The 144179-nt window shown below is 37.8% G+C and overlaps 1 protein-coding gene across 1 annotated transcript; it reads right to left on the reverse strand.

Annotated features, from left to right (window-relative positions):
* Positions 1 to 25364: 25364 nt before the first annotated feature.
* Positions 25365 to 91606, reverse strand: LOC122801288 (vomeronasal type-2 receptor 26-like). Its single transcript, XM_044070836.1, has 5 exons — positions 91529 to 91606; positions 78920 to 79252; positions 77016 to 77246; positions 32634 to 32757; positions 25365 to 26281 (listed from the first exon to the last, which is right to left on the reverse strand). Exons 1-5 carry the CDS (start codon positions 91604 to 91606, stop codon positions 25365 to 25367), a joined length of 1683 nt encoding a protein of 560 aa, XP_043926771.1.
* Positions 91607 to 144179: the final 52573 nt, after the last annotated feature.

The following is a 144179-nucleotide window of genomic DNA, read 5'->3' on the forward strand; positions in this document are numbered from 1 at the left end:
GTGTTGGTTATGGGCTTTAGGACATGTTAGTGTGTGTTTTGGCTGTGATGTGTGTGTGCAAGGGGCTGTGAAATGTGTGGGTGTGAGTTACCTTTGTGTGTGTGATTGTGCAATCTCAGGGTTTGTATATATAAGTGGGGGGGGTGCAGGAGGGCTTGCCCCCCCACTTGTTTGTAGTGTAGGATTGTATGTTTGATAGTGGAGGGACATTGTGTGGATGTGTATGTGTGTGGTGTATTGATAGTGTAGGTTCGCGATTTTAAATTTCACGGTTATGGGGTTTCGGGATTTAAAGCTTTCGGGCATAGAATTTCGAAATACTGAAATTTGGGATTTCAGTATTTCACGATTCTATAGTAAATCCACATTTTATTCATATATATATATATATATATATATATATATATATATATATATATATATATATGCTTACTATCAAAATGTAGAATGTTGGTAAACATGGGAATGTCGAACAGCAGATGGATGATTCCTGTGTAGCTGATCATTACTTAGCTAGGGTTTATATCATACCTACTTTATATGCAGGAATTCAACGTTGACTTTCAATATTAAATACTTTTTTTGGGGTTTCTTTTTTTTTTGTCATCATCAACATTTTGATAGTAAACCTATACATATATACACACACACACACACACACACACACATATATATATATATATATATATATGTGTGTGTATATATATATATATATATATATATATATATATATATATATATATATATATATATGTATATATGGGTTCACTATAGAATCCCGAAATACTGAAATCTCGAATTTCAGTATTTCGAAATTCTAGAGCCGAAAGCTTTAAATCGCTAAATGCAAGAAGCATGAAATTCAAAATCCCGAAGTTCAGAGCAGCTTCTGGTGTTGCGGTGTGTGAATGGATAGGTGTAAGATCAGGTAAGTATGTATGAGTGTGTTGGTTATGTGCTTTAGTACATGTTAGTGTGTGTTTTGGCTGTGATGTGTGTGTACAAGGGGCTGTGAAATGTGTGGGTGTGAGTTACCTTTGTGTGTGTGATTGTGCAATCTCAGGGTTTGTATATATAAGTGGGGGGTGAGGGGTGCAGGAGGGCTTGCCCCCCTGCTTGTCTGTAGTGTAGGATTGTATGTTTGATAGTGGGGGGACATTGTGTGGATGTGCATGTGTGTGGTGTATTTATAGTGTAGGTTCGCGATTTTAAATTTCGCGGTTATGGGGTTTCGGGATTTAAAGCTTTCAGGCATAGAATTTCGAAATACTGAAATTCGGGATTTCAGTATTTCGAGATTCTATAGTGAATCCACATTTTATATATATATATATATATATATATATATATATATATATATAGATAGATATAGATATATGCTTACTATCAAAATGTAGAAGGTTGGCAAACATGGGAATGTCAAACAGCAGTTGGACGATTCCTGTGTAGCTGATCATTACTTAGCTAGGGTTTATATCATACCTACTTTATATGGAGGAATTCGACATTGACTTTCAATATTAAATATGTTTTTTGGGGGGAGGGGTTTGTCATCATCAATATTTTGATAGTCAGCCTATATATATATATATATATATATATATATATATATATATATATATATATAGTTAAGGCAGCAGGTGGGTCATAAATATAAAAAAGAAAAAGGAAGAAGTATAACAAATAAAAGAATTTACAGGCCAAGAAGAGGCTAACAATTCATAAGAGACAGGGAATATATAGACAGTTGGCAATTAATCTGAGGCATTTTTTCTACAGATTTAGGCCCCTTGCATACTTGAGCCAACAAGGAGGTTAAAACTATTCTCGTCATGTATTGCTAGCTCTTAGCCTCAATACAGGGGATGCTGCTATGGCAAGAGAATCTTATGTTGACCCCCATCCCAGTGATGGGGAGTTGAATCTTGCTGCTCCTTCACCAGACTCTTTAATCAGAACTGCCGGCCACATAAAACAACTGGCTCAGAATAGTAAATGGATGTTAGGATGAGTATTATAAGAAAACTCTAGTGGGTAATACATACTTTAACCCTATTCTGCCTATAACATCTGAAAAGAGGCAGACCATGGTCATATGCCCCTCTTCTAGATGGCACAAATTCTGATTAGCTGATCTGTCTGTATCCTTGTCAGTAAACACTTCATTAATGTAACAACCGATGGATGTATAATAACTGTGTTATAAAGCATTGATTTATCACTTTATAGTTATCTACATCATCCTCAGTGCACTGGACATACACTTCATCTCAGAATACAATCTCAGAATACAAGTTTAATGTGAAGCACATCTATTTTTTTAATATAGCATTTTTACTTTACATTACTATGAAGCAAATGTGTAGATATACATTATGTATCATACCTGTGGATATGTATGCAGTCCCAGTACTCTAGCCATTGGAAGGGCTATATTTGACTGGAAGTCTCCAATAATGCCAGATAGTGGTAGATGGGACTGATATATGTAATTTGGAATTACTTTTCCTATTCCAGATGTTACTCCAAACATTGCATTGAGCGCCCCAGCTTCGGAAACACAAGAATCCAGAACCATATATCCAAGTGTTATATTAGGTAATATGTGAGGATTTTGATTTCTCTCTCCAATGGCAAAAATCATTGAAAGGGGGTATTGGCTAAATTCTAACACGATTCTAAAATATTAAGCATTCATTACTATTGAGACACTACAGCTTTTGAAAGTAAAATGGTTATTTTATAAATGTTTAGAAATAAGATTATTCACATATGCATTATGGTACAATCTGAAATAATCCTGCCTTGCACTAAAATGACAGAGACTGAACTCAGATTAAATAAACATACATGGGTGTAAACCATGAAGAAGGCAACAAGCATTCAGTATCCCCATAGTCAACTTAAGGCCTGGTTGTACCTGTATCCCACAACTGTCTCATCTGCACCTGTACCATAAACAATCACAAGATGAAACGATTTCAAATAAATGGCAGATCCTACATAGCTGCATTACTTCAATTCAGTGAGTATATAAATGATTTATCAAAACAAATAAACCAACCCACAAAAATACATATAATTATAAAGAGGTGAGGAAGATTATTTTTTTTCTCTAGTTAAATGGGTACATGAAGTAGTCATCAAGGATCCTATTCAGCCACAACTATAAAACAAGGACAGGGGTGAACAGAATATCTATTGGCATTTTAGGGTATTGAGTCAACCATCATGTTTTTAGGGAATAAACTACAATACCCAGTGAAAACTCATGCAGATATGGACATACATTTCAAACTGCAGCAGTGAAAATCTGCAAAGGCTTTTGAAACATAAACACATACAACAAATAAGATGTGGACAGCTAATTAGTATAACAGTTGAATACCAAATGCCATCATAACTGTTACTTCCATTAGTATTAGGTGATACCTTACCACTCAGAAACACAAGTTAAAAAACTACAGAGTGAAAAATTATTTTAGTCATCATACCAGTTGAATGCTCCAGTACCAACACCCAAATTAAAATAATCTCAGCTGCAGTGCAAATCTCTTCTTTCTTTAAAGAAAAAACAGGGAAAAAGAATGTCTTCAGCAGCACACATCAAATTATATAAAGAGAAAGTTTGGTAAAAGTGTCAGTCACCTTATTAATTCAGTCAGAAAACATTTACTGCATACTTTTGCATTCTTCCCCATCAAAAAAAATAAACAAATTTCTAAATTCCAAGAGGTCATTGGGAAAAATATTATCTGCTTTAAGCACTTGCAGTCAAGACATGCTGTTGTGCATCTCTCTACACCCACACTGGTTTAAATAATAACAAACATAAATCACAGTAGTGGCTACTGATACAACAAACTTGTATTTTATAATTCCATACAACAAAGTTAAAACAAGTTATCAACAAAATGCAAAATGGCATTCTTTAAATTTTGAGGTAGATCTCCTCTTCTCCACTTCACACAAAGTCATCTATCTATTTTTTCAGTATAAAGTAATCCAGATCACAGTAAGCATCTAATAATTAATAACCACATCAGTATTCACAGGCCAACTCTGTAACAGTTATTATCCAGGGTAGTAATGTCATCCAGAAGGACAAATTTCAGCCACACACATTTATAACAAAAACTTCATAATTTTATACACTTAGTATACTAATGCATATATTGTTGTACACATTTAGTAAAAAAAAACATAAACTATCCACATGAACAAGAGCTTTGCAGTTGTTTACATATAGAATGTTAAGTATTCAAATATTAATAGATTTAAGTAATGCCAGAATATAAGTAGAATAAAAATGACCACTAAGGTGTTAAAACCTGCTTGAGGTTAAATGGCAGCCTAAGTGAAAAGCACCATGCTGCCCCCTCCAGCACTTAAGTGCACACATCACCCAAGGCCTCTATCCTGACCTACTCACACCATCTAGATGACTTTTTTCTTCCATTTTCTCAGTTTATCTTACTCTTCAGTTTCTACTGCACCTATTCATTCACTCAATTTAGTGTATGTAGGCAAGACTCCCTCTTATAACTGTGTAGTAAACTTTTATTAAGCTGTGGTATGCAAAGCTCCCGGAAGGCATGGGGGTTTCTACATGATTTTTCTGAGGTGCATTTTACTTAACATCCAATGTTGACCTGAACTAAAATCACGATTAAAGGGAGACATTCAGACTTGTTGTTAAACCTTGGTTTTCCATGAATCATTTCAATGCACTCTAGCTGGCCAAGACTACACTGCAAGAACCAGGCTAGAAATTACTATATTAAGCCATGGATTTGGGGACAAAAAGCTACTGGGATCAATGAGGATTCTAGATGCTCTGAGGTATATTTTCCATTTTTAATAACTTTTTCGTCCAGTAATGGCCTCAACAAAAATTATAATTAACAGAAAACATTCAATCCTGCTCTTCAACTTTGGTTTTCCCTGAATCCTTTTAACAAACTCTAACTGACCAAGACTACACAGTAATAACTAAATTAAGCTGGGGGTTTTATGGGGCTGCTAGCCACCAGAAGGTATGGGGTTATAAATGCTCTTGGGTGAATTTTAGAACTTTTTTTTTCAGCCTTTTATTTTAATGCTAGCCTGAAAAAAAGCATACATAAGGAATTAAATTAAATTGTACTTTTCATTTCAAGGAAGGAAAAGTTCTTTCCAAGGGTTAATGCTCAAAGTTGAGCAAATAGCGGTGCACAATAAACATAGATAATCAGATGCTTGTGATTACACATTTATCATATCTGTAAACAGTACCCGTCACTTACACCACCTTAAAAAGGTTGTCACTTTTTGTGTGCTCCTGTCTGGTGTTAAATTGAGATGAAAGTTAAGGAACAAATAAATGCCCACAATCATAAATCATAAGTCACTGCTGTCTTATTTATATGCAGTGTGCTTTTTCACCCCTAGTCACAAAAGACAGCCACTTTCTTTGTAACTGATATCACACTTGGGACAAAACTGAAAAAAAATAAATAAATTGAATGTAATTGCTGTCATACATACATAAACAAATGCTTAAAGATAGTCAGCTCTATATGCTCCACATATTTGATTTTGCGGAAAAAAATAATAATTATAGTAATTAAACTGATCCAAGCCTTCTAGCTTAGTAGAGAGACATTGGAGTGATATCAGTTTTCTATACTTTCTTGCTGTACTTAACTGTTTTCCACCTAAACGCAGATTTTCCAGATTTTATTGTGATTTAAAAGCTTGTTGACTGCCTGCACTTTTAAAACGTTTTTTGTTTAAATAATTTGTTTAACTGTTGTAGGCTACACACTAAAGTGCGATAGCCTTTTCTGATCGTTTGTAGTTGTTTAAAGCTGTTTTAAGTATATTTTTTACTGTTTTTGCCTTATCTTTTCAAAAAAAACAAAAAAAAAATCCTTGTTTCCCACCTTTCTAAGCTAATACAGTCCAGTTTTAAAGCTAGTGCTGAATTTAGGTCTGTGATACTAGTTTCTGAGTTGCCCATACATTACTTGGATAGAAGGAAGTTTCTCTGTTCATCTGTGAGAGAGGAGAGCTTTGAGCAACCTATCTTTCCCTGGGGGAGTGGTTTCAGCCCAGAAGTTAGTAGTTTATTGGCCATTTTGGGCTAATTTCTATCTCTTTTATTTCCCTAATATAAAAAACGCATTTGCATGGTTTTGCGGACTGAGCAGTGCCGGTTAGCTATGGTTAAATTATTTCCAACTCCACTAAGTCACCTCTTCAGTTTTTCCCTTGAAACTAGTCTAACTCTCAGCCTAAGCACTCAAAAAGCATCTTACAGCCCACCACTTGCTCAGACCTAATAGCAAGCACTAATATACCCTGACACTGATTGCCCAGCAGGTCAAGGCTCTTTATTCACCCCTCACCAACCAAGTGACTAAGCATCATCCTACTATTCAGGCATGACCAAAGGGCAACTTCATGTGCACTCTCCAGTCCAGCTGGTGAATCTGGGTATCCTGAGGCAATGTTACAACTGCCTTGTACACAGACAACCCTCTCCTCCTACCACAAAACACTGACATATGCGAGAGATGCAATTATACAGCCAAACTGGAAGGTAAGCTGTCTTCACCTAAGACTGGAACAGACAGTCAAGAGGAGAAGGTTAACACTTGCACCACACCTTCAGCTGCACACAGACCTACTAAAACAGCACTGGCAAAAAATGCACATAAATACACAAAATCATACTCAGAGGCTCTAAATAAAAACCTGCAAAAGCATCAGAGACCTCCAAAACAGGCACCCAAAAAACCTGCACCTCTCGTCACAAACCAGACAACACATAAAACACAAAATCAGTGTGCCGCACAATCACAGCCCTTAAGGCGAAATGACATACCTAACACACTAGTAATAGGTGACTCTATAGTCAGGTACACTGACGTCCCACTCACTAGGCTGGACAAGCAGAAGGTTACTGTTAGCTGCCTGTTGGGAGCCAGAATCCGCCACATAACACAAGCACTCAGGTCACTCCAGAACAAGTACAAATGTGACTCTGCCATTGCTCATGTTGGTGTGAATGACCTGAGATGTACCTCCCTGGACTACATGAAAAGAGACATAGAAGAGTTCTCTGATCATGTAGCCCAGGCTGGTATTACCCTGACCCTGAGTAGCATCCTGCCCTCACCAAGAATGATACCTCAGTATAAAGAAAAAAATGATCAATTTCAACAATTGACTAAGCTTCTGGGTCATTCAAAGGGGTCCAGTGTCTGTCAGCCTGGGACATCATGCTCAACAAGCTGCATTGCTTCGCAAGAAATGGCTTTCACCTGTCACCCCTAGGCTTTTGAAAACTGTCCAAGGCTCTTGCTGCCCCCATAGTGCCTTTTTTAGGCAAGGCTCAAAAGTCAAACCCACCTCCATAAACAGCACAATTAACAAAAAACTGAGGGTTATGCTACTCAACACCAGGAGTTTAAATCTCAAAGTGCACGTGCTCGAAGCACTCCTCAGTATGGAGAACATCGACATCTGTGCAGTAACTGAAACCTGGTTCAAGCCACCAGAGAGCACCCCAGCACTACCGGGCTACAACTCATACCACACGTTCCGGCCACAGAACACGGACCAAAACACAAAAGGAGGTGGTGTATCCATATTCATCAAAGATACCTACACCTCCAGCTTATTGGCGCAGCATGATACCTCTGAGATCATCCATGTGCAACTAACATCGGGCAAATCTGCAATACAAACTGTGGCCTGCTACAGATCACCCTCCATGACCCAGGACCACCACTCCACCTTTCTGGAGACACTGGAAAACATGAAGGTCCTACCGAACACCCTGATATTGGGCTATTTCAGTTACCCTACCATTCACTGGGAAAACTGCTTGAGTCCAAACTCCCAGGCCCAGCACTTCCTGGAATTCATCAACTCAAACACCCTGGATCAGCTAGTAAACTCCCCTACCACAGGTGAAAACATATTGGACCTGGTCATCACCAACATGGGCGACAGGTGTTCCACACCGGAGGTCAACCCGTCATTGGTTAGATCAGACCATAAACTAATCACTCTGGATGTCCACACCCCATCACCACCCCCAACTAAGGAAATCACAGTAAAAAACATTTCTAAAGTAAACTTCACTTACTTAAGACAGAGGTGGTAAGTTTCACAGCCCCTACACTAAAGGATAATGCTGCCCAAGATGCATAAATCTTTACAAATGCACTCTATGAGCACCTACAAGGATGCATGGATTGTGCCATCCCTAGAAAAACCAAGACTCACTCCTCTAAGAGAAGGAAACCAGTTTGGTGGACCCCTGCAATAAAAAGGCTATACAATAGAAGGAGGAAATTAGTTCAGATAAAAAGCAAATCCCAAGAAGGAAAGACATCCCTGATCGGTATCAGTAAGAAACTGAGGTCCATCATGAAATCATGCAAGGCTAACTTCTAAAGAAAAATACCCAAGGATTCAAAAGATCACCACAAAGCCTTCTTTAGCTATGTTAAGAATCTAATTGGCAAATCGCAGATATGCACTGAACTAGTGCAAAATAGCACAAAATATACTGAACCTACTGATATTGCCACCATCCTGGCAGATAGATTCAGTGCAAACTTCACCCCCTCTCACCTACAAAAGGGCCCACAACAATACCGGAAAAGTGTAGTGTCCCAAAAATCACAGATGCACAGGTGAAAACAGCCCTTTCAAAAGCCAAATACACAGCATCAATGGGACCAGACCGTGTCCCAGGCTGTGTCTTGCACGGACTACAGAATGAACTAACCCCAAACCTAAACACGCTGTTCAACCTCAGCCTCTTCACAAGCTATGTGCACATAGAATGGCACACAGCAATGGCTATTCCTCTCCACAAAGAAGGGGCTACAACTGACCCTGGTAACTATCGCCCCATAAGTCTGACTAGCCTGGTCTGCAAGGCTATGGAGCGCATCATCGTGGAACTCATTAACAAAGACATTGGGAACCTCCAAACGCTTGACCCGACCCAGTTTGGCTTTGTTAAGGGCAGATCATGCCTACTAAACCTGGTTGACTTTTTCGAGACAGTCACCAAGGCCATAGATGAGGGAAAGGTGGTTCACACAGCCTAGCTTGACATCGCCAAAGCTTTTGACACCATTCCCCACTTGGGTATTACAGAAAAACTCACCAGCCTGAACATAAACCCCTACGTCATGAGATGGGTTGCCAACTGGCTTACAGACAGACCTCACACGGTAAGATTAGCGGGCTCCAGGTCTGACTCTAAACCAGTCACAAGTGGTGTCCCGCAAGGCTCGGTTCTGGGACCCCTACTGTTCGGCATATACTTCTCAGAAGTACAGGCAAACACAGGACTATGGCTAACCAAGTTCACCAATGACTGCAAACTGGGAGCCATAATTGACTCTCCAGCTGACACGGATATCCTCCAAAAGGGCCTTACTGAGATGGGCACCTGGTGTCAAAGTCATGGGCTCAAGCTAAATGCCAAAAAATGCATAGTCATCCCATTTGGGAAAAACAAGACACCCACAAATTACTAGATAGGTGGCAGCCCCCTTAAGACAGAAGAGGTAATAAGAGATCTGGGGACCCAGGTAGACAGCAATTTCTACTTTGACAATTATATTGCCAAAGTAGTTAGGAAATCCTCCTATGTGGCCCATCTAATTACTAAAGGGTTCGCACCTAGAAATAAAGAGGTTATAGTGCCCCTCTACTCATCACTCATTAGACCCATCATAGAGTACAATGCCCCATTTGGGATGTACCTCACAAGACACTTCCAACAGCTGAAAAGACCATAACAGTACCTCACCAAGAGGATTACTGGCCACAAACATATGTCCTATGCAGCCCGACTGAAAAAACTCCAGCTGTACTCAGTGGCATATCGCTTACTCAGAGGTGATCTCTGCCTGACTTACATACACAACCATCTATGCACTAACCTTAACCCAAACCCTAACCCTAAAGTCCGTCACTATTGCACACTTACCTTACCTGCACCTTAACCCTAAAGTCCATCCCTATCGCACATTTACCTTACCCATGCCCTAACCCTAAAGTCCGCCACTTATTGAACACTTACCTAACCCGTGCCTTAACCCTAAAGTCCATCACTATCGCACACTTGCCTTATCTGCACCCAAACCCTTAAGTCCGTCACTATCACACACTTACCTTACCTGTGGCCTAACCCTAAAGTCCGTCACTGTCGAACACTTATCTTACCCTCACCCTAACCCCAACATCTGTCACACTTGCATGCTAACCCTAACCCAATCCATAACTTTCCCACAACAGTAGAGAAAATATCGAAGCTGCAGAAACAGCCAAACTAATTATTTCCCTAGGAAAGAATTCGTATTTCCGCGGCTTCGACATTTTCAATTTTCGAACTTCCCAGTTTGAACTTCTTGTATTCACATATATGAATGCTCAGTTAAGTGACATAGACCCTCATCTGTTTTATGGCAAGTGCCGCCCTCTGCACTTAATTATCACGTTTTTTTTTCCCTTTGGGGGTTTTAGCATCTGACATTGCATGTCCTCCCAGTGTCTTTGCCTCATTTCATCTATGTATAAGTTTGCTGTCCCAGTCCATGCCTTGTAGGAGATTCATATGTTTGCTGCCTGTTGTTTAGCAGTTTGTGATGCCTTTTATTTAAACTTTTGAACAACCTCTATATTGCATAGCACAGAGCATCCCCTTCATGCTGTACTTCTAGAATTGCCAGTTATTTCAGCCACACACCTGCTGCATTAATTCTTAGTTCATTTAATATCTCCAGCATAGCTTTACTTCTCTTGCAGTGTTTCCAAGTAATCCTTGACCAGCTTTATGACCATCCCTGCAAGTCTTTTTGCTTGCAGTATTATTTAGTTGTTTTTTTTTTTTTAACAATCTGATTGTGCTTTCTACTGCTGTATGCTACTGCCCTATTATACTCCAGGTTTCTCAAGTGAACATTTTTTTATCAAATAAGCTTCTGTGAATGGATCTCCTGATCTGCATCTGCAAACTATTATCACTGAGCAAAATATCCCTTGAATAAGTCCTCAAGGCAATACTCAAGGCCAAGAAAATGGTTTCTATGGTGATGGACAACATACCAGGTTTCTTACTGTCAAAACTCCTACATCTACTATTTTGTGTCAACCTCCAAACAGTTTTTGTGCTGAATGAATTGAAGATAGAAACTACCATCACCTTGCACAAGGATGAGGCATCAACAGACCTGGGAAATTATAGACCCAGTAGTCTAGCCAGCCTCATCTGTAAAGCTGTAGAAAGGGTTATCATGGAATTAATAAATAAGGGCATAAGTAACCTACAGTCTTAGCCCAAGCCAGATTGAATTTGCCAATGGCAGATTCTGACTTCTTAACCTGGTTGACTTCTCTGTCAAGGATACTGAAGTAATGGATGATGGCAGTTGGTACATACTGCATATCTAGACCTCACAGATACATTTGACACCATCCCACACTCAGGTATCACTGATAAACTATCGAATCTAAATGATAATAGCCATGTAACTCAGTTTATAGCAAACTGGCTATCACAAATAACAAATAGAACTCAAGAAATTATTGTGATCTTCTCTACCTTCTCCAAAAAAAATAACTTGTCACTAGTAGTGTACCCTAAGGTTTAGTCTTTGGGCCACCCTTCTTTGGCATTTACCTCTTAGAGGACAAAGCTGCAATTAAGGTTTATGACTACCCAAATTAGCAAATCGCTGTAAACTTGGTGCCAACATGCACTCCCTAATGGACACCAAGATCCTTCAAGAGGGCCTTTCCTAAAGCAACAGCTGGTGCAACTAAATGCCAAGAAATTCATAACAGTATCCTTCAGCAAGCAAGAAGTTGTTTGTGACTATCAGACTGACAACACATCCTGAAAACTGATACACTAGTTAGGGTCCTAGGAATCTATGCAGACAATGAGCTGTTCTTTGATCACCATTTATCCTCTATTGTAGGAAAGTCCCTTTTCATTGCACAGCATTTCACTAAAGGTATATGGTCTAGGTCCAAGGATGTGATTGTTCCACTGTATTCTGCACTCATCAGGTTGATCGTTGAGCATAATGCCCTGTTTGGTATCTACCTGTCCAAATATGTGACACATTAAATGTACACAATACTGTTTTATAAGAAAATCAAAGGCCTAAATCACAAAACTACGAGGACTATCTCAAAGCCTTGTTATTTTTCTCAGTGTCATACATTGTTACCAAGGGACAATCTCTGCCTCACATACAGAGCCTCAACACACACTATCTTCTCAGATGTACTACACATTTGCAAGTCCACTGGGGTCATCAGCACTCCCGCAAGAAACTTCAATCACTTTTGCAACATATACAGAACACGTTGAAGGGATAGAAGTGGATCACAGATAACGCCACTTCTTTGGAATCATTTTCTTCTCCACATAAAGGAAAATCTTTATCTTAAACTATTTAGTTGTAAGCTGTAAGAGTGGCTGAGTAACAGCAAGTTCTCCCCTGGTTTTGCACGTTTGTGTTTTATGGATAAGGGCAAAATATAAATAATAAATATTCTGCTCATCTGTGGGTTATTTTTATTTATATTAAAAGGGCTATAAACTTCATCTAAAGATCTTCACAGATCAATAGCTCAATAAATACCTATGAACTTATGAACAAGGACAGCCTGCCTCTGTCAGCACAGAAAAATGCTCTAACATTTAAACTAGTCCTGCCTTATACAAGTATTTTACAGCAATATTTTCTGTTTGAGATGCTTAGTTGCTCCAGGTTGTTTGTCATTGGCTGCTTTGTGATCTGTATAGCGTTTTTAATAGTAAAGTCACATTGAGCAAAATTAATTAAACTAACTAGTATTTCTAAAGAATTATTCTGAAATATACAGAATATTATGTTACTATTATAGAATACATAGATAAATGGTAAACAGTAATAAAATAATTTGTTTCTCTAAGTTAAAGAGATTAGCCATTAACTAGGTAAATGGGCTAGCTTTCTCTGGGAAGTGCAGACCTCGCAATTTCAAGTTCAGAAATTAATAAAGTTTAAGTACAGATGCAAAGAAAAGAACAATTTTAAAATTTGTTGTGAAGCCCTCTGTATCCAACCTACACTACTTAAATATACTAGCTCTGAGACTGGTATACTTCTGCATAAGAGGAATAATCCACAGTAGCACAGCTTTGGGCTTAAAATGTATCTGCTTAAACAGAGATTTAACAGCATTGTTCACAGCTGCTGCCCTTACACTTTCAACAGTAACCTATACTAATTAGTGTTACTGTACAGAAATTACATATTTATAACTAAGGTTTTAAGTACAGTTGAAGACATCAAACACTTCTGAATGGTAGTTACAGATGGCGTGATATGAGACCTGTGAGCATTTTTCAAAAAGAAACACAGCAGGCATGCAACCTCACAGCAGAGTTATAATGACAAACAATGCAAATGAAGTACATGTTGTCAAGAAAGTCTAGAAGCAAATATTATATTGAAAGTCTAGTTTGCAGTTTATAATGAAGATAACAGACTCAGTCTAGTCATTACTAGTAACTAAAATGCCACTAAATAAACTTCTGCTACAGATGCAATGACATTCGAAAGGCCAGGGAGGAGAGTTCAACATCCAAATAACTGCAAGGATTATAACATATATTGAACATTTAGGCTATAGCAAAATTTAGATTTTCTTGGGTTAGGTTCCCACAGCCACTAGTTGAAATCTGTATTTAGTTTTACTGCTGGCCATATCAGGCATCTATGACTAGTCAATTTTATTCAGTTACGGAGGTATGCAAATAGAAATCAAAGAGCAAATTACTTGTATGATTAAAATTGAAAATAACAGGCATGTCTTAAATAAGAATGGAAAATATTTAGTTAAACAGGCATCTGTTTATCAAAGGTAGCATACAGTTCCATTTCAAATAAAAATATCCCAGACTTCTTTGTTTATGTGGTGTTCATTCTATAAAGTATACTTGGTAGTTAAAGTGATGCTATTAAAGGGAGTGTTCTTTTTTTTTTTTGGTGTCAGTGCTTCCTTTCTTGTAATTTGCAGTTTGTTTGGTTTGTGCTCAGTTTGTTTGTTTCTGTTGGGGCCATGTATTCAGGAGCTGACACCCCTGCTCAATTATTGATTCAGGAAGTTTGGACCTTGCCACATCCATTGGGAATCTTACTTTCTTGATATAGCAACTTCACAATGCGTTGACAAATTTATAGCCAGTGCTCAGCGACCATCTACAGGTAGTGGCAACTCTATTCCTCCAGGGCAACTTTTTCTAACTCTTTTAGCAATAAACTGGCTACACGCAGTCAAGAAAACAATCTTTTTAATTCATTTTCCTTTTTTTTTGTTAACCGGAACATAGTACTTTGTTTAAATGACTGGCTTTATTATGAGCTGTAATTTACACTTAATTATGGATTGTATGTGGGCACTTAAGGAGAACCTGGAAGTTTTTCATTATAAATTCATGAAGGTGCACAAACTCTAATTAGAAAATTTGTTCCTTATAGAATGCATTACCACCAACAGAGTTCCTAAACGTTTAAGGTGTTGATGATATCCTGCTGGGTTGGTCAAAAATTCAGCCTTAGATAGAGAGTTACTTGCCCTGTTTGACAAACAGGGCAGTGAATACATGGGCATTCTAGTGAAACATAATTCTATTCTCATTGACAAAGTGATTGGTGAGATTAATAGGCTGAATACTATTATCACTATGGACTTGGCATTCGAACAAAATAAGTTTGAATATTCACATATCTTTTCTAACATTAACTCCCAACTGAATACAATTCATGAACGAAAGATTAAGAAATTGTAAAGACAAAATCAAAGTCAAAGTAAACTTTATAGTCATTTAGACTCCACAAGGGTAGCCTAAATGAAATTACATGCATCAGGCTCAATACTGAGATGTCAATTACACACATAGAAATTACATATAGCACATGCAACATACATAACATTAAGTTAGACTGTTATTTTATTACATAATATTATAACTTACTATGTCTACAGTTTTTAGTAGCTGAGTGATTGATTATTGCACATTTATTTATTGCATACTTATTTTCTGATATGTTAGAATAGCTAGCAGATAAATATCGCAACTGTAAACAGATAACTATGAGTGAGCATCTTATAATTTTTAGTGCATCATAATAGTTTGACCAACGTAAGACCTTTTGAATGACTAACATTCCTGAGTTTGGTTCCAGAGTTCAAAAACCTAATCGCCTGTGGGAAGAAACTGTTCCTGAACCTGGTTGTTTTACATCTCATGCTGCAGTATCATCTGCCAGACAACAAGCTTGTAAACAGACCATAGACAGGGTGTGTAGGATTACTCGCTATTTTTGTGGCCCTGTTGTAGCAACATATTGTATATGGACCATGTATAGCTGGGAAGTTGGAGCCTGTTATTCCCTAGGTGACCGTCACCACCCTCTATAAGGCTTTTTGATCTGCAATTGAACAGCCCCCAAACCACACCATGTTGTTGCTCATTAAGATGCTTTCTGTAATCACCCTGTAGAAGGTGATAATGATGGAGGATGTTAGATTAGCTTTCCTTAACCTCTGCAGAAAATGCAGGTGTTGATGGGCTTTCTTAACTATGTGACTGGTGTTTGGTGACCAGGATATGTCCTCTGCAATGTGGACTCCCAGGAATTTTGTGCTACTTACTATTTCTACCCTGTCTCCACTAATAATGAGTAGAGTGTGTGCTTGCTGGGTTCTCCTGAAGTCTATTATGATCTCCTTGGTTTTAGTGGCATTGAGATCAAGGTTGCACTTAGCACATCAGTCAGTCAGTAGATTCACTTCTTCCCTGTGTGCTCCTTCATCTTCATTACGGATGAGGCCGACAACTGTGGTGTCATCTGCAAACTTGACGATGTGATTGGTATTAAATCTGGCTATACAGTCATGAGTTAGTATGGTAAACAATAGTGCTATCAACACATATCCCTGGGGTACTCCTGTGTTAATTGTGATGTTTCTTGAGGAATTCTTGCCCATATATACTTTTTGTGGTCTTTCGATCAAAAAGTCCAGTATCCAGTTACACATGTTTTTAATACTGCCTAAATAGACAAGTTTCTCAATTAGCTATTGTTAGGATAACTGTGTTTGATGCTGAAATAAAGTCAATAAACAGCATCTTAACATAACTTTCCTTATTCTCCAGGTGTGCCATTGTGAGATGTAGTGCAAGCGAGATGGCACCACAGTGGAGCGATTAGCATGATATGCAAATTGTAGTGGGTTGATTGCAGCTGGTAGCTTTTCTGACAGGTCTTTTTTGACCAGTCTTTCAAAATTTTTCATGACAGAGGATGTGAGGGCTACTGGTCTGTAATCATTCAGGCTTGAGAGAGTTGCTTTCTTCAGCAGTGGTATTATGTCTGTATGTTTGAAGTATTTGGTACTTTTGTTTGGATAAGGGAGATGTTAAAAATTTCCATGAGTACAGTGCTTAGCTGTTCAGCATAGAACTTTAACGCCCTTCCCAGGATGTTGTCGGGTCCAGCAGCCTTCCTGGGATTCACCTGTTGCAGGGTTTTCCTCACCTCACCAACTGAGCACTTCATCCTCTGGACTTGTTGGAAGTTTCACTGCTTTGAGCAGTTCCTCTCCTTGAATCTGCTGTAAAATATGTTTAGCCTATCAAGGAATTCTGTGCTGGCCCCACATTTAGCCGATAGTGGTTTGTATTCTGCAATGGCTTTTCTGCTCTGCCACATGCCCCTAGAGTCCCTTGCATTGGTGAAGTGGCTCTGGACCTTCCTTCCATAGGCCCTCTTTGCCTCCTTTGTTCCTCTCTTCATACTTGCCCTAGCCACCCTGAGAGCTTCCTTGTCATTCATTTTGAATGCCTCATTTCACTCCCTCAGAAACTCATATACTTTGTGAGCCAATGTTTCTGATTGGCTCTTATTATGATATTTTTGTTAGTTGTCATGTCATCTACTCATTTGCAAATATATGCCATCACTGTTTCTGCATATACATCCAATTTAATTTGTTGATCAGTTGTTGCAGCCTCCTTGAATATGCTCCAGTTAGTGTTAGCAAAACAGTCTTGGATTGCTTTGTTTGCTCCGTTTGACCATATCTTCACTTGCTTCACAGTAGGTTTCTCTCTGACTAGTGAAGGTTTGTATGTTGGCACTAGCATAAAGGTAATGTTGTCACAGTTGCCCAAGTGAGGATGTTGAACAGCTTTATATGCTATCTTTATGTTGGTGCAAACTTTGTCCAAGGTGTTATTACCCCTTGTTGCAAAACCTAAATATTGATAGTAGTGTGGTAGTACTGATTTCAAATCTGCCTGTTGAAATCTCCTCCAATAATGTGTGCAAAATCTGTAATAATATTAAAAATGTAATAATATGTGCAGAAAGATATTTCTGATTATGTCAATAATACAGAGCATCTGAATACCCCTAGTTCTCAAGAATGGGGGCAGAAGTTCAGTATGTCCCATTCAGCAGCTCAACAAACTGATAATGCTGTCTCTAATAATATTCCAGAGGCTAGTTCTAACAATAATAATAGCCATGTTGAAAGTAATGAAACCACCCCTATAGAAGTCCCTCAACTTCGCCAATCCAAGAGGATCAAAGCAAAATATCATTACCATCAGAGGGACACATGGGGGGATTGCTTTTAAGGCCAACATCCCCAACAGGAATCTATGGGCAGATTTGAACTCAGCCTGACCTCTCCAACATCACCAGTCAGACTGGCAGCAATGATCCTCCAGGAAGAAGAATTGGGCCCACAGGTAACAAGTATTTCAGAGTTGCCAATTACTTTAACACCACACTGCTCAGTTATCTCTAGTTTTGCTGATGATTTTAAGATTTATAACATTAGTTCTCAACAGCTTGATCATTTGGTGGCAGATTTGCTGCCGAGAGGACTTACATTTGTGACAGCAAGAAGAACGAATATTGCTGTTTTACTTATGGATTTTAAAATGCTCATCAGGAAGTTAAACCTATTTTTTTAATGACATTGGGCCTTCTTTGTCATCTCTATCAGCTGACATTCAAATTACTAGCATTTGTAAACCCCCACTACATCCCATTTTGAGTTTGCTTGAGAAGATGTGTGAATTAGATTTTTGGGATTTGCTTAAATCAAGAGGTATGGTGAAATTTAAGAACAACCTTTCCAGAGTGGAACAGGACTTACTCAATTGGGTTAAGTCCCTGGATATTAAAATTATGAAGATGGACAAAGGGGGTGGATTGGTGGCCATGGACAAACAAGATTATTCTGATAAGATGTGTGCTTTGTTATTTGAAGATTCTTATCAACGTGTCTCAAAAATGAGCTTAATATAGCATATAATAGGATTATATTTCAGTTGAGTGACATGTTATTAGAACAGCCTATTTCTTTGGATGAATATAAGTGTTTATATATTGACCACCTGGTTATTTTGATTATTTTTTTGGTTTACCCAAAATTCATAAAGATTTGTATAACATACTCATGTAACCTATAGTTGATGCTCACAATTCAGTTATAGCTCCCTTTGCTAAATATTTGGATGTGAAGCTTAAACATTTTTTATTAGGGGAATCCTATATCTGTATTGATTTATGGGACTTTTTAAAGGAATGTAATAGCTTGAAATATAATGATGATGCTTACTTGTTTTTAATGATTGATAGTAAAGACCTTTATTCTGTTTTTCCTCTTAATGTTGGGGTCCTATGGTTTTCTGATCTAATTTCTAGGAAAGGGTTACAGCAGGGCCAGATTAACCTATATGAGGAAATGTTTGAAATTGTTTTAAAGAACAACTATATTTATTTTAAAAACAAATTTTACATTCAGTTAAAAGGGGGGCTGCCTATGGGGATCTTTTTTGCAAAAAATCTGATGTTGGAATGGGAGACTTGATCTCTGTTGAGTAATGAATGGTTTCAAGCATGTGAATGATACATCCTTTATTTGGATGATATTTTCATTGTTTGGAAAAAGGAACCTGATGAAATACCCGTATTACTGAATTTCTTGAACAATACTAGTACCTTCTCAATTTTTTTCTTATGAGATAGGTTTTTCTAGAATCAACTATCTAGATGTCTTGTTGGAGAAGGGTGGTATTAATGAAAGGTACATCTCCCAGGTTTATCAGAAACCTACATATTCTAACATGTTTTTACATTTTGATAGCTTCCATCCTTTGTCGCAGAAGAAATCAGTAGTTAAAGGGCAATTAGGGCAGCCCATATGACAACATTATTTGAAGATTTTTTGGTAGAATGTTAGTGTCTATATGACATCTTCTCCCAGAGAAGCTACCCCAACAAATTTAGTGATAACCTTCTAGATGAAAAGAGAGAGGGACATTTTGTCCCTATTTTAGAGGCAAATGAAAGTGAACAAGGGGTTTGTGTAAACAATTTCAAGCCTTTAAATGTAGAGATAAATGTTTTTAATATTAGCTCAACCTCTATCACTGCTTTTAGTCCTGAGAGTGTTATTATTAAGAATATTATGTTACAGAATTGGATTATCTTTAATGAGAACCACTCAGTTATGAAGAAAATTGGAGTGAAACCAATATTTACTTATAGGAAAGGATCCTATTTTAAAACCTTCATTGAAAACAGTGGTCCTAGAGTTATTAGCACCATGGTCTTTGTGGGAAAATGTGGGCATTGTCCCCAATGTAGATTTATTTATACCGAGGAACTATTTGAGATTAATGGATATCCCCTTTAGAATAAGGGGTAAATATAATTGTAATACCAATGGTATAGTTTATGCAGCATTATGTCAAGGTTGCTGTGCCTTTTACATTGGGAAAATGGAATGTAGACTTAAGGAGAGGTTGTATGAGTACAACTATGAGATTAAGAAATTGAAATTAAGTAATACTTTGTAGGCATGTTTTAGATTGTCTGGGACATCATTTTAAGTTTATTGTTATTGAAAAGGTGTCTCCTAATGTTAGGGGTGGAACCTGGCCATTGTATCTTGAGAAATGTGACCTATATTGGATTTTATTTTTCAGTGTTACTAAATTGCTGGGCTTCAATGACTTAGCTTCAGCAGGATGCCTTTTGAAATATGGAGCTCAAAATAAGTAAGGACTTAATAATGAAATCTAAGCTGTTTTGTTTTACATTGATCTTCTGAGGATAATGTTTGTGAATAAGTGTTTAATTCTTAATCACATTATTGTCTTTTAACACGTGATGCATTTAAACTATTTAAACGTGGATTTTTAATTGACTGTTGAATCTGATGAAGTCTCATGTACTTGTTTAAGATATGCAAGTGCTTGTTTGTTTTTGTTTTTTTTTTACTGTGAAATGGAGTGTTCAGTTTTTTGGAGTCAGTACTTCCTTCATTGCAATTTACTAGTTATGAGAACTGTGACTGTAATATTGGCAGAACTATTTCCTCAACAGATTTCCATAGAAGACCATATCAAGAATCATTTTTTTGCCCGTATCTGAGATATTTCACAAGGAGCAGTGCATGATTCATTTTATCTCTCTTCATTAATAACATCACAAAAAACTTAGTTCATATAACCTTCATTATGGGAATGCCGTATAACTACACTTCTCAGAGCTCTCACTTGACATGTAACCTGCACAAATGGATACCATCTGTTAGACTCATGGTTACCTTCCCAAAGTCTAAATTAATTTTCCTAGTTATCTTGGCTATCTTACTGCACAAACTGACTTTTTTCTGAATATCTTCTATGACCTGCACGCTACTGAATGTGAAGTATCTTGGGCTCAGCATAGACCTATCACAGTCCTTTAAAATTCATGTCCATAAAATCAACTGAGCAAAATAAAGTTACTGCTGCTAGTTCAGCATCATTTACCAATAGATCAGTTCTAAGAATGTACCCTATCCATAATTGTCAATTATGACAAAATATTCTTAAATTGGAAATGAGTTAGTCAAGTCTCTAGATCTATGTGCTCATGTCCCACACATAGAACACCATTACATCACCCTATCTAAAGCCAATGCAGAAACAATCAACATTCAGATGGAATACATTTTTGCCATCATTTTTCAAATGATGACATCTTAATCACCTCTAACTTCTATCAGGCAATTATTAACAGAAAACTCAATCCCAGATACTACATATATCAACAATTTTGTAGTCATTCATACAAATGATTTCTAAACTTTAACAGACAAACTTGAACAAATAACTGATAGTCAAGTACAGCATGCTACCAATTTGCAGTCCTGCCTGGCAATGCCTTCAAAAATTTTACTTCAGTAATATGCATTGCCTACTCACTTATAAACCCCAAACTTTTGAACTCCTTCCAGCACTGTTTACAAGAAGAAAACTTGTTGACTTCATTTAAAATAACTATAAAATGACATTTGCAGGCGACAACCTACTGAACTTACTTCAGGTGTGCATTAAAAACTATAGAACCACATAATATTTTTACACACTGATCTGAGCAAAGTATACTAATATGATCATATTGTGACTATTGATATTCCTGTCTATAAATTATCCTTGGCAGATCACCGCTAGAACTACTTAGGTAATACCAGTAATCATAATAACAGCAGGTATTACGTTTACATCTCCTATTGTACATTTGCTAATAACAGCAATCTTATCTAACCTATCTAATTAATGGCATATTTGATATCCCAATTGTTAATTTGTTCTCTGCTAAGACTTGTTTTTTTATCTGTATCTATATTTATATCAAAATCTCTCTCTCTCTCTCTCTATATATATATATATATATATGTGTGTGTGTGTGTGTGTGTGTGTGTGTGTGTGTGTATGTATGTGTGTGTGTGTGCATGTATATGTATATGTGTATATATATATATATATATATATATATATATATATATATATATATATATATATATATATATATATATATATATATATATATATATATATATACATATCCCCACACGATATATATAATATTCAAATTTTCTATTATTAACGTGTTATGCTACTTCTATACTATATCAATACCTCATGTTTCAGTTTCATCCATCCATCCACCCATCCATCCATCTACAACCCCTTTTCTCATTTTTGCACATGGGGTTGAGGTGTCACTTCACAGTGACAATCACTTGGAGCCAAGGTTTTCACCGCCAACATGTTATTGTACATTTCTCTTATTCAAATCATGATGTAAAAATGTTTGGGCTTAAAATTAATCGCTATGAACCTGTCTATTGAAATAAGTAGGCAAGACAGATAGATAAAATATCCTCAAACAATTTATAAGTGCAGACTTAAGTCACTCGTGTAAAAATATTAGGTTGTTTTCATAGGCAGTGGTTGAGAATTTTTGTAACAGTGATCCACAAAGACTAGCACTATGTGACTATGCAAATTCTGTGCTTTCAGTATGCATACCTACATGCGAAGGAGTTGTAAATATGTACCCTGCCATTCCAAAAGTGTAACATACTTAACCCATAAGAGATAGGGGGACAGCTACTATGCTGTTAATGGGCTTTATATGTATGCATATGAGTACAACTCATAGACAGGAATCTATAATGAGCTAATCTGCATAGTAAGCATATAAATAAACCTGAAATTATACAAGTAAGCAGCAGTCTTCCAGAAGAATATAGATGCAAGGGGGAGAATTTTTGGTGCTTTTGCATACCTAAACATTTTACCGAAGGGGTCGCTTGGGGAAATGTTTAATTTTGGTGCGTGTGCATATTAGGACATGTTACTGAAGGTGTTGCTTGGGAACATTTCATTTTGGTGTGTGTGCATACTAGGACATATTACTGAAGGTGTTGCTTGGGTGAACATTTCATTTTGGTGTGTGTGCATACCAGGACATATTACTGAAGGTGTTGCTTGGGTGAACATTTCATTTTGGTGTGTGTGCATACTAAGACATATTACTGAAGGTGTTGTTTGAATGAGTGTTTCATTTTGGTGCTTGTGCATCATGTGGATAAACTTGAGTTGTTTTTCAGATTGTACTATGAAAGCAGACATTGATTGGATTCCTATTCAAAGTGCAAAGATCAGTCCTTAGAGCAGTGAGGTGGAAAATGTGAAAATAATTACATATGTACTTAGCAAAAACATTAATATTTTCCATTTTTCTGTAGTATAATGTTACTGGAGTATGTATGTATAAGTGGCATGAATGTGGGGAAGACAAGGGGTGACCCTCCCCCATGAAAATATCATTAAAGTGCGTTTTGAGATTTCTTGTTTTAAATGACCACTGTGCTTTAGATTTTTCCATTACAGGGATGCACAGCTTTAGTCTTGCATGTCTGGAAGGAAGCCCATATGTTAAATACATTTTGCAATGCATTTTATATAGGTAATTTTTGTTTTATGCAGGAAAACAACAAAAAAGAGGCCAAATGTTCCCAAAGTTCCTTAATAAGCCACAAAGTTCTCTTAGCACCTTGTCAAACAGACTTTACAGAGTTTATTGCTAAAATACTGTTGTATTTAAACTGAATTAATGAAAGCTGAGATCTAGGAAATGGCCAACCTCAATTCGCTATGGACCTGGCATTACAATATTTAGTTAGAAGAGCTCAAAGTTGGAGGCTTTGCTCATGCTTATGAATATTTTAACCTTTTTTTTCAAAAATTACAATTTTCTTTTTAAGTTTTCCTGTTACCAGCTCTAAAATAACACACATCATAAAGTGATGAATCAACTTTCTATGAATCAAAACAGAATGATCTTCACACATAAACAAATACAGAGATATAGTGTAATTTATTTTTTATTGATTACTACAATTGCTTTTTTTATTTTAATACAATACTGTATTCTGTAATGTAAGCAAAATATTAAAATGCTGTCAGATTTATATGCTTTTAAAGAGTAATATGGATTATCGACTTTAATTTCAAGATTTCCCATTTCAAAATGAAACACAAAAGAAATTACTCACAGACACATATCAAATTAGCCCTACGTTAAGTTCCCAGTTATACAGAAGCAAATATAAATTGCCAGTTAGCTACACAAATTATATTCAAATTTATAGTTGCATGGTATGGTACCAGTTTGTATTTTACTTAGAAAATAGGAAATAACCAAAAAAAAAAAAAAAAACCTGCAATAAATTACTTTAGGTGCAGGGAGTCATAACTTTTATTTTTTATTCCAATAAAGGATATGCATTACATTTTTATAACTAATTTGCCAAAGGATTCAGCTCATCTGACAATAGTTTAAAACTGGTATCAACCTGTTATTAATTCATGGCTAGAAGGCATTGCTTTGTACTCAGCTGATATGGATTTTAAGGTCTTGCAACACAGATGTTATGGCTGCACATAAAATAAATATCTGAAGCTGTGCGATGGAAGCAATGGTGTCCAACATGGGTGTGGGTTATTGTGTAACTGATATGCTGCCATAAAGCAGTGGACTCTTTTTTCAGTGGACATTACTTGCACATTATACAGGTAATGTCCACTGAAAAATGAATCTACTGGAGATTGTCCTTTCTCCAATCAGAGTGGAGATGTACAGGTCGCCCATTCTCTAAAGCTTGAGTTCTTCCAGTTAACTGAATATTCTGCACTGTGTCATAAAACTGTTTATTATATAGAATGTTGGCATGATGGTTAAGGTATTTACCTTACAAACACAAGTTGCAGTGTTTGATTCTCACATGGGCTAATAGGCTAGGCTTAAAATGGCCCACAAGGACAGTTAGTCTAGTGCTAATTTATAAACCTATAAAAAATGACTCATATGAAATATGAGTATTTTTGCATGCACATGTGCTAGTATATCTGTGTCAGATTGTGCGCATGCATGTCTCTGTGTACACAAATGTATGTGCATGCATTCTTGTATGCATGTGTGTAGAGGACATTTGATAAATGTTTTTTAGTCCTCTCACTTCTAGCAAGTAAAGTAAAATAATCACATTTCTTATATTTGATGCATAACACAAGTTACACTCCAAATTCACATATGCATTGCTTCACACATGATGCATTCATTTATTCTTGCTTATTGAAATGTTATTGAACAATCACTTTGATACATTCCACTGTATCATTACACATGTAATATTATGCAGGAAGATCAGCAAACTAATGACAGATTAAGAAATGAAAATGTGTAAACACAGTAGGGGCCACTGCTTTACTGGCATACCTAACCAAGCTGCATTTAGTACATTCAAAAAATATATCTATAGTACTTACAGTCTAATTATATCCCATATTCTGCCCCAGAAGAATCCAAGACATAACACGCATGCCCTTTTGTCTAACCCAATCCAAATTCTTGCTTCTGCTGTAAAGCCTATATTTTCTTAGATGAGCTTTTATTTGCAATTAATCGTTCCCTTGTATTTAAATGTGGCTTTAGAAGAATAATGTAACATTTTGGTAAAAATATGCAAATAATGATTCCTACACCTGAAGTAATGATGGCAAATATCTCCACAGCTACCATATATTTCCCTGTTGTGCTGAGGTATGCTGGGATGAAAGACAGCCAGACACTGAGAAACACAATCATACTGAAACTAATAAATTTAGCTTCATTAAAACTATCCGGCAATGTCCTGGCTAGAAAGGCAACAACAAAGCTAACACATGCCAGGATGCTCAAATATCCCAGCATGCAGTAGAACAATATCTTAGAGCCTTCATTACATATAAGGATAATTTTCCCTTCGACCATTTTCATATCCTGCTCAGGAAAAGAAGGATATTTTGTCAACCACACAATGCATATACAGACTTGACCTATTAAGCTAACAATGACAATATAATAGGGTGTCCTTGGTCCCACATAATTCCTTAAGTTACTGTCAGGCTTTGTTGCTTTGAAGGCAATAACTACAGTAATAGTTTTGGCCAGGATCCCAGAAACACACAGGGAGAATATAATACCAAAGCCAATTTGTCGCAACAGACATGCAATCATTTTTGGTTGCCCAATGAATATTAATGGACATAGAAAACAAAGAAACAGAGATGTAAGGATAAGGTAGCTGAGTTCACGGTTGTTGGATTTCACAATTGGAGTGTCTTTATACTTAATGAATATACATAAGATGAGAGCAGTAATTACAGACAAACACACTGTAAATACAGTCAAAACAAAACCCAAAACCTCTTCAAAAGAAAGGAAGTCCACAGATTTCGGGATACAAACACTCTGCTTCTCATTTGGCCACTGGTCTTCTGAACAAGTAAAGCAATTGCTGGCATCTGAAAGAAAAAAATGGGTAAATGCCACAGTCAGAGGTCAATCACAATGCTATGTATTCTCTGCTGTAATTACCAGCTGTCATTGTTAATATGTAACTGCCTTTGTCACTGATCATTTTTAGTAAAAATACTAGTATTACATGGCTAAGAGGTACACATATGTGTGTTTTCTATTTTTTGCTTGAGCTTACAGGTACATGGTAATTTTACTTAGGCATTCTTGTAAGGAGATATTAAACAGGGTATATGCCTCAGTCTGTTGTGCTATGAAATTTAAAGGCGCAACTCTGTCCTTCTAAAATGCCAAAAATAATAGCTGAAAAACGAAAGGGTGAAAAAATTAACTTCAAGTGTTTTTAGCAGGAGGCAGGCCCTCCCTGTATCCTCTGATGTGGATCTTGGGTATACCAACTCCATGGCTGCACCAGCTCAAAGAAGGGAGAAGTCTCCAAAAAACACTGTAGTGCACTTAGGAAATGCATCAGCAAAGATTTCCCATGGAAAACAGCAGTCAGTGTTCTGATTCTGAAGGCTTTTTCCTGCTAGCAAATGAAGCTCAAGGAATTTCACATTGACTAACTGTAGCAAAGCCATCCCAATCCTTCTCTTGGCTTTTACTGGAATGTTTCCTTCTGTGGGTGAATAACTGAAGTTTTGCATATCTGCAGATTATACTACCTCCCCATGACCATTCCAGTTTAATTGCTCTCACATACCTTACAGCTGCAATAAAACAATGTTTTTTATGTATTCAACTAGACATTCTGAGGCCTATTCACTATGACCTTAATAATATGGAGAGTCTTGTGCGCCTTTAGGAAGACATGGTGACAAACACTTCAGGTTTTAATTAGGAATTTACAAAAAAAAAAGATGTTTTTGTTTAACATGGAACTATTGCAATAAGGGCACTTTGCCACACAGTGCTCCTAGGTCCTTCATAAAAAAATCATTTATGACAAGCAGGTTTACCCAGATTAAGAAATTAATAAAATAAAATAAAACACGCTTTAAACTACCTTCTTTTTAGAGTTATGGGGCCTTTAAATGTTCATAGGTACAGGATCACTGTTGCATTGTACCATTCTGTTCTTCAGTATTTACCAACAGTCTCCTGCTTGCAGGGTAATAGGACTTATATAACTTATTGATTTCCATAATAAATCATTGATACATTTAATATTGCACATTTTTTGTAAGTGTAGGAGTTAGTAAAGGTAAAAGTTCTTTATTATCATTCATTCTGTCCCATGATGTATAAAAATCATCCATATCAGAACTATGCACTGCTTTATATTACAATTCAAATAATGAAAAAGAAACAGTTAAATACTCTTAAATAAAAACTGAGAATAATCAGATACAAAACAGAGCAACTCAATGCGTAAGATTCTATAACTGCATGGCCTAGAGAGAAAAGTAATAGTTATTAAAGCTGATTACTGCAAACTCAAAAAGAGAACATTATAAGGAAATTTGCTTCCCTTTACAATCCCAAAGGCAATGATGGGTACTTTCCTTTTACACACCTCCTGGGAGGTTTACCCACACGCTGTTAAATTTAGGGAACTAATTTTGATTATATGATATGAAAAAAGTTAGTAAATGAAAGAAAAAAAAAAGCATTAAAGATACATTTCCATTTAAACACCAAAGTCAATAATATACAGTGAAAGGCAATGCAAGTAATAAAAATCTGAGTGACAGATTTTGATAAGTAAGAATATAATAAAGGAACTATATATGACACACCATGCTTATATACAAGAAACAGTCCCAGTAAAGACAGAGCAAAGTAACAGCATCTACAAGAGTGCTACAACTGGAGATGGTTATTTGGAAATTACATATCACCTATTATTTGTTTTTGTGTGTATGCATTTATTTATTTATTTATTTTATCCAAGTATATATATATATATATATATATATATATATATATAAAATATAGGCGTGGACTGGCTACTGAAGTTAGCCAATATACTACCAGGCATTATAGGAGGGGGAGGGACTATCACTTATTCTCTTTATTTTAATGGTACAGTATGTCATTCAACAACTGACCAGAAAAGTCATAAGACATTAGCAGTCAAATCAAAAGTTACTATTGACAGTGGGTCATTTCATTAAGTACATCTGTGCTATGAGATGTCTATATAGTTTTATTGGTTAAACATATATAGGGAAATGTGTATTTTCATGTGTTACTGTTCCAGTCTTACTCTTATGTTTGGCAAGTATGCAATGCAAGCTGCAAATAATACCTCTTAGTCTCTTAGTGCAATCATTCTGAACTAAGCCAACAATTGTGCAGGTGATGAGACAGATTTGAATTATTGCTCTTTGAAAGGTGATACAATAATAAGTTTTGCATTAGCATGCATTTTCTAAAGGATATGAAGTCTAAAAGTCAAATGCCTATCCTTATTTCTTAGCTCCAGTTCACAAGAATTTACCAGAAAATCACATATTTTGTGAGGAGTAGACTAAAAGTAAAATCTGGTTATTCTGTGAAAGTCTTCGCTGTTGAGAGGTATGAGAATAGCCTTATATACTTTTTTTTTTCTTCAAACATTTGTGCATATGTAGGCACAGGAATCTTTATTATACATTTCATTGATAGCTTTATAACAAATAAATAAATAAAAAGCACTTTACAAATTAAGATGGGAAAACAACATCATTATATGATTAGACAAAATAGACAATCAAACACAAACAAGGATACACACATTAAAGTCTTTCGGCTTTTCCCGGTTAGGGGTCGCCACAGCGGAACTCTGTTCTGCTCATGATTGACAGTGGATTTTAAGGTGCCGAATTGCCCGACAGATGGCCAATCTTCAATGAAGGCACTCCTATTCATGCTCGCACTTACCTGCATGTCTTTAACTTCACTTGACCATAGGGAGGACATGCAGAATTCACACAGAAGGCACTCCAGCCAAGAATTGAATGGGAGAACCTCTTGCTGTGAGGTGACAACGCTAACCGCTGCACCACAAACAACTGCAAGCCTTTATAACACAGTTAAAAATATAAAAACTGAGACATTATAGTAAAGGGGCAATTTTTAATTAAAATACATGTAATCTGCAAAATTGATTTATAATGCAAACATACAGTTTCATTTTCCTAAGACTTTTTTAAACACCTTTATTTATCACTTGTGACATATGCAAATGTACATTGATATAAAAGTAATCAAACTGCATTAAGAAGTTCACATTTACAAACATTATACTTCACATATATTGCTATATATCATATAACCTAAACAACATTACATGAATTATTCAATTCCTGCCCTTTATTCCTAAACAAGAAACATCTTTATTAAGCCATCACGTACGACATAGGCAATCATACTTTTATATAAATAAAAACAAACCACACCGATACAATCCTAGTTGCAAACATTTTATATCACAAACCATACTGACACAATCCCAAATGCAAACATTATGCATCACTTATAATCTACCCAATCTTTTCAGTAAAGCATTGCATAGCTCATTTAAATCCTGCCACCTTTTAAACCTCATTCCTCCCCTGCATGAATTGTTCCCACAATTCCCATTTTTCCTATGTAGTTTGCTCCTACCATTTTCTAAAGATCCCAACTCCAGTTGTTTTATCTCTGTTACTATATCTACTTGGTAGAGCTAACTAAATTAATCAAATTAGGATGACATGATTGATTAGAAGTGATAGAGCTCATTCCACCCTTAGTCTTATAATATTTCGTCTTAACTGGATTCAAAATCCAAAGTACCAAAACAGCAATACCTCATTCCAGAAACTGTGAGTCTTAATCATAAAGAATTTGGTCTGTTTGACTGTTAGTTTATTTAAATCAATCTTTAGATTCATAGATATTCCAAGGGAATTAAGTCTTATGAACATTGATACCTTGACAGTATCTTTCCTTGGGTTGTACCACCCTTCTCCAGGAAGGCCACACCAGTCAATTCCAAAGTAAGTTTGTGAAAACCCATCCAACCATCTAGGTTATGCTTAAAGGAAGATAGAGAGTCTCATTGCTTAACTTGTAGGGGAGGTTTATTCCAGAGGTTATGGTGGTTTACTGAAAATGTTTATCCCTGATTCTTTGCATTTACAGAACTACAGAAGGTCCAGGTTAACCGGGTCTCTAATGGCAGAATAAACAAGGTAGATACATCCACTGTGTAGTCTATAACATACTGCGTGAAAGGACAGAGCTTCCAGCATATCCTGACTGCAGAGGAAAGTTAAGCCTATGATCTCTTTGGTAAAAAAAACTTCAGAGTTTTCTAATTGATATGTTTACTGAGCTATATTTCAATGCTGAGTAAAAGAAAGTGATAACCTCTTTAGACCATGATGATATTTCTTTTGAAGTTAGTTGTGCTAAATAAAATAATTTTCTGACAAACATCGACACATTATGGTCAAAAGAGAGGCAACAATCAACCCATGTTCCTAGGTTCTTGACTAAATTTTTGTCAGTAGTGATGTGCTGTCTATACTGTACGATGAGAGGAGGGTTGTCTACCATAAGTGATGGTATTATACATTTTGGAATTTAGTTTGAACCCATTTTTGAGTACCCCAGTTTATTGGGCAGAGTTTGTTGGGGTGATGTCAGAGAGTGACTTAACAATGCCCAATTTACACTCAGCTGCATTCAGGGGTTAGACGTCTTGGCTTTTTGTTGTTGAAGATCTGAGGAGAAAAGGCCAAAAAGGAGAATTTTCCAGCACAGACCCCAGAAAGACACCACTTTTCAATGAGGTGCCTGCAACATGCACTGTGTGGTTTTGTATTTCAGTCAGTTTACTATCCATCATGTTCCCCTCCAGCTGAAGTCTGTCTCTATCCCAAGTGCAAGCTATATGAATTCCATAATACTTGTTGTGCTAACTTCAGTCAAAGAAAATTTTCTCAAGATACAGCTTGAATAGTTTCTCCAAGGACATTTATTACACAGCAGCATTTCACAATGTATCTCTTAGCTGAGTTTCTAGAGAAAATTTCAATCCATGTCCCTACACATGTACTGTATACTGCATTGGTTTGATGTCAAGTCTGTTTTTCCATCCCTTGGTAGAGGCTCTCAGTACATATTTATATTCATTTTATAAATGTTTTTAAACAGCATTGGGATGCCTGTGTGTGCTGTTACTGTTCAGGGCAATGACTGTGATGACAGTCCTCTGCCAAAAACACTCCACCCAACTCGGGGGGGGGGTAATACAATGGCAACCAAGGGCAGCAACCTAGTATCAGTTGCTGGGCTAGCATAAGCTCATCTCAATCTTTTTATAATCTTACACTAAATAAAAATATATGAAAAATAAGAATAATGCTGACAAGAAAGATGTCAAGTGGACACTTCCAAGTTGATTTTGCAGCATTTTCATTGAGCTGGTGCCAACCCTTTGGAATGACTAGTTACTGTTGATAAAATATGGTTATACCACTATGATCCTGAGACAAAACAACGGTTGATGTTTTGATGAAATAGGGGTTTGAGTGCATAGACCATCCACCCTACTCACCAGATCTTGCTCCATCTATTTCCAAACCTTAAAAAGAGTTTGAAGGGGTGCAGTTTTCGGTGATTCGGAGGTTACTGCAGCAGCAGAACAGTATTTCAGTGACCAGACTACAGACGTTTTTGGTAGGGTTACAGAAACTTCAGACATGATGTGTCAAGAGTGTTGACCTTCTGGGAAAATATGTTGAATAACTTGTAAGTTTCATGGCTCAACATCATTCCCTTCTTTGCCAGGACCCCCTCGTACTTGGAAAAGTGAAGAATCAATGCACACTTCTTGTGCAAAGGCACTGCTTTCAGTTTATTCATTTAAGCTAAACATTTTAGCTACTCACTAAATTTAATTAAGACAGATGCTGAAAAGTTTACAAAGGATTAAGAGCTGTTTTTTAATGAAAAGACATTCCTTTTGCTATTTATGAAACAATGAACTGTGACATCTGTTAAGACCAGATCAGCATGTATATTCTAACAACAAAACTGTAAAATAAGAAAGGAAGGTGCCCATGAGCGAAATATTCACAATACAATTTTGCTTGTATTGTTTAACTCAGCTAACCCACTCTGGCTATGTAAGAGTAAGACCATGCAGCAGAAGTGATTTTAATAATGTTTGCTTTACCTTGCTACAGGCACTGGAAAATAAATACACTTCTGAGTTACAAACTGAAGTAAAAATGAAAAATTATTCATGCATAATTCAGCAGCTTATGTTACATAATTTTATAATTATCCAAACCTTTCACATAATCCTGCTTGACTATAACAATAAATATTTACTGCATTATTTATTTGTAGTACATCACTTACCTGTCACATTAGAGATCTCCCCCTTGGAACAAATAATGCAGTCAAAACAGCATATTGGCTCCCCCCTACGGGTAGCTTTCCTCATTCCAACTGAGCATGGCTCACTGCAGACTGAGTGAGGGATCTGATTAAAAAAAAAGAGCATTATATTTTGCAAACTGGGCAAACTGTTATATGAGAAGATATGGTTTACTGCTAATATTAATTTATGTTGTTTGACAAACTGGCTATATAAGAAATGGATTTTTTATCTGCTGACACTGCTTTTGATGCTGCGCTTTCTAATTTGTACATGGTTGATGCTGTTAAAACACAGACTGACAACTCATATCTGAAAGTAAAAGTGAAGTAAGAGTAAGATCAGAAAATTATAGGTGGTCTCTGTTTAGAAAGGTGTTACTATACAATCATGCATAGGTAAAGGAAAACTTTGTTTCCTTAATTTTCTCCTGTTAAGTGATAACCTGGCAAAATTTCAAGCCCCCATAAACCCTGTGAACACTGCTGCCTACATCGAACGGTTCATAGAAACCCTATACAAGCATGTTAATAGCTGCATAGAGGTAGTATCCTTTAAAGTTAAAACTAATTTGGGTATGTCCATGAAAAATCGATTGCTTTATAAGGAGGCAGTTTTTTATACTGAAGTATGATACTTTAGTTCCCTAAGGGACTAAACAGTGATCTTAATTGGAAATTGTTAATTTAATTGAATTATTGTTTAATTAAATAAATAAATTGCTCTGTTTTTATATATAAGTGTGTCTTTATGATGTTGTGTATTAATCTCTGTTAAAGGTATAACAACTGAGGGGCTAGAATGTTGAGTTTTTTATATTAAATTCCTGGATTTTTTGGAATCACTGGTTTTGTTGTTTTTTTCATACATTTATATTTTTGTTATTTGGTATTCAGTACTACTTATAATATGAACAAAGTCCCATACTTCTGCAGATTTCTTGAACTGCTGACTTGTAAACTGCGCACCATTGTCAGAAATAACTCTGTGGACTACCATGGACAGAAAATGTCACTTCAGCTTAGTAATGACAGTATTGGAGGTTAAGTTGGGAAGTAGGTCAGTCTCGAACCAATTTGAATAAGAGTCTAACACCAAGTAATGTTGACCATTCCACTCAAAGATATCTGTGGCTAATGTCTACCAAGGTAGTTCAACAATCTGAACTGGGTCTTTTTGTTGATGCAGCTTTGTAATATTACAGACTGAACAAGAGGAAAGTATTTTCCAGATATCTCTTCACATAGAAGGCCACAATACTAGACCTCTCACCCTTCTTTTGGTAGAATCAGTTCCTGGGTGGCCACGATGTAAGATCTGAATGTACTCTTGTTGCAAGGACTTTGGAACAATCACTTTAGGACCTTTCATGATGATACCATTGTCTGACAAAATCTCATCTCTGTATGGAAAATACTGCTGCACTTCCACTAGTAGAGAAAATTGCTTGGAAGACCATCCTTGACTGATAAAGAGGTTGAGTTCTGGAGAATTGAATCTGAAGCTGGGTGAGTTCTGAGCTCATCAAAACACTTGTAACAAACATTTCTGGCTTCCATGACCTCAAAATCAAGTTGTTCATTGTTATGCTGTTCTGTATTTTTCTGGGTGATCTGGATAAAATATCAGCAAGATAAAGAAGTTTGCTTTTTGTGTAAACAAGACTGAAATTGTACTTCTGCATTTTGAGCATCATATGTTGCAATCTAGCAGGAGCTGAATGCATAGGCTTTCTCAAAATAGTGACTAAAGGTCGGTGATCAGTTTTGATCTGGATAGGTTGACCATAAATATAATCATGAAACTTTGAACATGCAAACACTATCACCAAAAGCTCTTTCTCAATCTGGGCATTTTGCTTCTCAGTCTGGGTAAGAGTTATTGATGCATAGGCTACTGCTCTACCCTCTTGAAGAATGATTGCACGTAGACCAAACTTAGAAGCATCACAGGAAAGAGTCACTGGTTTGTGAATATCATAGTAGTTGAGAGTTGGTATGTTGGCAGTTTTCTGTTTCTTTCTGGACATCAAATACTATTTGGTACTGCACTGACCATGACCAAATAACTTCTTTGCATGTCAGCTCCTGTAATGGTGCTGAAAGCTGGCTTAAATCTGGAATGAACTTGCCTAGATAGTTGACCATGCCAAGAAAACGCTGGAGGGCTTGGACATTGTCTGAAGCTGGCATTTTGAGAATTGCTGTTTGCTTGCTTGCTGTTTGCTTGGTCATAAACCTGACTTGTAAACAAGTGACCAACATAAGTCGCTTCTCATAGCCTGAATTTGTACTTCTGAGGATTCAGCTTAAGATTCACTTCATGTGCTCCTTCCAGAAATTTCTTGAGGTTTCCATCATGTTTGATTTCACCATTGCCTCCTACTAGAATAACATCTACTATAATAGTACATTCAGATAGATTCTTAGTTTTATCACTTGAATTTACTTATTCGTGATCAGCACTTGTTCAGAACTTGTAAGCACTAAATAATCTATTAATTACTACAGCACTCAACCTTCCTCATTACCTAGAGGAAAACAGTTTTGGTACTTAATTTCCTCACTTGCTTAAAGAACAGCTCTTGTACTCACTTTCCTCACTTATCTAGAGGAAAATAGTTTTTTATTCAGGCATGTGCAATGGTCAGATCCCAGTGTTCTCTCCTGTCTATTTGATGAATCTGGGCATCTTGGGGCAATGTATAAATTGCCTCATGTACACAGACAACCCTCTCCTCCTACCACCCAACACTACAACCTGTAAGAGATGCACTTATCTAGCCAAACTGGAGGTAAAGCTCTCTCCAATCAAGACTGAACTTGACAGTCAAGAGGAGAAGGTAAACACTTGCACCACACCACACTCATCACATAGTCTCACTAAAACTACACCACCAAAATCCACACATAGAAACACAAAAACATTTGCAGAGGCTCTCAATAATAATCTGCTCAAGCAACAAAGACCTCCAAAGCAGAAATTCAAGCAACCTCCACCCCCCAACACAACCCAAATGACACATGGCCTGCAGACTCAGTGTACCACTCAACCACAGCCAATAAGGCAAAACAACGTACCCAACACACTAGTCATAGGTGACTCTATATTCAGGCACACTTATGTCCCACTCACCAGGCTAAACAAGAAGAAGGTTACTGTCAGCTGGGCCTTTCAGGTGCCAGGATCTGCCACATAACCCATTTACTCAGGTCACTCCACATCAAGTACAAATATGACTCTGCCATTGTCCATATTGGTGTGAACGACCTATGACGTACCTCCCTGGACTACATGAAAAGAGACATGGAAGAGCTCTCTGATCTTGTAGCCCAGGCAGGTATGACTCTAGCCCTGAGTAGCATTCTGCCATCACCCAGAAGGATGCCACAGTACAAGGACAAAATGAGTGACTTCAACAATTGGCTAAGCTTCTGGTGCCATGCTTTGCCAGAGATGGCTTGCACCTGTCACCCTTGGGATTCCGGATACTGGCTAAGGTTCTTGCCGCCCCTATAGTGCCTTTTTTAGGCAAGGTTCAAATTACAAATTCACCACCTTAACAGGAACAGGCAAGCAAAAACTGAGAGTGATGCTACTCAATGCTAGAAGTCTAAATCGCAAAATGCACTCACTCGAGGCACTCCTTAAAATGGAGAACATCGATATCTTTGCATTGACTGAGACCTGGTTCAAGGCTCCAGACAGCACCCCTGCACTACCAGGCTATAACTCATATCACACTTTTTGGCCATGTAACCTGGACCGGAACATCAAAGGCGGAGGTGTGCCCATATTCATTAAGGGAATCCACACCTCCAGGCTAGTTGCTCAGCATAATGGAGCCGAGGTTATCCAAGTGCAACTAACTCTGGGCAAAACTGCAATCCAAATTGTAGCTTGCTACAGATCACCCACCATGCCCCAGAATTCCCACTCCTCTTTTCTCCTTGCTCCCTGGTCAGCCTCAGTAAGAAGCTGTGATCCCTGATAAAATCCTTCAAAGCTAGTTATGAAAACAAAATCACCACTGATTCTAAAGACAACCACAAAGCATTCTATAGCTATGTCAAGAATCTCAGTGGCAACACTAAGATCTGCTCTGAGTTACAGTACAATGGCACTAAGTATACAGACCCAACTGATATTGCCAACATCCTGGCAGATACGTTCAGTGCTAACTTTACCCCCTAAGAATGCAAAGTTCCTGTAATCATGGCTGCACAGGTAAAAACCACACTCACCAAAGCCAAGAACACAGCATCAATGGGACCAGACAGCATCCCAGGCTGCGTTCTACATGAACTACATAACAAACTGGAACCCCACCTAAGTACCATGTTCAATCATAGCCTCACCTCAGGCTTTGTGCCTGCTGAATGGCACACAGCGATGGTTATCCCACTCCACAAGGGGGGAGCCACCATGGACCCCGGGAACTACCGCCCCATTAGCCTGATGAGCCTGGTCTGCAAGGCCTTGGAATGTATCATCATGGAACTTATAAACAAAGACATTGTCAATTTCCAAATGCTGGACCTCACCCAGTTGGGTTTGTAAAAGGCAGATCATGTCTCCTAAACCTGATAGACTTATTTGAAGCAGTCACCAAAGCCATAGACAAGGGTAAGTTGGTTCACACATCCTATCTAGATCTTGCCAAGGCTTTTGACACCATCCCCCACTCTGGAATTATAGATAAACTCACTAAACTAGGAATAAATCCCTATGTTACAAGATGGGTTGTCAACTTGCTCACTGACAGAACCCACACTGTGAAAGTAGCAGACTCCAAATCCGACTTCAGACCAGTGACAAGTGGAGTACCACAGGGTTCATCCTGGGTACTCGTCTGTTTGGTATCTACTTCTCTGAAGTACACGCTAACACAGAAGGACTTTGGCTAACCAAGTTCGCAGATGACTGCAAACTAGGAGCCATAATCGAAACTTCTAACGATGTGGACATCCTACAAAAGGGCCTCACTGAGACAGATGCCTGGTGTCAAAGCCATGGCCTCAAGTTCAACGCCAAAAAGTGCTCTGTCATCCCCTTTGGTAAAAACTCTGTACCCATGAACTACAACATAGGCGGTAGTATACTTAACACCGAAAGTGTGATAAGAAACCTTGGGACACAGGTGGACAGTAGTCTCTCCTTTGATAATCACATCGCCACAGTAGTCAGGAAATCCTTCTACATGGCACACCTCATCACAAAAGGTTTCTCATCCAGAAAAAAAGAGGTAATTGTTCCCCTCTACTCATCACTCATTAGACCCATTATAGAGCACAATGCCCTTTTTGGTATGTACCTCACAAGACATCTTCAACAACTGGAAAGGCCGCAGAAATACCTCACAAAAAGGATTACTGGCCTCAAACAGATGCCCTATGCAGATCGTCTCAAAAACTCCAGCCTTACTTCGTCGCATATCGCCTACTCAGAGGTGATCTCTGCCTAACATACAAAGCTATGTCAAACCCAGAGCTGTTGAACATGCTCCACTTAAAGAAATCCCAGTCCCTCTTTGCTACACGCTCTAGGGACCTAAACCTTGTCACCACAATAAACAGAACATGCCGGAGGGATAGATTCCTGTCCCAGAGACTTCCCATACTCTGGAATAACCTACCTATCTATATCAAACAAAGCTCCTCATTAGCACTCTTCAAGAAAAATCTTGATGATGGAATGGGAAATAGGAAATTCACCCTGGGGATCATCTCTGTGGCTCTGCTCGACAGGGGCACAAGAAAATAATTTTCTTGGGTGGCAAAAGCCAGGGTACCTTTTTGGCTAGGCTTGTATAGGCCCCAGGGCCAATAGCCTAGTACCTACCTATGAACCTATGAACCTATGGATAGCCCAAAAAAATGTGCTCCCTCGCACGCTGAAAGATTTCACTGGCAGAATTTATTCCAAATGGCATTCTCAGAAATCTGTATCTTCCAAATGATATACCAAATATGGTTAGCAATGAAGATTTTCGGTAAAGCAAAATTTGCCAAAATTAACTCTTTGCATCAAAGACAGAAAAAGCAGTGGCATTTGGCATGACAGAAGCAACCTCTTTGACCATGTGCATTAGATGATGAGGGTCTTTTAATGCTTTATTCAAATCTCTTGGATCAATATATATTCTGATATCATCTGAGCTTTTCTTATGAGCTCCTACCATGGAAGATACCCATTCAGTAGGTTCTTCTACTGAACAAATTATTCCTAGCTACACCATTTTGTCTAACTCAGTTTTGACTCTGTTCTGCATAGCTACTGGAACTTTCTGTGCTGGTCTGGTAACAGAGCTGACCTCTGGGTCTAACTTCATGGAGTACACAACTAGTAGTTTGCCTAGTTTGTATCAGCATACTCAGAAAAAATAGTTTGGGCAAAATTTTAGCTGTTGTCATTCAGACTTCCATGGTGGACTTCTTTATTAAGTGAAATCAGTCCCATTTCATGCTGTCTCTGAGGCTTAATAATGACTGCATGTATCTCTTAACTATGGAAAACTGCAAGTCATAGCTGTTCTCAGCAGAATAACATGAAAGCACTACTGACTCTTCAGTTTGAATCTCTTCACCACCACAAACAACAAGCTTCACACACTTTGTTAAATCTAGCCGTTCTGCAGCTTTTACTCTAGCAAATGTTTCTGCTGACATAACATTGCACTTTGAGCCAGTTTCTGCCTTGAGCTCTACAGGACTCCCATTAATCCAAACAGTACAAAATATTTTGTTTTTTTTCCACAGATCCATTGCATTGACTGTTTCACCAAGCACAGCCACACTATCAACATAAAAGCAGGGTCACAGCTTTCTAATTCATCAACTTGCCTCTTGGAATGCCCTCTGTTAATAAAAAAATCCACCCTGTTTGACTTACAAAAACTTTTGAAATGATTCCACTTATTGCATTTATGGCAGTGCTGACCAAAAGCTAAGCACTTTTCTCTTTTGGACTCATGATTTCCACCACAATTACAACAATTGACTAAGAAGCTGGGTGGGGGCACATGTTTTGACTTAGCTGACTCAAGTTTATACTTCACTGAGCATGCTCTGGAATACGTTGGAAAGACTCTGGGTTTCCCAGGGACTGTTACAGGACCTGCAGCAACTGCCATGTGCTAGGGCCTGTTTCTTTTAACCATGTGCTGCATACTATCACCAAGAGCTTTGTCACTGTCCCTTTCACTGTTATTCTCATTTGTAAGCCTACTTGTGTGCTTTTCTGTAAGCTCATATATCTGACAAATCTCAGTACCTTATTTTTGACAAATTACTGTCTCAAATTAAAATCTTTCTCACCGTGTCATTATTAATACCACATGCAAGCCTGTCCTTTTTCAATTCATCTCTCAAATCACCAGATCTGCACATTTTAGCGTTATTTCTCAAGTCAGTTATATGTGCTGCAAACATTTCACTAGGCTTTTGATCCCTTGTGTAAAATAAGTGCCTTTCCATTGTAATATTCATTTGGGGGTTACACATTTTTCTAAATTTACATTTTAAGCACATAGGGTTTTCCCACATTTCAGCCTGTGCCACAATATGGTGGTTCTCCCCCTCCCCAGCAAACACAGTAGGTGCATACACAAATGAATGGTACATTTCAATGGCTACTGACCCAGCTAAATTAAGCAGAATAAATGCCTTTGAACAAGTGTCTTTGTCAGAAAAAGCAGCCTGTATGAAAATATTGTATTCCTACTCAAAACACTCTCCAATGTTCTGCAATATTATTATCAAACACAAGCATTGCGGGTCTGTGAAATCCTTCTGCCATGCCCACAGAATATAGTAAAACACAATGCAGTCTTGGCCATTGTAATTATGTATGAACATGCACACACACCAGGTACGTGTAATAATATTCAAATGCACAATAAGTTCTTTGAAAGACTGTACTCTGCAAAATATTCTTTTAAAGGACAACGAGATTCTATTATTAAATGCTCAACTTCTCTGTTTTTTTCTCCCTATTTACTGCCCTGCTATGAATAAACAACAATGCAGCATTTAAAATATTTTAAATTGACTGTTTCTCTCCACTAGAACAATACCCTAGTGTACTGTGTTGATTTCACTTTCAAAAACTTTTATCCCACCCTGGGAAACACTCCAATTCACTGATGTCATCAAAGCCACTGAATACAGGTAGTGTTCTGGCCATTTTCTTCCCCAAACTGACATCACCACTACCATCCTAAAAACCGTCCCATGCAGTGATGTCACAGCTCCCTGGTCCTTCCCCTATCCATACAGAAAGTAAAGGCTAGAACAAGAAAACAGTACATGAGTCAAGTTTCCTGTTGTGAGCTGTCAATCACAGTAGGTAACAGCTCAAATTAACCTTAGCACCATGACAGCTAGGGAAGTTAGATGTGAAGGGGGTGGGAGATGAGTCAAAGTAATATAAATTCAGGCTTCACAAAAGACTGCAGTGTAGCCATTCTAAAAAGAAGTAGCAGTAAAAAGCACTTTGGAAGTCTGCTCTGTGGCATTTGCACTGTTTGTGTTTTAAGTAGTCATTGAATGGCACGAAATGTTACTTAAAACTAACTGACTGAAAAAGAGCAGTGCATGCATGTAAAATCAGTGCAGTGACAGGAGCTTTAGGAAGAAAGAGGCCTGTGCTATGTAATTTTTACAGACAGGCACTGCATTGTGGGATACCTAAAGGCAGACTAAACAATCAGAATTACTTCAAGATGCCAGACCCCACGAGGTCAGACTCAGAAATTGCATATAAAAATATATAAAAACCTGTAAATAGTCCCAGGGTGGTGCTAACATCTAGAAAATACCAAATCATGATGAAATAAACATGTTTTTTTGAGTTTGTGGGTGCAGTTCTCCTTTAAATAACTATACTTTGTGAAATATGCTTTGAAATAACTGTACTTTGAGAAATAACTGCACTGTAATACTACACACATTTGCAAACACTTTGCACACCAGATCTTTTTAATAGCTTTAGTTAATATGAAAAACTAGAACATAGTGAAAAAATAGGGTCGCTTTCCTTGTTTTATACATTTTGTGTGACTCGGATATTGTTTCAAACATTTTTGTAATTATTTTGAATATTTTTATCAATATGTCACAGTTCTGGACATTTTGTTTAATAAGAAATTTGTTTTGAGCATTCTGAGTGTTTTGTTTTATATTTGTAGTGAAGGAAATCATTTAAATGAGGTTTAGCATCTGGAATCAATTTCTGACCTGTTTTGTAAGTCTTTTGAGCAGTAGGGATGATCCACTCCTATATATTCCTCCAACTTTAACCGGTTGCCTCATGGCTATAACTCTAAATCCCATTCTGACACCATGTAACTCATCTTATGTACATTAAGAAGACGATGAGGCTTGGGTATTTTTTTAAGTAGTTTATTGTATACAAATGCAGCTGGATGGGTGGCAAGAACATTAAACTTTAACAAACTAACTAACTGACTGACTACATACTTGCATGCTCTCACTCTGGCTGCTCACTCAAAATGGAACTCTTGCTTGCACATGCTCACTACTTATATGCATGTGCCCACTGACTGGAATGCTTCTTAAAGATATATCACACACTCTGATCTACAGATATTAAAGATCTATTTTCCTGTATCCCACATGAGGTGGGGCTTCACTGGTCTTCAGTGTTTGTGAGCACTCATAGTAATTTTGACAATGGTGATGTTAACATAATAACTAGGTTTATGGAAATAATTTTAAGTAATAAGTTTGTGTTTTTTTGAAGGTAAGAATTTCAAACTGGCCAGTGGTGGTGCAAAGGGCACTGCATGCATGCCTTTATATGCATACATTATCATGTGGTAATGGGAGCAAATGTTTGTGTTACCCTCTTTGTTTAAGTAGTATTTTATTGCCTATTTTAAACTGATTTTTAGATGACATTTTTTTTCATCTGGAAAGGCGATGAGGTTGGGCTAAAGGATTTTATAGATTATTTAAATAATTCTACTATAAATTTGAAATTCACTTACAGCTTTTCAGCCAGCAGTATTAATTATTTGGATGCTCTTTTGGAAAAAGAATTTAGTTCATGCAAGTTTAAATCTAAACTGTACAGGAAGCCCATGTTTTCTAATAGTTGTTTGCATTTTCATAGCTGTCACCCCTATAAGCAGAAATGTAGTTTGGTGAAGGGCCGCATGGTGTGATTGACCATAATTAATTCTAAGGATGGAGCACTTCAGGAGGAAATAGGCTTCTGAAGCTACTTCTTCTGGAAAGAGGTTATCCAGAAGCTTTACTTGATAAGGTACATTTGAAATCAACAGGGGAAGAAAATCCATGTTCCTTCCACTTTGAGGCATGGATTATCTGTTAACCAGAAAAGGTTGAACTGTACAGTGAAAGGCAATAGTACTCAGCTACTCTTCTTTCACAACAGATTTGTGCTTAAATATGCTCAGGAAAGAAATATAATTAAGAATTTAGATAAAGTAAATTTGAACATTTTTGAAAGTGATCATCAGTTAAGAGAAAAGTTTGGGAATCCCCCCCCCCTTTACATACAAGAAATGTATTAATTTAAAAGAGAAAATAGAAAAAGCTGAAGCTCCTGGTTTAAGCTTTAATGTGGGACCTATTAAGTGCATCAGAAAATGTGGAGCTTGCAGACAATGTAGTTTCACTTATGACGGTGAAGTGGTTAGGTTACCTAATTTAAATTACACCTTCCTATTCAGGCAGAGTTTCAGTTGTAAAAGTATAGGAGTAGTGTACCTGGCTTTCTGTGATTTTTGTTCCTCTATTTATGTCAGAAAGACTGAGCATTCTTTGGAAAAGAGAATTTATCAGCATCTCTATGATGTCAGCAAGAAAGAGAAGAATAATGCTTTATACAGACATAAGCCATCCTTTGGAGAGAACAAAAACATTCACCTGTTTGTCTTGGAACAGGTGACTTGGAACCTAGGGGTGGCCAGTGGGAGTATAATATAGAATATAAGGAGCTGCTATGGCAGATATGCTTGAATGATAGTGGGAAGCCTGTGTTAAATGATGCAGTTTCCATTGTCAGCACATCAAAGCTAAGGGCAGCTAAGCTGCAAAAGCTTTTTCCTCTCCATTTTATTCCAAGTATTCAATATTGTTATATTATTGGAATGACATACATGTGTATGTCTTAGTGTGGTCAGTTTTTTGAAAGATATTTTGTTAAGTATTGCTTCTTTAAAGTCTGATTTTCAACAGGTTTGAAATATGGCAATTTATTTATGAAAACTTTATGGATGCATTTTTATACCGATACAAATATATATATATATATATATATATATATATATATATATATATATATATATATATATATCAAAACTTTTCACTTGGGAACTTGACAGAGATAATTATTTGGAGTTAGAAACATTCTGAAGCACTCTGTTTGAATTTTTGTAGCTTGCAGTCTCTCCATGTATTTATTTGCACATGAATGGTCATGCTGTAACTTATTGATTTATTGATGTGTTTTGATTGGATGATTAACCCACTTTATGATGTATTTATGGTGAATGTTATGTGTTATTTTAGTTCTGGTGAATTCCCGTATTTATGGATGAAAACAATTATCTTTTTGATCATTTCAATACTGCTTGGTTGTTGAGTTTTTTCACCAAGATTGTTGTTCTTTCTAATCAAATATAACCACCTACTATCATTAGGAAGTAGGTCTTTAATGTTCCCTCTAACACCAAGAACACTGCATTGATGGGCCCAGACAATATCCCAGGATACCTTCTCAATAACATGAAATGAGCCTATCAGGCTGTCTGGAACTGCTATTTAACCATAGCCTCAAAAAAGGCTTCACTCTTCATGAATGAAACAGCAATAGTCATCCCTCAGCAAAAAGGTGGGGCATTTAAAGGAAACTACAGACCCATAATTCTCACTAGTCTCATATGCAATGCCATGGAAAGAACTATCATGGAAATGATCGATAATGACATAGGAAGCCTCCAAACACTGGACCCAATCCAATTTGATTTTGTCAAGGGCAAGTCATGCCTACAAAACCTGGTAGACTTCTTTGTGAAAATCAACAAAGCGATGGATGAGAGCAAAATAGTTTACACTTCCTACCTTGCGCTGACCAAGGCAGTTGCCACAATACCCCCATGCAGGCATTGCTGATAAACTCAAGAGTTTAGGTATAAATCCTTATGTCACCCTGTAAATAACCATATGGCCCACAGACAGGACCCAGGAAGTTAGAATTGGCAGTCAACATCTATAAAGAGGCCACCAGAGTCCCCCATGGATCATTCCTGGAATACTTCCTTTTTGGTATTTGCTTCTCTGACGTTAAGACAAATATCAACAGCCTCTGGCTGATCAAATTTCTAGATTATTGCAAATTAGGAGCAGTCACAAAATCCCACACCAACTCTAATGTTCTTCAGGAAGGGCTGATACAGATACATAACGTGTCACATCCATGGACTAAAACCTAAATGCTAAGAAATGCATAATACTATCCTTTGAGAAGTCATCCACTCTTGGTAACTATCATATTGACAACATACCCCTTAGAGCTGACCCACTTGTCAGGGACTTGGGAACATACAGATCAGAATCTAGCCTTTGACCATCACATGTCTACAGTAGTGAGGAAGTAATTCTGTGTTGTGCAACTTCTAAACAAAGGTATGGCATCTAGGTCCAATGAGGCCACTGTTTCACAGTAATCAGCATTCATCAGATCTGTCATTCAGTATGATGCCTACTTTTTTATTTGTTTTAATTTGGTTTAAAAAACAACAGATAAACAAATCAATTATAAAAAAAAAACATAACTATATACATAGGCCTAGAGATGATCAATATATTAAAGTTATACATATCAAGAACAATTAATATTTTTCAAGCAAATCTTTATGTTTATGCCAAGATTTATATGAATGTGTAATATTAGAAGTTCTCATCTTTATAGTATGCAATTCACTACTACAAACAAATTTGGCCTTACTAATGAATCCAACATTAGAGGAGTAAATTTACTTTTACAATTTTTATTAATTACTTTTCTGGCTATAGCATGAACTGACCAGAGAAGAGTCATTTGGGTTTTTGAAATTATCTCAGGGATAGGAGCATTAAATAAAACTACAGATTTAGAAATGTTACTGAGCTTGAATTAAGTTATTAATTTCTTCCCAAAAAGGGGAGATGAATTCACATTCATGTACTATTGATGTCCAATCAGCTATTATTTTGGAATCACATCTCCAACATTTCATTCTATCTGACTGATACATAATTGTAATTTTGTTAGGAGTGACAAAAGCTCTGTGTAAGAATTAATAATTTTCCAACATAATGAAATCATGTTTTTATCTGTAGATTTTAATATTATTTTCTTCTATTATTTGGAGAAGTCTTCATTATTAATTGTAGAGGAATAATTCCAATAAGAATTGTCTAAATATATGAAATCTAACTTAATAATTTATCCATTTGTGACAAATATAATTTATTTTTCAAGGCATTATTATTGATAATTATTAGGAATTCCAATAATTTGGGGAACAAATTCTTATCTAGGTTAAATATTTTAATCATTTCTGTGTTCACAAAGTCCCTAAATATTTGTAAAATTAACCAATTGTCATAATCTTGATTGTATTTGGACCTTAAATCTTCAACAGTATATATATATATATATATATATATATATATATATATATATATATATATATAATGTATATATGTATATATAACTATATATATAACTATATATATATATATATATATATATATATATATATATATATATATATATATATACAGTATATATCAGTACCATTTAAGAATTGGTGCCAATAAATTAAGTTACTTTGTTGTTTCAATGTTTCAATGTTAGCATTTTGTTGAATTTATGAGTTTCTATGCATTCCTTTGTATATGCAATTAGAAACATAGAACATATTAAGTCTTTAATACAATTGTTAGAATATTTGAACTTTTGGAATGAAAAGAGGAAATCCTGTTATTTGAGAAGAGGGTTTAATTCCATTTACATAACAATCTTTAAATAACCAGATAAAACTAGTATGGAAAAATTGTTTATGACCAGTTATGATATATTTATTATTTACTAATAACATTATTTGATGTATTTGTTTCATTTTGAATCATAAGATGAATTTATCCACAATGCTTTTACTTTTACATTTGTTGAAATAACATACAATTGAATATCAGGGAATCCTATTCCACCATTATCCTAACCTTTTTCTGTGCCAATCAAAGAAAACTCTTGGTTAATTAGGATGCCAAAAATTTTAAATAGAATATTATTTATCTTCTTCAATTTTTGTTGTAGATAATACTAAAGATTGTGACACAAACAATTTTAGGGAAAATTACCATCTTAATAAGCACTAATTGTCCTTCCATGGTAAAGAAGAATTTGTTGCAATTTGTGACTAAACATAAAATTTTATCAAAAACCTGTTGAAAATTTGTTTGTATCATTCCTTTACTATTAGATATAATGGAAAAACCAATGTATTTCATTTGATTTTTATTCCAGTTAAAGTTAGAATATTTTGTATGATTTTTTATATTTTTATTGTTTTATTATGATTGAATCTTAAGTTTAAGATTTTATCAAATTGACTTGTAGAACTTATTATATGCTCTAAAGAATTTTCTGTATTTCTTATTGTTAGTAAAATATCATCAGCAAAAGAGTTGAATCTTTTTTTTATTATTTTGATACCATTACTCTTCTTATTGGATCTAATACTATTAGCAAAGGGTTCTATAGATAATGCAAAAAGTAAATGTGATAATGGACAGCCTTGTTTTGTGCCTTTTGAAATTTAAAGGAATTAGAAAGAAAATAACCTATTTTAACATAAGCACAAGAGTTATTGTATAACATAGACATTAATTCAATTAGCTCAAAAGAGAAATTATACACTTTAAGTATTTTAAAGGGGTATGACCAATTAACTGAGTCAAAAACCTTATCTAAATCAAGACTAATGATCATACCTCTCAAACTCTTACAGCAAATAATCTGGACAAAGCCTGTCAAAATAGGGAGTCAGAGGCCTAGAAATAGGGAACGATTTTAAATATTGCTCTTATAAATTTAGAAGGAGGCTAGAGTAACAGAGTTTGCATTAACATACATTTTCTGAAGAATTTGAAGAAGGCTGCAACTAAAATGGAGACATTATTTAGTGACTTCAGTACTCAGATCATTCCAGTGATTTGTCAGAAAACAATAAATTTTAGTAAATCACGAAATGTAGAACCAGTCAACTGTATAACATACACCAACCACGGATATCCCGCTTAGTTCTACTCCACACAGACCACGAAGACACCGGCACTTGTAGTCTCCAAATTCACTTTTATTCAATACATACAACGTTTAGCGCTTTCATCTAAAATCATTAGACTTCTTCAGAACAATTCAATACCATTCCATTCCTGTTTAAATACTTTTTACTAACCTATCATCATAACTTTTGAATAACATATCATTAGTCATTTTAAGTGCCAGTGTACTATATTTAACAATGCCATCTTAAATGTCTTCGTGGTCTGTGTGGATTAGAACAATAAATTTTAGGAGGAATTGACTAAAATTTTGAGGCAAAACTCTTGACATTATGTGAAACTCTGGACTGTTGAGAGGTATGCTAGTGACAGAAAGTTATTTTTTTTTTATTTGCATAGTCTGTTAAAGTATGTATTCTTATTATGTTATCCTGTACTTGTCTATTTAAAATAAAACCAGTTTGATCATTGTTAATTAGAATAGGTATAAGTAGATTAATGCTGTTATCTAAAATGGATATAAAAATCTTATAGTCCACATTTAAAAGTGAAATGGACCTGTATGGTGAACACTTTGTATGATCTTTATCTCATTTTAAAATGAGTGATATAAGGTAATATTTCCCTGATGGGAGGACTTCATCGTTGTTTCTATTTCTCTATATCCCTTATCTAATATTTTACCTGCATCATCTGGTAGTATTTATACAGTTCTCTTATAAGACCATCTAAACTAGGCACCTTATTATTTTTTACTTTTTTCTTTGATTTGTTTTTGTTAAAGTGTATGGTCTATCAATTTTTTTATTTGTTTACTTGTTAGTTTATAATTTATATTTTCCCTTAGAAGAGTTTCAACTACATCATCTGTTATTTGTATTATTGTTTATATTTTTATAAAATATTTTAAAGTGTTCACGAATACCGTTAATATATATTCTTCTTTCTTTTTCATTATTTATATGTGTTATAATTTCTTTTATATGATTTAGTTTATTAATTTCTTTGATCTAAGAGCAAGTTTATGCAAGATTAAAGGGTTTGCTGACTAGGCCCGAAGTTTAAGTTTTTCCAGATTTATTGAAACTTTATGATTTAAAATGTTAGTATGTTTTGTATTTAAGTTTTTTAAGTTCAGACTGACAGATAGTGTTATTTGGTTTTAGATTTAACTTTAGTGTGTCTATTTTGGCCTATTCAATTTGTTGTCCCATTCTCTTGCTTTACTAATATACCAGCTTGTATCTTTTCCATTTAAGTAAGACTTTAGTGAATTCAGCAGGACAATGTCAGATACTTCACCATTCATGTTTATTATTGATCTTTTTAACATACCAGTCCTTTAATCCTTTTATTTTAATAACGCATGCTGGTTATCTCTTGGGATGTACTAAATTGTCAGATTGTTTTAGATAAAGCATTTATCAATATCTGTGTTCCATATCTATATTGAAGTAAGTGTGTTTTCCTTAGCATATATATAAATATATATATATATATATATATATATATATATATATATATATATATAGAGCATTGTCGCCTCACATTTAGACATTGCCCGTTCGATCTTCAGTTAAAGCGTCTTCTGTGTGGCGACATGCGTGAACGGGCATTCCTTCATTGAAGGTTGTGCATTAGGCCCAGCAAGCCAGCATGTAAAACTCTACTGCCAATCATTAGCGGACCGGAGTTCCGCTGTGGCGACCCCTAACTGGGAAAAAGCCAAAAGACACAAACATATATATATATATATATATATATATATATATATACAGATAAACACACACACACACACACACACATATATATATATATATATATGTGTGTGTGTATATATATGTATATATACATATATATATATATATATATATATATATGGTTCTACCTGACATAGCCGAAACCACACAACACCGACAACCACATCACCGACACCACATATTCGACAGTCCATAAACACGAAACCACACATAACCGACAACGAAATAACCGACGGTACACAAACACGAAACCCCATACACTGCACACACCACAATAACAATTATTAAAAACAAAACACATCCCCATTCCACAAACCACACACACAACACAAGCACACCAAAATCCTTACAAGCCCACACTAAACCTTACCCTAACCCTAAGGTCCGTCACTATCGCACACTTACCTACCCGCTCCCTAACCCTAACTCACTTAACCCGGCGAAGCGCCCTAACCCTAACTCACTTAACCCACCCCTATCGCTCCCTAACCCTAACTCACTTAACCCACCCCTATCGCTCCCTAACCCTAACTCACTTAACCCACCCCTATCGCTCCCTAACCCTAACTCACTTAACCCACCCCTATCCCCACAGACCGTCAATCTCCACACTTACCTGCCTCGCACCCTAACGTCCGTCACTACCGCATACTCACACAGCCTTTCCCCATGTCGGCATCCTCGGCGTTGGTGTTGTCATCCGTCGTGTCGGTCTTCTGCATTGTCGATGTTCTGCCACTCGCGATTGGCGTCGGTCTTCTTCACTTTCGATCTTCTGGAGCTCCGGATTCCGATGTCGGTCTTCTGCGCTGTCGACGAAGTCAGGTAGAACCTAATATATATATATATATACACACACACACACACACACACACACACACACACACACACACATATATATATATATATGTGTGTGTATATATGTGTGTGTGTATATATATATATATATATATATATATATATATATATATATATATATATATACATACTTTAAATCCATTAAATTTACAAATGCATTAGCTTTACAAAATTTGTTAACAGTTTGGCTGAAGATGTGATTCTTAGCTTTTTATCTGTAGTAGTATCTTTGTCTGATAAAATACAATTAAAATTATTAAGCATTATGAACTTTCATGTAATAGGCTATAGTATCTAAGTAATTATTTGCATCTTTAGCTCTAAAGCCTGGAATCCAGTAACAGTTCACCAACGTATATATCTTTTTGCTCCACTGAATTATGACAATGCTTAACATACCATTTTTATCACTGTAGGTATCTATCCTTTTTAGTGACTTAGAAGATTTTCTTAAAGCTTTGTTTTCTGACTCATTTTTATCAATGCCTTCCATTTTATCTCATATCAATGGTCTCATCTGTACATTGGACTATACTTGCAGTTGCAAGAAAAAGTCTAACTAGAAAATGGAAATCTACTGCTGCACCATATTTTGAAGATTTTTTTTCTAAAAGAAACAGCTCATAAGGAAACCAAAGATAAAGAACACAGGATCTTTCTTAAGCCTTTTGTCAACAATCCTTGGAAGAAAGTGATATTTCTGATTGACAATTTTCTACTGGACCCAGAATCTCTTAATTTAAAAATTGTAGATGTTTATATATTTTCTTTTATTACTTATCCAGGAATATGATATTTAAGTTTACTATAGGCATATGTATATATTGTATATAGTTTGCATTTTGTTTAAATCGTTTATACTATTTATTATATTATTATAATATATCAATTCATTATCCTGTTCCAAAAATAACATTTTCTTTGAGTAAAAATAAAAGAACCTGCTAAAACCAAATAATTCTTTAAAGAAAGTTTATTTGCATTGTTATTAAGTAAACTTGTTTCTTATAGAAATGCTATTTGTGCATTATGTAATTGCAAGTATTTGAACAGACTCCTCTTTGCTGGATTAGTCAATCCATTAATATTAATAGATATACATTTAAAAATCAGATGTTTATATAAGAGAGGAAAAACATGTCTGATGAAATTACATTTATGTACAGAACTTATTATGTGCTTTATATATAACAATATGAAATCTTCAGCTATGGACAAAATTTCTGAAACAAATAAAAAATACCTAATGAATTAACCTTAAAACATTCTACCATGGAATAATGTATTCCTAGTCTGTTAAAAAAAATAAACTGCCTCTCAAACTTTCCATTAGGCCAACAATACTTAGGTCGTGCTTCTGATTCAAATTAATGTGTCCCATATTTTAGTATGGATCATCTTAAAAAAGCCCATTGGTGACTTATTATGAATAAAAAAAGCTAAACACGTGTTCAGAATTATTATTATAAGTTGACAAAATTGAATATCTCTACAGTCCTCTTTCCCTGTGCCTCACATTATCTCCCTGTTCTATTATAGGGAGAAAATCAGTTGTCAATTTCATATTTATTAATTTATAGGTCAGATGATTTTATATTTGCACTATTTTGTTTAATTTGTACAAAGTTATTGAAAAGATCATACGTTAGTAACAGGCTAACTGTCCTTGTAGACCATTTCAAGCTCAGCCAATTACCCCATGTGGGGATCAAACCCTTCACCTAATGTCTATAAGATGAACAACTAAACCACTATGCCATCCTCCCACTCTTGGAGACATATTTATATTTTTTAACTATATGCACATTTAGTTATTCTGATCTCTTTCTATTTCAGTTTGTATACTATGTCTTGTACTATTACTATATTCTTTGATTTTATATTTGAGCTATAATCCTAGTGCAAAGTATCATATAATAGAACATTTATATGTACCCTTATATATTTGATACTCTTTAATCTACTACTGTTAGAATTAGTCATACTTTTTCCTTAAATGTTATGACTAATATTAAGTGGGCAAATATCTGAAAAAAATCTTCCCTTTTAAGATTCAAACTTTTCATAATTAATGGTTCTGAGATATTAAGTTTTGCTATCATTAAAAAGAGACAATAACAGAGAAACACAATCCTAATTTTTTATGAGAAGTATCATTCCATAGATTAGTATATTAACTATCCTTTTGGTGTACTGCAAGCATTCAGAACTATTTAATAACTGGCAGTGGTTTAGAATGCAATTCACTGTCTTTTGGTTATTACATAATTTGTATTCATTGACATCTTAGCATATGATTCAAATATTATGATTATTTACTTTTAGAGAGGAAGAAATAATCTGGACATTTCTTAGAATTTTCAGAACTCTTGCAGCATCACACAAAACTTCCCATGGCTCTAAGTTGTTTCAAGCTTGTTTTGATGATAAGGGCTTGAAAATGAACAGTCCTTCAGTTACAATTTGCACAAAAAAACTTGCAAGAGAATCAAGCCATCCACACAATACACCACACCACACAACCACACATCAATCCCTCAAACCTTCCAAACGACCAAACAAAAACATCCCAAAGTATCGCAACCACCAAAAAAGCCATTGTACTCACAGAGATAACATTTAATGAATCAGCAAGTACCATTTGTATGAGATGTTTAATCTAAAGCAGATGGTCATTTTTTAAAGGGGGACATAACATATAAACTTGCATTAAAAGAGTGATAGCTTTGTGTGATCCAAGATTAACTTGTAAAATTATGAATGTTACTGTTATTATTTGATATCATTCCAATAGTATTTTTATATATGTAGAAATCTATATTTTTATTCTTTGTTTATAACATAGCATGTCTTTCCTGGGCGTCACTGCATGCCAAGACAAGCACACTACTAGACCATTTTAAGAACCCAGAATGTAACTTAACATGACTCTTTAGTGTCATTTGTTGCATTTTGTATTATATTTAATAGTATATATATCTCAACTATGCCAAAATGTCAGAAAGTGTGCCACTGAACATAAGTTTCATCATAATAATAAACAAAGTTTAATAAAATTAATAGTTTAAATGTTTAAACTGTAAATGAAAATAAGTGACTTTAATTTCATATATAGCTAAAATAATCAAACTCTAATATTTTAAGATGGTACTGGTAACCATTTGAAGTAAGAAAAAGAAAGAAATGATTTACCTTTTAAAAAGTAATATTTAGCATCTATTCATAAGTATAGATGCACTTCTTTAAATTAGTATGAGTTTATAGATATGAACTATGCTGATTTTCATTTGTTCTTCAGTTTTTAAATTGTTGTCTTTTATTAACCATCTCTTGTTGCATTTCTCTTCAAAGAAGTTGATAGATTCCAGTGAACTTCTTCTGTTTTTTTTTCTAAGATTTTATTTTTCTCTATAAAGCTCACTGCATCTTCCAAGGTTGTAAAGTCTTCTTTCATTCAGGAAGGTGAATCCTTATTTTTGCTGGAAACAATATTTGCGCTTTAATATTGTTTTTCTTGTTTTTAATAAGTGGCACACATACCTTTCTCTTTGACATCACTAATGATGAATAGTCATTGGCAAATCTGATTGCATTTTCTTTCAATTTAACTGGATAATTAGACCATGCAGCTTTTAAGAGTAAATCCTTATCTTGACTTTAGAAAAATGTTACAATTACTGACTTTGGCAAAGGTGTTTTTTTTTTTTTTTTTTAAGATGAATTAGAAAGTGAGCTATGTGTCCTTTCATTATCAAAAGAAAAAGATTCAGGCAGGTTCAAAGTGTTAGGCAGTCTGGTATTAAGGTATTGAATCATAATGTCTCTCTCTTCTTTTCCAGGAATCCTATAAATCCTGATGTTGTTCATTCTAGATATGTTCTCTGAGTGCTCTATTTTATCCTGTAAATAGTTGTTTTCTTTCAGAAGAAATTCAATGTTATTCTCATTTTCTAGTAATCTTCCAGCAAAATCCAACATTGCCTCTTCTAAACTTGAGATTTGTGATGACTGCTGTTTAAGAGAGTCACTCAGCACTTTAACTTGTTTTTTACATTTCTCTTTAAAATTGTGCATTTTGCTTTCTAATTTATCTATCTTTATAGATAACTCACTAATGCTACTTAGTATAGCCCGTATGTCTTTTCTTCATAGAACTGTCCTGTACACCGGGCTTAGAGTGGCTCATTCTGAGACAATTAGTTCTTTCTAGTCTTCTTGACAGGAAAAAGCAGTTAAAAGAGTTTCAAATTTGTTATTTCTGTAATAAATCTTTCAACAGCTTAAAACTAAAATGTGGAACATGCCCTCCTAAAACCACTATATGAAAAACCACAGCAGCCAATTCTTCTAAAATGTATTAGTACTTTTGTCCATCAATATTAACAATGACCTTCTTCAGATACATTTCAATAACAAACTATTCACTTTTAAACTACCTGCCAGAACACAATATTGACGTCACAGAATACCATTCTTAAAGAAAGAAGTCACAATAACAATTCACCAAAATAAAGCCATATAATCAAAAGATATAATCCAAATGTAAACAAAACAGCCCTAAAGTAATTGCTGGTACAGCCTACTCAATCTAACTACCCAGTAATAATCTATGATGTTAAAAAATATACTCATCATAAATATATTTTTATATAATATATATACAAATATAAGAACATTGATAATTCAATAAGGGCAAAAACCTATCTAGCTAGGGCTTTAAGCTTAAGAATTCAAGCTAATGTGCAACTCTCATTACATCCTGGATAGGCAAATGCATTTATCTAAGCTGCTATAATAGTTCTCTTTCGTCAAGTCTTAAAGCCCATGGCCCAACCCTTATATTTTTCTTCACATGATCAATGATTATATATGAAAAGAATGGTCTTGATTATACAAAAATATGTTTAGCCAGGGCATTATTAACATTGCTCTTACCACTGTTATACTGGTGCTCATATATCCATTGTTTAAAACACCTCTCCATTTTGCCTGTATAAAACATACAGGACACGGTTGACACCTAGCTAGGTAAACAACCCCCTTAGTCTCACAAGAGTATTTACCCCTAATTTTATATATAATATCATTACTTGTAAAAGTATTAGTATTGTCTATGTTTACAATGTGGACATCTCCCACATTTCCTCATACCATGATTCATTAAAACATGCCTACCAGTATTTTCTAAAAGCATTTTCATATTTAATCCCCTCCTAAAGATAATTCTTGGGGTATTCACGATCTTAGTAATGAGAGTGGCGTCTTCCTTAAATAGATTCCAATTTTTATTTAGGATGTATCTTATAAGCTGTGAATTAACAGAGTACATAGTAATAAAACTAGTCCTATATTGAAAATATTTTCTCCCTGTTATTAGATGTTTCTGGTAATACATCATCTAAGTCAGTAACATGTACTCCTTTACTCAAAATCAATTTAAAACACCCACTAATTCTTTTATTATGGACGTCAAGAATAAGTTCATTCAACAGAAGTATTGGGTACCCCCTCTTAAGAAACATACCCTTAAGTAATTGACATTCTGCCACAAAATCTTCCAATAATGAAGTAATCTTAGCCACCCTCACCAACTGACCTTTTACAATGGCCTTTCTTTGGTGAAATGGGTGGGAGCTATCATAATATAGGAATGTGTTTGAATATGTCGGTTTTCTATAGATCCTCCCAAGGTACCTATTATTAGTTCTATCTTTCTTCAAATTCACATCTAAAAATGTAATCACAACTGTATCAGATTGGAAAGTAAACTCCAAAAATGAAGTAGTTTTATTAATTTTTCCAACAAATTCAAAAGCAGATTCATTGTTGCCTTTCCAAAGCATACCCAAAAAGGTCCAGCACAGTGGGTAAAAAACTTGAAATTATTTATTTTAGTGGCTTGAAAAAAACAATAGCAGACCAGTTTTGGCAACAGTCTTCCTCAGTGCATTAACACAAATGAAAATATCTAATCCTTAAATACATGACATCATTAGCATTCACAAAAATTATTGGTTGGAATTAACATTATGACAATTCATTCAGACCAGGTTTAAACAGACTCCCTAGCCTGATGATCCAACCTGATTCCTTATCGTTTAATATAGTGTGCCAGCCAACTTTAGAAAAATTACAACCCTGGACCCTACTGCAATTACCAAAACATAAAATGTCGTAATTTGTTAATTGCAGTAGTGAATGGATTGACTATTTGGCTACCTGTTCCTGTTTGGCATTTTATGTTGGACAAACGTCTAGAATACTGAGGCTTCGAATATCCAAACACCACAGTGAGATCAGGAACAGGAGAGCTACCAATACTTTGTTTAAGCACCTTAGCCCAGAAAATAGCCAGATTTAAATTTACTGTTATTGATAGGGTCCAGGGTTGCAATAATGTTATTGCACTGAGGAAGGCTGTTGCCAAAACTAGTCTATTTGTTTTGTCAAGCCACTTAAATAAATAGTTTCAAGTTTTTTACCCACTGTGCTGGACCTTTTTAGATTTAATTTATTGCCTGAGTTGGTTTGGTCCGTGCACATCCATACATGCGGGTGTCTGTGTTTGGCCTTTCCAAATCACAAAGATATCATCCTGGTACCTTGTATACCAGGATATCTTATTCATAACATTCCTAATCTTGAAAAAAATTCCTTTTCCCAGTAGGCCATGACTATGTTAGCAAAGCTGGCTCCACATGGGGAGCCCATCGCTATCCTGCTTTTCTGTAGAAAGTATTCATTATTAAATAAGATAAAGTTATTACTAAGGAGAATGTCCAACAACCTCTCCATTAAGTTAATCTCACTTTGGTATGCTCCTTTTAAAATGAGGAACTCAACCACCCAGTTGATGCCTACATCCTGTGGGATAACAGCATAAAGGTCATGAATGTTCACAGTTAGAAAATTACATTCCAGCTCAAAGGCCAAATTATTAATGCCTTCTAAAAAACTCCATGAATCCTTGCAGATTTGGGACTCAGATACCAGATATTTCTTAAGTTTATTGTCAATAGGTTTGGCACAGGCATAAGTGATAGAATTATGCCAATCAACTATTGGTCTCATGGGTGGGTCAACCAGGTTTTTATGTATTTTAGGGGCTCCAAATATAATTGGTACAAGGGGTGAAATAATATTCAGATAATTCTATGTTTCAATATCAATACTTCCCTCGATAAAAAGGTCATTGATATCCGATCTTACTTGCTGGTAAGCTCCATTAATTTAATTCAGGGTAGCTCTAACATAAGTGTCCAAATTTAAAATATTCAGCATTCTATCATTATAATCCCAGATGTCCATAAAAAAACAACCCACCACCCTTATCCGGTTTCATAACTCTAACTTTCTCAGTTTTTACCAATTACAATAATTGTCTATCTTCAAGGGAGAAGTTGAATCTCCCATAATTAGAACAACATTTATTTAATAATGACCTCATATCTATCTCACATATTTTTTCAAAGATGTTTAAGAGCGGGTGCAATGGAGGATTAAATAAGCTAGCAACTCTACATTCATTGAGCAGTGCAGAGGAATTACCCATTAAAATATTAAGATTCAACTTACTTAAGTACAATTTGCAATCCAATAATGTCCTTGCTAGATCAGTCCTCATAGTGGGTACAAAGCCCAAGCCTTTCGACAAAAGTTCCACAAGTTGTACATCAATGGAAAAGGATGAAATATTGTACATTTTAAAATCCCCTTCACCATTAGTAACAAAAGCCAATTTTTCTTGTGGTTCCATGTCCATATCCACTATCACCAACGGCAGTTCTGCTTCTATTGTGTATGGTGCCCTGCTCCTTGTTGGTTTGAATGGTTATTCCTCTGAGTTGTTGTAAGATCCTGTTAGTTAGATTGATTGTTAGGCTACAGTTCCTGCACATTCCCATTATGCTGTTCTTGAATTCATTCACTTCTCCTTACTATAGATTCATTTCTAGAATTGCCATCTCCAGCATTCGAGTACATCACATTATTCTGTGTATTATCGGTAATCAACCATCCGTCCCCTCAAAAAGATCTCCTTGGCCATGATTAGTACCCCAAGTCTGTGAAGTCAGAGGTGCAGGATAAGCCATTCCATTCAGATATTCTCATCTGTCCCGTTCCGATTTTTTATGTTTAGTCTCTTTGAATTATTAAGTTGCTGCTCGATACTAGAAATAGTTCTACAATATTCTTATTTATACGCAAAAAGTCAGTGTCTATTTTAATCTCATTGGATTTGGAATTAAGCAGCTTTCTAGTTTTTTTTTGTAAGGAGGTCTATAAGTTAGTTAGAATTGGGACCCCATATAACAGTGGGGGCAAGAGGTAGGTTTTGACAAGGGTAATTTTGGTAGCTGCTGTCAGGAAGTTTTTATTCCTGTATAGCATGTCATTGATGCTTTTTCTGCTGTTTTGTATGTGTGGGTCAAACTTGAGATTATCGTCAATTGTGGCCCCTACTATTTTGGTATGTTGAACCAATTCAATTTTTAGTATTGTTGGCTGAAAAGATCTTGAAGTTTGTTTTGTTGGAGCTAAGGGGTTTGTGGGTGAAGTGAAGGAGCTTTTTATTTTTTTGGGGGGGGTTCAGTAAGAGTTCATCATTGGAGAGCCATGTTTCTATGGAAGCGAAAGCTTGCTATATTATGTGCTGTAGATGAGTTAGTGTGCGATATGCAGATGATAGTGGAGTCATCTGCTTATTGGATTAGAGTTCCTATTCACCTTTATTTACTCTGATGCTGCCCCTGCCACCTACACATGTGAGTTCAGTCTTTTATCCAATTTGAAGTCAATCTTAGCTCATAGGGATCTACTTGTAAGGCATTTACTTTATTAATTATGCTATTATGGGGAATAATGTTAACTGGCTTGGCCAGATGAAGGTAAGCTGTGTGTATAGTATGACTTCTGTCAACAGTGTGTGTTACTTTCACAAAGATGGTAACCAGGTTCATTTGACGTAATCTACCATTTGCAAAAACAAATTGTCAGAGGACATTGTAATGTTGATGTTAATTATGTGTTATACTTTGTTCCATGGTCTTACAAACGGATGGAAGTAAGGCCAACTTTATGATGCGGAAGTACCATACTTCTCAGACTGAGCCTGTAGCCGGGCTTAGATTAAATAGCTTATGTAAATGGTCTACCAGGGCATGTATAGCACTTCTTAACCAAAAGCCAAGTCTGTGATCTGGTCCCATGAAGGAAGTGTTCTTACCCTTGGAAAGCACTTTCAGTACAAGTTCTTCAGTGATTATGGCAGTTTTAGAGCTAAGGGGATCATATGGCTTGGGATAATTGTCTCAGGAGTGAAATTTAATGTAGTTTATTTGCTCCCTCAGGAATAAAATTTATACTAAATTAATTTGCTAGGATATTGACAATTTCCATTGGGTATGAGTAGATTTTGTCATTTAGTGTAATTTCTGTACAACATTGAGTATTGTTTCTGAATTTTCTAACATAACTAAAGAAGGACCTGTAATTGTATTTGACTTCAGGTACCAACCTGAGTTAATTGGCTGTCTTAGTAGACATAATACTTTTTTTAATATTCTTAGTCAAATTCCTAATATTTTCTTTGACTTGGAGTTTTCTTGATCTGCTAAATACTCCTGTATTTTTTCTTTTTATGTATATTTTATTTATTCGGGAAGAATAACAGGATGTTTTTTGTGTAAATTTCCCATTATGCTTGGACCTGGATGGACTGAGTGTGTAAATTTCCTATTATGCTCAGACCTGGACGGACTGAGTGTATACGTTTATTTGCATGGATATAAAACTCCTTCGCAAGGCTGTCTTCTGAGGTGATGACCTCCTTCACTCTCAGTAAATTCAAATTGCAAATGACTGCAACATGATTACAACAAGTAGTTATGCTTCCCACTTTATACATAAAATAATACAAGAGAACAGCTAAGGAATCCTATTCTAATAGTCCACCTGCAGTACATACATCACTTGGTGCTATGTTTATACTGTCTTCCCCAATCGCTACTTGAAATCTCAAGATTCCTCTCCCATGGTACACAGACCCATTTAGTCCATATATGGTATCCTTTCTCAGGGGTTAAGAGGGGCGTGTGTGGTTCCAGTATTCCCAGTTCCTTTTGTATCTGCAGTTCCGAGATCATGAGTCAAGATCATGCAAGGACTTGCCTTTTTGTGTGGATTAAAACATAATACTAATAGCTTTTGCAACTGCTAGTACTTTTGAACAAGTCTTGATGGCATTAAAGACATTATCTCAAGGCTATCATTAATATCATTTTCTTATCAGTGATGGGCGAAAACCATCAAAGAGACAAGAGAATTCCAGCCAGAAGAAGGAAAAGGAAAAGTTATGAGACCAAGAGGGATGGCTTAAACTGAGATATAATTAAGATTCAGTGACATTAGCATCAGCTCTAACATCCATACATTAATAATCCACATACAGGTGTGAAGTTGATCAGACAAGGTTTGTTTGCTGTGTCCCCTTAAAACAAAGATAAACTACTGCTCTAAAGCAATTATTGAGTAGGCACTCAAATCTTTTTAATGTGTTTGGGAATGAACTCCAACATTCATGCCTTTTTTTTCACTCCTGTGCTCTTACCTACTCACTGGTAAAAGTTGGGATGGCTCTATACACCCTACCATGAACATATTTTGGTCATTGCTTTCAATATTCCCATGATGGATTTCAGCAACTTTTTCAGTATGTGATGTAAGATGACTAGGCAAATGTTAAATAACATGCTGTTGACAGTTGGAATTAATGTTGGCGGGTCTATATTATACTTTTGAAAGTTTCAAACATCCAACACCATATGGTCAACACCATATGAGTGATGTTTGAAATTTCGAAAATATAATAAAAAAATAAAAATAAAAAACTATACTTACCTAAACACCTGCACCCCCCACACTCCCGCTACTTAAATATTCCTACTCCAAGATCACACTGCATTGAAGTAAAGGGAAAATATTCCCTATGGCGATTTCCATGTTACACGTGCAATGCTTTGATGTTTCAACCAGTCGGGTTTGCTCAATACGCGTTCGCCGTTTACAATTTTCAATCATGTGATAGGAACCCATTGTTGGCAATAGGCCCTGCAATGGTTTATCTGAGCAAGGTACCAACACAAGTGCATGCCTTAGAGATGCATGCTTAGCTGATGTATTGCTTGGAGTCTGAAGAGCATTTCCACTAGTATTCTTACAGCAGTTTGCATGGGAGAAACAAAAGACCTAAACCAGTACTGCTACTTTGGAAAGCTTTCTTTTGATTCCTCAGCTGTGATTGTGATTTACAATGAGGGTTACTATGCTAAACATCATTAAGGATAATTGCTACATTATGGTGACCTTCTTTCCTACTTTCTCCTCCAAAAAATGTCTTAATGCATAAGAAGAAGAAAAGAGAGAAGTTTGGGATTATTTAACCACTGGAGACTTTTAAGGAATCCTTGTTTGCAGTAAATTAGTTTCCAGTCCTTCAGCGCATTAGAAAGTTAACCATTCCTATAAAACGCCACTGAATGGACACTTCTTTCAACAATGCATCCCAAAGGAACTTGCTGTGTTATTTGTCCTGAAGCAAATAGGCCTCAAAAGTCCCATTGCTTGGTCATACCTCATAGAGATTGTTAAGTACTATAGTCAAATATGGCAAATGGGTTCATCCATCTGTGACCATTGCCTTGGAGACACTTATCTGCTTTTCCTATATGGCTCATTTTTAGTCTCATTATAAGCTGTCTACTCTAGCCATTCCGGAGCAGTATGATGTGGTTAAGATAGCTTTTATCACTGCACTTGTGGCAGGTTTCCACTTAGACTCTTGGGTGTTTGACACTGCAGACACGATGAGCAGAAACTGCAGCCAACCACCCCCCCCCCCCACATACACACACACACACACACACACACACACATGCAGATACATACATACATACATACATACATACATACATACATACATACACTTACTGCTCAAAAGGTACATGCACTGTTGGTCTGTTTCTGTCTTTTGTGTTTGTCTGCCCTGATGTCTTCTAGATACCCTTCTTCTTCACTATGCTTCTCCTGGCTACTCCCCCCCACCCTTCTTGAAAAAAAATGAAGAATTGGCATCTTTCTCCAAAACTATATATTTATCCTTGCTTCACATCATATATGGCTCTTCCTTTCTCCTTATCCTTCTCTGTATTTATCTAAATGCTCTTCTCCCTTTCTGGCTTCCTATATCCATATGTCCTTTTCATTTAAAATATAATATAATGTTATAGCATTCATTGAGCAAGAGAAAGCACATCATCACAGGCATTATACTGCATGCATGCACACATTTTAACACAAACTGTCAGTATATTTTCTAGTCTTTCTGTCCCCTTCATGTTGTGTCCTCCCCAGTTGCACAGTTCAATAGCTTTGGAATGCATTGTACTGCTTTGTTGGCAGTGTTTTGACCTACATAGCAATGTAATATTTTTTTTATGAATTTCACTCATAATGCTTAAGCATAGAAGATGCTCTAGGAGATTTCTAGTTTATCAGTATTTGAAAAAGATCATGACATGCAAAATATATGCTCACATTTAGAAAAGTGGATAGCCAGATTTTAGAAGTATACAAAGGCAATAAGTATAAAAATATATGGCAGATTACGTGTTTTATTAATATGCAAACAATAGAGAATGTATGCCACATATATAAAGCTATGCAAGGCTACTACACATGACATTATAGAAAGTATGTCACATTCATAAAGCCACAGAGGAACCAGATGACAGATTCTAAGATATATTAGGTAAGCTGAACAGTAACACAGAAGTCAAAAAGAATGTGAAAAATAAAATAAGTAAGTTTAGCTCTGGAAGACCTAAAGAAGATAAGTTCAGATAAATATGTTATACTACGTTGGAGGAACCTTCTGTCACTGTCAGCTAACTGATATTGATAGAGAAATAATGAAACGAATAATATAGTCTCGAAAGGGTAACAAAAAAAATATGTGGCTGAGGCAGAAATGAACCTAGTAAGTTGATAGATTTCTTCAGATCCTTTGACATTTTAAAAGTACACACAAATAATATTAGAGGATGCAACAATATAGAAGTTTAACGTGTAGATGAAAGACCAGGAATGAGGACAAGTAAGGCAGAAGCAGATATGAAAGAAGCATGATTAAATGTTACAGAAAATAGACTGTGTTATAAAAAGGAGTACAGACATTGTTATGAAGATTATCATCATAGAGCACTGTGCCTAGACTTGGGAAAAGTGTGCAAAACGTATATGGAAATTAATCATTTTTCCAAAGTATGCAGATACAGACTATATGTGATGAGAAGCAGTTCACAGATCACAACTTTTAGAGACAGAATACACCAACTAAAAGAACAGAACAAACAGAAAATGTTGATAGATAACTAAAAAAGGATCATAGTAAAGAGGAAAGCAATGGGTGTGTTCAATATAAGTACAAACAAGAAATAAATGCCATAACTAGCAATAGTATATTAAAAACAGAACTAAGCATTGTTAGAAATGTATTAGAAATAATGAAAACAACAAGCTAAGGCCAAAGTTAGAGCAACAATAATAAAGTGAAGACTTTGCACTTATAGATTACCAAGAGCACCATTCAGTAAATGTGTTGAGAAAGAAATCACAGTGAAAAATAGATTAATAAAAACAAATTATTATGTATCAGGGAGAATAATCCATTAGGTGAAGTTCATAGTCCAGGGCTGTGCAGGTGTGTAGTGTGCATCTGTGAACAACAACACTATGCAGTATGCAAATATGGTCAGAGTAACGTAGGTAAACTGAATACGGAAGTGCGAAACAAATTCTGTAATCATGCCATTTTTTTTTTTTTTATAAATGCATAAACTGTGCAAAGGTGATCATGAAGCACAGTCAGGTCACTAACAGGAAGATCGCTTTCCTCTTGTAGATCACACCATCACACTAACTCATCTTACACTTCATATGATAGCCCATCCTCCACGTGTGCTGTACAGGCCTATCAGTATCGATATCCTGATATTTTTGAAAAAAAGTCTTTAGGACTAACTTGATCTACTGTTTCTTGATTTTGTTGGCTGGAAACCCCGGTACGGGCATCCTGGCGATTAGGTCGCAATTCAGGCTCCTTCAACATAGTCCTCCTGTTCGTAGTACGTGCATCTACCCCAGTATCTGGTATCACTTCCGCTTCCTCCCTAGCAGATGGACTGCAATGCGCACATGGTATTTCTTCCCCTGAATTAGACACTGGGGGGGAAATCCGTTTGCGAGTAGTTTTGAATGACTTTAATAAGGTCTGCCAGTAAACTACTGCTGTCCATATTGAAATAACACAAGGTGGGTGAAAAACAGTTCAAAATCCAAAAATAAAACGGAGACTCTTTGAAACCGGACCACCGAAAAAAATGACTAGGAACCGTTAACAAGTGAAACAATACAAATCCACGGTAGTCCAAGTTACAATAAAGGCTGTCTTCCTGAAAATTAAACGTTTACACCAACACCAACACCACGTCCAGAAACTCCAAAAGGTATCACAAACCGTCTTTATTGACAAATGGATTTAGCGCTTTCATCTCCAGAAACTGAAGACCTCATCAGAATCAAATATCACCATTCACTAAGTACCTTATATACATTAGTTAAATGAACCAATCAACACAATAATTAGTCAATGAAATGATAAAATAATTAGATAATTAAACAGTATACTAAACAGGATGGCCTGGCTATCCTTCATAAATTGGACAAAAATATTCAACTCTACTCATTGTTAAAAAAACTATATAACATTTAAAAACATATAACATCCACACACTATATGTAAAATTGAAAATGAAAGTTACATTTCTCAGTGGTGACAGTACCCATTTATTCTGAATGCTAAATAATTAATAAAAAAAAACATTTATTAACTACAGCCCATGGAACTGTTGACTCATTTACTGGCTTGCTGCCTTTTCAGTATCACTCCACAGAATTCAGTGAGCACTTAAGCAAACAGCTAGTAATAAAAAAATATTTTAAGGTGAAAGAGAATGTCAGTTGAACAGTGACAGTAGACCATGCAACACACAACATAGCCCATAGGTATCACTGCATACATCAATTATACTCTATGTGCATTTTTTTTTTAAAAGGAAACATTAAGCTGAATGTCCTGGTCCATAGTTCTAGACTAGATGCCTCCTCTTAACATGTGCAGCCATATGCCATGCATGAGCCTGCCACATGGGGTCCATTACTTCTGCGGCTGGTTGGCCATCATTAGTCACAGGGTCTATATCACCACATCAAATGGTGATAAGTTCAAATGCCCTTTGTTTGAACCTAAAAGTCCAAAAACTGTAAACAGCAAACTCACGGAACAGCAGGAAAAAAAAAATTGCTGCTCCGTGGGGAAAAAAAAGTCACAACTTTAAAACAAACAAGTGTGGGGCTTTGCCCCCACACAACCTCAACATGGGGTGGCTGTGCCTCCCATACACCCCCTACTTAAATATACCAAATCCAAGATTGTACTACATTGGAGGAATAGCAAAGCCCCAAAGACTGCCCACCGATATTTTTCCCTGGGAAAAAAAACGATGTTCCGTAACTTTGTGGTTTAGGGCTTTCGGACTTTTCAGTTCGAACAAAGGGCATTCAAACTTATCACCATTTGATGTGGTGTTATAGACCCTTAGTCACACTAGGACTAGAACTGGGAGCTGCATGGGTCACTTCACCTCCAGACTGGTGCAAAATCATATTATGCAAAATGAAACAGGCAATGAACATCCTTCACAAAGTAGCTGGGTCATACTGAAAGAAACCGCCAGACTCAACCAGGCATCTGACATGGCCCTTCAGAAGGCCAAACAGCCTGTCAATCATAATAAGGTTTGGGACAATGTTTTTTTTGTATTTGTCTTCTGCAGCTCCAGATGGATTTCTCCCCAGAGTCATGAGCCATGGCTCCAGTGGATATTTATCATCCCCTTTAAAAAATGGAAAAGAAAGAACAAAAAGGAAACAGAGTGAAAGGGGAGGGAAAACAAAGCAAGAAAATACAGATTAATATACAGCAATTACCTTTCATATTATTAACTATGTACTTAAAAAGAAATTTCAAAGAAAAATAACAAAGAAAAAAAGAAATTTCCACTTACCAACAATGTGACTACTGGGCATCCTACCATGCAGGAAGAGGTGGTAAAGTGAAACAGTGTGCCAGATATGGGAATTATGTGCATGCTGCCAGAAATGTTGGTGATGCATCCCCATGAATCACAGCATTTATATCACATTATTGAAAGATGAAAATAGCGAATGCTATTTCATCAAACCTAAAATATCTAAACCACATAATATCGAACATTCAGAACAGCAAATTTTTTCCGTGGGAAAAAAATTGCTATTCCGAAACACATACACACAACACAAGCACACCTCAAAAACATCAATACACACACATACACTTATAATCCTACAACTAACCCTACACTAAACTATACATACAATACTATCTATCCACTTACCTTAACCCAAACCCTAACCCTAAGGTCCGTCATTATTGCACACTCACCTAACCCATGCCCTAGCCCTAACTCACTTAACCCGCCCCTAAACCTAATTAACCTAATCTGCACCCTAATCCTAACAACCACACAATCGCACACTTATCTGAACCTGACCCATAAATCTCCACCACAGCACTGAAAATAGCGAAACCACAGAACTGGCCAACTGAATTCTTTCCCTAGGAAAGAATTCGGTGTTCTGCAGCTTCGCTATTTTTAGCATTCGATTAAAACGGGTCAATATTAGAACATTCGAAGTTTTAAAACTTCAGTGTTCTGATATAGACCCAAATCACATACTACCTGGCAACTGATGGAGTGGAAGCTCTTCCTATTGCAGTATTGCTCACCCTGTGGACCAGGAGGAGCTCTAATTGAAACATGGGTACAATTGATTGCACTGAGTCCCTCAGGGAAATCTGCTATCCCATAAAAGTCATACATAGTTCATGCTTGTTCCTGAGGTAACACCAGGAAATAGATGCACTGATCCACATATGCCAAGACTAGATCCATGAACCCCCTCCGTATCCTTGAGGCAGAAGCTTTTGAGATCCCAAGGTGTCCCCAGACTTTCTCTGGAAGGTCCCTATGGCAAGTATAGTGAGGGCTAGGCATACTTTGGTGTCCATAGGAATAGGAAGTCCATGCATTACTACACTGCCCCAATAGGGGTCAAAAATGCCCATTAAGACCCTTAAAATGTCCTTGTCCACTCTAAACCTGTGAAGAATTTCCTGATCAAAGTTATAATGAGTAATTCTTTCCCTATATTTCTGCCTTCATGGTGGATTTGCACCACTAGGCTCAAGCAGTTTTAATCCAACCAAGACAAGCAACTCTGACTAAGAAATAGCAAAGCTCACTACAAGAGCATTTTCTCCAGTTGCAACTCTAATACATTTGGTGAGTCTTCCCTTTTTATAACGCATCTGCAACTACTGTGGGAAAATGGGAAAATGTGACTATGAACTGTAATTGGCATAAGATAACCCAGTTAGCATAAGAAGATTTACATCACTTCTCATTACCATCGCATTATTTTCTCATTTGCATATATACATTCAGGAACATCTCATATTGGCATAATTGGCCTTTATGAATCGTTGCTTAGCTGTGCCAGTCTGCTCTTGCCCTTAAATTCCATAATTCATTTGCACTACTGACTATGAATACCACTCAATATGTTGATTTATAAATCTGGGCAAATTAATGAAAGTTTAAGGCTTGATACTGCAAACCCGGCAATGCAAACAATTAGATGCAATCCTTGTAAAGTAACAACCAAATGTGAAACTCCCTCTTATGTTTTCAAAACATTTTTGGAGAAGAAAAATCCTCTCTGCATCCTCTTTAACAGCCTGCACCCCCAAAACTCTGCTACCTACACTAACTACGGGAGTGCTGTATCTTGGAGAAGAGTGAATTATCTGAGATACAGCAATATTGGACTTGCTACTGTAGTCAGTCATAAATTCTCATAGTTCTGAGGATTGCACTTACTGTTGTTGAGCATACAAGTAGAATAAAGAAACATGGACTGATAATGTTTGTTTTAAGTCCTGTTGAAACAAAAATAAAAGGAAACAGATAAGATAGTGCAAAATACTGCAAATATGATGGAAATATATGAGGTGCAAAAGGGAGTGACTGTGAATGAATATGAAAAACAGATGGCTCACTCTGTTAAGCCATTATAGAAATCAATAAGATTTTTCAAATACTAAATTTTACACTTATTTTTATGGACCAGTGTATCACAAGCAAAATCTGTGAGTCATTACTGAAGACTCACCAAGATTCATAACACATAACCTGTACATACCACATCCTCATATATGGTAGCTTTTTGGAAACATACGTGTTATTTCTGGGGATATCACAGACTGACAATAATTAAATATATGCCATTTGATAGACATCAGTATAAATACTTCAATGAAAACCAAGGAATTATAGACTGAAAAATAACTACAGCTCTTTGCCTGGTGGAACACTTAATGCAACATGTAAGACAATCTGTCACAATTCCTAGTGTTTGTGGAATTTATTATAAAAATAAGTCTGGGACAAATTCTGGATAGCATCCCATAAAGATAAAAATACTAGTCTAAGGTTAAAGTACATTGAACTACGTAATAAAGCCAAGAGGTTAACTAAACTAGACAAGTCCAACTACTATAAAAATCTACAGGATAAATATAGCCACAACCCCCAAAAATTCTGGACTTCCATTAATAGACTACTTCACCCTGGGAAAGCATCCACTCCCACCCATGTACTGCCAAACAATCAGGATGATATTCCTACACAATTTAATAAATTCTTTACAGAAACAGTTCAAAATCTAGCCAATACCCAGAAAAATAATGGCATTACTATACAATCATCCACTACCACTAACAGTAATACAAAAAATAACATCTCTAGCCTTTCCCTATAACCAGTGTCCACTAAAATGATTGCAAACCTCCTTAGGAAGCTAAAACCGACCACACTAGCTGCCGATAAACTTCCTGCAGATTTCCTTCAGATAGCAGCAGAAGTCATATCATACCCAGTGTGTATTCTCATAAATAGGTCAATTTCAGAACACAAAGTACCTACCCTCTGGAAAACTTCCCACATTGTCCCTCTGCACAAAGGAGGCAACTCTTTAGAGCTGACCAACTATCGTCCTATAGCCATACTATCACCCTTATTAAAAATTCTTGAAAGAGTTGTCCACTTGCAACTAATGCAATATCTCCAACAAAACAAACTACTATCCAACTCCCAACATGGCTTCAGACCCTCCCACAGCACAACCACTGCCCTTCTATCCTATACCAATACAGTCAATCACTTTAGAAACCAAGGTCTTTTCGTATCTTCCATCTTCCTTGACTTATCAAAAGCCTTTGATATGGTTAATCACAACATGCTCCTCAATACTCTATCCAGTTTCAATATATGCTCCTCCACTATACTGTGGTTCAATAGTTATCTATCAGAACACCAGCAAGCAGTTCTCTGGCAAGAAATGCTGTTCCCCCCTCTTACCAATTTCCATAGGAGTCCCCCAGGGATCCATCCTTGGCCCACTGCTGTTCTCCCTCTTCACTAACAACATCTCCTCTTCACTGCCCACTGCCACAGTAGTTCAATATGCTGATGACACCACCATAATATGTGCTGCCCCCAGCATAAAGGAACTACACACCCTTACCCAACTCAACTTTACTCTAGCAGAAACCTGGTTTACTAAAATACAACTTCTTCTCAATCCAAAGAAAACCAAACTAATCCTATTCACCCCTGGCAGATCATCCAGTTCAAACTATAGCCTCATCATAAACTCCAAAAACAATATTCAAATCACACCCACCAACCACACAAAACTACTAGGAGTACAGATTGATAATCACCTAAAGTTTGATATCCACATAGCACAAACCATTAAAAAGGTAAACAGAAAACTAGGTCTCCTCTATAGAAATAAAAAGTTCATGACTAAACAGACCAAAGCCACTATTGCAAGAACCCACCTCCTCTCCATCCTTCTTTATGCTTCCCCTATCTTAACTAACCTTCACCAGACTGAACTTCACAAAATGGAATCTTGCTACAACAAGATTGCCAAATTTGCAACAGACTCCACAAATAGGTCCCATCACTGTCTTTCCCTAATGCAACTCAAGTGGCTGGAACTTCCTCAGCTGCTAAGATTTAATCAAGCCACAGTTGCACATAAATTCTACTACTACCCTGAGAAAACACCTGCTCTCCAACAGCTAATTCAGCCCTACACCACCACTACAGCCCTAAGATCTAGTAACCAAAATCTCATTCAAGTAATAAGACATAAAAATGAAGCAGGTAAATCTCTCTTTGCCTGCATAACAAACCAAACCTGGAACTCACTCCCAAACATTATAACTAGCACTACTTCTAGTACCAAATTCAAACACCTCCTGAAATCCCATTATTCTAATAATTGGCTCTGCTCTTGCTACACCCCGGGGTAACAATAACTATGCCCAGTTGCAAGGATTCTGCTACACTATAACTTTTCCCTTACTTAGCCCTGTTGATATCCTTGCATATTCATTCAAACATATCATCAGTCCATTAGCAGAAAACATACTAACACTTGTACTGTTCTTTACTACAACCCATACCTGATAATGGCTATAATCTGTATCTGAAAATAGTATAAAACCTAACGTAACTCCTCTTACTCTCATCTTACCTATACCTATACTTTAATTTTGCCAATATGGGCATTTATTTACTTCTCAGTTATACAAATGCATAAATGTATTGTGAATGTAAAATTATTAATGTTTTTTGTGAATGTGAAGGGAAAAAAAAACATGTTTTATAATAATTGTTCATTCTACTAGATGTATCACTTGTCATGTAAATGTTCCCTGTACTACTTTAAATTTCATTAATTGCTTAGAATTGTATTAACCTAATATTGTAACATGGAGCTTTTCTCCCCGGGCCTCCGCTGAAAATGGACCTGTGTCCAGTCAGACCCTCCCGGTTAACAAAAACAAAATAAATAAATAAATATTGTTAATACTAGCCCGGAACTTAAATGCCGCCCACATACCCTATCATTGTTGTACACCAGGCAGTCTGCTATTTTCGTCACAATGTAAGAAATAATATGCCTTGTACCGTTAGGCTTTGGAGCAGAAATGATGAAGGAATAAATAGTAGAGATAAGAGTGAGGGGTGCGGCAGGAACAAGTAGGGGAAATAAGAAGAGATGGCAAGAGACACGCTTTTCATAAATGACAAATTGTGTTTCTGCAACGGGGAAAATCACACAAGCAATAAAATCAGTACGTTAGCAGCTTATTCAGTAACTTGCATTCATGCAAGGGATATTACTGTGGTACGATTGGCCAGCTAAGCACCTGTTTCTGGTTGTAGTGCAAGAAAAAACCTACTATAGTTCTGGTAGTCGATACTATCCAAAAAAAAAACACAGGTGGTTCACGAGGATTCAGGACTACATATCAAATCAAAAATATGCCATAGGCTATAACATCTATAAAATTAATGTTTTAAGCTATTGATTTAAAACCTGCTTTTTTACAAGGGGCATGCCCACTTGCAACCTCCATGTTGGTGACTGCACCCCCACACTCCCTCTTCTCTATATGAACTAACTTTATGCCAGACCAGCCTTAAGAGTAAAGAGGACAAATTCATACCCAGGGTTAATTCATCTCAGCATTAATGTACAGTCAAGCTTGAGGATGAAGGAAAAATGTCCATACCACCAAAGTTCACTGATCTCAGTATTAGTATATACATAATGAATAATTAAATTAGATTTGACTATGGTTTTACAATAACCTGAGTTTTAAATTAACCTGACTCAACTAACCTCTAGAATCCTGTTCATAAATGGTATAGGCCTTGAAAAAGAGATGGCAATTATTCATGAACAGACTAAAAAAAAACCCAGTAACACAATATTTATGAAACTGCACATTAACTGAATTACACAGTTCTTCATCCGTGGCATGCAACTGATTGCTCTGACCATTATGAAATCTGAAATGAAGTTCAAAAGAAATGATTACAAAAAAGATGTATTAGTCTTTTACAGAGTGAGTTATTGTGCACACACATTTTTGAATGCTGGAAAGTTGTTCAACCATTAAAATGGCCACTGCACATCTGAGTTTGATTATTTTTGCATTTTTATATGCCCATGAAAAGCAAGGTCCGTTAGTGGTGCACCTCCAGTGCATATACCTTAACTTCCTATTATATGTACTACATATTTCTGAGGATCTTTACTGATAAAGCAAGTTTAGTGAACAGCAAATATTTCTGCAGTATCTCTTGAAACACACTTTTAAACTTTGATGCTGACATAACTTACTGACTTAAATGCCAGGTCTGGACTCCATTGCAGGCTCTTGTACAATAACACAAGACACAGATAATTCTGCTTTTGGGTCACATCACCTGTCTTTTTGGCTCTTCCACCCTACTACTGTAAATGTCTTTTGCTGAATCAGTCCTTCCCAGACATTTTCACCTTACATACTTTGAGACTTCGTGATTTCTGATGGTTTTCTAGCCATGCCTACTTTTTCATCACACTGCTGATATTACCAGTAAAGACATTATGCTTCCATTAGCACCATTTGCATTCCAGCAGTCTCTGGCTCAGAATATTCCATTGATAACATCGAGTCCAACAGCTGGTTCCCCTCAAAGTCTTCTCGCATATCAAATCTTTAGTTCTGTCTTTGTACAGATCTTAGTTGCAGCTCCTGTAACTGCTGTACAACTTGCATGGTGATGTGATCATTGCTATCCTTCATCTTGTACCAATACTATCATGGAACTCCAACCACAAGGAGTATAATTTGGATTTCTTTCACTCTAAAGCTAATAATAAAGTTCAAGCTTCTGACAGTATGTAAATGAATACTGTGTCTGTGGTATGGAGATAGGGGTTTACAGAGCTAGTTTATTGGATGAAGTAATTCACTTTCAGCATGCATTTATAGCCTTGTCTGTGATCATTTATAAAATACTTTTTTTTTTTCTTTTTCACACTGGCCTCAATCAACCAAGTAATTCAGAAATGTAAACTGACACTGACAAGGATCTTATAATGTCTGAGGTGTTAAATTAGATTTCAAAGTTTAGTTTCCCAACTTTTGCTCTAATTCAACTTACCCATCCAGTCAGCAGAGCAGGGTTTGGTTCTGATAATTAGTATCTCTTTCTTCAACTTATTGTTTTTATAATGAAACAGTCTGGAAATTGGCAGGTAAAACTGCAGTTTTTACCTCTGCAAAATCACAAACGCAGCTATACAAATATTTGTGATAACATAATAATACAGAAGAAGGTCTGGACATTTCTAAAATTGTAACAGATATTTTCTTACAGGAAAAAAGTGAGAACATTTGAACCTTTTTTGAGCTCTGCTACTTTTCCCAAGAACTATTAAATTAGATCACTTTCTCTTTGGTTATAGTTGGAGTAAAGTGCTTGTCATTTGAATGCACCTTTTTTGTAACTATTTTAAGACTTTGGGCATCTTTTTTTTTTTTTTTTTTTTGGTAGGGGTAAATGAAGAAGAGGTGAAACATGCCAGATTTTGTATTATATTAAACTATAGCATGCTACCCATGGGACAACAGTTCAGAGGTTATTACATACTGTCTCAGTTTGCAATTCAAATATTCCAGGACTTTCTCCACTCACATAAGCTGAAACTGGATCACTGAGTGGAAAAAACACCTACCCTACTTCAGAACAATCTTCAAATTTTCAGTGATATCCATGATATGGGTTCAGAACTTTGCTCTATCCCTCCTAAAATCTGACTTTTTGAGAAAAGGTAGCTTACAATCAACAAATAATTGCAATCAGTGCATTTACTGACTTTTTTGCATCCGAAAATACATGTTAATTCAATTTGTCTTAGTGTATCATCTTTTTAAGACAACAGAACCAGTATATAAAAAGTATGCCTCACTTGAGCCTTTCTGCTTCTCTATTTTTGGGATTCTCCCTTATTCTGGACATAAGTGTTTGAAAGCTATTACACCTGCAACCAGAGCAGGTTAAAGTCTCCACTCTGAAAATTATTCTTTGTAGCTTACTTTGCAGATATCTTCATACTGACAAAATGTTTGTTTTCAAACCTTAACCATTGCAGTATATTCTGCATTTTATTCCATTAGATGTCCTGCAAGCTTAGTGCACAGGAATGCAAGTGTTCTCAAAGCTGAATTGTTAAAATGGTGGTCATACTTTTAGTATCTATAAAATTTAGCAGAATCCACTCATTCAGCTGGTATATGAATATATTGTAAGACTCAAATAGAATGCTTTATTTCATGAGCTGGCTGAAACAAAATATCTATGGGAGGTTGGTTCAATGGGTAAGGTGTTTACCTTACAGACACAAGATACAGGGTTTGATTTCTACATGGGGTAATTGGCTAGGCTTAAAATGGCCCACAAGGGCAGCTATCCTGGGGAGGAATAGCTTGCCTAATAACTTGCCAAAACTAATGTTAGAATACCAACATGGATATACAAACAATGGATAGACAGAATTTGAGCAACACTGCCACTTTTTAAGCCGTGGTTGAAGATAGGCAGATGCTGATAACACTGAAGAGATATTAAAACAGCTGCATAGATGTCATGTCAATGTGAAATAAAATCCCTGTATTATGTGTGTTGAAAGGCTACTCTTGGATACCTGCACTGTGATCTGATGGTAAGTGTCTGTACCGTTTATCTGCTTTTACTTACTTAAACCATGAATCATTTCTTAAATTTTCTGTATTTTGAATCTACTGTCACGTGTCTACACTGGGAAGCTGTCCTTTATTTTCTAGACAATAAATCTGTTGTTAAGTGTCTGGTCTTGGAATCTGATCTCAGGTGCTGACAACAGAGATCTGGACATGCCCTGAGGGTCTGATTTTAGGCGTCTCCACTTAGCATTTTGTTCGTGTATGCCTGTAGTATAAAACTATTAATAGATGTCTACACTATGGCTTCATTTATAGGTGCCAGCATTTGGAATCTCTTCTTAATTGTCTGCAGTGAGCGTCTACTGTTAGGTGTCTGCACTGGGATCTGATTTTAGTTGTCTACACTGAGTACCTACTTATAGTTATCTAAGCTATGAATTTCCTCTTAGTTGTATATAGTGGGAGCGTCTACTGTTAGGTGCCTAAAGTGTTTATCTGCTCTTAGGTGGGATTCTAGTGATGCTAAGAAAGAAGGAAAAGACATAAAGAATGCAAAGAAATTAAGTCTGTTAGCACACAGTTTAGAGGTACAGATAGATAAGACCCCATTTACAGTGTTTGTGATAATTTCTGAATCAAAGAAGCTATCAGAGGAATTTAGTCGATGAAAACAAAAAGCCTGTGAGGGGGGCTGTAAAAATAATGGGTAAAAACAACAGGTGGGGAAAGGCTCAGATTAATATCTTGAAGATAAGTATGGTATTCTTACATCTGTGATTAGAGTAGAACCATGACACAACAGACCACATGAACAATGTCTGGCATGTGGGGCTATTAATGAGTAAGGATTGAACTAATTAATATGAGAAGACATAATCAATGATAAGTTTAATAACATTATTTTACTTTTTTATAACCTTAAAGGTATTTTTTAAATCAAAGGCCTCAACCATAAAAACTATGCAGACCAAATTAAATCCTTATCTTTGTATTCAGTATTTTACAGGCTTCTAAGAACTGACCTCAGCCTTGTGCATAGAGCCTTTACAGACCTGTTACAACTTTGCAAGTCCAAATGCAGGATTAATATGTTCTCAAGGAATGTCTCAATCTATTTTGCAGCATAACTAGGACATGTTGGAAGGATAGGCATTTATCCCAGAGGGTACTACTTCCATGGATCCATCTTCCACTCCACATAAAACACAGCCATCCACTTACTCTTCCAAATGGAATTTGGATGAATGGATGGGAAACCACAAATTCATCTTGGTTTAGCATCCATGTCCTTTATGGTAGGGGCAATAAGTATATGTCCTTGCTTTGCCCACTGCCCACAGCTGTGTTATTTTAAGCACAAAAACGGGCTAATAAACTACCATTGGAATGTAAATGTAGGCTTCTTAAGATCCTCACACATCAGTTGCATAGGAAGTACCTACTAACCTAGGAATCTATTTGATAATGTTGCAGAATGTTTAATAGAGTATTACATAACAAAAAGGAATGCAGAGTATCTATTATTACTAACATTCCATGTATTATAGACTCCCACTGACGTTATAACTCATTATACAATATACTGACCTGATTGTTGTCATTGTTCCATACAATTAGACTGTCATTGATGTGCAGATCTTGTCCTGAATGGAGACGGGAATCATATTGTCCAACATGAACATACTTAGTGCTTGTTTCATTAAGTGATACTTGCCAGTTCAGTATGTCATAAAGTGCTGGTGAATCTCCATTTATATCAAAAAATACCTCTTCGCCTTCACTGTCTTTAAACTGTACATTTTTTACATAATGAAAGAGCTGAAAATAAATGTGGTCACGTTTATTGACCTCATGATAATGTCATTTAAAACATTAATTATTTTCATCTTCTACAGTAAAATGCCAGACATATAAGATATGCAATATGAACTCATTGTATTTATTTATTATTTTTGTTGACCAGGGGTTATAAGAACTGAGCTGTGGTAGCCCCTTTTCAGTGGAAGCCCAGTGAGAAAAACTCCAGTTACAAAACAAGCAGCATCATATAATAGAGAAAAGCTGAAAGTTATGATAATAACATACAATAAGTGAAAAGCAGCTATACTACAGTCAGACTACATTAAATACAATATAGAGTAATTACATATTATGTGACAAATCTGCATATACATTGAGCTTTCAAATGTCAAATTACAATTTTACATTTATGAGTAGAGGAAATAAGAGAGAGAGGAGGTGTGGGAGGTATGAGTAGAAAGCATTGAGAAGATGAGGACATGTAGGTGCTGTGCATAATTGTTTTGTCATAAGTTGTAGGGAAGTTGAGGAAATTGTATAAGGCAGAGAGTATGAGTTTGAATTGTACTGGAGGGAAAGATTATTGGGGTTAAGTTCAGACAACAGGAATGGCAGTAAGGGCAGAAGGATAGAAAAAAGTAGGAAACTTACATTGAAAAATGATATGATCTTTTTGATGTATATGGGGTAATGTGGATGTGTAGGGGCCAAGGTAGTCTAGCCTGAGAGGGTACAAGAGCATAGCCAAGTATGTTTAAAGTGTTGTTTTAGCAAGTGCTTGAATGTAGATAGGTTGTCTTGTTGTCTGATTGAGGTAGGAATAGAATTCCAGATTATGGAGACATACTTTTAGAGTATAAGGATATTACTTGATGTAGAATTTTACAGTCATTGATGTAAAATGTGACATTTCACAGTTATAATGTTTCCAGTTACTCCTTGAAACCTTATTTACTGTGCATTTGATGTATGGGAGAAAAAGTCCTAGACATCTATGGTTTAAAAAAGAAACAAAACAGGTGTTTGTAGCTACTGTCACATAAAATAAAATGTGTGGAAGAATTCTGTCTTCACTCTCGTAGCAAAAAAAAAAAAGTAAAAATGTAGCAACTATAGAACATTTGATCATACATTGCATGTATAAAGTAATTCAGTATTTGAACTTTTCCTTCAAAAAATAATCTTACCTGCCAAGGCTTAAAGTCATTAATGCTTATGCAAGTGAAATTTGAGAATGATGCACTTCTGAGTGTGCAGGAAAGCAGATCATGTAAGCCATGTGCCATTGCATACACTGCTTTATATGTATTGTAAGCATATCTGAAGTCAAAAAAATTACACTTAGATATGTCATAATAATCTAGCGTTTCTGCTCCAGTACAAGGATCGCATGTTTTGCTTATGTTGTTAGAATTCAAAAGATTATTATCAGTAGATAAACAACAAGCAAATGCTTCTTCCCAGAAGGACTTAATGTAAGTATCATTTTGCATTAAAGAAGGATGCAATGAATGAAGAAATGCACTAAATGCAGGAATTGAACCTTTATGAACCGCAGATCCTATGGTACCATTTAAGGTTTTCCTCAATTCATTTCTTGAGAAAACAGGGGAGATTATCCAACTGGTAGTTGCTATCCAGACCTTTCCTGCAATTTCTTGATTGCTCACTTCTTTAATTAATGGCATTACCTCCTGTCCGTTTGAATAAAGAACAATAACTGTAACAGAGGACTTTTTAATTATGCCAACAATATGTTGCATCTGTTTCTCTGACAGAGTTAATGAAATGACTAATGTGAAATCAACACAAACTCCACTACTGACGAGAAACTTCTTCAGGTTCTGGCTACCAAGGAGGCCGTAGTCATTGTCTGATGCTATAATCCCTATCCAAGTCCATCCAAAGTATATGATTAAATGACCAATGACAGAATACTGGAACTTGTCATTTGGCATTGTCCGCAGAAATGATGGGAACTGAAGCTTGTCACTTAGCATTCCAAGTGCTGCTCCAGGACTAATCTGTAATTAGAAACAGTGATCAATCTAAAAATTAATTTTGTAACAGCAATACCAGCATTTTCAAAACAAATGTAATGCTTTTAAGTAAAGACACTAATAACAACAGTACTAAATTAGACTCTGGTAATATTCTAATATAAATACAAAATTCCACTTGGTACCTTCAAATGTGGGCCCCCATTTCTGCACCTTTTGTGTGTTCATGAGCTGCAAAGATTTTTTCAAATGTCCCAGTACAGGTAAGAAATATAACAGCAAGTCAGAAGAGAACTGCAACAGTGAAAATATTGTTTATGGAGACCTATGCTCTAAGTGCCATTTCTTTTCTGGTATTGTGAAGACTATTTCTAAGTTTAAAGGGAGAATAGTCCAGCACATATCTAAAATTAGAAACAGACTAAGCAAGGATCCTTTTGCAAAGCACAGCACTGAATCCAAAGGTAATTCTTTTTTCCTCTTTGGTCATGGTCAGGGTAGGTGTGGTTAAGGGAAACTGTTATTCCACTCTGGAAAAGAAGATGCTGTAAGAACAAATTCACCTTAATGTCTATTACTCACCTGAATATAGTTCTGCTTGTTCAATTAAATGCATTCTTTAGCTTAAAAAAATGTGCCATAAATTATTTGACTAATGGTTATGACGTCATATTTGCTCCAGTCTTCACTTTTCTCAGGCATTTTTTATATTTTTATTTTTGTTTTATTTTTTTTATTTTTGATGGTTTGTGCTTGTAATATGCTCTTTTACAACATATACACATTTATTTGCATTTTTGTTTTCCACTTTTTTCAAGATATTTTTAACCTATATTTTTTAGCACATGGATGATTTATCAGATGTTCAGCTAATAGTGATCTAATAAAGCCCTATGGGAAAAATCACTTTTTTCTTTAACACATACATATTTTTTCATTTATATGATTGTTTTTTTTATATCTGTGATGTTTCTTTATATCACATATATTCTAAGATTACTGTAGTATGTGCTTTTACGTTTATTCATTTGCCTGTTGTCATTCACACACACAAACACACACACACACACACACACACACACACACACACACACACACACACACACACACACACACACACTTCTTTACTTCAGCTCTCCATTTTTTTTTGTCCTTTATCACTCTCTCTTCCTTTTTTTACAAGGGTCTTGTTGTCACCTTGGTGTTAACTTGCCTTTAATGAAGGGAGTTTAATTACACCTTGCTTTTGTCTGGAGACAGACTAGGACTTGATTATTGTTTCTGTATTGCTGTTTATTTGGACTTTGTTTTATTAGAATTTCTAATTTTAGTTTGAATTGTACTACTGGTATTTAGGCAGCTTATGATCCATTTAATTCCTTTTGGACTGAACTTGTTTTGTTTTTTATGGTTACCATTGACTGTAGCTTCAATACTGGCCCTTTTTATTAATTCATTTTTTAGAAAGGTTGTTTTGTTTTTTTACTGTTGAAGTGTTATTTGAAATGACTGGTCAATATTTGTACTCATGTCTGTGTCCAGATTCTGGACCTGAGACATATGCTTACAGTTTGGTTATAGGTGCATTGTTTTTCTATTTTATTTTCAGAAGACTTCTCTATTAGGATTGGTTATGTTCGTTTTTTGCCACCTGGTTTATCTGACTTGTACTGGATTCCCCTGTGGTTAGGGTATGTGACGGCTTATTTGTGTCAACATATGCATGTCATCTTTTTGTATCACTAGCATAGGAAATGTATCTCAATTGGTCTGAAGTTCACGGCTGATCTTGGTTTCTGGCCCTATCATTGTGACCTCTCTCTCTCTCTGAGGTTGTAAGGTGACTTTTGTTTTATCAGGTTTGCTTAAAATAGTAGGCTAGCTTATCATACTTTACTCTCTGATTTGGCTCATTTCTATGAATGAGTTAGTCAACCATGATTTATGATCCTTTGTTTTTATTAAGTATATATTTAGTTGTCTACAGGTGAAACTGTTATTGAAAAGTTGATCAAAGTCCAGTTGGTGGATGAAAGTGCTCTCTTTGCGATCAGTGCTGCATCTTGGTTAACAAATTCAATTGACTAAACAAATAAATCTATTGTTTATAAAATCTGACCAATCATTATCCAGCCTATAAAATGCCATGCAATCAAAATTCAGCCAGTCAATGGACCAGGGAAATAAGAATTTGTTAATCAGGGAAAAAAATCAGTAAGTTAAAAGATATTCACCAAAGCATCATTATTTTCATAGTACCAGATTCCAGAAGAAGTTTGTGCACAAATTACATTCTAAGCCTTCAGAAAAAGGAAGTGTGATAAAATCTGGTTGACAAAAATAACCATAAGTAGTTTTACAGATATAAACTAATGCCAATATGAAGTAAAACTAGTAGAGATTAGATAAATGACATAAATATAATCTTGTGTCTGTAGGACACTTCCCTCTCTAAATAAATTTTTCATAGATGTAGTCACATTGTAAATTATGTAAGCAAGTTATGCTAGTCATATATTTACTTCTATATTTCTACTAAAATTTTAGTATAATTGTAATGGAAAGCGCCATCTCAAAAACATACTGCACTGTAGCTGTTAGAAACCATTTATCTGAAGTGTATATTTATTTCTTCAAAGTACATCAATAAGTATTTACTGTCTGAAGAATATCAAGTTTTGGTACATGTATTTCTTCTAAAATACTAGTATAGTTACTACGGTGAAGCAATATCTGTAAAATGCACTGATGTGTGACTGTAATTTATTACTCATGAATTAGATTTGATCTGGCTTCTCTTAGGGCATCCTTGTTTTTAGATTTAAATGTAGAATTTCATGCCTTTAGGAGCTTATACACTTCACCAGATAGCCAGGGTTTCTGATTAGTGCACATGATGATACATTTGATGACTGTTATGTCATCAACACAGTCATTACAGATTCTGTATACTCCTCCAGGTCAATATGGTGGTTTTTTACAGCTGCATCTCTAAACACTGACCAGTTTGTACATTTGAAGCAGTCCTGTAGTGCCAAGACTGCTCCCTCAAAACATATCCTTACTTGTTTGGTTGTAGGTTTGCCCCTTTTCAGCAGTGGTGTGTATGCAGGAAGCAGCATGATGGCCAGATGGTCTAAGTTGCCCAGATGTGGATAAGGTACTTCTTTGTAGGTCACTTTTACATTTGTGTACACCTTATCCAGAGTGTTCACCCCTCTTGTTGCAAAGTTCACATGTTGATGATAATGTAGTAATATGGATTTCAAGTCAGCTTGATTGAAATCACCTGCAATTATATGGGCAAACTCAGGGTTCTTATTCTGGAGGTCATTTATTGACAGATACAGAATGTTCAATGTCATGGTGGTATTAGCACTGGGGGGGATGTAAACAGCTTTTATGCTCACTCCATCAAATTCCCTAGGAATGTAGAAGGGTCTGCATTTTAATGACATAAACTCAATAGTCTTTGAGCAGTGAGAGGTGATTATTTCAGTTTGTACACCGGCTGTTGTTGATATACACAAAAACACCCCCTCCACGAGATTTATCACAGAGACACTTATTTATGTCAGCAAGAATTAATGACATCCCCTCCACATACATTGTACTATCATTTATACTGGAGTTTAGCCAAGTTTCAGTGAACACAAGTAAACAAATATGTCTCACCTTAGATTGTGTGGAAAGATCCAATCTTAAATAGTTCATCTTGCTCTCCAGTGAGTGCAGATTTGCTAGCAGCTTGGACGGAAGTTCAGGCCTGTGTGGATTTCTTTTCAGTCTGCCCTTAATTCCTACTATAGAGCTTCTCTTTCTTGATCTTTCACATCTTATTCTTTTAGTATGCTTCCTATGTCCAGTTGTCAAATGGTTAGACAGGTTTGACAGGTTTCTGCAGTTTTTACCATGTTCTAGTAACATTCCAAGCTGCAGAAGTTTCTGGAGTGTGTTTTAGATTTTACAAGCTTCTTTGCTAGTAGTCTATCAAGCACGCAGCACAGTGAGATATGAGATCAGATTTTCAGAAGATTCACAGCATTGTAGTTAATCGTATTCTCATTTCTTGCTTTAAATCTTTTTTTTTTCTGTTGTTTCTGATTAAAAATAAGACAAATAGTGCACTTTTCTGTTAGGGTTGCCACCTTTTCAAATGCCCAAAGTGGGAGATTTTTGATACAAATGTCAGATTTTGCAGGCCAAAACATACCCAAGGCCAGTACAAAGGACAGAACTTCACTTTTTTGGCTAAATAAAAGCTAATTCTTGTAGCATTTTAGTTGCTTATTCTGTTTCTTATAACATTTAGGTGTTTCAGATACAGAATATCTGTTTTATGCAACTATTACATAAAATATAGGAAATTATTTTGCCCTACAATCTCAGGACATTTGCAAGTTTTGCAGGACACAACTGACCAAAGAGGGACTGTCCCTCACAAAGTGAGACAGGTGGTAACCCTATTTATGCAGGGATCCAAAGCAGCTGCTGCTACACAGGGTGCTGGCATTTTTTTTCTTTTTTTTATGTAAGAAAACAGAAACATCGAATCTGTTTCTTAGTATGTACATGATAAACAAGCTTAAACAAATAAACCCCAAGGGAATCAAAAACAATTATAGGGAAAACAGTCACTTTGCCTTCTTAATTATCAAGATGAACTAATTGTCAAAACAGCTAGATAATGGGTTAGAAAGGCATATACTGGACATATGAGCAGAGGTGCAGAAGCTGGTGAAGGCTGGGGAGGGTGAGAGGGGCACTTAGTGATCACAAACTTATAAATAAGGGCAGGGCATTTTGGTCAAAAGAGGTCATTATAGCACTGTACACTGCCATTATCAGATCAATCACACTGTACAGTGGTCCCTTTGGTATGTACTTCATCAATCATATGCATCAACTACAGTGACCTCAGAGGTTCTGTACAAAAGGAAACCAAGGTGTAACAAACCTGCCTTATGCAGACTGCCTTAAAGCCCTTCCGTCTACTCAGTCTTCTATGGATTGCTGATGGGTGATCTATGCCTGCCTTACAAGGCGTTCGCAAACCCCACAGTTATGCATCTTCTATTCATAAGTGAAAGAGTACTAGAAATACAAGGTCTAGGGACCTGAATTTTGTCTATGACTTAAACAGAACATGAAGGAGAGACAGATACGTCTCAGAGACTGCCCCTTCTGTGGAACAGGCTTCCCACCCATGTGAAGCTGAGTTCATCTATTACCTAGTTTAAATGCAATTAATCTGTTACCTAGTTTAAATGCAATCTAAAACAGTGGATAGGGAATAGGAAATGTACACCAGGTCTAGGTTCCATATGCCCTATGAACAAAGGTAGCTTATAAATGTAAGGCCCTTGATGTCCTATTTGGATACAGGAGATGATTATTATTTTGGGAAACTTGGGTAGGCTTAGAAAGGACACCCTGGATCATTACCCTTGTAACAATCTATAAATAAAGAGTACCAGGTTTGCTTTGTGTTAAGTGGAGTAAAGTCACTCTTTTACAACCCTATTAGTAGTTTGGCCATATATGCAAAAGCATTTCAATGGCACCAAAATGACAGATTTACCCCAATAACCCCTTCAGTAGTTTTGCCATGTCTGCAAAAGCACCTCACTGATACCAAAATTAAACATTTGCCTCATCTACCTATTTAGATCATGTCCATTTACACAGACACTTAAAATGACATGAAAGTTCAGCAACACATTCAGAATTCTGTCCATGTACATACAAGCACCTATGTTCATAGGTAGGTACTAGGCTATCTGCCCGAAGGCATTTATAAGCCTAGCCAGAATGTGTTGGCTTGCGCTGCCCCTTAGATTAGTTCCCTGTGCCTCTGTCCAGGAGAGCCAATGAAGTGATCCCCAGGGTAAACTTTCTGTTTCCCATCCATTCATCAAATCTTTTCTTGAAGAGTGTTAGCAAGGAGCTCTGCCTAATGTAGATTGGAATCTTGTTCCAAAGCATGGGAAGTCTCTGGGACAGGAATCTATCCCTCCAGCATGTCCTAGTTAGTGTTGTGGTAAGGTTTAGATCTCTAGAGTGTGTGACTCAAGAGGATATGATTTTCTTTAGGTGGAGCATGCCCGTCAATTCTAGGTTGGACATGGCCTTGTATGTCAGGCAGAAATCACCTCTGAGTAGGCAGTATGCAACCGAGTACAGCTGGAGTTTCTTCAGTCGAGCTGCATAGGGCATCTGTTTGAGGCCAGTGGTCCTCTTGGTGAGGTACTTCTCTGGTCTTTCCAGCTGTTGCAGGTGTCTTGTAAGGTACATCCCAAATGGGGCATTGTACTCTATGATGGGTCTGATGAGTGATGAGTAGAGGGGCACAATGACCTCTTTTGATCTGGATGCGAACCCGTTTGTGATTAGGTGGGTCATATAGAAGGATTTTCTAACCACTTTGGCAATGTGATTATCAAAGGAGAGATTACTATCTACTTGGGTCCTCATATCCCTTATTACATCTTTCGTATTCAGAGGACTACCACCTATGTGGTAGTCTGTGGGTACTTTATTTTTTTCTAAAGGGAATGACTATGCACTTTTTGGCATTTAGCCTAAGGCCATGATTTCGACACCAGGTATCTGTCTCAGTGAGACCCTTTTGGAGGATATCTGTGTCAGCCAGGAGTCAATTATAGCCCCTAGTTTGTAGTCGTCTGCGAACTTGGTCAGCCATAGTCCTCCTGTGCTTTCCTGTACCTCTGAGACGTATATGCCGAACAGCAGGGGTCCCAGGGCTGAGCCCTGGGGAACGCCACTTGTAACTGGCTTAGAGTCAGACCTAGATACCACAACTCTCACCATGTGGGTTCTGTCTGTGAGCCAGTTGGCAAGCCATCTTGTGATGTAGGGGTTTATGTTCAGACTGGTGAGCTTGTCTATAATACCAGAATGGGGAATGGTGTTGAAGGCCTTTGCGAGGTCTAGGTAGGCTGTGTGTACCACCTTTCCCTTGCCTGTAGCCTTGGTAACTGTCTAAAAGAAGTCCACCAGGTTTAGGAGGCATGATCTGCCCTTAACAAAGCCGAACTGGGTAGGGTCCAGTATTTGGCGGTTCCCAATTTCTCTGTTAATGAGTTCCATGATGATGTGCTCCATAGCCATGCAGACCAAGCTTGTCAGGCTTATAGGGCAATAGTTCCTGGGGTCTGTTGTGGCTCCACCTTTGTGGAGTGGAATTACCATTGCTGTGTGCCTCTCTATGGGTACGTAGCCTGTGGAGAGGCTGAGTTTGAACAGTGTGTTTAGGTGAGGGGTTAGTTTGTCTTTGAGCTCATGTAGGACGCAGCCTGGGACACCGTCCAGTCCCATTGATGCTGTGTTTTTGGCTTTAGACAGAGCTGTCTTAACTTGAGCATATGTGATTTCAGGGGCTCTACATTCTTCTGGTATGGTTATGGGCTCTTTTGGGGATGAGGAGGGGTGAAGTTTGCACTGAACCTGTCTGCCAGGATGTTGGCGATATCGGTCAGTTCAGTGTATTTTGTGCCATTCTGCACTAACTCAGAGCCAATCTGAGCATTGCCACATAGATTCTTGACATAGCTAAAGAATGCTTTGTAGTTATCTTTGGAGTCCTTGGCAATTTTTCTTTTGAAGCTCGCGTTGGATGATTTTATGAGGGATCGTAGTTTCTTGCTGATACTGATCAAGGATGTCTTCCCTTTTTGGGATTTTACTCTTTTCTGTACTAGCTTCCTCCTTTTATTGTATAGTTTATGGCAGGGGTCCACCAGACTAGTTTCCTTTTCTTGGAGGAGTGAGTCTTGGTTTTGCTTGGGATAGCATGATCCATGCATTCTTGTAGGTGCCCGTAGAATGCATTAGTAAAGGATTTTGCAGCTTGGACAGTGTTATCCTTTAGCATTGGGGCTTTGAAACTTTCCACCTTTGTCTTAAGTAATGTGAAGTTTGTTTTTGAAAAGTTTTTCATGGTGGTTTCCTTGTCCGGGGTTGGGGGCAGAATGTGGATATCCAGTGATTTCTTTATGGTCAGATCTAACCAGCGAGGGGTTGACCTCCGGTGTGGAACACCGGTCGCCGATGATGGTGATGACCAGGTCCAATATGTCACCTCTGGTGGGAGTGTTGACCAGTTGATCCAGGGCATTTGAGTTTATAAATTCTAGGAAATGTTGGGTAAGGGAGTTAGTACTTGAGTAGTTCTCCCAGTTAATGTTTGGGTATTTGAAATCACCCAATGTTAGGGTGTTTGGTAGGACCTTTATGTTTCCCAGTGTTTCCAGAAACACGGAATGGGGGTCCTAAGACATGGTGGGTGATCTGTAGCAAGCTACAATTTGAATTGCAGTTTTGCCCATTGTTAGCTGCATGTGGATGATCTCTGAAGCATCGTACTATGCCACTCACCTAGAGGTGTGGGAATTCTTGATAAATATGGATACACCCCCACCTTTTGTATTTCATTCCGGGTTCTGTGTTCGAAATGTGTGGTATGAGTTGTAGCCTGGTAGTGCTGGAGTGCTCTCTGAAGCCTTAAACTAGGTTTCTGTTATTGCACATATATTGATTTTCTCCATACTGAGGAGTGTCTCGAGTGTGTGCATTTTGAGATTTAGACTTCTGGCAGTGAGTAGCATTACCCTCAGTTTTTTGTTACTTGTGCTATTTACGGTGGTGGGTTTGTCTTTTCAGCCTTGCCTAAAAAAAGCACTATGGGGGTGGCAAAAGCCTTGGCCAGTATTCAAAAGCCTAAGGGTGACAGGTGCAAGCCATCTCTAGCAAAGCAGCGTAGCTTGTCGAGCATGTAATCCCAGGCAGACAGACACTGGATCCCCTTTGAATGACACCAGAAACTTAGCCAATTGTTGAAATTGGTAATTATTTCTTTATACCATAGTATCATTCTTGGTGAGGGCAGGAGGCTACTCAGGGTCAGGGTCATACTGGCCTGAGCTACGTGATCAGAGAGCTCTTCCATGTCTCTTTTCATGTAGTCCAAGGAGGTACGGCTCAGGTCATTCACACCAACATGGACAATGACAGAGTCATATTTGTACTTGTTCTGGTGTGACCTGAGTGCTTGTGTTATGTGGCGGATCCTGGCAACCAACAGGCAGCTAACAGTAACTTCATGGAAACAAAGTGAAATCACTTCCCCCAGTGATCCCTTCAGTGGCATCTCCATGTATGCACAAACCCAAAAAAGAAACATTTACCCTAGTGACCTCTTAATTAGTACTAACATTTCCAAAAGCACTTCATTGACACCAAGATGAAAGAATTACCCCGATGACCCCATCAGTAGCTTATCCATGTATGCACCAAGCACTTCACTGACATGAAAACAGAACATTTCCCTCTATGACCGATTTGGTAGTTGGTCCATTTACACAGATATTTAAATGACATCAAAATAAAACATTTTCCCCCAACAACCCCTTCAGAAGTATGTCCATGTATGCACAAGAATTTCATTGACATAAAAATGAATCATTTCTCTCAGTGATCCCTTTAGTAGTTGGTCCATGCATGCACAAACAGCACAAAAGAACAATTTTTCCCAATAACATCTTCATTAACATGAATTTGTAAGAAAAAGCACTTCACTGACACTCAAATGAACACTAGGCCAAGTATGTAAAACCACTTCACTGACAAACAAAAATGAATAGTTTACACCAATTACCCATTCAGTAATTTGTCCATTTATGTACAAGTACTTCCCTGACATTGAAATTAATCATTTTGCCCAGTGATCTCTTCAGTGGTATGTCCAAGTATGCACAAATACCAAAATGAAACACTTCCCTTAATGACTCCATTATTGTGAACATGTATGCAAAAGCACTTCACAGACATTAATATAAAACGCTTCCCTCAACAACCCATTTGGTAGATTGTCCTGTTACACAACTAAATGAAACTTTTCCCCCAAGGCCTCTTCAGCAGCTTGCCCGTGTATGTAGAATCAGTTCACTGACATTAAAAGGAGCCATTTCCTCCAGTGATTTCTTTAGGGATATCTCCATGTATGCAGAAACACAAAAATACTCCCCCCATCTTCCCTGTCTATGAATGCAAATAGACTTAACTGACACCTAAATTACATACTTCTCCCACTGACCCCTTCTTTAGTATGTCCATATATGTGCAAGCACTTCACGACCATGAAAAGCAAAATAAAAAGTATCCCCAACGGCATTTCCTGTTTTCCCAGGGATGCACAAGCACTCAAAATGACACCAAAATGAAAACTTTACCCAGAGGCCCCTCCAGTAGTTAGCCCATGTATGCACAATCACTCCATTGACACCAAAATGAATTATATCCCCTGACAACCTTTCCAGTCATTTTCCCAAGTTATACAAGCACTCAAGACATGTCAGTGCAATCACTCAATTGATATCAAAATTAAAGCTCCCCAGTGACCCTTCAAGTAGTTTTTCCATGTATGCTGAAGCACTCAAATCACACCAACATGAAACCTTTCCCCTGATGATTTCAGTAGTATCTTCACATATTTTAAATCATTTCACCATACTCCATCCCCTTTAAAAGAAAAAAATGTACTTTAGAAGGGACGCCGGACCAAAATGTCAAGTACAAATTAGAAACAGTTGAGAGGTACGCTCAGCATTACTGATAAACCGTTATGTACTGGTCTAATTCTCCTAAGAAGCAAATCTCTCAAGTGCACCTCATTGTGATGAAAACACATGCTTTCCACTCCTTGATCATTGATCTGTAAGTCTTAGCTAGGCTAGTACAAAACAACTCTCCTCAAAACAATGAAGTTAAAAAAGGTTCCTGCACTACACAACATATCTCAAGAGTAAGCATTAACACCCCCCCCCCCCAGCTTTAAACTGAATACTGTTTTGCTCAAGGTAAGGCCACACGTGCTTACTTACTTGCTTGAATTTTTTCAACAGAATGCAAATACAGTCAGCTTACATCAATCGGTGGGAGGGAAATTGAGGAAAACTAGTGCTTGAATATAGACGTCCTGACATCAGCATCTTACAAACAGAGGCAAGGGTTACCATGGCGACAGAGCTGGTTTTCAAAAGCGAAAGCAAAACAGTACGGTAAGGCACTGTACCATTTCAGGAAAACAGTTGGGTTAACATTTATTTAACACTGCAATGCTCGTGGTGTGTACTGGGATCGTGAAATAGGGAGGATTTCTGAAACGTATCTTGTTGTGTTCCTTTAAAGGAGAAGACACTTACACTGCAGATTGAAGACTTTCTTTGTTGTTGTTGTTTAACAATTAAGACAAAAGAAGCAACCTGCAGCTGTAAAAGTGTGTGTGGGGGGTGCTCATTACTGTAGGCATCTTTCTTAGATATATTAAATGCACATGCCCCTGTTAGAACCATCAGAGTAAAATCCAACTATGCCCCCGGGCTAAGCAGAGACACTAGGGCCCTTTTGAAAACTAGACATGAAGCCTGGGAACTATGGCATAAGACTAACACAGTTTCTAAGCAACAGTATCAAGAACTTAGAAATAAGGCAAAAAAAAAACAAATAAAACAGGATAAAAAAATTTCTATCATAACATTCAAAACACACATAAAAAAAGCCCTCAAAAATTCTGGCCAGCTATAAACTCAGGCCTTCACCCAGGCAAATCTACTACACCAACGCCAAACATCCACAACAATTCCGATAGCATAGCTACCATTTTTAACAAACATTTTACTGAATCTCTAATTGCCCTTTCCAAACAGCAAACTCCTACTCCTGATACCAAACCAGTGAAGTCTACAACTAGCAATGCCTCATTCTCTTTCTCCCCAGTTCCTACAGCCACTATAAAAAAACTGCTAAAGAAACTAAAACCTACACTTGCCATGGATAACTTACCCAGTGAATACCTCAAAATTGCAGCTGAATCTATAGCTTTCCCAGTATCAGTCCCTATAAATAGATCCATTCTCGAAAACAAGGTCCCTCAGCTGTGGAAAATTTCCCATGTAATCCCACTTCATAAAGGGGGATCTTTCACAGAGCTGACAAACTATCGGCCAATTGCTATTCTTTCACCTATTTCTAAGATACTAGAAAGGTGTATTCATCTCCAGGTCATGAAATTCTTACTAACAAATAACCTGCTCACAAACACTCAGCATGGGTTTCGCCCATCACATAGTACCACTACAGCTCTCTTATCTTTCACTAACACTGTAAACCATCACAGGAATAACAACGTTGCATCTGCCATCTTTCTAGACTTATCAAAAGCTTTTGATATGGTGTCTCATTCCAAACTACTAGATGTGCTAATTGAACTATCCTTCTCACCGTCTGCCACAGCATGGTTTCATAAGTATTTATCTGGCCTTCAACAATCTGCTCTATGGCAGGGCGACCTATCTCCATGCCTTCCTTTATCCATTGGTGTCTCCCAAGGATCTATCTCTGGCCCTCTTACAATACTGTGATCTCCCTGACAACCAATACACAGCTTCTTGGAGAAGATAGACAATCCCCTAAAATTTGACTTGCATGTCTCCCTAACTATAAAACAAGTCCATAAGAAACTTGGAAGTCTATACAAGAACAAAAGGTTCCTGACCACAATGGCTCTCCACTCTGCTATATGTCTCTCCAATTTTAACTACTCTAAGGAAAACTAACTTATCTAAGATAGAAGCATGTTATAATAAAATTACTAAATTTGCATCTGACTGCCCATATAGAACACATCATTATACAGCTTTAGGGATACTAGACTGGTTTGAACTTCCCAACATTATTCTTTATAACCAAGTCTCTCTAACTCACAAAATTGTAACACAACCATCTAGAACCCCTGCACTACAAAATCTCATCCTTCCATACAGTTCCAGCAGACAACTTCGCTCTAACAACAAGAACTTACTCACTGTCTCCAAGGCCAACAACACTGCAGGGGAATCTTTACTTTCCAACTATATATCTCGTATATGGAACTCACTTCATAACTCCATTCTCTCAATCTCATCCACTAACCACTTTAAGCCATCACTTAAAGCTTATCTAAAAAATAAGTGGCTATGTTCCTGCACTAACCCCTCATGAGTGATCTGATACATCCCAGTATACCCAAAACATATCCAACTTCTCCCCCGGTCTTTAATCCTTTGTTCCTACAGACCTCTCTTAACCTTATATCTTGACATAAGTCATACCTACAAATAGTACTAGCTATGTTCAAAGCCTAGGTTTTGTTGTCAAGATGTAACAAATTTGTATGTTCTTATGTATACTACATTTTGTTTATTTTATACTTTTTGGTTATTGTAACGTATGCATGAAAATTTACTGATACTCATGGAGCTTTTTTTCCCCGGGCCTCCTCTGAAAAAGGACCTGTGTCCAGACAGACTTTCCTGGTAAACAAATGTTAAAATAAATAAATAAAATAAATAAATAAATCTACCTGTTGTCTCCACACCTCAGTGACCATCTGACAAAGATCCTCAGCATCCCTCTGATGCAGTGGTGGTAAATCTGCTTTTCAGTCCTGTAGATTACTGTGCAATGTCAATGCTGCCTCGCAATCTAGTTCCATGTATTGATAATCATGAAGTTCTGTGGTCTGGCTCCTAGGTGATGCTCCATTCCAGTGTAGATGGTTACCATCTGGGTTGTCTCATCCTCAGTACAGTCGGGCACCCAGACACACTGAAGCATTGTGAAAGTAGCCCTTTCAATGGTAATGTTGATAAAATTGACAGATCACAATTCAATAAATTGTTTGCTGAGAACCCACTCATTTCACGGGTAGCAATGGTCTGATCTGTAAATCTATCAAAATTACAATTTAAAAGTGGTGCTCATGGGCTGGTATCAGGTAAGTTAAAGATGATAGGCATTTGCTATATATGGCCCCATCTAATGACACCTATTGGGTATTTGCAGGTTGCACCTTCTAGTCACACCAAGCTATTGGTTAATGTGTCAGATTTTGAGAACTTATGCAGAAGTGTGCAAATGAAATTCCAAAACCTTGAATTTTAATGAACATCTATGGCACAAATACTTTTTTTACAAGACATCCTTATGCACTCTTTCATCCTTCACTCTCCTTTCCTCTCACCTATAACATCCATCATTAACCTACACTGTTTTTTTCTTTCTATTTCCCCCATATATTTTTTTTACTTATCTTTTCTGGTGTTTTTTCTCTTTTCTCAGTCTATCAACCTGAATCTCAGCTGATTTTCAATAACCCATATACTATAATGAATACTCCTTTTATTTTCCTCATATTTGTAAACTTTTCAAATTGTTTTCTTTGTAACTTTGTATAACTATAGCTTCATAAATTCTGTAGTATAAAATATTATCACAAGATTTCATCATAGTGCATTGCTTTTGTAAAATTATTTTATGAAGCATTATATAATGCTTCTTTCTTTTACACAGTTACCATTCACGAATATGTATTGTTTTAGAACTCTCAACAAGTGTAATACTTAATTGTAAATCATATTTTTACTGGAGTTTTTCTCACTGGGCCTCCACTAAAGAAAGGTATTTTCATGTCCAACTGGACTAACCTAATAAACAAATGCCAATCAATAAATAACTAGTTTGTATAATAGATTTTTCACCAAAACAGGTTTACATCATTTCAGCAATTATTGACCACTAATCTAGGAAAATTATTTGCTGGACAGAGAGGGCACACATTTTAAGGTAGTAGCACCATAGTTATGGTTGCTAACTTAGCCTCATGTAGTTGCTTTTATGACTCATTGTCAAATAATTGATTAACAATAGATTGAATAAAAAGTCTGGACAATTGCCCTTTTTGTGAGTAAATTAACCTATCCCATTTGGGTAGAGATTGGTGTTACCCACCCCATAACTAACAAGTATATATTACCCCTAATGAGAATAACTAGGATCATACCATAGATATTTAAAGGGATAAAGCATTTAGGAGCTGCCACCCTCTATTAGTAGTACAGGGGGCAGTTCTGGGGTAAATATTCTATGTCCAATCCACAGATCCAAGTTGTATTCAAATTTGGACAGGAATTAACTTTTTTATGCAGATGGGGAGTCTATTCCAGAGCAGCAGAATCCTCTGTGAGATATACCTGTCTCTCCATGACATTCTACCGATGCTGTAGAAGAGGTTTAGATCCCTAAACTGACTATTTCTGATGCCATTTGACTTGCTGTTGTGCAGTATATTCCTCAGTATTGTGTCAGAGGATGCCTTATATACCAGACACAGGTTACCTATTAGCAGTCTGTAGGATACCAAATATATTGATGAGGCTTTGAGTCGGTACATGTAGGACATGTTGTTTAGGCCTTGTATCCTTTTTAGTAAGATATTTCTGTGTACATTCCAATTTTTGCATGTGTCTGGAGAGATACTTGCTAAAGGGGGCATTACATTCAGTGATTGCCTAGTGAAGGCTGAGTAAAGGGGGGGGGTGATGACATCTCTAGATCTTGACACAATGCCTTTGTTTATAATCTGTGCAATATAGAAGGCCTTTCTTACAACAATAGACACATATTGTTCAATAGTTAGGTCACAGTCCACATAAGTCCCCAAATACCGAACAACTGAGGCAACTCTTATCTTCATATTGTTCATGTGGTGATTTCCTGAGGTAGATAACTTCCCATATAGCACAATAACGCATTTTTAGCATTTAGTTTTAGTCCATGACTTTGGTACCAGTTATTTATTTAGGACAGACCTTCCTGTATGATGGCTAAGTTATTCAGGGATTCAATGACTGTTCCTAGCTTGCAGTCATCTGCAAACTTAGTCAGACAAAGTGTATGGTATTGACTTTGACTTCAGAAAATTAAATGCCAAACAGGAGAGGTTCCAGTATGGAACCCTAAGGGACTCCACTAGTGACTGATCTCTTTTTGAGGTAACAACCCCTATTCGTACTTCCTACATCCTATCTGTGAGTGAGTTGGCAATCCAGTGAGTGACACTGGAATTTACTCCCAGTATATTTAGCTTTTTTAATATACCTGAGTGGACAATTGTGGAAAAAGAATTTGGCTAGTTTGAGGTATGTGGTGTATACCATTTTGCCTTCATCCATTGTTTTAGTGACCTTTTGAAAAAAAAATCCACCAAGTTGGATGAACATGAGCTGCCCTTGATTATTCCAAACCTAGATGGATCCAGTGTTTGGAGGTTACCTACATCTTGATTTATTTGTTCCTTGATAAATCTTTCCATGACATTGCATATGAAGTTTCTCAGGCTTATGGACCTTATTTTTTAGCTGTAGCATTCCTAGTACCAACCAACAATCCTACATATTTAAAATAATTATTTTACCAAATGGTAAAGAATGATTTCCTTATGAATTTAAATTATTAGAATTTACATCTAAAATATGAGGTTTAGAAACATTAATTCTGATGCTACTGAATTTGCCTATTTTTTTAAAGAAGAGTCTTAAGTAATCAAAATTAAAAGTAGGACATTTAGATTAATTAAATAATATAAATATAACCAGCAAGTAAAACTATAGTAGCTAAATATTTAAATCTATAAATAAATATGTTAAGAATTCTTTAATTTTAAATGATGAGTTTTAACACAATAAAAATTTAAAGAGATAAAGTTTAACTTTGACAAGTCCCAGAAAACAGCACATATTAAGAAAACTACTTCCCATGTAAATTATAAGTGGCACAGTGCTGCAGTGGTTATTGTTGTTACTTCACACAAGAGTTTCTCCAGTTTGATTCTTGCATGGGGTGCCTTCTGTCTGGAGTCTGCATGTTATTCCTCTGTTTGTGTGGGTTTCCTCTGGGTGCTCCAGTTTTCTTCCACATTCCCAAAACATGCTTCAGTTGAATTGGACCCTCTAAATTGGTTCTAAGTGTGAGTGTGTGTGTACCTTCTGTGGAAGGTTGGACACCGGGTTGGCAACTTGACATCATAAAAAACTCTACTGCCATTCATTCTGTAGACCAATGATCAGCTGTGGTGACCTCTAACAAGAGCAGCTGAAAGAAGATTTCCCACCTAAATTATACCATAAGAACTTTTACATAAATGTTGAACTGTATTTGCTTAGGAAATTTTATTTTTTATAAAACTTTACATGTAAAATCTTAATTTGTTTTATGAAAACTCATTTAATATCCATTGCAATCAATGTTAAACAGCATATGTAAGAGATTTATATATGGTACATTTCTGGCAAAGTCCTTAGATTGCTTATTAGATCTGAGCCTGCATTGATTTTGATGCATAATCATTGATAATAAAGATTTTATAATGTTATATCATGAAAATGCATAGTATTCATAATTGCCATTTAACTATGAGATTGATCTATAATTGGAAGTGATTTATGGATCTTTAAATGACTGTAGAACCTCTAATCCCTTTTCAGAATATATACTAGCTCTTTCTATAATTTCTTAAAGATAAATTGCAAATATCTTATAAACAATAACCTTATATCAGTCAGCAAATATCTAATTCACTTAGAAGACAGTTCATAGCAAAAGCGTTGTTATTTCTGCATAAGTTGCCTTATCACGTTCTTGAAAAGTAGATAAGATATTTAATCCATCTTTATGTAAAGCGTGTAAAGACAAAGTGGATTTTATCAATAGAATCATCTAATACTTCACATGAATATTACAGTTATTATGAATTTCATTACTGTTATTAGCATACAGATTGAAGTGTTTTATTAGCGTAAACATTTTTATGTGGTTATAGATACATTAATAATGATAACTGTATTTTTAAACTATGTAATTTACCTACTCTGGCATGACTTTTCAATGTATTTATCCTACCTCCTTAAGTGTATAATTTAAGTTTATATTTTAATTTGACATGTAACTGTTTATGGGGCATTTGTTTACTATCAATATCATATCTAGAACGTTTTGTTTTAGTCAATTGTTGTAAACAAATATTATACTCAGTATACCTACATTTCTTGCAATCATAAAATCATGCACAATACTCAGCATTTAAATCATATGTGTTAGAATTAACAAATAAGATAGCTTCAGTCTGTATGGCTAGAGCAGAAATCCTCCCAAGACTGTTTAATAATGTTAAGGAATTAGAATAATGTGAAAAAAATTGAACAGAAGACTTCAATGTGTTTTGTATAGCTTCCATGCTAATAAACTGATAATTAAGAAGTCAACTTAATTCTCTTTGGTTTAGAAACTATAATAAAGTAGTTTTTAAAGTCTAACAAATATCAATCAAATTGTGTAATTAAAAATATTATCATGACATCAAGTTCTTATCTTATAGAATATGCCATTACTGAGTTAAATTTCTTTTCTGAGGTTATACTAGACAGCAGGTTACGAATGCTTGATACCAGTGCTGTAATATATAAGGAGAATTTATCAAAAATAATTTAAAGTTATTTGTAAAAGGTATTAAAGTAACTTGCCAAAATAATTTCTTCCTTATGTTTATCTAAAGCTTTCAACAACAATCTTAGATATTTTGGAAGAGAAGTTGGGATGTAAGTATACAGAAATAATGTAATAAGGCAAAGTTAATGTGGTAAATTAATACTTATTAAAGTGTACTCAAACTTAATAATTTATTTAATATAAAATGTATAACAGCAACTCTTTTTTTTCTTTAATGAAGAGTATGAAAATAAAGAACATGTTTATAATTTGATGCCACCAGATAGGGAATTGATTTTTTTAAGCGGAATAATGTCTTACCTATTATATCTTTTTAAATTTTTCAATAATTTATTTAACATAAAATGTATAACAGCAACTCTTCTTTTCTTTAATGAAGAGCATGAAAATAAAGAACATGTTTATAATTTGATGCCACCAGATGGGGAATTTAATTTTTTTTGAGCGGAATAATATCTTACCTATTATATCTTTTTAAATTTTGCAAAAATCTGCTTCTTTTAATTGGATTGCATATGCCATTAATACTCCAAGAAATAAATTACAGTAACTTCCTTATTGCTCCATTTAAAATTTGGGCAAATTTACATAAAAGTGGGAAACAAATCTCTTGGCTTGTGGTTAAGGTAAAATTATATACATTATTCTAAGTAGGTCCTAGAGAGCTAAACTGTACATAGCAAAGGTGATAAGTGCATTACAAATATATATACACACTCATCTTCCAATGTCTTTGTGGCACAATGCCAACTTGACAGAAACTCTAACATAAAGAGGGAAGGACAGGAAGTAAAGATAAAGAAAGTAAAGAAATACTACTGCCCATAAGATAGCAAACGTTTAATAAAAACTCTAAAGAATCCTCGCAAGTATTTTCTGTAATGAAAGGAAATAAAAGTTGATGACCAATGCTAAAATCTAAACATTCCATGTCACAAAACCAAAGCCTCAAAAATAGTAACTTTTCTTACGAAGTTCAACAGTTAATGAAAGGAAAAATATAAAAAAGTACTTAATGAAATAGTTATTTGAGACATATTAAATTGCCTGTATTTAGTGCACATAAAATACTTGTTACTAATGTAAATAATAAATGTGTATGACATATAATGTTATAATAAGTAAATCCATGAAAGCCAAATAACCTCAAAATACATATAATGTGATAGTGAAATATGTAAAGAAATTCTAAGTTTTAAACATAAGCAAATACAGTGTCAAAGTATGATGCCAGACACTTTAACATAGAGATCAAACTGGTGGAATCCATGCAACATTGCTAAATATAAAGTTCTGTGTAGGATCTGCTGAGACAAATTTTAACAGAAGAAAAAGAAAGAACTTTTAAAAATGAATCCATGACATACATTTTATGAAATTCACTGAAAATCTTTTGAAATAGCTACTAGTTAATAACAGCAGACTTTTAATCTGCAAGTTTGCTTAAATAAGCTAAAATAAGATGTCTTCAAGATGAGAAAATAAATATGAATAATTAATTGGAATGTTATGGTTAATAAACAATTTTGAATACATAATATCAGCAAAGTATTCAAATCATTTCAATAATTTAATGTAAGGGTTTCCAAACAGGATTTATATAATTCAGTTAGTTAGGTTTTCTTCTGAAAGTATGATTTGAGTTTAAAGACTGAGTCAACAGTGTACCCATAGTAAAATAAATAAAACAGAAACCTCACCAAGATACTTGTTGACAATAAAATAAAATAAAATAACAGTAGTCACAGATGCAGAGAAGATCAAACACTTAATGAAGACCAACAGAAATAATCATATACATTCAAACAGTTTTAAAACATAGTTAACATACAGTTCTGTATCCTATTAATATTGTGTAAATGTATTTTGTTTTTAGATATGTAATCCACTTCCGCTGTCCAGTCCTGTTTAGCTGTGACAACTGAAACATATTATTTGTTGTCATAAAAATTTAACTGATATACTAGAAGAGCAAGCTATACATAGAAACATGTTAAGATTTCACCACCTTTTTAGATGCACTATGAGGACAAATAAAAGAAAACATAATGATTTTAGATTTTAACTTTTTAACATAAGGAGAATCTTACGTTTTCATCAATGATATTGGAATTACAATTGTTAAATATAATTATGTGGCTTTTATTTAAAAAAAGTAATTTCACTTCTTAGTGTGTGTGTGTGTGTAACTAGAATTGCACTTGTTTTAATAGAAGTGAACTGAGAAACAAGAGACATTTGAGGTTCTTCAGTTATAGCATCTTCATTATGTCCTTGTAAAGAATTTCAGAGAGCCAACTATGCAAAAATGTTGATACATTATTATTTTCTATATTCCCAAGCATATCAAAGATATGTTGGTGTTTTGTTATCTCCTAAACCTATTTTCATACATATCTAGTTTTAATAATAGTTCATTATTTTATTTGGTCAATAATTCAATTTGTGATTCATGCTCCATTTCTCTGCCATCCATGTGTGACACAACATTTCAGATGTAGAAGCTTTTTAGTCTAAATATTGCTATTAACATTAATTTTAAAATCCAGTTAAAACATTACTCAGTCTATTGAAACTATATTGATCATTTAAAAACTCTCCTGAAAAATTACCAACTCTCCTTAATGCATGCAGAGAAGATAAACGTGTGTTAATGTTACATATTTCTTCTGAGATGCTACTTTCAACTGTCAAGTGGACTACAAAAAGATAATCTAATAAGAAAGTTTCAGCAACAGTATTAACATTATTTTTTGTCATTCACTGTCCTGCCACGATATGCTGTTCAGCCTTTGAATTCTGGAAAACTGTTCATTTTTGATATTATCTCCTTCCGCTATCTTTTCATTTCAGATGAAAGTACTCAATATCCCTTTGTGATTTCCAGTAATACTTCTGTAGCAGCAACTGTATCATTACTTCCTGACACTAATGATCAAAGACATGGAAGTTGCACATCTATTTGTATTGTTAATTATACAACTAAATATATTTCTGTAAATATCATTAAGAATGCACTTACAGATAAATTGCCTGTTGTAATGCAAAAACATATGCTTGCACATTAAAACTGTTCTAACAACATATGTCTAGGTTGTATAGTTTTCAAGATATACAAATTTTGTAAAAGTTTAGAAAACATAACTTTTTGTGCTAAAAGACTATGAATGCACTGACTGTTATCACCTTAAATAATACTTCTTACTGATAACTTAAGTTTTAATAGCTTTTATTGTTCACAAAATATTTATATTTGTTCATTTTATGCTTTTTAAATTATTTCTCAGAAAATGCTCTGGAATGCAAAAAATGTGTAGGCTGCTACAGCTGTGACATTCCCTGCACATAGGTGTTAATGAGTTAACATTTTTTTTTCAGAAGAACAAGCATATGTAGCTTCATTATTTCTTACCCTTTTGCATCAGATTTTAAGGGCATCATCTATGGGCAGCCACCTCATGAAGAAATATAACTGCCATTTTGCAATTCTGTAAGAAACTGTCATTTTACAAGCTGACTCTGGAAATAACATTCTCATAAAGACTTCCACAGTCACAGGTATAGAGTTTATGAAGGGAGACTCAAAGTATTTAGAAAACGTGAAGTGAACATATATTTTTTTTAAAAAGTGAAGATGCTGGTGTTTATTATATTAGTAAAAATAAAAGCTGGATTTCCAACATTTTATATGACACTTAAGCTTATCTTTCAACTTCAATGTCACCCTTTTATAAAATGTTCACTCTAAATATTCAAAATACCAGCTATGATGTTCTGCTTCCTAAACTATGGAATGTGCTGCTGTAAAATTCTTTTCAAGAATGTAATTTAATAAGCAGGCAGTGAAATAAAACATTTAGATAAAAATGTGTATGAGTTATGGGTATATATTTTTTGTTGTGTTTTAATATTAACATAAAGATCAGGAAGGTTAGGAAAATAGTGCTTTAGTCCATTTAACTGATCAACAAGGTTAACTATGTTTCATGTTGTCTTCTTAACTTCTTGTTATTTAGCTAACCTAGAGATGGGGTCAGGGTTAACCCCCTCTTTCAATAGATCTGCTTTACTTTAAAAAAAAAATCCATAATGAGCAGGAGCTCTCATGGAATATATAAATGTCAGCATACTTTTCTATGTGCTGACAAAGCCCTAATACATGTTTTATGTCAGTTGTTAAAACAGAAGTATATCCCTAGTTTGTGCTGCATTCATAAACATAAATTTGCACTGATTTCTGGACAACTTCTAACTGTATTTGAAGTAGATATTATATACATTTCGATTTATCCTTATAATACAGGACCACTGTTTCTCAGATTATGGAAAACAATTCAGAAGCCCACTATAAGTCAACCCTCTGCCACAGTCCCTGAATTCATTATACACTGTGCCATGAACCATTTTAGCTGACAGTGCAGGGATAAAGAGGGCTACTGCAATTCAAGAAAAGTAAGGGGCTGGATTAATTGACAGCCAACCAAAATATAGGTATCATATTGACGGTATGGCATACCACCAGCACAATAGCATCCTATTTGGTATTCATTAAACAGCTTTGACACAATGTGTCCAGCCACCAAACACAAATAAATGGCAGAATATTCCAATGAAAGCATACAGAACTGAAGTACATGCTAATTAACCAAACCAACATGGTGAAGCTATTCACAGAGCTGTAAAGCAATTGTACAGTCTGCATACCAAAACTCATTGAATACAGGCATGATTGCACTTAGGGAAAGGGGTGTCTGCTGCTATTATTATGCTGTATGTGCAGCAGGCTTTAAATCAGGGTGCTGCTGCTGCTGCCAGACCTCAAGAAAAATGACATTTAGACCCCGTTTGACTTATCATAGGTTCATAGGTTCATACTAGGCTATCTGCCCTAGGGCATTTATAAGCCTAGCCAGAGTGTGTTTGGCTTTCGCCACCCATTTTAAATGAATTTTGCTATGCCCTTTTTCGAGGTTAGTATACTGTGCCTCTGTCTAACAGTGACACAGAAGTGATACTCGGGGTAAACCTATGATCTCCCATCCACTCATCAAGATTCCTCTTGAAGAGAGTCAATGAGGGACTCTGCCTAACCTGGACTGGGATTTTATTCCAGAGTGAAGGGAGCCTCTGGGTTATGAATCTGTCCATCCAGCATATCCTATTTATTTCAGTGCTGAGGTTCAAGTCTCTCGAGCGCGTAGCTTGATGTGATTTGGATTTTCTCAGGTGCAGCATGTCCATTAATTCCGGGTTGGACATGGCTTTATACGTCAGGCACAGATCGCCTCTGAACAGGCGGTATGCCACTGAGTAGAGCTGGAGTTTCTTTCACCGGGCAGCATATGGCATCTGTTTGAGCCCTTTGATCCTCTTGGTGAGGTACTTTTGGGGTCTTTCCAGTTGCTGCAGGTGTCTGGTAAGGTACATCCCAAAAGGGGCATTGTACTCAATTATGGGCCTGATGAGGGATGAGTAAAGAGGCACGATGACCTCCCTTGATCTAGATGTGAATCCCTTCATGATTAGGTGGGCTATATAAAATGTTTTTCTAACCACTTTGGCCACGTGGTTGTCAAATGAGAGATTGCTATCAGCTTGGGTTCCCAGGTCTCTAATTACTTCTTCTGTACTTAATGGATTACCACCTATGTGGTAATTTGTGGGCACTTTGTTTTTGCCAAAGGGGATGACTATACACTTTTTGGCATTTAGCTTGAGGCCATGGCTCTGGCACCAGTTGTCTGTTTCTATGAGGCCCTTTTGGAGGATGCTTGTGTTGGCTGGAGAGTCAATTATGGTGCCCAGTTTGCAGTCATCTGCGAACTTAGTCAGCCACAGTCCTTCCGTGTTGGCCTGAACCTCTGAGAAATATATACCGAACAAGAGAGGTCCCAGGACTGAGCCTTGTGGGATGCCACTAATAACTGGTTTGGAGTCTGACATGGCTCCAGCAATTCTAACCATGTGGGTTCTGTCCTTGGGCCAGTTTGCAACCCATCTAGTGACATAGGGGTCTATATTTAAGCTGGTAAGCTTATCTATAATGCCCGAGTGGAGTATTGTATCGAAGGCTTTTGCGAGGTCCAGGTAGGCTGTGTGGACCACCTTCCCCTCGTCAATGGCCTTGGTGACTGTTTCAAAGAAATCAACCAGGTTTAATAGGCAGGATCTGCCCTTAACAAAGCTGAACTGGGTAGGATCCAGTGTCTGTAGGTCCCCAATATCTTTATTTATGAGGTCCATGATGATCCTTTCCATAGCTTTGCAGACTAAGCTAGTAAGGCTTATGGGGCGATATTTTCCAGGATCCATTGAGGCACTACCTTTGTGGAGAGGGACCACTGTTGCTGTACACCACTCTTTGGGTACATATCCTGTAGTAAGGCTAAGATTGAACAGTAGTTTTATGTCTGGGTTTAGCTCTTCTTGGAGTTCATGTAGGACGCAGCCCGGGACACCGTCTGGTCCCATTGATGCTGTTTTTTTTTGCTTTGGAGAGGGCAGCTCTTACCTGAGAATCTGAGATGTCAGGGGGGCAGCACTCTGCTGGGATAAATATTTGCCCTTTTGGTGGGGAGGGGGGGAGAATTTTGCGCTGAACCTGTCAGCTAGGATGTTGGCAATGTCTGTGGGTTTGGTGTATTTTTTGTCATTTTGGACTAATTCTGAGCATAACTGGGAATTCCCACCCAGGTTCCTAACATAACTAAAGAAAGCCTTGTGATTATCCTTAGTGTCCTGTGCAATGTTTCTCTCAAAGCTGGCCTTAGACGATTTTATGAGTGCCCATAGTTTTTTGCTAATACTGATCAGGAATGCCTTCCTTTTTTGGGATTTTGCTCTGTCATGTAATAGCTTCCTCCTTCTATTGTATAGTTTGTTTAAGGCTGGGGTCCACCAGACAGGACGTCTGCCTTTGGAGGATTGGGTCTTGGTTTTATTTGGGATTGCATGATCCATGCATTCCTGAAGGTGTTCATAGAATGCGTTTATAAAGGATTCTGCGGTCTGGGCTGTATTTTCCACAGGCCCAGGGGCTTTGAAGGATTCCACCTCGGTTTTGAGGAGTGTGAAATTTTCTTTAGAGAAGTTTTTCACTGTGGTTTTCAGGACAGGGGGTGGAGTCGGGATGTGAATATCCAGTGAGATTAGTTTATAGTCTGATCTTACCATTGAGGGATACACTTCTGGTCTGGAGCATAGAGTCCCCATGATGGTGATGATCAGGTCCAGTATGTTTTCTCCTCTTGTGGGAGTGGTAACAAGCTGTTCCATAGCATTTAAGTTTATAAATTCTAGGAACCTTTGGGCTAGGGTGTTGGAGCTAGAGTAATTCTCTAGAGTCTATGTTTGGGTAGTTGAAGTCGCCCAATATAATGGTGTTTGGAGAGACCTTCATATTTTCCAGTGTTCTCAGGAAGGCCGAGTGGGGTTCCTGGGTTTGGGAGGGTGGTCTGTAGCAGGCTATAAACTGGAAGGCAGTTTTACCCACTGTTAGTTGCACATGGATAGTCTCTGATGCTTCATGCTGTGCCACCAACCTGGAGGTGTGGGTATCTTTGACGAATATTGATACTCCCCCTCCTTTTGTGGTACGGTCCACGTTTTGTGGCCGAAAAGCATGGTATGAGGTATAACCTGGTAGTGCTGGGGTGCTCTCTGGAGCCTTGAACCAGGTTTCTGTTACTGCACAGATATCGATTTTCTCCATGCTAAGGAGAGTTTTGAGTGCGTGCATCTTGAGGTTTAGACTTCTGGCATTGAGTAGCATTACTCTTAGTTTCTTATCCTTGTAATACCTATGGAGGTGGGTTTGTCTTTTGAGCCTTGCCTAAAAAAGGCACTATGGGGGTAGCAAGAGCCTTTGCCAATATCCTAAAGCCCAGGGGTGACAGGTGCAAGCCGTCCCTAGCGAAGCATCGTGGCTTGTCGAGCATGTCATCACAGGCTGACAGGCATTGGATTCCATTTAAATGACACCAATACTTAAGCCAATTGTTGAAATTGATCATCTTGTCTTCATATTGTGGCATCATTCTTGGTGAGGGTAAGATGCTACTCAAGGTCAGGGTCATACCGGCCTGGGCTACATGCTCAGAGAGCTCCTCTATGTCTCTTTTCATGTAGTCCAGGGAGGTACATCTCAGGTCATTCACACCAGCATGGACAATGACTGAGTCATATTTTTACTTGCCTTGGAGTGACCTGAGTGCTTGTGTTATGTGGCAGATCCTAGCACCCGACAGGCAGCTCACTGTGACCTTCTCCTTGTTCAGCCTGGTGAGCGGGACGTCAGTGTGCCTGACGATAGAGTCACCTATCACAAGTGTATCAGGGGTGTTGTTTAGCCTTAAGGGCTGTGACTGTTCGGCACACTGGCTTTGTGAGCTATGTGTTGCACGTGTTTTGTTTTGGGGTAGCGGTTGCTTGGGTGTCTGCTTTGGAGGTCTCTGCTGCTTAGGCAGATTTTTATTTAGAGCCTCCGAGTATGTTTTTGTGTGTTTATGTGTTTGGTTTGCTGTCGTGGTAGGTCTATGTGAGACTGGAATTGTAGTGAGTGTGGTTTCCTTCTCCTCCTGACTGGTTTCGCCAGTACTGAGTTGAGAGAGCTTAGCCTCCAGTATGGCTATATGGTTGCATCTCTCACATGTGTTGGAATTTGTTGGGAGGAGGAGAGGGTTGTCTGACTGCATGAAACAGAAATTGCTGAGAGATACAGGGTGGATAAGGAAACTGTGGATAAATATGCAACCTCTGCCATTTCCACTTCAGACCCCAGTAAAATTGTGGAGAACCCATCTCAGAGTAAGCAAATGTGTGCTCAATATTACATATACCAAGTACTTTCCAGTAATGCACAAGGGATATATATATATTAGGGATGTCACAGGCATCAGCCTCCAGAATATTGCATCAGTTTTTAAATACAGTGCTACTACATGCAGCATATCTGTTTCCCATCAACTGCACAGGACAGAGCAAGAACCACACAGGAATTCTATGAAATAACACACTTCCCCTGAAGTTTTGGGGGGCCATAGATTGCACACACATAGAAATAAAAGCCTTACCTGGGGAACAGGGGAGGAAGCACATCAACAGAAAAGGTTTCCACTTAATAAGCTATCAGATTTTCTATAATGCCAAGGGATCATCTACAATATATATTCAGGTAACCCAGACAGTTTGCATGACTCACACATATGGCACCCTTGTTGGCTTTACACCAGGTTTACTAGGGGTGGCATTCCTCAAAAGCAATTAATGGAGGATGCAGGTTATGCACTGGATCTTTGGCTCATGACACCCATAAAAACCCACACAACCACACTAAGATAGGATAAAATGAGGTCCATTCTCAAACTAAGAGTCTCATACAATGTATTCTTGGATTACTGTAATCTAGGTTCCATTGTCTAAACACTTCAGGAGATGTAATGCAGTACAACCCAGGCTCCTCTACTGAAATAGTTACAGTCTGTGCCATGTTATACAATATATCACTCAGGTAACATATTCAACAAGGACAACTAGGGGTCTGACCACAGTTTCAAAGACACAGACAGGGTGAGCAACAGCAGGTACAAATGAGGAGTCTGAGGGAGAATGACTAGCTGCATATGGTGCTGGTAGACAAATCATGCACAGTATGGCCTGGCTCTGGCTAAGAGAGATAGCATAGCACACACACACACACACACACACACACACACACACACACACACACACACACACACACACACACACACACACACTACATAGCTCAAATCCTAAGATCCCACCCACAACCAAATAAGAAAATTAATGCCTTTTAAACAGTGCAACCTTTACTTAGGTTCATAGGTTCATGGGTTCATAGGTAGGTACTAGGCTATCTGCCTGAGGGCATTTATAATCCTAGCCAGAGTGTGTTGGCTTTCGCCACCCCATTGATTAATTAACTGATCCTCTGTCAAGCAGAGCCAATGAAGTAATCCCAGGGGTGTATTTTCTGCTACCGATCCACTCGTCAATGTTTCTCTTGAAGAGTGTTAGTGAGGGGCTCTGCCTGATGTAATTTGGAATTTTGTTACAAAGAATGGGGAGTCTCTGTGACTGGAATCTATCCCTCCAGCATGTTCTATTTATTGTTGTGGCGAGGTTTAGCTCACTCTTTTGGTGGAGCATGTCCATCAATTCTGAGTTGGACATGGCTTTGTAAGTCAGGCAAAGATCACCCATGAGTAAGCGATATGCCACTGAGTACAGCCGGTGTTTTTTCAGTCAGGCTGCATAGGACATATGTTTGAGGCCAGTAATCCTCTTGGTGAGGTACTTTTGTGGTCTTTCCAGCTGTTGGAAGTGTCTTGTGAGGTACATCCCAAATGGGGTATTGTACTCTATGATGGGTCTAATGAGTGACGAGTAGATGGCACTATGACTTATTTATTTCTAGATGCGAACCCTTTAGTATTTAGATGGGCCACATAGAAGGATTTCCTAACTACTTTGGCAATATGATTGTCAAGGGAGAGATTACTATCTACCTGGGTCCCCAGATCTCTTATTACCTCTTCTGTATTGAGGGGGCTGCCACCTATGTGGTAATTCGTGGGTGTTTTGTTTTTCCCAAATGAGATGACTATGCATTTTTTGGCATTTAGCTTGAGGCCATGACTTTGACACCAGGTGTCCGTCTCAGTAAGGCCCTTTTGTAGGATGTCCGTGTCAGCAGGAGAGTCAATTATGGCTTCCAGTTTGCAGTCATTGGTGAACTTGGTTAGCCGTAGTCCTCATGTGTTTGCTTGTATTTCTGAGAAGTATATGCCGAACAGTAGGGTTCCCAGGACCGAGCCTTGTGGGATACTTTAAATACATCTTCAGGATTGCATGGACCATGCTATCCCAAATAAAACCAAGACTCTTCCTCAAGCAAGAAGAAACCAGTCTGGTGGACCCCGACCATAAGCAAACTATACAATAAAAGGAGGAGACTTATACAAAAAAGGCCAAATCTCAAGTAGAAAAATCTTGCCTGATCAGCTTTAGTAAGAAATTGAGGGCCCTCATCAAGTCAACTAAAGCCAATTTTGAAAAGAAAGTTGCCAAGGATAACCATAAGGCCTTCTATGGTTACGTCAAAAACCTAAATGGCAATGCTCAGGTCTGTTCTGAGCTAGTACAAAATGGAACAAAATACACTGACCCCACTGACATCGCCAACACCTTGGCAGCTGACAGGTTCAGTGCAAATTTCTCCCCACCCTCACCACATACATGGCCTATTACTATTCTAGGGGATTGTGTAACTCCAATTATTACTGATAAGTTGGTTAATAAGGCTTTATCTAAAGCTAAAAACACTGACTCCATGGGACCAGATGGTGTCCCGGCTGTGACATGCGTGAGCTCCAAAATGAATTAACCCCACATCTGAATACCCTGTTCAGTCTCAGCCTCTTGACAGGATATGTGCCCATAGAATGGCGCACAGCACCGGTGGTTCTGCTGCATAAGGGTGGGCCCATAACCAACCCAGGAACTACCGACCAATAAGCCTGACCAGTCTGATCTTTAAGGCAATGGAGCGAATCATTATGGAACTCATAAATGGAGAGATTGGGAACCTCCAAACACTTGACCCCACACAGTTCGGCTTCGTCAAGGGCAGATCATTCCTCCTGAACCTGGTAGACTTCTTTGAGACAGTTACTCAGGCTATAGATAAGGGAAAGGAGGTACACACGGCTTATCTTGATCTTGCTAAAGCATTTGACACCATTCCCCATTCAGGTATTATTGATAAACTCACCAACCTGGGCATAAACCCTTACGTCACAAGATGGATCACAAACTGGCTCTCAGATAGATCCCACAAAGTAAGAGTAGCGGGATCTATGTCTGAATCCAGACCAGTAACGAGCAGTGTGTCTCACGGTTCTGTCCTGGGGCCCCTCCTGTTTGGCATATACTTCTCTGAACTACAGGCAAACACTGAAGGGCTGTGGCTGACCAAGTTTGCGGACGTCTGCAAACTGGGTGCTATAATAGAGTCTCCAGCCGACATGGATATCCTCCAGAAGGGCCTTAATGAGACTGATGCATGGCGTCAAAGCCATGGTCTCAAGCTAAATGCTAAAAAATGTGTTGTAATCCTCTATGGAAAAAACAGAGTACCCGCAAACTACCACATAGGAGGTAACCCCCTGAAATCTGAAGTAGTAATAAGGGATCTAGGGACCCAAGTAGATAGTCAGCTTTCCTTTGATAACCATGTTGCCAAGGTGGTTAGAAAATCCTTCTATGTGACCCATCTGATCATGAAAGGGTTCACATCAAGATCTAAGGATGTAATGGTGCCCCTCTACTCTTCCCTCATCAGACCCATTATTGAGTACAATGCACCCAATTAGTATGTACCTGGCTAGGCATCTCCAGCAGCTGGAGAGACCACAGAGGTACCTCACTAAGAGGATTACTGGCCTCAAACAGTTGCCCTATGCAGCACAATTGAAAAAAGTAAGGCTTTTCTCCTTTGCATACCGCCTTCTCAGAGGCGATCTCTATCTAACATACAGAGCCATGTCCAACCCAGAACTGTTGAACATGCTCCATCTTAGCAAAACCAAATCCACTCGAGTTACATGCTCTAGGGATATAAACCTCAGCACAACAATAAATAGAACATGCTGGAGGGATAGATTCCCTTCGCAAAGACTTCCTTTGCTATGGAACAAGGTTCCGATCTACATAAGATAGAGCCCCTTCACTATCACTCTTCAAGAGGAATCTTGATGAGTGGATGAGTAACAGAAAGTTCTCACCAGAGATCATACCAACAGCTCTACTAGATAGGGGCCAAGGGTACTAGCTGCTAGATCAAGGGCCTAGGGAACTAACCAAAGGGGCGGTGAATACCGCACAACGTGGCTGGGCTAATATATGCCTTCGGGCAGATAGCCCAGTACCTACCTATGAACCTATGACACCAATTTTGACTGGTTTAGAGTTGGACCTGGAGCCCACTATTCTTACCGTGTGAGTTCTGTCTGTAAGCCAGTTGGCAACCCATCACATGACATAGGGGTTTATGCTCAGGCTGGTGAGTTTTTCTGTAATACCCGAGTGGGGAATGGTGTCAAAAGCCATGGCGAGGTCAAGGTAGGCTGTGTGAACCACCTTTCCCTCACCTATGGCCTTAGTGACTGTCTCAAAGAAGTCAACCAGGTTTAGTAGGCATGATCTGCCCTTAAAAAAGCCGAACTGGGTCGGGTCAAGTGTTTGGAGGTTCCTAATGTCTTTGTTACTGAGTTCCATGATGATGCACTCCATAGCCTTGCAGACCAGGCTATTCAGGCTTATGGGGTGATAGTTACCAGGGTCAGTTGTGGCCCCTCCTTTGTGGAGAGGAATAACCGTTGCTGTACACCATTCTATGGGCACATAGCCTGTGGAGAGGCTGAGGTTGAACAGCTTGTTTAAGTGGGGGGTTAGTTCGTTCTGTTGTTCGTGCAAGATGCAGCCTGGGACACCATCTGGTCCCATTGATGCGGTGTTTTTGGCTTTTGAAAGGGCTGTTTTCACCTGTGCATCTGTGAGTTTTGGGACACTACACTTTTATGGTATTGTTGTGGGCCCTTTTGGAGGTGAGAGGGGTGTGAAGTTTGCGCTGAATCTATCTGTCAGGATGTTGGCAATATCAGTAGGTTCAGTATATTTTGTGCTATTTTGCACTAGTTCAGTGCATATCTGTGAGTTGCCACTTAGATTCTTAACATAGCTAAAGAAGGCTTTGTGATTATCTTTTGAATCCTTGGCTATTTTTCTTTCGAAGTTAGCCTTGGATGATTTCATGAGAGACCTTAGTTTCTTACTGATACTGATCAGGGATGTCTTTCCTTCTTGGGATTTGCTTTTTTTCCTGAACTAGTTTCCTCCTTCTATTGTATAGCCTGTTTATTGCAGGGGTATACCAAACTGGTTTCCTTCTCTTAGAGGAGTGAGTCCTGGTTTTGCTAGGGATGGCACCATCCATGCATCCTTGTAGGTGCTCATAGAGTGCATTTGTAAAGGTTTCTGCATCTTGGGCAGCGGTATCTTTTAGTGTGGGGGCTGTGAAACTTACCACCTCTATCTTAAGTAAGGTGAAGTTTGCTTTAGAAAAGTTTTTTACTGTAGTTTCCTTAGTTGGGGGTGGTGGTGGGGTGCGGACATCCAGACTGATTAGTTTATAGTCTGATCTAACCAGTGATGGGTTGGCTTTCGGTGTAAAACACCTGTCGCCCATTTTGGTGGTGACCAGGTCCAATATGTTTTCACCTCTGGTGTGGGAGTTTACCAGCTGATCCAGAGCATTTGAGATGATGAATTCCAGTGAAGCGCTGGGCCTGGGAATTTGTACTCGAATAGTTTTACCAGTGAATAGTAGGGTAATTGAAATTGCCCAATATCAGGGAGTTCGGTTGGACCTTCATGTTTTCCAGTGTCTCCCGAAAGGTGGAGTGGTGGTCCTGGGTTATGGAGGGTGATCTGTACCAGGCCACAATTTGCATTGCACAGTTGCCCGATGTTAGTTGCACATGGTTGATCTCTGAGATGTCATGCTGCACCAGTAACCTGGAGGAGTAGGTATCCTTGATGAATATGGATCCACCCCCTCCTTTTGTGTTTCGGTCCGTGTTCTGTGGCCAAAACGTGTGGTATGAGTTGTATCCCGGTAGTGCTGGGGTGCTCTCTGGAGCCTTGAACCAGTTTTCAGCTACTGCACAGATGTCAGTGTTCTCCATACTGAGGAGTGCTTCAAGCGCGTGCATTTTGAGATTTAAACTCCTGGCATTGAGTAGCATAACCCTCAGTTTTTTGTTAATTTTGCTGTTTATGGAGGTGGGTTTTACTTTTGAGCCTTGCCTAAAAAAGGCACCATGAGAGCAGCAAGAGCCTTGGCCAGTATTCAAATGCCTAGGGATGACAGGTGCAAGCCATCTCTTGTGAAGCAATGCAGCTTGTCGAGCATGTCATCCCAGGCTGACAGACACTGGATCCCCTTTGAACAACTCCAGAAGCTTAGCCAATTGTTGAACTTGATCATTTTTTTCTTTATACTGAAGTATCATTCTTGGTGAGTGCGAGATGCTACTCAGGGTCAGGGTCATTCAAGCCTGGGCTACATGATCAGAGAGCTCTTCCATGTCTCTTTTCATGTAGTCCAGGGAGGTACATCTCAGGTCATTCACACCAACATGAACAATGACAGAGTCATATTTGTACTTGTTCTGGAGTGACCTGAGTGCTTGTGTTATGTGGCGGATTCTGGCTCCCGACAGGCATCTAACAGTAACCTTCTGCTTGTCCAGCTTAGTGAGTGGGACATCAGTGTGTCTGACTATAGAGTCACCTATTACTAGTGTGTTAGGTATGTTATTTTGCCTTAAGGGCTGTGATTGTGCGGCACACCGATTTTTGTGTTTTATGTGTTGTCTGGTTGGTGACAGGAAGTGCAGGTTGTTTGGGTGTCTGCTTTGAAGGTCTCTGATGCTTTTAGGTTTTTATTTAGAGCCTCCAAGTATGATTTTGTGTATTTATGTGTATTTTTTGCCAGTGCTGTTTTAGTAGATTTGTGCGCAGCTGGTGTTGTGGTACAAGTGTTATCCTTTTCCTCTTAACTGTCTGTTCCAGTCCTGGGTGGAGACAGCTTAGCTTCCAGTTTGGCTGTATAACTGCATCTCTCGCATATGTTAGTGATTTGTGGTAGGAGGAGAGGGTTGTCTGTGTACATGATGCAGTTGTAACATTGCCTCAGGATACCCATATTCACTAGCTGGACTGGAGAGTGCACCTGAAGTTGCCCTTTGGTCATGCCTGAAAAGTAGGGTGAGCTGCTTAGTCGCTTGGTTGGTGAGGGGTGAATAAAGAGCCTTGCCATGCTGGGCAATCAGTGTCAGGGTATATTAGTGCTTGCTATTAGGTCTGAGCTAGTGCTGGGCTGTAAGGTGCTTTTTGAGTGCTTAGGTTGAGAGACTTGTTTCAAGGGAAAAACTGAAGAGGAGACTTAGTGGAGCCAGAAATAATGCAACCATAGCTAACCTGCACTGCCCAGTGTGCAAAACGTGCAAAAGCAATTTTTATAGTAGTGAAATGAAAGAGATAGAAATTAGCCCAAAATGGCCAATAAACTGCTAACTTCTGGGCTGGAACCACTCCTCCAGGGAAAGATAGGTTGCTCAAAGTTCCCCTCTCTCACAGGTGAACAGAGAAACTTCCCTCTATCCAAGTAAGGTATGGTCAGCTAAGAAACTAGTATCACAGCCCTCTATTCAGCACTAGCCTAAAAAACTGGACTATACTAGCTTAGAAAGGCGGGAAGCAAGGAATTATTTTGTTTTTTTTTTGTTTTGTTTTTTTTTTGAAAAGATAAGGCAAAAACAGTAAAAAATACACTTAAAACAGTTTTAAACAACTACAAACGATCAGAAAACGCTATCGCACTTTAGTGTGTAGCCCACAACAGTTAAACAAATTTAAACAAAAAACAACTATTTAAAAGTGCAGACAGTCAAATAAGTACAATATATGAAAAAAACAAGCTTTTAAATCACAACAAACACTGGAAAATCTGCATTTAGGTGGAAAACAGTTAAGAACAGCAAGAAAGTACAGAAAACTGATACTTAATCACTCCAAAGTCGCTCTTATAAGCTAGAAGGCTTGTATCACTTTAAGGCTTTCTAGTGCTACCCAGTAGGTTAGTTACAGGAAAGATGGGAAACAAGCGCAGATGTTGTCTTTTAAACCAGAAAGTTGAAAGAGATGGACAAACTGTCCAAATGGTCAATAAACTACAATTTCTGGGCCAAGAACCTCTCCTCTGGTGGTAGACAGGTTACCTAGTGCTTACCACTACCACTGATAAGCTAGAAGGCTTTACTCCACAGAAGCTTACCAACAGTCCTGGATACAGCAACTCTGTATCTGGACTAGGCTAGTTACAGGAAAGGTGGGAAACAAGCGCAAGTGTGGATTTTAAACCAGAACATTGAAAGAGATGGAAAAAACTGCCCAAATGGCCAATAGCTACAATTTCTTGGCCAGGAACCACTCCTCTTGTGGTAGATAGGCTACCTAATGCTTACCACTCCCACTGATAAGCTAGAAGGCTTCCCTCCAACACGGAAAGGCTTGGGGGGCTCAGAAGCTTACAAAGAGTTCTGAATACAGCAAATCTGTACCTGGACTAGACTAGTAACAGGAAAGGCAGGAAACAAGCGCAAACACAGGCTTTTAAATCAGATGGTTGAAAGAGATGGAAAAGCTTCCCAAATGGCCAATAAACTATCATTTATGGGCCAGAAACCACTCTTCCTGTGGTAAATAGGCTACCTAGTGCTTACCACTCACACTAATAAGCTAGAAGGCTTCCCTCCAACACAGAAAGGCTTGGGGGGGCTCAGAATCTTACCAACAGTCCTGGATACAGCAAGTATGTATCTGGACTTGACTAGTTACAGGAAAGGCAGGAAACAAGCTTAGAATTTTTTTTGTTACAGAAAAGCAACTAAAACAGCAGTAAATACAATTCAAATTGTAGTGCAGGCCAGCACACTCAAGTGTGTAGCAACACTACGGCAAATACAGTTCAAATAAATGTAATTAAATTATCAAATGACTAAAAAACAAGTGCAGAAGGCAGTAAATTAGAAGGCTACTAACAAGCAGTAATAAGTGCAGAGTAAAAGCGACTGAACAGATAGCATGCAGAACAGCAACTAAGTAACAGTAAGAGCAGCTGAATAAAAAAAAAAAAAAAAAATATATATATATATATATATATATATATATATATATATATATATATACATATTATTTTTTTTTTTTTTGAGGGAGGGAACAGAGCAAGATTAAGAGGCTACAGGGGTTGTCCTTCTCAAATGCTCTCTTTTTACAAAGTAGGAGTGCCTGAAATCAGAATATGATCTCACTGCACTCAGTTGCGTGAGCAAATGAGATGGGCCCAGAAGAAGTATCCAAATACAAATCTACAACAGGGGCGGGCAATTTCGAAGCCACCAGCATTAACACCAAAACAAGAACAGAGAGGGCTGTGAGGAACTGTAGGGAGACAGCCACAACTTCAGTTAGCTGGCCAAAGCTCTGATATTAAGCAGAGATAACTCAAAATGTACCACTTATATAACACAAGACAGAATGTCAGTGATGAGGTGAAACTACCCCCCACTGCTATCAATGGCTATACAGAAATTTTAAAAAGTACTCTGTAGAGAGACAGCCACAACTTCAGTTGAGTTAATATTCAGTGAAAACACAAATAAATAAATTAAATAAAGTAGTATATGCAAAAGAGCAGATAAAAGTGCACTTAAATTAACTTATACGTCCAGCTGATTTCAGGTAGATGTTAGCCAGCCAAAGCTCTGATATTAACCATGTAATGGCTGTGTTCTAATGCCATCAACAGGGGCAACCAACACCTGCATTAATAACAAGGTGAGTGTGGAACCTATAATGAAAGATAAATATGTTACAGAACTGATTATATATGGAAGTAAGTATATTGTCCTAAGCAGAGTATTTCTCTAAGGATTACAGTTATGTCAGTAATATCTCCTCAGTCATATTTTTTTTCCTTATTCATTTATGTATTACAAACTAAAAGGTGCATAAAGCATTTCAATTGACCATCACCTATAAAACATGGATCAGGTCAATTATACCCTCATTTGTACAACTATACCAAGTAGCAAGACTGCAGTAACTAATCCTTCCATTGCTGTTGTCATAATAATAACAAAAAAAATTAAATTTAACAATTATAGAAGCAATCATTCACAAATGAATATGACAAAGACATCAACAATGTTTCTTCTGCAATGCATATTTATTAATGAAAGTTTGTGAATAAGCAACCATTAGCTATCCACTGTGTGCATTAGGCATATAAGCAACCCTAAGTCACAAAGTCATGTACAAAGAGCAGGGCACAGTCATCATCATCATTTGTAAAGGGTGATGTGAGGGGTAGGAGGGCAATGCTGACATCAAAGAAGTGAGTGTGTGTAAGTAAAAAAACACATGCACTTTCCATATGCAGTGTTCATGACCAATAACAGCAGATGTACAGCACTCAACAGTACTGTTTATATAGTTTGTATGTGTGTGTGTGTGTGTGTGTGTGTGTGTGTGTGTGTGTGTGTGTGTGCAATGGCACAGGCAATTTTCCTATATGTGTGTGCCTGCATGAACATAATCAAGCACTGTGCTAGCACTACATCCTGGCATCTTGTACAGCATGAGCTGTGCATGGTATTCAGTTTAGCATCATTGTCCCAAACCATGAGAACCACCTATGCAATGAAATGCGCTGCTATTTCCATGGCCCTGGCTAAAAGTCAGGGTTCTATCTAACTCTTGAGTGATGTCTGGTGGATGAGCTCTCCTCATAAATATGTCTAGGACTATGACCCCATGGCCTACCACAGCTGGGTGTGGACAGTGCAGTCACTAACAGATTAGTGGAAGTAGTGTCACTACAGGAGCAGGATTTTGCATGGCCATGTCTGCTAACATCAGAAAATGTAGCCACATGGATATCTATCCTTTCCCAACAGACATTCCATCATAGACAATGCCCTAACCAGTGTGTCATTCAGTCTGCCTAAGGAGTCACCCAGACAGTTTAGGGTGTCACATTAGAATGCACAACATTTAGTAGTCACACTATCTCTTCCAAGGCATTGGAGGATCGAGTCCTGTTACTCCAGTATGGTTGGCCTTACACATATGTCTAGCAGCACCTAATGGTACACCAGTATCAAAGGACAGTGGACAGCAAGTCTCCTCTGAGCACCCTTAACAACCCTCCTGTGTGGCACTACAGCCTCACAATGGCTACCAAGAAAAGCAACTGGCTCTGAAACCAGAGTAACCTCACTGGCCTGACCAATGGACTAACACTCAACCTGTTTTATATCAGAGGACTCCGTGTCATGGAATGTGTAGGCATGCTGACTGTGTCAGAAATATGGACATAGGATATAGAAGCCACAACCTCAGTGTCAGAATGATCCTCTGCACCCCCAGACTATGCCTCTTCATCACTGCATCATCTTCAGGGGCTACAGATACTCTGACATCAGATGGCAGGTGTTCTATAGCACCAGTCTCAGGATCACCTATGTTAACAAGCAATGAACATAAACAGAAAAAGGGAGAATAAAATTGATCACATTTTCCTTACATGAAAGGTATGTTAAACTTTAAGAGATGTTAAAGCAATATAAACTTTACACTTATGTAGACCTGAATCTACCTTATGTATTATAGTAACAATAACCAAATGTAGGATTACCATATGCAGGTGGGCAGAGCAGGTAGCCTGCAATCCAGAAGTGCACAGATATGATGACTGGAAAGGCAAGATCTCTTCTAAGTATCTCAGTGCAAGTGAAACAAGAAAAAGAGAACAATCCTCTACACAAGTACAGATTAAAAATTAATGTTCTCATACAAAAATGTAGTGACCAGTTGAATCCCCCCACCCCCAAAGCAACCTCCACTATTTTTGTATGACTGTAGCCTGATTCACGGTTATCACTGTCTCTCTTTCTTTCTCTCTCTCTTTATAAATATATATATATATATATATATATATATATATATATATATATATATATATATATATATATATAATCAGACATCTTAGATATATGCTTATAAAACAATGACACTTGCATTTTGCATACCTGGAAGGTCTGGTTGTAACACTTTGTGTTTGTTGTCCTCATCTGCAATTACATCAAAGATTCTGGTAGAACCCTCTGCTGAGCTATCTGGATCTCTGACAGTGGACAGAACTCTTTTGTTTCAGTTGGTAGTAGTTCAGTAGCAGGACCACCCCTAGTAGCCACTTGTTCCTGAGCAAGTGCAGTAGCCCTTTTGTGGGCAGAGGATATCATGCCATCTGCATGGTGTCATATCTGGAAGTATGTCACCTATGCCCTCCAACAGCATTAATGTCATCAAACACCTGCTGCCATATCCTGTCTCAGGTAAATTGGTTACATCAGCCTCTACCTAAATGAAAAGCTCCATGGCAACTTAAGGTGTAGATAACTAATTTTCTTCATCACTATATGATGGCTTGTGGGATACAGGCTTTTCTTGTGTGCCATATCCCTGTATGAGATGAAAAAGAAAACAGACATACATAATTACATATATAATACACAGACAGAATGGCTGTAAGCTCAGTTATGTATGACTGCATGCATCCAACATGCACACAAGCAATTTAAATGTTAATTGCTCCCTATAACTGCACCCAGGTCAGGACCCCCCACCAAAAAAGATATTTCAAACTCTAATATCAACACAGATCTATAATACTTCTCTAATGGAGATAGCACAGATTTAACCGTGTAATTTATTGTAGCATTAACAATAACAATTAAAAATGTAGAACTAGAAATGTAACATAAAACTATTATAACTATCATATCCACTGCTGCAGAGGTCAGTCTTGTAGAATCCCCTACACCAAAAAAACACACTTTTATTTATTTATTTATTTATTTATTTTACTAACACAGGTTAAAATGTCAGACCTTCCAATATAGTTAGAATACAATCATCTGCAATAACTGTGCAAACACCAAATGAAATACATACTGAAAAGAATGGTCATGTTGCATTCAGTAGCATACTTTTAGTACTGCAGACATAGCTATGCCAAAGAAATGGATAAAAAAAAGAGCATTTAAGATTAAAAAAAATATGCTTTTCAGTGGTCACTGCAGTTCACTTTTTAATGGTAAACTAAAAGCATTTTGTAAAAAAAGCAACATATTTTGACAATATAGCAGTGTTTTGTAGTGGTAATAAGCTTTCCTGTTCAGAACAGTCTCCCTAGTATGATTCTAGGGCATTAGCTACACCATTACCGTTATATAGTGTAGAGTTAGCCCTGTTAGCACTCTGAGTATGGAAATGAGGTATGAAATCATTAGCATTCCTGAATACAATGCTCTGCACTGAGTGTAGGAAATGTAAATATGGTGTAAGGACCTATGTGATTACATGCATACATACTAGCAATGCAAGGACGAGTATTGAGAGGTGTGCCCTGTTAATAGCTTTCAGGTGTCTATGAATACTCTCACTGCAGAAACAATCAGCTTCCCCACTCTTGTCCTCTTGGATGTACACCTGCTGATCATGTATCAGAAAGAATAGACTTACCAAAAAGTCTGAATGCACACTGAATGGTTTTAAGGGAGTGAAAGTCCTAACATTCAAATGCTGGCTTCAATGACCACAGTTATTGACCCTTAGTAAGAAATGGTGTTTATATTCAAGGGAATACTTTTATTTTTTTGGTAAAGGTAACATACGGGTATAAAACAGAGATGGCCTTGTTATTATGAAAGCATAGTTAATGGAATGAGGCACCATAGTGAAAGAAAGGATTAAATCTGCTGTTTGTAGTATTTGTTTAATATTTTATGAGTGCATTGGTGCCCTAATTGTTTGCAATATTTCAATCATGCAGCCATCTATTCTCAAATGAGAAAGGACAACTGTTGCACTTTTAATGTGACTTGATACAATGTCACATTACCATTAGATCTAAACTCTTTTTCTCCTTGCTATCACATGTCTTTGTATGTTGCAAATCTGGGAAATATTATTAAATGATTGTTTTCAATACCCTTGTTTGAGGGTTGAAATCCATACTGGTCCCTGTTGCAAGATAACAAAGTTGATTAAACATGTGAAATGTCTACCTTTATTTATTTTATTTTTATTTTTTTACTTGTCCCATTTGCACACCATTTGGCATTGTGCTCCATTGAATGGCAGCAGTCAATTGCATTGAACTGCATTTCACTGTCCAAGGTGTAAACTGACAAATTTTATTTGGACTGCCATCAAAAGTGCAATGAAGACTTGCATTGTTGCACTTTCCTCAGCAGTCTGAACTTTACTGAGTGGTGAAATTAAAGGTGCTACATTCCTATCTCTGTGGTGTAATGTGTGAAGGCATTGTGCTCAGACAAGCAGTGCAGGTGATGCAGGTATCAAAACCTCTTCCCGAATCATTTAACTGAGGGAATTTATACTAAGTATTGATGCTCATTTTGTTTTAAGAATGTGATGATGTGGGGAAACTCAAGTAAGGTCATTATTGACTAATAGTGACAGACAAACAAGTCATTTGAAATATTAATTGTCCGTGCTGTATGAACAATGAAAGCATTTCTGCTGTTTCCCGTGCCCTTATCCATTGCCATGGCATTAGCTAAAGTCCTCATATTGTAACACATAAATGATAGTACTGATGTGGCAATGAGATGTTACAGTATTAGCTGTTGCTAAATATACAGTGTGATTCATTTCACGTGTCTTCCAAGTTTTTATTCTCAAATGCTGTTTACTTCTGATAAATGGTACCTTCTGCATTTGCACACAGTTTGGCAGTACAAAATTCACTTTTACAGCTTAAAGAAAAAAGAAGATTTTAGTTTAGGCTGCATTAGGAGTGCAAACCAGCCCAGTGGCATTGTGCAGTCATCAGCATTCTGTATAGTGTTTAGGGAAGAAAATGCATGACAGGTGACTTTCTTTATGGCACAAGGTGCAAGTTCAGTAAGGTTAGAGGTAAAGGACAGCTGATGTATGGTTCAAATAAACTTGATCATTTTACAGATGGTTGTCTGAATACATATTTAATGTTTTGTGATATTATTATGTTGTTTAAAAAAACAACTGTTGTTACTATTGCTAACAACGTGATCACTTTTCTGTCAACTTTCACATTATTTGTCATTAGCTGCAAGTTTGATAATGTGTTTCATAAAATACATGCTTGATGTTGCAAGAAGGTGTGAGAAGGATGAATGTTTTGTTTGAATGCACTTCTTGCTCTGGTCCTTGCTACATATACCCATTCATTGCATTTCATTTACTTTCTGCTTTCTTTGCTATCATATATTTATTTTTGATTGTCTTCTTCATTTGCTCTCTGCTCAGCATGTGCAAACACAGTTTACTGCATAAGGGATAAAAGTAAAAAACATAGTTTAGCCTGCCTTAGGTAGAGCAAATATACTTGGAATCATTGTGCTGCTTTGCACAACATGGATAGTAGTTACTTCAGAAAATGTACTTGACATATGTCAAATTCTGTGGTACAAGTAAATAAGGGACATGAAGTACTGTGTGAATCCTGCTTCGAGATCTCATTGTAATTATTCACAATATATACTTTTTTATTTTCTTCATTTTAATGTGCATTTGCTCTCTGCTTGACAGCATTCAAACATGGCTGCCTACCTAAGGAAAAAAGTGAAAAATTAGTTAGGCTGACTTAGGTAGAGCATATTTGCCTGGAATCGTTGCATGGCCCTCTGCAGCATGCATGCTGCTTACTTCAGGAAATGCAACTGACAGATGTCAAATTTTCCTCAGCACTCTGGATGGTACTGAGAGTATAAATTCCACCTGTCAAATTTCCAGGCTTGAAAAGTAGTTCTCATGTGGCAATGTCAATTAATAAGTAAGTTTTAATTTTTGAATCCTTGGTTTGACTCCCAGCTGGTACAATAATATTTTAACATTTTGTAAGCCCCAGCTTGACAATATGCCAGAATTTATCACCTTTCTCCTTCCAAGCTGCAAGTTTTAAAAGCCATGTTATTAAACATTGCATTGTTTAGCATTGGAACCTGAGCTAATGGGTTAATCATCACAAATGGCAAAGCTCAATACCATGCTGCACACCTCTACTGCTATATGACGTCAGTAGTGCCAATGTGTCTGCCAAGGAATCCAACTTCCTTCAATTGCACCAATGTAGTTGGCAAGGCTGTGCATCTTTGTGCATTACCAGTAACATGCAAGATCTGCGCTGAATGCCAGTTCAGACATATTTTGTTAGCATGACATTTCCAGACATGACTGACGAGGGACAGAATGATGTTAACTTTAAAACATAAATGTGGGGTGTTGAGGAATCCAGGATATTTGTAGCACTACTCATGATGCACTACAGCTATAGGCTGCTGCAGGCAGACTGGCTGTCTCCAATGCAACAGGCAAGCCACACAATGTGGAACAATATCACCACCACTATAATGACCTTAAGATGTACACGCAGGACCTCCTAAGCTGATGGGAGGCTGAATTAGGACTGGGAACACCCCCAAGTTGTGTAAGTATACTGACCCATAACCTGTCTATGATATAGCATTAATTATCTAGTCATTATGTGTACTCATTTTGCTTTCATATATATTTATCTTTTCTTTTTGCACCATACATCTGCAGACGAGATAGCTGAATACGATGAGGTGCATCAGGAGAGATTAACTCATATCAGGGAGGCATGGGGTAAGTATGACTCTGATATAAATTCATGCCAGAATTTTACTTTCATTCTCTCAAGCACTAGCATCTTGAGCAGGCATAACTCAGCCTTCATCTCAAGCATGCACCCCTTCCCCAATAACTCTTGCTGTTTGAATTAGGCAATAAGAACACCAGCTTCACTGTATACAGGTTCAGTACCCAGAAGCTGCAACTGTTTTTATTACTGGATTAGTATTTTTGAATACTAATAGCAAAATGTCAGGAATAATTCAGTTCTGGTAACTGAAATAAAGGCTGCTGTTTCTTATATCATAGTAGTGAGATTTGTTTATGACACATAAATAACTTTCCATTATATATGGATGTGGCAAAAGTGCACAATATTACATTTTTATAATTGTTTATGCATTACAAATCTCAGGTATTTCCAAAAAAATACAGTACTGTAACAAGTCATGTATCTAAGTATCTCTTTTGTCTGTCTCTACCCACCTTTTTTTCTCTTTTTTTTTTGGAGGGTAGGTTATAATTTATTTACAATCTGCTTTTTGCATAACTTGGCTGTTATTACTAATCAAGAGCACAAAAAGGTTCACTCACCACTGTGGCTCAGGTCTCCACACATTCACAGATAGCAACACAGTCACCAAGCACTTCCGGGTCACAACTTTTCACTGGTGATTTCACAACCCCTGCTCTACTTCCTCCAACTGTATCAGGAAGCTCTGCTCCAGCTTCTGTTGCAGTGGTAACCTCTGGGAGAAGTAGAAGTAGAGAAGGGGATTTTGTCACCTGGCAGGAGCTGACAGGGCTGGTGGAGGATATAACAGCGAGGGGCCTCGGTGCACATATTAGCAGGGTTAAAAAGGTACTTTGTCACATTGCAAAGATGATGCACCTTCTGCACTGACTCAGACAGCAGCTGCAGGAGACAGTGATGATAGTTCTGAAGATGAGAACTAAATTCTCACTGTTCTCAACATGGATGTGGGTGCAACCTTTTGTCTCTGTCATTATCCCTGTCTGTCTTGTAGGTCCTGTAACTGCACTTGCTTTCTACCCTATCATACCTACCTGACCCTCTCATTTCTAAGCAAAGCACCTTTCTCAACATTAATCTGTGTCCCCTACAAAAAAAAAAAATAAAAATTGACATCCCATGCATAGCTCTCCATTTTGCCTGCAGGTCATCTTGACACAGTCGATTTGGTCCACTTGGCAATAAAACATTATTCTGTTGTTGTAATTCATCACTGATGTGGTGACTCTGCAAAGTCATGAAACTGTGTGTACAATTGTACAGTGGATACCTAGGTGTTCTCCCATGACCCTCCTGCATAGTCCTGTATTCTTTTCTCTGTGTCCTAGCCTCTGCTTGTCAATCCCATTTTCACCACTGTCCTAGCCACCCCATTTTCACACATTTATCATGGTCAAAAATTCACGCATGGCAAGAAATTGCTTGTAAAAAAGCCTTCACTTTATATTCTTGGCATTTGCATGGAATTTGGCAAATCACAGAAATGCTGTGTGACAGTGAATGCTGTTTAACTTCTTTTTATATTGCAAAAGCTGAAAATTTCAATTTAATGTGCAGCGGTCTGGTTACTTTTGCGCAATTGTGCTTAAATCTGATGCACTATACTAATGCAGAGTAAAGGCACACTAAAGGCAGTACTGTGATACAGTTAATGGAAAAGTTTTTAGGCTGCTGTATGTATTAAAGCAAGAGTTCCTATGTGGCACATTGAGAAACTTGCCCTGTTTCTAGCCTGAGATGTTTGTGTAGTGTCATGGGTTAGATTACGGCTGTATGTCAGTTTATAACTTCATGGGATTTCATATTTGTATCATTTATTTAACTGCAAATGACCATATTTCTCCCTGTATAAAACATTTCCTTAACATAACATTGGAATAGTGTAGCAAATTTACTTTTTCAAAAATATTGTAGCCCCAACAGGTAGAATTATTATATCAACCTTACCATGGTTTGATATTAGTGTTTATTTCACTCTCCCTGCCCTTATTTGAACCTCTAGGAAGCAACTTTATTGTGCAGAGCATGTCAGATTTGTGATGATTTAATAATTAAAACTAAAGCACCATGCAGATGCTCCTACATGTTCCAGTAAACATATTGGTGCTATTTTTTTCTGCATCTGTCTCGGTCTCTCTCTATTTACCCATTCTGTTTCACTAAGTCCTCACTGTGCTTCAGTTGTGTTACTTTAATATTGTAAAGTAGTGATGCATCTGTGGTGTGACAAACTAATGCTCACATGTAGAACATTTTTTGAATAATTTCAAGGATTCTAATCCAGTCATTAGCCAAAGTTTTCTGCCTGTTTTTGGACACTAATTTATGTGTACCAGTTGGCTACATATTGTTCTGATCTCCCATTAACCTTCTTCTATCATAATCTACTTTGTCCGTGCCTCCATCTCACCCTGTCAATGTATCTTCTCCCTCCTCTATCATTAATCTTCCACCTCTACATTTGTGCTATGTCTGGCAAAAGACAAGGGTAAATAGAAGTACATAGCTTATGGCAGTATCTTGTGATGTTATTGCCTACGTCTGCATTATGCTGTCGCATTTCGCACCACTGTACTAAGGTATGTTAGTCAGTTTAATATACTTTCAACAAGATGAAGAGTTGGATGTATAGATTACAGTGGTCAATAAGGTAATAAAGATGAATCAATAGAGTCACATTTGTTGAAATATATTATCAAACAGTAACAATCAGAATTATGACTTCCTACATGGTATACTTAGATAATACTCCAGTACAAATGTTTTATTGGCATGCTGTAAATGTTTGAATACATATGGATGAAAAAATATTTCAGGCTGTGTTGACGGCTGTTGTAGATGCGAATATTGGCTATAGCTTAACTTAACACATCATTATCCTGCTGCTGTAGTAATAGGATCATAAGGTCATAGGAAGTTACTAGGCTAATGCCCTAGGGCCCTTACAAGACTAGGCAAGTTCTACCCTTATTTCCACAATCATCACCTAATGCTCATGTCCAAGAGGGAAACAGGTGGAACCCCCAGGGTGAATTTACTGTTAGCTATCTAATTGTCCAGACTGTGTATCAAGAGAGCCAATGAGGTGCTATGTTTGACATGATGTGTGAACCTGTTCAAAAGGTGTGACAACCTCTGGGAAACAAATCTGTCCCTCCAGCAGGTTCTATTAATGCCACATACTAAGTTAAGGTCCTTAGAGTGAGTAACTGTGTACAATTTGACTTGTGGATATGCAGCATTTCCAGTAAAGCAGGGTCACAGATTCCCTTTTATGCAAGGCAGAGATCACATCTGAGTAGTCTGTATAAAACAGAGTAAAGTGACAGTGCTTTCAGATGAGCCACGTAGGACAGATGCTGAAGACCTGGAATTTTCCTTGTGAGGAACCTTTGTGGTTTCTCCAATTGCAGTTGCTTGGAAAGGTACATACCAAAAGGGGTGACATACTCAATTATTGGCCTGATGAGGGAAGAGTGCAGGGTGGTTATAACTTCTTTTTTTCCTGGAGGCAATGCCCTTACTTATAAGATGAGCAATATAGAATGTCCTTCTTACCACTGTGGAAACAAGATAAGATTGTCAATCTGTGTGCCCAGGTCTCTCACCACTGACTGCGTACTTAGGGTGTTGCTATTGATGTGATAGTTAGAAGGAACATTGCTCTTACTGAAAGGGATAATGATACAGCTCCACTCGAGTAACCTGCATGTGTGACCTTAACCTGGTCTGTGACATCAACAAGACTTGTTGGTGGGACAGATTTGTGTCCCAGAGATTCCCTCTTCTGTGGAATAGACTCCCTCTCCATGTCAAGCAGAATATCTCATTAACCCATTTTAAGAACAAGCTGGATAACTGGATGGGGAACAGAAAATATACCCCTGGGATTTCACCTGTGTCTCTGCTCGACAGGGGCATTGGGTGTTGACTTGTCAAAGCATGGGCTAAATTCTTGGCTAGGGTTGTGAGGGCCTTAAGGCCAATAGCCTAGTAACTTCCTATGATCCTATGACTTTGGCATTAGTCATTTGTGTAAGACCCTCTTATAGGATGTTGACATCATTTGTAGATTCTATGACTATTCCCAGTTTGCAGTCATCAGCAAACTTTGCAGCCACAGGCCTTTAGTTTTTGCTTGTACTCCAGAGAAATGGATTCCAAACAGTAGAGGTCCTAGTACTAATCCCTGTGGGATACCACTGCTTATAGGTCTGGTGTTGGAGATGGATTCTCCTATATTGACTATATGTGTCCTATCAGTGAGCTGGTTAGCGACCCATCTAACGATATAAGGGTTGATACCTAGCTGGATGAGTTTGTCAATGATGCCTGAGTGGGAGATAGTGTCAAAAGTTTTGGTTAAGTCTAGGTAGGCTGTATGCACAGATTTCCCCTTGCCCAGGGCCTTGTTGACTGTCTCAAATAAGTCCACCAGGTTTAACAGGCATGATCTCCTTTTGACAAATGCAAATTGAGTAGGGTTAAGTGTTTGGAGATTATCTGCATCTTTGCTGATAAGGTCCATGATGATTTGCTCCATGGCCTAGCAGATAAGAATAGTCATTCTAATAGCTCTGTAGGTCTGGGGGTCAGTGGAAGCACCACCTTTGAGCAAGGGAATAACAGTAGCCATTTTCCATTCAGCTAGGACAAAGCCATTGCTTAGACTATGATTGAAAAAAGTTCCCAATGGTGTTGCTAATTCTTGTTGGAGCCCATATAGGACATAGCCCAGGATGTTATCAGGTCCCATAGATGCCATGTTTTTGGCCTTAGAGAAGACATTTATGACCTGCTCTTTAGATGTACAAGGTAGGGGACAGGTGGTAGGGATGTTATTGGGGTACATGTGGCAGGTACAGTGGAGTGACATTTTTGCAGAACCTTTCAGCCAACAGGTTAGCTATGTCCAGAGGCTTAGTATATGTGGTATCATTAAGTACCAGTTTGGCACAAATCTGGGCCCTTCCATTTTGGTTACGGATGAAACTAAAGAATGCCTCATGGTTGTCCTTAGTTAAGGAAGCTAATTTTAATTCACAGTTTCCTTTGGAGGACTTCACAAGAAGTCTTATTTGCTTGTTTAAGTTGAGGAGGGAGTATTTCCAGTTTAGGGCTTGCTCCCTCTTACACTTAGATGGCAACTTCTTCCTCTTATTGTAGAGCCTGTTAATAGCAGTTATCCAGTAAGCATGTTTGCTCATCCTTACACAGCATTACACAGAACAAAATTTTATGGCCTTAATAATGATGACTGTAATCCATCCAATTTACTCACTAATGGTTAAAACAGTAAGAGCTGCGTTCTTATTTACGTTAATTACCCCACTATAGGCTAGGAATCCTGCATGCCCTCAGATCTACAGCCACAGAGATTCCTGGGCTTTGTAAATACAAACGACCTTGATCAAATAGTTACTATGGCCACTAGAGGACCCAAAATGCTAGATCTTGTGCCCTCAAATATGGGAGAATCCTGACCCCCCCCCCCCAATTGTGTCTTATCCTCCCTGATAACCATTAGATTATAAAGCTGCCTTCTTTAAAATCAAAATCAACTCCATAATCCCATTAAAACCAGAAACAGACAGGAGCCATTTCAAGGCAAATTACCCATTATTTAGTGATGGTTTGTCAAATTTCAGTGTCTCTCTGAACCCAAAGAACACAGCAGCTTATGCTGAATTGTTCTCACAAACTCTGTACATCCATGTCAATGGCTGCATAGAGACTGCTGAACCTATCAGAAGTAAACCCTTGACTAGCCCTAGAAGCAAACAATCATGAAGGGTAACTCCCAACTTTAAAACCTAATTAAAAGCCCACCTCAGTCTGATCTGGCAATGTACCTGTACTGACTATGGCTAGCCTTATTAAATCTTCCTCTGGCACTACTCAAAGGTCAAACCCATAAAAAACTTACCATAATGAACTGTATTTTTTAAATGAATGTATAAAACTATATTACTGTATATAGTATAGCTGCACTTTCTTATTCAAATACATTATATTTTTGGGAAGTACTAGGCTATTGGCCCTAGGGCCTATATAAGCCTAGCCAAGATGGTACCCTGGCTTTCGCCACCCAATAAAATTATTTTCTTTTGTCACTGTCGAGCAGAGCCACAGAAGTAATTCCCGGAGTGAATTTCCTATTTCCCATCCAATCATCAAGATTTTTCTTGAAGAGTGCTAATGAGTAGCTTTGTTTGATATAGATAGGTAGTTTGTTCCAGAGTATGGGAAGTCTCTGGAACAGGAATCTATTCCTCCAGCATGTTCTGTTTATTGTGGTGACAAGGTTTACATCCCTAGAGCATGTAGCTCAGAGGATTGGGATTTCTTTAAGTGGAGCATGTCCAACAGCTCTGGGTTTGACATAGCTTTGTATGTTAGGCAGAGATCACTTCTGAGTAGGCGATATGTAACATAGTAAAGCTGGAGATTTTTGAGACGGTCTGCATAGGGCATCTGTTTGAGGCTGGTAATGCTCTTTGTGAGGTATTTCTGTGGTCTTTCCAGTTGTTGTAGATATCTTGTGAGGTACATACCAAAAGGGGCATTGCACTCTATAATGGGTCTAATGAGTGACGAGTAGAGAGGAACAATGACCTATTTTTCTCCTGGATGAGAAACCTTTAGTGATGAGGTGTGCATCTAGAAAGATTTCCTGACTACTGTGGCGATGTGATTATCAAAGGAGAGACTACTGTCCACCTGTGTCCCAAGGTCTCTTATCACACTTTCGGTGTTAAGTTTACTGCCGCCTATATGGTAGTTCATGGGTACAGTTTTTATCAAAGGGGATGACAATGCACTTTTTGGCATTGAGCTTGAGGCCATGGCTTTGACACCAGGCATCTGTCTCAGTGAGGCCCTTTTGTAGGATGTCCATATCATTAGGAGTTTTGATTATTGCTTCTAGTTTGCAGTCATCTGCAAACTTCGTTAGCCAAAGACCTTCTGTGTTAGCCTGTACTTCAGAGAAGTAGATACCAAACAGGAGAGGACCCGGGACTGAACCCTGTAGTACTCCACTTGTCACTCATCTGAAGTCAGATTTGGAGTCTGCTACTTTCACAGTGTGGGTTCTGTCAGTGAGCCAGCTGGCAACCCATCTTGTGACATAGGGCTTTATACCTTGTTTAGTGAGTTTATCTATAATTTCAGAGTGGGGAATGGTGTCAAAAGCCTTGGCAAGATTTAGATAGGCTTTGTGAACCACCTTACCCTCGTCTGTGACTTTGGTGACTGCTTCAAAGAAGTCTATCATGTTTAGAAGATATGATCTGCCTTTTACAAACTCAAACTGCATGTGGTCCAGAGTTTGGAGATTACCAATATCTTTGTTTATAAGTTCCATTATGATTCATTCCATGGCCTTACTGACCAGGCTCATCAGGCTAATGGGGTGGTAGTTCCTGAGGTCCATGGTGGCTCCCCCTTTGTGGAGTGGGATAACCGTTGCTGTGTGCCATTCAGTGGGCACAAAGCCTGAAGTGAGGCTATGACTGAACATGGTACTTAGGTGGAGTGCCAGTTCACTCTGCAGTTCATGTAGAACGCAGCCTGAGATGTTGTGAGGTCCCATGGATGTTGTGTTCTTGGCTTTGGAGAGTATGTTTTTTAACTGTGCAGCCATGATTACAGGAACTTTGCATTCTTCCAGTATAGGTTCATAGGTTGGTACTGGGCTATCTGCCCGAAGGCATATATTAGCCCAGCCACATTGTGCGGTATTCACCACACCTTTAGTAGTTCCCTAGACCCTTGTACTAGCAGCTAGTACCCTTGGCCCCTATCTAGTAGTGCTGTTGGTGTTTCATAGTTTCATAGTACAGTACTAGGCTATCTGCCCTAGGGCATTTACAAGCCTAGCCAAAGTGTATCTGGCTTTCACCACCCCATGTAATGATATAAAAGTGTACAATTTAAATTAAATTTAGTTTACTGTGCCTCTATCTAGCAATGACACAGAGATGATCCCCGGGGTAAACCTACGATCACCCATCCATTCGTCCAGATTTCTCTTGAAGAGAGTCAGTGAGGGGCTCTGCCTAACATGGACAGGTATCCTGTTTCAGAGTGTGGGAAGCCTCTGGGTTATGAATCTGTCCCTCCAGCATGTCCTATTCATATTTGTGCTGAGGTTTAGATCTTTAGCTCTTGTGGCTCTGATGGATTTGGATTTTTTGAGGTGGAGCATGTCCATTAAATCTGAATTGGACATGGCCTTGTATGTAAGGCACAGATCATCACTGAGCAGGCGGTATGCTACTGAATAGAGCTGGACTTTTTCAGTCTGGCAGCATATGACATATGGTGGAGACCCTTGATCCTCTTGGTAAGGTACTTTTGGGGTCTCTCTAGCTGCTGGAGGTGCCGGGTGAGGTACATACCAAATGGGGCATTGTACTCAATCATAGGCCTGATAAGGGAGGAATATAAGGGTACAATGACATCCTTTGATCTGGATGTGAATCCCTTCATGATAAGGTGGGCAAGGTAGAAGGTCTTTCTAACCACTTTGGCGATGTGGGTGTCAAATGAGAGGTCACTGTCAACTTGGGTCCCCAGGTCTCTGATTACTTTTTCCGTACTTAATGGATTACCACCTATGTGGTAATTTGTGGGTACTTTGTTTTTTCCAAAGGGGATGACTATACATTTTTTGGCATTTAGTTTGAGGCCATGACTCTGGCACCAGTCGTCTGTTTCTGTGAGGCCCTTCTGGAGGATGCATGTTTCAGCTGGTGTGTCGACTATGGTGCCTAGTTTGCAGTCATCTGATGCCCGGTGTGAACTTTCTGTTACCCATCCACTCATCAAGGTTCTCTTGAAGAGTGATAGTGAGGGGCTCTGTCTTATGTAGATCGGGACCCTGTTCCATAGTAAGGGAAGTCTCTGCAAAGGGAATCTATCCCTCCAGCATGTTCTATTCATTGTTGTGTTGAGGTTTATATCCCTAGAGCATGTAGCTCGAGTAGATTTGGTTTTGCTAAGATGGAGCATGTTCAACAATTCTGGGTTGGACATGGCTCTGTATGTTAGACAGAGATCGCCTCTGAGAAAGCGGTATGCAACAGAGAACAGTCTTAGCTTTTTCAATCGTACTGCATAGGGCAACTGTTTGAGGCCAGTAATCCTCTTGGTTAGGTACCTTTGTGGTCTCTCCAGCTGCTGGAGATGTCTAGCCAGGTACATTCCAATTGGTGCATTGCACTCAATAATGGGTCTGATGAGGGAAGAGTAGAGGGGCACCATTACATCCTTAGATCTTGATGCAAACCCTTTCATGATCAGATGGGTCACATAAAAGGATTTTCTAACCACTTTGGCAACATGGTTATCAAAGGAAAGCTGACTATCTACTTGGGTCCCTAGATCCCTTATTTCTTTTTCAGATTTCAGGGGATTACCTCCTATGTTGTAGTATGCGGTTACTCTGTTTATTCCAAAGGGGATTACTACGCATTTTTTTGCATTTAGCTTGAGACATGGCTTTGACACCATGCATCAGTCTCATTTAGGCCCTTCTGGAGGATCTTCATGTCAGCTGGAGACTCTATTATAGCACCCAGTTTGCAGTTGTCTGCAAACTTAGTCAGTCACAGCCCTTCCGTGCTTGCCAGTACTTCTGAGAAGTATATGCCAAACAGGAGGGGCCCCAGGACAGAGCCCTGAGGCACACCACTCATTACTGGTCTGGATTCAGACATAGATCCCACTACTCTTACTTTATGGGATCTGTCTGAGAGCCAGTTTGTGATCCATCTTGTGACGTACGGGTTTATGCCCAGGCTGGTGAGCTTATCAATGATACCTGAATGGGGAATGGTGTCAAATGCTTTGGCAAGGTCAAGGTAAGCCGTGTGTACCTACTTTCCCTTATATATAGCCTGAGTAACTGTCTCAAAGAAATCCACCAGGTTCAGGAGGTATGATTTGCCCTTGACAAAGCTGAACTGTGTGGGGTCCAGCGACTGGAGGTTCCCAATCTCTCCATTTATGAGTTCCATAATAATTCGCTCCATAGCCTTACAGATCAGACTGGTCAGGCTTATTGGTTGGTAGTTCCCAGGTTCAGTTTTGGCCCCATCCTTGTGTAGTGGGACCACCATTGCCGTGCACCATTCTATGGGCACATATCCTGTGGAGAGGCTGAGACTGAACAGGGTATTAAGATGCGGGGTGATCCCTTTTCGAGCTTGAGTATGACACAGCCTGGGACACCATCTGGTCCCATGGAGCCAGTGTTTTTAGCTTTAGATAGAGCCTTGTTAACCAACGTATCAGTAATAATTGGACTTACACAATACCCTAGAATGGTAATAGGCCCTGTAGGTCGTGAGGGGGGGGGGGGATTTGCACTGAACCTGTCAGCCAAGATGTTGGCAGTGTCAGAAGGGTCAGTGTATTTTGTTCCATTTTTTACTAGCTCAGAACAGACCTGAGCATTGCCATTTAGGTTTTTGACGTAGCCATAGAAGGCCTTATGGTTATCCTTGGCATCTTTGGCAACTTTCTTTTCAAATTTAACTTTAGTTGACTTGATGAGGGCCCTCAATTTTTTATTAATGCTGATCAGGGATGATTTTTCTACTTGAGGTTTGGCCTTTTTTTGTATAAGTCTCCTCCTTTTATTGTAAAGTTTGCTTATGGCCGGGGTCCACCAGACTGGATTCTTCTTGCTTGAGGAAGGAGTCTTGGTTTTATTTGGGATAGCACGGTCCATGCAATCCTGAAGATGCATATAGAGTGCCTTGGTGTAGGATTCCGCATCCTGGATATCATTATCCTTCTGCAAGGGAATAGTGAAGCTTTCCACTTCGGATGCAAGTAGTTTGACGTCTGCTTTGGAAAGGTATTTGTGTGTGGTACAATGGGTGCCCATATTTGTAATGATTAAATCCAATATGTTGCCCCCTCTAGTGGGGGAACATACTAGTTGTTCAAGGGCATTTGAATTTATAAATTCTATGAATCGCTGAGCATAGGAGTTGGAACATTGGTAGTTCACTCAGTCTATACCAGGGTAGTTGAAATCACTCAAGATTATGGTGTTGGGTAGGACCTTTATATTTTTCAATGGCTCAAGGAATTCAGAGTGAGCATTTTGGAACATGGTGGGCGATCTATAACTGGCTACCACTTGAAATGTGGTTTTGCCTGCTGATAGTTGTGCATGGATGATCTCTGGGGCATCATGCTGCGCTACTAACCTGGAGATATGGGTATCCTTGATGAATATGGATACACCTCCGCCCTTTGTACTGCGATCCGGTAACTGATGCCGGAAGATATATGAATTGTAACGTGGCAGTGCTAGGGTACTCTCTTGAGCCTTGAACCAGGTTTTTGTCACTGCACAAACATCGATTTTCTCCATGCTGAGGAGAGCCTCGAGTGTGTGCATTTTGAGGTTGAGACTTCTGGCGTTGAGTAGCATTACCCTTCGTTTTTGGTCACCTGTGCTGGTTACGGTGGTTGGTTTGTCCTTTGAGCCTTGCCTAAAAAAGGCACTATGGGGACGGCAAGAGCCTTGGCCAGTATTCGAAAACCTAGGTGTGACAGGTGCAACCCATCTCTGGCAAAACAGCAAGGCTTGTTTATCATGTCATCCCAGGCAGACAGGCACTGGATCCCCTTAGAATGACACCAGAAGCTTAGCCAACTGTTGAAATTGATCATTTTGTCTTTGTATTGTGGTATCATTATAGGTGAAGGTAGTATGCTACTCAAGGTCAGGGTCATACCAGCTTGGGCTACATGATCAGAGAGCTCCTCAATGTCTCTTTTCATGTAGTCCAGGGAGGTACGTCTTAGATTATAAACACCAACATGTACAATGACAGTGTCATACTTGTACTTGTTCTGGAGTGACCTAAGTGCCTGTGTTATGTGGCGGATCCGAGCACCCAACAGGCAGCTGACAGTAACCTTCTCCTTGTTCAGCCTGGTGAGTGGAACATCTGTGTGCCTTACTATAGAGTCTCCTACTACTAGCGTGTTAGGTATGGTGTTTTGCTTTAAGGGCTGTTATGAGGCACACTGCTGAGGTGAATTATGTGTTTTCTGGCTTGTGTTTAGGGGTGCAGGTTGCTTGCTTGTCTGCTTTAGAGGGCACTGCTTTTTCAGATTGGTACCTAGTGCCTCCGAATATCTTTTTGTGTATTTATGTGTATGTTTTGCCGGTGCTTGTTTTGTAGATTCATGTGTGGCAGGTGGTGTGATGCAAGTGTGTCCCTTACCCTCTTGACTGTCTGTTACAGTCATGGGCTGAGAGTGCTTAGCCTCCATTCTGGATGTGTATTTGCATCTCTCACAAGTGTTTGTGTCTAGAGGTAAGAGGAGAGGGTTGTCTGTATACATGAGGCAGTTGTGACACTGCCTCAGGATGCCCAATTCCACCAGATGAACTGGAGAGTACACCTGAAGCTGACCTCTGGACATGCTTTGAAGAGTAAATTGAACTTAAGTCCTGCAGACGATCGAGGGTCTTATGCTATATTATAATAGTGCTGTCTAGGAAATTTGGAGAATGATAGTGCTGTCTAGGAGACTAGGACAAGTGCTGATTTCTGTTTTGCAAGTGCTGCAATAAGAGCAGCTGATCTGAAGCACTTGAGTTGAGGCTTGCCTAGTTCTAATGGAAAGTTTACAGTGCAGACTTTGTGGGGCCAGGAATCGTATACCCCAGCTAACCAGCGCTGCCCGACACTGCTCTGTGCGCAAGACCACACAAAAAGAGAGTTGCAGGGTTTTTCCTCTAGATAAGTGAGGAAAGTGAGTACAAGAGCTGTTTTTCTCTAAGCAAGTGGGAAAAGTAAGCACAAAAACTGTTTTCCTCTAGGTAATGAGGAAGATAGAGTGCTATAGTAATTAGTAGCTTATTTAGTGCTTACAAGTTCTGAACAAGTGCTGAGCATGAACAAGCAAATTTAAGTGCTAAAACTAAGAATCTGTATCTGCACTAGATGAGTTACAGGACAGAAGCAAGTGCAAATACAGGTTTCAAATCAGAAAGTTGAGAGAGATGGAAAAGATTGCCCAAACGGCCAATAACTACAAATTCTGGGCCAGAACCACTCCTTATGTGGTAGACAGGTTACCTAGTGCTTACCACTCCCACTGATAAGCTAGAAGGCTTCCCTCCAACACAGAAAGGCTTGGGGGACTCAGAAGCTTACATACAGTCCTGGATACAGCAAAACTGTATCTGGAACACTAGTTACAGGAAAGTAGCAAAAACAGTAATAAAAAACAATTCACATGCAGTGCAAGCTAGCACACTTGAGTATGCAGCAATATTAGACCAAACACAGTTTAAAAATGCAATTAAATTAAAAAGGACTAAAAGCAAGTGCAGAAAGAGTTTATTAGGTAGAATGTGGTAAAGAGATGGGATGGGGGAGTGTCCCAGATCAAATCTACAGTGGGGCAGGCCACCAAATTTAAACTACAAACCAAAAATAGGGAGGATGGGTGGGACAAAACAGTTTCAACAGAGATCTAAGCAACAACTAACAGTATAAACTTTAAAACCAAAAAAATATTCTCAGCTCTGTATATTTGCCGATTAGTCTCTCAGAACAGTGAGACAACAGTTTCAATACAGATCTAAGCAACAATTAAAACTATATAACCAAAAAATATATACTTAGCTTTGTATAATTGCAGATAATATGAGATATAGAGATGGGCCCTTTAGGGAGTGAGAGGGTGGTAAAGTTACCACTGAACCTATCTGCCAAGGATGTTGGCAATATCAGTTGGTTCTGTATATTTAGTGCCATTGTGCTATAACTCAGAGCAGATCTGAGTGTTGCCATTGAGATTCTTGACATAAGTATAGAATATTTTGTGGTTGTCTTTAGAATCAGTGGCAATTTTGTTTTCATAACTAACTTTGGAGGATTTTATGAGGGATCTCAGCTTCTTAATGTGGCTGACCAGGGAGTTCCTCCAATCATGGAATTTTACTCTTTTTTGCAACAGTTTCTTTCTTGTGTTGCAGAGTTTGTTTATGGCAGAGGACCACCAGATTGGCTACATTTTTTTGCAGGATAGCATCTTAGTTCTCTTAGAGATAGCATGATCCATGCACTTGGGTAAGTGCTTATAAAGTGCAGTTGTGTAGGATTCAGCAGTCGTACCTCTATTGTCCGTCTGCATGGGTGTCGTGAAGTTTTCCACTTCATTCTTAAGAAGCGTGAAGTTAGCTTTGAAGAAATTTTTTACGGTCGTTTCCCTAATGGGGAGTGGGGACAGGATGTGGATGTCTAGGGTGGTTAACTTGTGGTCAGATCTGACCAATGAGGACTTGACCTTTGGTGAGGAACACCGGTCACCCATGTTTGTAATGACCAGGTCTAGGATATTGCTGTCCCTGGTGGGGGTGTGGATAAGTTGATCCAAGGCATTGGAATTTATGAATTCCAGAAAACATTGAGCAAAACACTTGGTACATGAGTAGTTTTCCCAGTTAATGGTGGGGTAGTTGAAATCGCCCATTATTAGGGTGCTGGGTTGTACCCTAATATTTTCCAATGTATCTAGAAATTAGGAGTGGGAATCCTGGGGCATGGTGGGGGAATCTGTAGCAAGCTTCATAGCTCATACCCCACTAGTCTCACTTCCTCCTAGCACGTTCTCCTATTTAGACCTTTATAATCTCTCATTTCTATTCACAATTGAGGTTTTTACCCTGATCATGTCTATTTACACCCCATGTAAAACTAATACCATGCTTAACCAATAGCATGTACAGTAATCTATATTTGTATCACTATTTGTATGTCTATTTTTCTAACATGTATAATTTTTTTGTTTGTTTGTTTGTTTGGAGCTTTTCTCCTCGGGCCTCTACTGAAAACGGATATATATCCAGCTAGACTAGCCCGGTTAACAAATGTAAAATAAATAAAAATAAATAAATAAAAGCTATGATTTGGATTGCAGTCTTGCCCAGAGTTAGTTGTACTTGGATAATCCCGGATACATTATGCTGAGCAACTAGCCTGGAGGTGTAGGTATCCTTAATAAATATGGACACACCTCCGCCTTTAGTGTTTTGGTCCAGGTTAGGTGGCCAAAAGGTGTGGTATGAATTATAGCCTGGTAATGCAGGGGTGCTCTCTGGAGCCTTGAACCCTTTTTGGCTAAATAAAAGTGTTCAAAATGCGTATTTTACCCAAGCTCCTTCTCAGATACTATGATAGGTTAACCTCTATGAGGGCATGACCAAGTTATATAAAACTGCTTTGATTTCATATGACACTCACATCTAACAGATTATGTAGAAGGAAATTAACGTTAGAGATTTATAAGGCATGTCTGAGAGTTACAAATTTCCAACTGTATGAACTAGCAAACTTGTTGCTCTTCTTTTCCAGCTTCTGGGAGTCACATAGACTCTCAGGCCTTTGTAAAGACTAATCAATATGACTGTGATCTCTGTTGTCAGGACATGTAACACACTACATGAAATGTAGGTGGTTTGAATCCTGGGAGACAGGAGGATATGAGGCAAAGAAATGAAGACCGACAAATTAGTTTATGAAAATCTAGGTGGGATGAACTTACTGAATAGAACATGGGATTTTTGGTGGGTTTATAATAAGACTGGGATAAAGCTGATAGCTAGTATGTATATAGTAAGGGATTTGTTGCACATTTTTGAGGATGTACTTCCTATCCATTGACAAGTGTGGAATAAGGCTGATAGTTTGCAAATCTCCAAGACCTCCAAAGTCACATATCAGCAAGACTGCTCCTCAGCAATCGCTAAAATGCACACCAGAAGCAACAGCAAACATCTCACATAAGCTACACCCAGTAATCCCCTAAAAGCAAAGTCCATAAGGTAGGCATATACTTCACTTAATAGTCTTGATACTAGGGACTCCATTATGTGACACTCAGATACCACACTCAATAGGTTAGACAAAAAGAAGATAATGGTTAGTTACCTATCTGGAACCAAGATCCACAATAGCACACATGAACTCTAGTCACTACACCCCAGGCACCAATATGATTCTATCATAGTCCATGTGGGAATAAATTACCTCAGACATACCTCACTGGATTAAATGAAAAGGGACAGAATGGATGTCTTGGAACAAGTGTCACAGATAGGTATGAGCCTTGTACTGAGCAGCATTCCACCTTCATCAAAACTGATGCCGCAGTAGGAACATAAAATTATTTTAATAATTGGCTTAGTTTCTGGTGTCACTCCAATTGGGATTCAATATCTGTCAGCACTGGAGGACATGATCAAGGATAGGCTGCACCTGTCACCTAGGCTTTTGGATATTATTTAAAACTTTACCCACTCCCTCTGAGCCTTTTATTGGCAATGCCAAAAAGACCAACAAAGTGAAAAAAAGTCTCCAAGCGATCTCATGGTGTTACTGCTCAGTGCTAGGAGCCTAAACAAAAATGCTCCACACTGATCAAGCCCTGCTCACTGTGGAATATGTAGACATCTGTGCCATAACCCAGACTTGGTTTAAAGCCACAGAAAGCACTCTGGCAGTGCAAGGCTACATAGCCTTCCATACATTTAGACCAACAACAGCACAGACTGGAGCCAAAGGTGGAGGTGTCTTGCTCTACATTAGTAAAAACATACCTCCAGGTTGGTTAAACAGGATGATAACATGGAGCTCATCCACATGCAAGTCAGCAAAGATAAGGTCCCTTACCATATCATGGCAATCTACAGGTCATCATCTATTCCCCTAGAGACTCATGACTCTTACCTGAACCTACTAGAGGTGCTCACCATCCCACTAAATAACCTATACTTGGCTGACTTTAACTACCCACTATAGACTGGGAAATGTATACTACCTCAAACTCACAGGTACAACGCTTCCTGGACTTTATAAACACAATCACCCTGGAAGAGATAATGCACGCTGCAACTAGTGGGTCAAACATACTGGATCTGGTGCTCACTAACATGGAAGAGCATTGCATCCCCTGTGTCATCTCACTAGTGAAGTCTCCTATGAAGTAAAAATTAACCCAGAAAACCAAGCTAAACCAGTAACAGGATCTATTCTGAGGCAAACTACTTTCTATTAAGTGACAGTTTGTCAAAATTCAAGGCTCCCCCAACCTCGTGACCACAGCTACCTATGTGGAATTATTTACAGAGTCAGTATACAAACTTGTGAATGGCTGTATAGAGCCTGCCATACGTGACAAGTATCACTGATGGAATCCTCACCTAAGCAGGGTATATAATAAAAGAAGAAAACACATGGCCAAAATCAGGAAGAGCAACTCCCTTAAAAACAAGTGTTTTCTTATACAGTTAAACAAGATACTGAGAGGAATATTTAAGTCCAACAACAAGGCCACCTACAAGGACAGGATAGTCTCGCAGGCTAAGGACTATTACAAGACCTTCTAAAACTGTGTCTGGAACCTTCAAGTTATCACAGCAGCAGCAACAGTGTGCTGAACTGCTGGTACCATCTTCACTGATCAGGGCGAAATGGCAAATCTACTAACTGATAAATTCAGTCTGAACTTCACAACCCATATCCCCACAGTTCCATCAGGTGAAATTACCTTCAACATACTACTGTCAACTAGTAGCAGGGATCAGATGCTGGCATTACTCACTAAAGCCAAGAACAATGCCTCCATGGGTCCCAACAACATCTTCTGTTTCCTCCTGCACAGCATAAAACACAATTTATCAGGACCACTTGAGGCACTCTTCAACTACAGCCTTGAAACAGGCTACTTTCCAAGTGACTGTAGGACCACAACAGTCATTCCCCTCCACAAGGTTTGGCCAACAACCCAGGGAACTACACACCCATCAGCCTAATAATCCTAATATGCAAAGCAATGGAACAAATTATTATTAAAATTATATTATCAAGGACATTTGAAACCTACAGACACTGGACCCATCTCAATTTGGCTTTGTTTAGGGAAGATCATGCCTACTTAACCCAGTCAATTTCTTTGAGAGAGTCAACAAGGCAATGGAAAAGGGAGGAACAATGTATGCTGTATATCTTGACCTAAAGAAGGCATTTGAAACAATACCCCACTCAGGCAATGTTGACAAGCTCTCTAAGATAGGTATAAATCCCTACATAACTCACTGGATTGATGGCTAGCTTACAGACAGGACCCAATAAGTCAGGATTAGTGAGACCACATCCACCAAGAGTCTGGTCAAAAACAGAGTAGCCAAGGCACTGTGCTGGACCCACTCATGTTTGGCATCTACTTCTCAGAAGTCAAGTCTAACATTCAAGGTCTCTGGCTCACCAAGGTACCAATTATTGCAAATTGGGAACTATCACAGATTCCCCCAAGACACTAACATCTTGCAAGAGGGTTTAACACAGACAAAATGACTGGTGCCAAAGCCAAAGCCTACAACTCAGCACCAAAAAATACATTATAATGTTCATTGGGAAAACACCCCTAAGACTTGACACAGTATAAGGGATTTGAGAACATATCTAGACAGCAATCTGACCTTTGACCAACATACAGCTAAGATAGTAAGAAAACCATTCTATATGGATCAACTTATAAGTAATGGTATGGCATCCAGAGCTAAGGAAAGATAGTAAGAAAACCATTCTATATGGATCAGCTTATAGGTAATGGTATGGCATCCAGAGCTAAGGAAGTTATAATACCAGTCCACTCTACCTGGCCATATCAGACCTGTCATTGAATACAATGCCCCCTTTGGCATATATTGAACCAGACACTTGCAGCACTCGGAACACCCACAAAGGTTTCTCACCAGGAGAATTCAGGGCATGAATGCCCTGTACTACTCTGTTCACCTAAAAGCTCTGTCTTTGCATTCAGTCTCCTACAGGCTGCTGAGAGGAGATCTTTCTGTGACTTATGGGGCATCAAAAGATGATTACACTGCAGCGGACCTGTTGCACATGAGCAGAACAAACACCACTAGAAACACTAGATCCAGGGCTTTGAGTTTCACTTGTGACAAACAGAACATTCTAGACAGACAGATATGTGTCCCAAAGGATCCCCACACTATCAATATGCTCCCCATCCATGTAAAACAGAGTTCATCCATGGCCCTATTCACATGATTCCTTGACAGTTTGAATAAAATTGTAAATTTACCCCTGGTCTGGCCTCCAAGTCTCTTATAGACAGATACCATTGTTAAGAAAAAACCTAAATGCAACTGCCTGTATACAAGAACACAGAGAGTGGAACCCCGTACAATCCAGTAAAAGCCACTGCAAGTTCTACTTTTATCAACAGACTGTGAGCAGTGTAGGTCTATTATAATCTTCTCTCTGTGATACTAGTGATTCTTCTGCTGTGCACACTTTTGGACCTCTCCCATTTTTCTTCCCATTTACTGTAACAAATATATGCATTTTTCCAGAGCTTTGCATTTATTTTATATTCTTAGATTTTATTTATCTTGTATATCACATTTCTTTTATATTCTTATATTTTTTGTTCTCCCATTTATTGCAACAAACATATACAGTTTCCCAAAGCTTTACATTTATTCTATATTCTACTTCCCTGATGCGCTATTAAATCTGCTTTTGAATTCACATAGATAAACAGACACCTTTAGGTACTGACCTGGTCTAGCTGGTTGATTATTTTTCTCTTCTCACAGCTTTATCCAAGTCCTGGTCCATACCCTCCCACCTTTACTTGTTCTAATACCATAATTCTAATGTAAGTATCCTAGCCTTGTCGAACCTGTTTTCTCACAGCTTTCTCCAAGCCCTGGCTTTTAGCCCTCCCCCCTCCCTTCTCTCAGTCTCCTAACATAATCTTATTGTAAGCTTCCCAGCCCTGTCAATCCTGTCTATTCCCTCCCTCTTCCGCTTGAGAGTTTACTTATTCCTTCCATGAGGTGCGGCGCCATCTTTAAACACTAAAAACCTCTGCCTGACTACACTGTTTCTGTCTGTCCCAGGGGCATCCTACAGTAGTGTGCATAACCATAAGTAACATTTGTACTTATGATTGTACCTACATATTAAATCAAAAAACCTGATGTAGAAAGGCACCATTTTTTGACTTAGCTTTTCTGCCCTTGCTTCATAGGAATCCCCTGTAGTGTACTTGCTTATACCATATTCCATTCTTTTTTAAATAGTACTCTATTGAGTCATAATTTACTGCATGTCCCTTTCTAAAACCCCTGGCATAACTACATTATTTTCCTACTTCTCAGTGAACTGCAGCTCCCCATTGGTGCATAAATAATAAAAACAAACAGAAAGGTAACATTCAAACCAAAACTATAGGCTGCCCTATTTCTGCAGTTGCTAACCTTCTCACTGATTGTTTTCAAAACTCTTGAAAACATCCTATCCTGGTTCTCCTCCAATATAAAAAATGAAACCTATATACTCAGTGATACCAACATCAACTGGAATACTATTAACTCTGAAGCCTCGTCCCACACAATCAACCTGTACAACTTCTCCCAACTAATACAATCTCCAGCCAGACCAAATAAAGATGGTACTTCTGGTACCATCATTGACTGGATCCTAACAACTCAACCAAACCTTATCACCAAAGCTGGAACATTACCAGATCCTGTCAGAAATCACCTACCAGCCTTTGCCGACCCTCTCCACTGCATAAACAACACCACTACATCCAAGCCCACAACCTCTCCTCTTTCAACCCTCTAACTTTCTCCAAATGCTTAAAGCGTACTGACTGGTCCCCTCTAAAACCCTTCCTCTAGATGATGCCGTTTCCTACTTTAGCCACTCATTCTTAACCCTTCTCAATCAGCAAGCCCCCCCCCCCCCCCTGAACCAAATGCATCAAAACCAATCCTGCCCATGGTTATCAAAAGATACTAAACTAGCCTTGCACCAAAGGGACAAAAAATTGAAACAATATCAAAATCGTAAAAACCATAACACTCTCCTAGAGTATAAGCAACTATGAATCTCCGCAAAAAAACTAATAATTAAAGACCGCTAAGCCCACTACTCCAAACTGCAGTCCTTACACTCAACAAATCCCAAAAAATTCTGGCACTCCATCTCATCTATGCTGCATCCTGGCAACAAAGAAAACCCCTGCCCAGCCTCCAACCTCTCCAACCTTGAAACAGCCAGCCAGTTC

Source organism: Protopterus annectens, chromosome 4.part1 (assembly GCF_019279795.1).
Source record: "Protopterus annectens isolate FY-2018-M chromosome 4.part1, PAN1.0, whole genome shotgun sequence".
In the NCBI taxonomy this organism is placed as follows: domain Eukaryota; kingdom Metazoa; phylum Chordata; order Ceratodontiformes; family Protopteridae; genus Protopterus; species Protopterus annectens.

Excerpts from the sequence above, each read along its gene's own strand:
- LOC122801288 (XM_044070836.1), bottom strand. The coding sequence starts at position 91,606 with ATGGAGATAGGTCGCCCTGCCATAGAGCAGATTGTTGAAGGCCAGATA. Across the intron at positions 79,253-91,528 it reads AAACCATGCTGTGGCAGACG|ATTAGTCCTGGAGCAGCACT; the intron begins GTGAGAAGGATA and ends TTCTAATTACAG. Across the intron at positions 26,282-32,633 it reads GGAGATCTCTAATGTGACAG|ATGCCAGCAATTGCTTTACT; the intron begins GTAAGTGATGTA and ends TTTTTCTTTCAG.